General features: G+C 41.2%; 1 protein-coding gene and 1 long non-coding RNA gene across 3 annotated transcripts; one reads left to right on the forward strand and one right to left on the reverse strand.

The window, feature by feature from the left end:
* Window positions 1–38,269: 38,269 nt before the first annotated feature.
* PXYLP1 (2-phosphoxylose phosphatase 1) lies at window positions 38,270–97,130 on the reverse strand. Of its 2 annotated transcripts, XM_083613841.1 has the most exons (6): window positions 96,929–97,130; window positions 64,007–64,138; window positions 51,819–51,980; window positions 49,840–49,966; window positions 41,091–41,230; window positions 38,270–40,035 (listed from the first exon to the last, which is right to left on the reverse strand). In XM_083613841.1, exons 2-6 carry the CDS (start codon window positions 64,083–64,085, stop codon window positions 39,104–39,106), a joined length of 1,440 nt encoding a protein of 479 aa, XP_083469967.1. In that variant the 5' UTR covers window positions 64,086–64,138; window positions 96,929–97,130; the 3' UTR covers window positions 38,270–39,103. The 2 variants fall into 2 exon arrangements, with proteins under 2 accessions (XP_083469967.1, XP_083469966.1); XM_083613840.1 differs by lacking the exons at window positions 64,007–64,138; window positions 96,929–97,130 and adding an exon at window positions 52,759–53,020.
* LOC310763151 lies at window positions 87,816–89,043 on the forward strand. The gene is made up of 2 exons (XR_014548515.1): window positions 87,816–87,872; window positions 88,796–89,043. It is a non-coding gene; the product is annotated as an uncharacterized lncRNA (long non-coding RNA).
* Window positions 97,131–144,179: the final 47,049 nt, after the last annotated feature.

Genomic DNA, 144,179 nt, shown 5'->3' on the forward strand with positions numbered 1-144,179 from the left:
TAAACTTTAATGCAAATCTGAGAGTTCAATTTAATCATAAAGGGAGACTGCATAAATTCCATCTAGTGACTATATAAAAATTCCGCACAGTGAATAAGTGGCAACTTCTATACCACAGCAGCAGATGTCTTGATGAATCCATGATGGGGAGCAGGCTGCCCTGATCTTGTTCAGATCCCCCACTGTGCTAAATCTGCTGATACGGCTGTATACAGAAATGATTATGAGCTCCATCCAAGCCACTGATGTGAAAGTATTATGGGCTGGGTTTTTTTAATCAAACGATGAGCTGGAGTTTAAAGTTCATGTTTATCAAAATTATTCCACATGATGGTTCTTCACTATCGCTTTTCTCTCTCCATGTCCTTCATTTCACTGTGCTATGAAAGCTGTGGTGATTAGATTCTGGATTCTGCCCATGAGCCACTGCACTCTTACCCAAACTACGACCAACAGCAATATACCATATTTCTGAATAGGGAAACATGCAAGCTTTTTTTAAAAGAACAGTCAAGTTTATGAAGCCACCCCAAAGCCTTGCAGAACATTGGCTAGAAGGAACCAGAGATACCTTAAGACATGATGGCTAATAGTGTTAATGTAGTTAGGTGCTAAGAAGACCCAACAATGGTCATGAATCTCCTACATTTTAATGTGAACGTCTCGCTTACCTTCTTTCTGCCCCAAACTCATTGCTATCTGCACCATTTGGAAAACAAGCAGACTACAGTCCTAACCCCACTTACCTGGGAGTATGCTGCTGTGAATTCTGTAGAACTTAATTCTGAGTGTAGACTCCATTCTGACACCATGTAGGATTAACGGAGGGCCAGGAGGCCATCTTGGGAGAGGTAAAACGTAACAACTTTATTTTCCGACTTGCACTATTTAATCTCCTTGCCCCGCTCCACTTACTGGCCATTGTCCTTATAAAACTACGTAACATCACAGATATGAGGCATATCCACCACATATATTTGAATGCACCTGGATTCCCCCCAAGAATTCTAGAAACCATAGTTTGTTAAGGGTGCTGGCAAGCATAGTTTTGTGGTGGGGAAAGCTACAGTTCCAGAATTCCCTGGGGGAAGTCATGTGCTTTAAATATGCATCAAATGTTCTTTAATGGGGTGGATCTTTTTCCTTTGCACTGCAAGTAAAATTTGGAAACTTTTCCTATTTCATTTACTTGGTCAAGTATTTAGAAACCACACTTCCATAAGAAATATAGCAAGGTGGTATTCAGCATAAAAACATAATACAAAAAAACTAACACTGGTAAAAAAAAAATATCAGTAACATGTCAATACTTTTTATTTGGGAATATAATTTGGTTGGTAAAAACACCTTATTGAAGATGACACATGAGTAAATGTGGGAGACTGCTGGCCTTTCGTAATGCCTCGTCTTTCTAATTATCTTGCCCCCTCAACTCCCACTGAATTAATAAGGATAAGTATGACTCAGCACCTGGCAGAATGAGTTCAACAATCTGTACATGTGAGAGAAATATAATTATTAGCTTTGGGAGATGAATATTTCCCCCCCGAAGTAGTTTAGATTTGCCTAGACCTTATTCTTTTTCTTTTCTTTTCTCTTGTTGAATACATTTCCTTTCAGGTTCTCTGTACAGTGTCTAAGGCCTCAGTCTGGGATGAGTCCAAAAAAAATAATGACTGAATCACAGAAAAATAGCTATTTAAATGCAAATTTATGTTGCATCCTGCTTTTGCCCATGTAAATTGTGTAGCAATGTTAAGAGTATTAAGGGAAAAGAATACGAAGGAACATTATTCCGCAATTACAATATAAAAAGAGCTAATTTAGAAACTATTAATTTATTCCCCTTTGGTTTCTGTATTGTTCACTGACAAACTAATCAGTCCCAAACTACAAAACATGTCACTTTAATATTCAGAGGAGAGTGTAGTGGCTCGTGCCAAACCACCACATTGGAACACAGGAACCTGCCTTAAGCAGAGTCAGACCATTGGTTCATCCTGCTCAGTACTGTCTACATTGACTGGGAACGACTTTCCAGAATTACAGTCTGGGATCTCCCAGTCCCACTTGGAGGTGGCTGGAATTCAGCCTGGGAACATCTGGAAGCCAAGCTGTGCCACCGAGCTACAGCCTTTTACCCAATGATCAAGGATGAACTGATTTCCAAGCTTATGTAACTGCTATAATTATGGCACATGTATATTCATAGCTCAGTGTTTCATTTTATATTCAATTAAATGTGGGCTCAACTACACACCAGACAACACTTTCATAGGTTTGGGTATAATTTATCTTCCGGGGTATTGTTGACCCCTCCAATGACTTCTTTTCAAGTACAGGGTGAGTCCTTTAAAACAGAGTACACATGTTCCACGGGGCCTCTTTTAAAAGAATCACCCTGTATATTGTTTTACTGGGGAAAGGAGAGTTCTCATTAAAGTTGGGAGGTGTTTTTTTAATGAAAGTGGTGTCATGATTAATACCATTCCCCAAGTATTTTTTTTATGGCTTCTATTTGACCCCAGATTGATAAAAGGAGGGGTCCCCCCCCATTGACAGAGGTTTAGTTTTGGAATAAAATATGTCACAATAGAACCTCAAACTCTTTAATACTGAAGGAGCATCTCCACGCCCATCTTTCAGCCTGGACACTGGGGTCCACCTCTGAGGGCCTTCTGGTGGTTCCCTCATTGTGTGAAGTGAAGTTACAGGGAACCAGGCAGAGGGCATTCTTGGTATTGGTACCCTCCCTGTGGAATGCCCTCCTGTCAGATATCAGAGAGATAAACAACCTTCTGTAGATATCTTAAGGCAGCCTGTATCAGGAAGCGTATAATGTTTGATGTTCTGTTGTGTTCTTTTATCTTCTGTTGGAAGCCGTCTAGAGTGCCGGGGCAGCCCAGTGGGATGGGCAGGGTACTAAAAATAAATTAATATTATTATACTTTGTGAATTGGAGGGTGAACATTTAAGTAGTTCTAAGTCTGGAGTTTTTCCACTTCTGAATGCTTTGTCTTAGCTTTCCAGTCACTTACCATGTAACTGTAGTAACCCAACCACAAACTCCTGTCAACTCTCATTCCACCAAAGTACCTCCCGCTAGCCTATAACCTCCTGGCCCCTTATCCAGGGGTCCTATCCTGCAAACATCTGGCAATGACCAGCTGAAGCTCAAATATCAGCAGATGAAGAGGCAAAGGGAAGAGAAAAATTGGCTAACAAGCCAGACCATATCCTGAGTTCTGATATTCTGCCACAGAGATTTTTATAAAGTGAATCATACAGCTCTTCTGTTCCCCTTAAGTGAGCCTGAAGTGAACCTTTATAGTGAGGCTGTTTTGATATTTTCCCTCAGGGCAAATTGAACAGAAACCTTTTCTAAGAATACTGGGAGGGGGGCACTGTAGCCTATACCAAAATAAAGATGTCCTGCAGGAAACAATTCTGCAATGTTCCAGTGCCTGCAGATACATATCATATTCCCAGTGACCACTCCCCACATCAAATGGGGTCATGGTCATGCACAGCCTCCTGGATCCCAGTGTGACACCTGGTAGTTCAGGCTGGCTTCATCCTCCCCAGGCTGGATACCTGGAGGTCTCCGCCTACCTTAGCCAATCGCCCAATCCTGCCTGGGGAGGTGTTGCTAGGGGATTGGCCAGGTAAGAGGAGGGACTGTCCAGCCCACACAACAGAAGGTGAATCTTACCTGCAAAGCGGCAGTTTGCTCCAGAGCTTCTCCCACCCTCCCCTCCCTCAGTTAAGTCTTCTTTTGCAGGTTCCACGGGTATGCAGGTGCTGCTACGTCAGGGTTGCTGTTGAAGGGCCAGAAATGAATTTTCCTGCATTGGCAGGTTTTGCCTTTCCCATAGCAAAACATCACAACTTTGGCGGTTTCAGGCCTTGGGTGGAACCCTTTAGTCTATCTTCCTAAATGGGGGGAGGAGCGTGAAGCGGTGACCCATGCCCTGATACCAGGGTTCCCCATTAGAGGGGTCTTGAGGCATTGGCCATATGCCAAGAGGTTGTCATTGCTCTCCCCTCCAACGGCGGTGAAACGGGGGGCGAGCTCTCGGCTTGAACATAGGTTTCCAGAGCCAGCCCAATCCCCACATATTCTGGATAACCCTGAAGTCTCCAAGATCCCGGGCTGGGGACTGGGAAGGATAAACGCCCAATGCCTGAGCCATGGTCTCCCTACATTTAATCCCATAGCACGTTGTCTTGAGTCATTATTCCACTTGGGGGTTGCCTGGGGTAGGGGGGACTCCGCCTGTCCACACAATGAGGTAGATTCAGCAATGCTTCTTTGAATGAGCTGAGATATTGTAGTAATATCGGGGTTCTCTGCAGCCCCCCACCCCACCCTTTGTCTTGCCTTAATGCTACAAATGTATTGAATTATTAAAATTTCAGGGACCAAAAAGGGAAATGTTCTTTGGGAACTTTGTCAACAACCCAACAGAATGACAGGTTAGCTTGGGGGTGGGGAGATATGAGCTATCTGAGTTCTGTTCCAATAAAACACCCATTTTGCTTCATTCTAGTCTCTATAAATTGCTTTTTACTCTATCCCTATTGTTAATGATACGGTAGCTTCAGGCTCAAGATTTGTAAATGCATCTAAAAGCATTGGAAGGACTGGGGGGTTAGCAACACCTTGGCTTACAGGTTTTTCCCCTTCCACACTTTTTTTTCAAACTAATAAGGTTAATTCCAGAGAAGATTCAGAGGAGTGTGTGTTTTTAAGAGCTATTCCTTGTTCAGAGGATGATCTCATTCTGCCATCTACTGTTGTACAAAAGAACAACAAAATTATGTAAAGAGAAACCAATGATAAGGCAGGGCAAAGTACTTTTGCCAAGCTAGAGTTTCACTGAAATCAGTTACACTTCTGAATAAATATGCTTGGATCAGACAGTGTTTATTTCTTTTTAAAGATATATATAGTGCTTTTTTCTAGGGGTACACATATGCCTAAACATTTTGTGAATCTTTGTACTTTTGTCCATTTACTGTATTTATTTTTTCTGATTTGAACTATAAAATGGTGATTTTCTTGAGTCAAAATGAGAGTACCCCTAAACATTTTTTTAGAAAAAAAGCACTGGATATATACATACACATCAACTTTTTTATTAAGTCCACAAATAAATGTCCATGCTTAGTATGCTCTTTCGCCCCTATATACACATGTCATTGTAAATGTGTATTTCCTAGTCATATCAAATCATGCTCATCCAGCAAGGAAACAGACTTTCATCTTGCAATAGCAGGTGTTGATTCAATTGTTCTTTTGCAGAGGCAAGAAAAGAAAAGAAAAGAAAAGAAAAGAAAAGAAAAGAAAAGAAAAGAACACATGAGCCCAAGCCAAATTTGGAAAGAACGAAATCAGGCTAAGATCAGGTTCAAGGAAAGTCAGCATTCTTGGAACATTTAATGGTCATGACCATTCTGCACATGGTGCTGAGCTTTATCAACATGAAAGGGAAAAAACAAGTTCTCATAGTGGGGGGGGGCACAGAGGCAGTTGCCTAAGGCACAAAATAGGGGTGCAAAATTTCAGTACCCAGTGCTGCCTCAATACAGCTGCATGCTTCTGTCGCTGGGCTCTGTTGAAAATGTCTTCTCTGTGCAAACCAAGAAGTGACCTCTCCAGACAATGCAGCAACTCTTCTTGTCTCTGAGGCTGTGATCTCCTGGGTGACACAGATGCCATAATAATAATAATAATAATAATAATAATAATAATAATAATAATATTTTTTTATTTATACCCCGCCCTCCCCAGCCAAGGCTGGGCTCAGAGCAGCTTACAAGCAATAATAAAAACAAGATGAATGATTACAACTTAAAAACAAAAATAAAATACAACATTAAAATAATGGAACATTAAAATATTAAAATGTAGCCTCATCGCAGGAGGAGAAGCAAAAGAAAAAAGAAAGAGAGGGAGGGAGGGAATCAAATTGGCTCCAAGCCAAAGGCCAAGCGGAACAACTCTGTCTTACAGGCCCTGCGGAAAGAAATCAGATCCTGCAGGGCCCTGGTCTCATGAGGCAGAGCGTTCCACCAGGCCAGAGCCAGAGTTGAAAAGGTCCTGGCTCTGGTTGAAGCCAATCTAACTTCCTTAGGGCCTGGGGCCACTAGGGTGTTGCTATTTATGGACCTTGAGGCTCTCCGTGGGGCATACCGGGAGAGGCGGTCCTGTAGGTACGAGGGTCCTAGGCCATGAAGGGCTTTAAAGGTCAAAAGCAGCACCTTAAATCTGACCCTGTACTCCACCAGGAGCCAGTGCAGCTTGAAAAGCAGTGGGTGAATATGCTCCCATGGCAGAGACCCCGTGAGGAGCCTCGCTGCAGCATTCTGCACCCTCTGGAGTTTCTGGGTTAGCTTCAAGGGCAGCCCCGCATAGAGCGAATTACAGTAGTCAAGCCTGGAGATGACCGTCGCATGGATCACTGTGGCCAGGTCGGGGCGGGAAAGGTAAGGGACCAACTGCTTGATGCGGCGAAGGCAATTGAATGTTCATGCATACTCTGTCCATTTCCCTCCCTCCCTCCCCCCTTGGCATGGCCCTGGGTGCTCGCAAACCCATGCTATGCCACTGCTTGTGAGCAGACCCAGAGTCATGGCTGTCAATATTTCATCCCTATCATGTTTACCTTTTGCAGCTTGATGAAGTGATATCTCCTATCTAGTAGTTTTCTGTCGAAGGGCCTGGCCTCACTGTGGTCCTATCTCTGCTGAACACGACTCTACCACATCTGTTGCTAGCCCACAGTGCTAAGGGGTACACAACACTTCTCTGGAAACAAGATGTTCTTCAACAACTGTGACCTCAACAGTCAGTTCAGGCATTCTTGATTGTTCCTTAAGCAGCAGGGCTGGCTGATTAAATTCCATGCTGAATGCAAATACTGTTGCTTTAGGAAGTGTTTCATAACCCGAATTTAAGTAAGCCTGATAGAACCTAGTTACAGGGTAGCAAAACACCAGAGTACCGCTATAGGACCTAGTTATTCACCTTGGTTTTGGCTGCAAGAGTCCAACATAAAGGCAAAATCAAATTGTCCTTTTCAGTTCCCAATGAACTGAGCCAGCTGAAACCTTTTACCCATCAGAATGAATAGCTTGTTAATGAGGAAACCAAGAGAGAACTGAAACTATAGTTGGCAGTGAAGTTCAAAAATATATATTTTTGCTTGCTGTCTATTTTATAAATATTTTGTCAATTTCCCCCCCCCCCAGCCAGAAACTAGGGGATAGTTCCGCAAAGATTTATGGAAATGACACCAGCCCTGAGCTAACAAAGCCATATCTTTTAGCTGCTACAAAGCACATCTGGTTACGAAGTCCCAGGATGACGGTACATGTTTGGCCACACACTAAGGGGCATCCTGTTAAATTATGGATGGTTTTGATATGTGTGATGGGGAGCATGACCTGTTGCAGCTGGCAATGCCTCTCTACATCCATCCAGTTTAAACCTTCCATAGAGGAAAGCTCATGAATGAATATATGAATACTTGCTCAGCTTCAGCAGGAAGAATTTCCCTGCTTTCTCCTTTCCCAAGACACATGTCTATGCCAGACATTCCTGCTCATTAACCCATAATGTGGTTCCTGTTCAGGGTTAAGTTTCCAACCTATGTTTCTCTCTTCTTACAGGCAGTCTCCACAACTGTCTTCATTCTCCCGGTTTTATAGGCAAACCAGCACAAATGTAGCATTGGCTGTAATGTTGATTTGGGGCGGCTTCTTCAGGATATATCATTCTTCCTACTGATGATCCTATTTCTGCAGCTTGCAGTCTGCTGCGGTATAGGGCAAGACCCTCCAAGTCAAAACCCAGGACAAAGTTAGGCATATCAAACTCCCTGAAATCTATGGATTTTAGTGCCTCTAACTCTGCATTATATTGTGACTCACATGCAACCCCTGAGACCCCTTTAAGCCTCTTAATGACTCAAGCACCGTTTTCATAACAGAAAAAAATATATTGAGGAAAAAACACCTGAGAACTCAAGATCAGGGTGTTTTCTGAGGAAGCTGGCTGCTAAAGAGAAGGGAAGCCACATCTATATTAAACACACCGTTGAGACCATATTCATGGAAGACAATCTTACTTGGTTATGAGTGATCACCAAAGAGAAAGAAGAAAGAAGAAAGAAGAAGAATTTATTATTTAAACCATCCATTTATATGGTGCTTTACAGCCAACCCTCTGGGGCAGATTTAGGGGGGCACATGGGAAGAGAAAGCCACATTGCTCGACCAAAAGTCCTTGCACTATCATAACTGTTTATTTGAATACCACTGAGGTTACAGTGGTACCTCGGGTTACAAACACTTCAGGTTACAGACTCCGCTAACCCAGAAGTAGTACCTCACGTTAAGAACTTTACCTCATGGTGAGAACAGAAATTGGACGGCGGCGGCAGCATGACAGCAGCGGGAGGTCCCATTAGCTAAAGTGGTACCTCAGGTTAAGAACGGTTTCAGGTTAAGAACGGACCCCCAGAACTAATTAAGTTCGTAACCAGAGGTACCACTGTATTGTGGAGAGTCAATATTCTCATTAAAACTTGCAAGGAGGTTTAAGCTTTCCCTACATAACTATGATCTTGCAGAATTGCAAAACAAACAAACACAACAACAACCCCAAAACATCATGGCAATTAACACTGAGGGAAAAACCTCCCAGTAACATTAATGGTGCTACTCATATAAGTAGGTCCTTAAATTCAACACAGGACAAAGAACAGAGGAAGGAGGGGAAAGTGCAAGCAGACTTCTAACATAGGCACACCTTAAAACATGGCATTCTGCAAAGGATCTGTCAGCTTCTAGAGAGCTGCCAGTGAAATAAAATATCAAAACCACCACCACCACCACCACCCCAAGACACTGAAAACTGGAATCTGCAAAACAGAGGGAAAGTGGGTTGTGTCAAATTTGTTTCTGGAGACTGTTCTTTTTTTCCTCCCCTCTGCGTTTTACATAAACAAGGGTGCAGGCATACTAAACAGTATGATCTATGAATTGCCCACTGTAGTGTTTGGGGGTCAATGCACAAAGGGGAGTGATGCATCAACCCGCCATCCCAACTCCCTTGCCTATGTAGACAAGTATGAGTAATCCCCAAGAGGAAGTCAACTAATCAGAGACACAACTGACTAGTCATGTGTTGTCACAGTGCTTTGAAACTGTGGCTCGCATAACTACTGAGGCATCTGCACATTGTTTTCTTGGCTGGAGACAACTGAAGAGGCTGACTGAACTATTAGATGACAGAAGCGTGAACCGTTTAGTTACCGAAGGAGGATAAAGGAATAGGAGGAAAATTGTGTGTGTGTTTTCTGCTGTAGAATGGGCTAATATACTGTAACCTTTGGACCAGCATTTTGAGCTGGCTGAAATGTCCAAAAAGGTAGCATTGCAATTATCCAGCCTGGGAATAACTAAGGAATTGATAATGGAGGTTAGCTCCACTTTCTACGGAAAAAGCTGCAGTTGGTGAACTTACCAAAGCTTATAAAAGACACCCATACTGTTCCTGACATCTAGAAATTGTTGTCGGCCTTCTGAGAAAGTTTATTAAAAGGCGAAGTATACATCCTTTGTCACCCCACCATGCCAGGACTTCACAGCCCTGATGTTTGTGTGTGTGCCTGTGCATATCATTATGGATGTTGTTCAGACCCTAAAGTGTAAACACCTTTCACATGACTGAGGAACAGCAACAGTGGCAGGGGACAACATGTACAGGAGGCCATAGGCCACATCAACTGAGTCGGCCCAAATTAGTCTAATTTGAGAGAGATTCGTTCAGAATTGCATTAGCTAGTCCCATAAAAAAGTAAAGGTAAAGGGACCCCTGACAGTTAAGTCCAGTCGCAAACGACTCTGGGGTTGTGGTGCTCATCTCACTTTAAAGGTTGGGGGAGCCGGCGTTTGTCTGCTTCCACAGACAGTTTTTCCAGGTCATGTGGCCAGCATGACTAAGCCGCCTCTGGCAAAACCAGAGAAGTGCACGGAAACACCATTTACCTTCCTGCCAGAGCGGTACCTATTTATCTAATTACACTACGTGCTTTCGAACTGCTAGGTTGGCAGGAGCTGGGACCAAACAACGGGAGCTCACCCCGTCACAGGGATTCGAACCATTGATCAGCAAGTCCAAGCGGTGCAGTGGTTTAAACCACAGCGCCACCCACGTCCTGGCTAGTCACCTAAATCATAGTAATGGGCAGTGCTTTTTTTCTGGGGAGACACAGGGGTACGCATAACCCTAAACATTTTGTGAATCTATCTTTGGCCTCGTTGAGGGGCAGTATTTCAATATGAGTAGGAAAATGAGAGTAGCCCTAAACATTTATTAAGGGGGGGGGGAGCACTGGTAATGGGAACACCATACTAGCTAACTGCACAGTGCAGAATTTATCACTGAGTTGCTGCATGTTGCTACTTATTCACTCACGTTTGAGTTCTGCCTTGTCTTCTAAGCAAATGATATGAAAGCAAATACACATATATATGTTACAGGTTTCTCTCTCTCCTCCCTTCAGCCACCTAGCAAACTTGCTTTTAAAATCTATTATGGGAGAGGTTTGGAAAGCTTCTCCATATCCATTTGGGTGGCATATCCAGGAACGCAGATGGAATATTTTGATGTCTGCAGTGCTGACCTTTAAGCACTCACAAACTGCTATCTTCCAAACGACAAGAAAATGGAAACAGAAATGAAATGGCAGGATATAGACTTTGGCATATGCTGAAATTGACCAATGCAACGTGTAGGTTTCTCCAGAGAGGTGTAATCTATCAGGTGCCGACTGAGTTAGAGAGCAATCCGATGGATGATTTCCTGAAACTATGTTTGTATTTTAAATTGATTTTTTTATAAATATAAAAAACAACAACAAAAAACAAGTTGAACCTGAAACTACTAATTCAGGCAGTATGTCCCAAAGTGACATTCACAAGTATAAACCAGCTGAAGGAGCAATTCAGTCAGCAATTTCCCAAGGACTAAGATTCTATAAACATGGAGAGCCCTGCAGTGTAATTCCTTTTGATGGTGAAGAAACTGACAGGGTTTCACCCAGCTCGGTCAGCATATCAGATTGGCAATTTCTCCACTAAATGAAGAGGCTTCTGGAAAACAATGTGGCAGTAGTCACAGGGAAAGGGAAAGCAGATCGATGTTTCACCGACACGCCTAACCCTCCTGTTCATCGCATCATTTCTGGAGAAAGTTAAGTTCATTTCTGGGGTAGCCAATATGGTGCCCTTTTGTTGGTCAATAACTCCTGTTGTCCCTGACCATTGGCCATGATGGCTTGGGGCTGATGGGAGATGGATTGCAACAATATCTTGAGGATGCAACATTGGCTACCCCTCCTCACAGCAAGTTATCTCCATCTGTGCGCCCATCCCCTGGCACACAGGAAACAGGAAGCCAAGTTTTTTCACAATCTCACAGCAATTTCTAATGACAAGAAAGATGCAGGGATCTAAATTCCCTCAGTGTTCACATTTGGAACTTTAAAATAGAAAAAAAAAATAAAAGTACCATCTGATGAAAGAAAAACATATTTTAAGGAAATAGGACTCTAATACTGTAGGTACTTTTTCTTCCCCTGCACATGTTGAGTAATAAGGAAATCTCTTGGTGCTTCTAGTACTCAATTAATTTTACTTTCAGACTGGAGCCAAATTAATTATTTGCAGCAAATACAATGTGATTAATCCAATGGTGCAATTTGAATGCAAATGTTGCTTCAACTTGTCATCTGTGGATTAAAGCCTGTGAACATGTGAGATATAATTTGAAATTAGGTGTCTTCAAATTGTTTCACAGCAGGGAGGAGGGGAAAGGGTTATAACAGTATATCGGGTTGTAACATCAAGTCATGGAGACTTATATGGACCAAACTCTGCCCAATAGCACAATTTGGGTATCTACTTTACATGAAAATCAAAAGCACACCACACTATACCTCAGAGTACTGTTACATCATAACAGCAACTATTTCAGCAATTGCACTAAGAATGGTAATGAAAGCAAGTGCAGAATTGAAATGAAAGTAATGATGGTAATGAAAGTAAGTGCAGAATTTAAACAGGACTGATCCTATTCTTCTCTACTCAGAACAAAGTGGCATTGATTTATACCATGCGTACAGGATCGCTACCTAAAACAGGCAAAGACCTTTCATTTTCTTTTCCAGGGCCAAAGCAAAAAGAACATATGAAGCTGTCAGACTTTTTTTCTACTCTACTCTAACTGGCAGGGCTCTTCAGGATCAAGAAAAGAAAAGTAGGTTGCCTCACTTGTTGTATGTAGCCTTATTTAAGTGTTTGCTGTTTATTAGCCCAGAAAGGAGTATAGAAATGCCAGTATTAAAACATAAGTATTGTCCTATTCTCTCGAGCCAGTGCTTACTGAACATTCTTTCTTCTAATAGTGGCCGGAAAGATGCCTTAAGGATAGCCCTCAAACGGGACATGGTGATGGTAAAGTCCATCTACATCGGATGGCTGCTGTTACCTGGGAAGAGCATCTTCCATATGTGGAGGTTCAAAATAGGCACCCGTGGTTTATAGATCTTTTGACCTTGCTTCCCACGGTTCCAGTGATCTGGTAATAATTCACCCAAATTGATTTTAAATTGTTTTGAAAACACCCGCATAACTCAGTTTAATCCTTGGCATACTTACAGATGCTCAGGGAATATCGAGAGTCAGTAGAATCGTAGATGACCTTGATCTGCTTCCATTTTACTTAAGGAAAAAGCAGAACCTCGGAACTAAAGCACACTTTCAGCAGAAGGAGAAAGAGGAAGAGGAAGAAGACTACAAGGATGATGTAGTCCTCCAACTCTTTGCCAAGAATCACAAAATGTTTTACAAGCTGCAATCTCCTGTAAATTGCTTGTGTTTCTTCTGAGGAAAAAAATGCTGTGGAATAAAAATGAGATTTGCAATTTTTTTACTTCCTTTGCTGCATACTGCTGGAACAAATTTGGCGGGTTTGCCTTCTGTCTATTCTTGATGGTGTTCGTTCTTTTCTTTTTTTTTCCTTGCTGCTGTTTGCCATCATATTTCAATGAATGGTTGGAACGTGGGGATGCCATTTGATCTGTTCCATATTTAACACCGAAGAAGGTTCCATTGTGACATGGTCCACTGTTTCAGATTCATCTTATCAAGCATGGTAACTAGGCACTTGAAAATGGTGCCTCCAAGTTTTCTATCTGTTGCCATTTTTCAAAATGGCAGCACAAAATTAGGAGACAATCCTATGGCAAGATCTGCCTGGATGAACAAATTAGGATGCAGCGGATCCTAGTGAAAGATACACTAGCGTAACTTGCTTATCCCACCTCAAACGTGACTTAGCCTGCTGAACCAAGGTTTGAACCAAGTCCACCCAAAAGGATGTTCTAGGGGTGGGGTGAAAAGAAAGTGTTGATTGGCTCCTAAGGCCATTCAACTTGGTAATTTGACCTGGTACCCTGGCATACAATACTATTTTATAGGCTTGTTTTCCCTCTGCCAGGCTTTGGCAGAGTAGTAGCAACAGTAGCCCTGAACAGGATATGATCTGGTGCCTGAACAAAATATGATCTGGTGTAACTTGACACTGGCTTAACATGCACTGGTGTGCTTTACAACAGTTTCTTGTGTTCAGTAAGGCTCTTACCTGAGAGGAAACCCCATTGACTTATATCTAAATAGACATGCATAGGATTGTGCTGTAAATGAAATGAATGAAAAATAACTGGTTTCCCACAAGATGAAACTAACTGCTAGTTTATAAAAGGAATACTGAACGGAAATAGCCACATGTTCTTTGGAAAGTATGACATTCATTACTAACTTTGTATTAGACATGGGAAGGTTTTGGTTTAGTATGCATTCTAATATGAAATGACCTAATTTGCAGTTTCTGAAACAATATGCAAACTGAAGTTCAGCTATCTATCAACTTTCCCACTTGTCAGAATTTTGCTAAGGAGTTTCCAAACCAAGCAATGTGTATATTGGGAGAGGCATGTATAAAAATGCATATACTAATGAAAAAATCATACAAAAGTATTGATAAAATCACATGCAAAATGTACACATTAGAAAAATTGTGCACTGAAATACTTATTTGAGGATTCTCTTTTTTTAAAAAATAAACTGATACAGAAATACGGAGAACTAAACTTAAGGCTGGAAGAATAAGAAGCTGGGAGAAACCGAAATTGACAGATCTGCCCATCCCAACCCTCCGTAGTGCATTTTGGCTACGTTCAGCTTTGTGGCACATCAGAATTGTCTTCTTTTATCAGGCAGCATTTTGCTCAAGGATTTGAAGGGCTTCAGTACAGCTTTCATAAGGGATATGTCAAAATGCTCAAAATCCATTACTTCAAAAAATGAGTGAGTCAGAAAGGAAGAAGTGAATTGTTGCTTCAACTCTCCTCCATGCTTAGCACTGCTCAGTGCCTGTGTGTTGCACTTCTTTTGATCTGTTGCAGCAGTGAAGAACCTCTCACCTGTGGGTCTGCTTTGGCCCAGCAGGGCTCCTAATTTGGCCCAGGAGGCCATTTCCGTGAAGCCACATCCACCTGATTTCATATGACACCAGGCCACAGGGCAGGTAAACCTGCTGCAAAGAGCACTGAAATGAAGTCACGGCTGCCAAGGAACGTACCATAGGCACCAACTCCTAGGGGCCGAGCCTCTTTGCCCCCTCCACTGATTTTTTAGGGGCCCCTAATGTTCAAAGGGCATAGTAGGGTGAACGCAGAGCAGGGTGCAGTGCAGCTCAGTGGCCAGTGGCTCCTTCTCCTGCTGCTGCTGGGGGAGAGGGAGGACAGGGGCCACCAGCTGCTGGGGCCATGCCACCACCACATTCAGCTCCATCCCCAGGCTCCTCACAATGTCGCTTATGTGACATCAGGACATTGCATCAGGCCCCCTCAATCTTTTTCAGAAGCTGTTCCTTTGCTGGTGCAACTTGAGTCCGGGGGAGTTGAATTCAAGCTGCAGTGAGAATTTGGTGACATGAGGTCCATGTGCTCCCAGAGGGTTGGCCACTTTAGGATCCAGCCCTCTGGGAAAACTATGCTCCCGACTCCTGCTTTTATAGACCATTTTAGAATATGGCTATTCATACTATGTGTGTGGTAGGACACAGACATTATTTATAATGCTTATAACACTTTACACTGTTTGTTCTTAACAGGACAGAATTCCCATTGCATCATCCTCTACCTTCATATCCTATGGGATTTTAGCATATTTCCTAAACCGAGCCCAAAGGCCTTATCATTTTTATTTAATGCGTAATATTTAAAAAACAACCCCACCCCAAAGATACTTTTGTTTTCACATACTGTAGTTTGCTGTCTAGTTTAAAAGTTGAACCTGAGTGAAAAAGTTTGGTACAGTAACTTGGCACTCGTTGCTTTAACTAACGGAGTTGCTTTATTCAACTTTTTTTTACAAATGGCAAAGCATACTTGAATCATGTTGGATAGAGCAAGATGCAATAGATGATGCTTATTTTATGACAGGGAAGGATCTTCAAAAGTTAAGGAACAATATATTTTACGTGCTTTGGTGTGTTGTTTGTTTTTTTGGTTTTTTGAATGGTCTGCTGAGTTCATAGCCATCATTCGCTGGGGAAGATCAACAGAATTATTTAAAAGACTCATTTGCAATAACATCATTTTCATTTCCCCAACCAAAAATGTGAAAGCTCAGGCCAGTCCTATTTTCATGTCACCATGTAATGCTAATAGTAGTCCCAGCATCACATTCTTTCAGGACTGTTATCAATCTTCTTGAACATAACTTTTTTTTAAGTGAATGTGAGGTCACAAGGTGATCTATCCAGCATTGTTCTGTCAATTTATACACTGGATCCGAGCTCTGCAAAAATAAACCTAAGTGATGCTTCTTCCCCACCCCACACAAATTTCTTTAGTTATTATAAATTATGGCTTTATATCATTATCTGTGATAGCACAATCATGTATCTTTGAATGCCTGCAGTCCTTAAATCCACGCTTAACCAGATGTAGTCCAGATGCCTCCTAAAATGCACATGGCAGGAAATTCTTTGCAGTCTTTTCTGTTTCCCGTATATTATTGGTTTATAATTACTGCTATCCATCATAATTTTTTTAAGCTACTGACTGTTGCCCTTGAGTTTTTTTGAGCGCATGTGTTTTTTTTACCAAAGAGTTTTGCAGGTGTGTAGATAAAGACCAGGCCCAGCTTGCTGTGCAACTCAGTCATCAGCATGAGCTCCAGCTTGTCATTATATGTAAATCTAGCAGCCGCAAGAGAGTTTTGCTTCCCAAAGCAACACCAGCAAGGACTGAGAAACTTTAATATTTATTGTTATATTATTACAGATTAGGTATGCCAGCTTTCTGACAGTGCACTTTGTACTAGACTTCAGCTGAGATGCTGGTGGCATTTCCCAGCAGATTTTCCCTGTGTCTTGCAAGGATTCTATGTTTACTTCTTCCACTCGCTTCTTGACACATTCGGAGAAAGCATAGAAAAGGGTCTGTGCTTGCTGACACTCATCCCATACCAACATAGAAAGCTGTTCCATCCCAAGTCAGGCCATTGTTCCATCTAGTAGCTCAGCATTGTGTACAATGAGTGGCACTGACTCTCCTTTCGAGTCGCTTAAGACAGTGTTTGAGTGTGCCTGAAGCTACTAGAGTCAATGGCTTGGAGAGAGGGCCAACGCCAGGTTCGAATGGGCTCTGGCAAACTGGCAGTCTGCTGGTAGCAGTGGCAGGCAGTAGTACCAGCAGGGCTGTGATGACTGCTTCATGGCCTGGAGCAATTTCCCCAGTGACTTGGAGCACCTTTCCATCCATCGGGAGGTTAATTGGGAGACCTTTCATTGACCCTGTTATTCATTGTCATGCAGTATTTTGTATGTTGTTGTGAGCCTGTCTTAGTAATATACAGATTGCCACCCTCTACTCATGTGGGAAGATGGCTGGTGTAAGGCAAGCTGGTATAAGTTAACCTGGTGTCAAGTTACACCAGATCCAAACTCTGTTTGGCAGCAGGGCGAAAGCTGGCTTAGCCAGCCTAAGTCTGGCAGAGGAAAAGAAGCCTGTAAAATAGTGTTGGAGTTAGACACCCTTTTTGATGGCTTTAAACACCTCTCACGCCACCATTAAAAAAAGAAAAAATAAGTGAATGTTTTTGAGAGCCACACTGAGAGCCAGTGTGGTGTAGTGGTTAAGAGTGGTAGACTCGTAAACTGGTAAACCGGGTTCGCGTCTCCGCTCCTCCACATGCAGCTGCTGGGTGACCTTGGGCTAGTCACACTTCTTTGAAGTCTCTCAGCCCCACTCACCTCACAGCATGTTTGTTGTGGGGGAGGAAGGGAAAGGAAAATGTTAGCCGCTTCTTCAGGTAGTGATAAAGCGGGATATCAAATCCAAACTCACGAAGGAGGTTCTTGAGAAGATGCTCCATGACGTATTCTGGGCCTAGGCTGTTAAGTCCGTGATCAAGCTAGTCACTGAGCCAAATTTGCATTACACTGTTGTTCTCATGGTGACTATATGACAATAACAACACCACTATATTATTATTATTATTATTATTATTATTATTATTATTATTATTATTACAATGTACAATATGCAGATTGCTGTATAATATGCATTCAGTTGTGCAGTCCGTTAACTTTTCTTTTGAAGATATACCACACAGGGCCTAAAAAAAATTCTCAGCAAGACAGTGAACTTTGCATTTTGGGTCATTTTGATGTCTTTTTTTACCATTTCACACTCAAGTTGAACTCAAAAGTTGAGACAAACTTATACTTAAGGTGTGTGAGTCAGTCAACGTTTTGGATTAAAAAGTGAACTTGGGAACTGGGAGCCTTGCCAAATATATTAATGCCTTCATTTCCACTGGCCTCTCTTGTAATTATCAGCAACTTATAGATTTCTGCTTCTCTAAGGGAAGGCAGTTCACAGCTTGCTTCTTCATCCATTAGCAATAATGACTGATTGCTATTGATAGCCTTCTAACTGTTTTACAGACCTTTGCAAAAAAAAGATTTGCAATTTCTTTCAGATGAGAAGAATATCCCTTAGGGTAACAATAGAATGTCAGTTGGGGCTGACACTTTTTAGTTTCGGTGCAACTTAAAATATATTTATTTACCTAGGTATCTGGGGGTTAACTTAGTGTTCTGGGAAGAGTTCTCCTGCAGTTTTATGGTCTCTTTTTAATACTGTCTGTTAATTATAGTATTTTATCTGCTCTGGTTGTTTTGTGAATTGTATGTAATTATTATTACTGTATCAGCCAGTTGATTGTATGATACTGTACAATGCCCTGGAATCATTCACAATAAAGGTTAGGGTAGAAATATAATAAATATAATAAATGAATATATAAATTGCTGAAACCTAATGTCCTGTTCTCAGAAAGTGTGGTGTCACATGGTTACACTGGGGGAAAGGAACCAATGAACTTGTTTTTCCATAACAGATAGAAGTCTACATTTCTTTATCACAATGTTCATGGGAAGTACTGGATATGTTTTAAGATCTAGAGGGTAGCTAATTAAAAGCCTAAATGTTGGGAATAAAGAGATATTAGATGGGTATTGTCCTTCATATGCTCACTATCATTTGGCAGGAGAGGACTTCTGGCCTTTTAAAAACTTAGTGCAACACAATCATGCAACTTAAAGCGGATTGTTCCCTGCAGCAAAAGATACCCCTCCCACAACCCACCAGCTTCTTCTATGGATATTTGAGTAAGTTTTTTGAGTTTCTATTTGTCATTGCATCCCCTAAAAGATGGGTAATAGTCTCTTTCAGTTGTTTCTTTCAAAGCTCTGTATAATTAGAGCATGCAAGGAGTCTTCGTGTCCTTTCAGTGTGGAAAAAAGTGATGATTCCTTGCCATTTATTAACCCTTCCTCGTAACACACAGCATGAGGCTAGCAGCAGAGCACGTAATATTTCTTTCATAATGACTGTCTCTCAAGTCAACAGTTCCAGGATTTTCCTATAACTAGAAGGCAGTGGTGATAGCTGGGAAGAAATTTAGTGGCACCTTGACAGCCACCATTAAAGCAGTCATTACGGCTGCAGTACCAACTGGAGAGCTTCTTTAGTGAAAGTCTGTCACTTGCAGCATTATGAGTTATCACTCACAGGCTCCAGTGCCCTCATTTTTAATAATATTGATTGGTTATAGGCTTATAGCAAGCAAACAGGATGGCTTTGGGATTAGAAAATGATCATTTGCCCTGACAAAATGCATCACACATAAATTACGGAGCAAAATAAACGTACACTGATCATCAATCTTATTTTCCTGCAATTTATGATGTTGCTCATGCTGAGTTCACTTCATGATGAGTTATAATAGTGGGTCCTTTTGGCATGAATAATAAGGATGAGTAATAACTCATGCCTATCATTTAGCAAATGGCACAGAGGCTGGAAGAGCAGTCAATCACCAGCAGCTATCAATCCATCCTTCTATGGCCTTTGCCATGTTAAAAACGCTCTAAGTGTAAACGCATGCAACTTATTTTGAATGACAGAATTGTCTGTTCTCCTGGTTGTTGTGCAAATGGAGCACAGGATATACTCTGGGGACAGGCAGCTACATTTTCCCCGAGTGCTCCTATACTAGGCCAAAGACAGAGATTACCACCAACAACAAAAACATCAACAAAATAATTCAAGGGCTAAAGCCCTCAATATTTCTGGAGGGTAGGGATCAGAAAGACTTCAAAAGAAGCTGCATACCCAACTCCTGAAACTCAGCAAGGCTTCGGCCTAGTCATAGTGACATGAAGAAGGAATTGCTGCCATTGAGGAGCTAATCCTCTATCTCCTATTTGTTCACTGCTATCCTGCTGGAGAATCAGAATTGGATTTAGATGCCGTGGCAAAGGGATAAAGGCATAAGCCTATTTCTGCCTTCAAACCATGTTTGCTGAAAGCATGGAGGAAGGAACACCATCCCCACAGATGCATATGCTATAGAAGGTATGACCAGAGCTCTAGGTAAACACATGGGCTATGTCTGCAGAGTCAAGGAACATATGAAAGAGCCTGTGCGCATACACTGTTGTGGGTTTCAAGCGTCCTAGTCACATCATTTGCTGAATGCACAGACCTTGGGTGGGCCAGTGGGCAGAACAATGTGTTTTATAAGTGTGGTTTGGAGGTGCATGTAAGGTTGTGGAATACAATCCTAAGAACATCAGGAAGTCCTGATTGTTTTTGCAATGGAGCTTCCTTAGAAGTCCTTCTAAGGAAGCTCCACTGCAAAAAAATAAGAGGACTATTCTGTTCTTCTTCTGTTTACCCCACGTTAAAATGGGGCTTGTCAAAAATAACTTCCAGTTGCATTTAAGACACATGTTGGTAAAGAAGGAAGCCTCGTCTTTTGGATCTGTAGGAAGATACTAATTAACCCATTGACCAGTGTAACCATAATACTTGACCACACGTAAAGCATATGCAGAAGCAACACTGTCATTCTCTTCTTGGTGAGAGAGCATTGCCTCTGCATCCCCATTTTGGACGAAACCTGCAGCAAGTGTAACGATGCATGAAGGGGTCGAAATTACCATTTTTGTCAACTGAAGCAAGAAACACATTACAAAGACAGTCTGTGGGCAAATTGGCTTACAAAATGAGCTACATGTGGTGGTTTGCTTTCTCTAGCCTGCTTCAAAAGTTATCTAAGCACCCACATGCTCTTGATCCAATGTTTCATTTCCATTAGCTTGAGAGTATGTCTGATCATTAATTCCTTTCAGAGGCTACTTATTAGAAAGAAATAGGGGTACACAATTAAGCTAGGTGACCCTGTCATTAAGAGGGAAGGAAGTAGGAAGAGAGAGCTATTATGTGTTGACAGAGCAGTGCTTTCATTTGAACACATCACTGGCATAGCTCAAAATGTCTGCCACACATATCTTTTGTACTAGCCGGGTGACTGGGTGGGCTAGGGAGACATCTTTCTTTATCATGAGTATGATATAGGCCCTTTCAAATGAATTCATTGTACATCAAGTACATCAGAAAGGCAATTATTTATTGAAGTACAAGAATAACAGGAGTAGCTGATATGGGGAGGATATCAGGCCAATTAAGAGGGATCTAAATCAGGACTTTATAATATTTGGGACAATATAATAATCTCTTGCTGATTCAAACAAGTAAATCAAGTCATATGCAGCAGGAATGGTATGACAACTACTGGAATGTATTGGTCCACACCCAATCTTAACTGAGGAAAATTTAATACCAGTCACGTTTGTGTAGATTCGCCTATTACTGTGGAACATAGGCAATCCTTTTTTACAACAGTAGCCAGTCAGAGGCTTCTGGGAAGATCATAAGAAAGGCATTGAGGCCTGTCACCCTTGTTTGTCCCTAGCATATTGTGATGGCCTGGGACTCGGGCTTGGACTCGGAGCCAGAGGAGTCTCAGTCTGCACTGGTTCCTTTGCCTCAGGCATCATCTGAACCAAGTCTGGGGCCTGACCCTGAAGAGTTCCAGTCTGCACAGGTTCCCCTGCAACAAACACCAGCTGGGCTGAGTCAGGGGCCTGAGCTTGCCATGGCTCCAGATGTGGGGATTACCTCGTTGCCTTCAGTTGGGCCATCACTTACAGCTGCTCCACTACTGGTTTGGTCAGGGGAGGCTGAGGTGGCCCCTGGGTCTAGTAACCCACCGACGTCTCCCGAGCTGCAGAGACTAAGGTCTGAGAGAAGGAGAGACCTAAGTACTCGCAGGAGAGACATAAGTGCTCGCCTTTGGGCGAAACAGGGAGGGGAGTTGCTGGGGCATCAGGACCGGCCGTTACCCCGACAAAGATAAAAGGCTGACGGACCCCGCCCCAGGTTGCAGGAGCAACATTGCTGTATGCCAGATCCTGCCTGAGATCCTGTACCTGTCCTTGTCTGGTTTCCTGCCTCGTATCCTGCCTCGGCCCTGTCGGACTGACTCCTAGCGGAACCTCTGGATTCTGGACCAGTCCTGGACTGCGTTTCAAGGGTTATCCCTGGGCCCAGCACATATATGTTATGAAGCCACACTGAGTCCCATCAGGGAAAAAGCAGGGGTGGTGGTGATGATGATGATGATAGCACAAAGCAGGAATATGTCAGAGCCGCTGAGCAATAGCAGTGGGGAACCTGTGGCCCTGTAGATGGAGATGTACTCCAACTTGCATCCACTACACAGTTGGAAGACCAGAGTTCTAGTTCAGTAACATTGGTAGGGCCACAGGTTCTCCACCCCAGCTCTACATGATTCAAGCAAGCCTGCCAACCCTCCCATCCACACACTGGCTTAAAAAAAAACTTCACCAGGAGAGCAAGGGCTTGATACTTTGCATACATAGTCCAATGCCTGTCACAGCTGTCAGGCAAGGAATGTCCAGAGTGAGGAATTGACACTTCTTCTGTTTTTTTCAAAAGTACACTTACAAGTTAGGAAAATGCATGTCTGTCAGTCATATATCTCTCTGCCACTCCTAGGTGTGCAGCTGATGGGGCAGTTGCGGCACGGGAGAAGCCCCACCCCCAACTTCAGCTTATGTATCTTCCGCACCCGAGCTGCGCGCAAGCAGGTGAAGACTATATCTGCATGTAAGCCGCTTCTGCTCCTCCCTCTTCAATTCTTGCCTGGCCCTGGGAGACAGTAGAGCTCTGCACCAGCCTGCACCTGTTCCTCACTCTCCAATCCTGCAGCTTCACCTGCTTCTGACTATTGTCTCCTGGCTGTTCCAGGCTCTCCCAGATCACTGATTCCTCCAACCTCCCTTCTCCCGGTGCCCACTCATCCAGCCACCGCTCCTCAGTGTTCAGCCTGTTCCTGGCATTGCCTGTCAGAACTTATTGCTGAGTATCATTGGGTGTGAGATACCAGCCTGTAAGACACTACTCAGCTTTAGTCAGCTGTGAAAGCTACATAATGGAGGCTGGTCTATTAAGACAAATAAGGCCCTGCCCCACCAACCTCAGCCTGCCCTGAAACACCTTCCACCTGCTTTCTTTCTTTCTTTCTTTCTTATGACCAGTCTGGAAGGTAGCACTGCCTGTCTGCTTCCTTCTTCTAAGTGTCAGTGTTGCCCTTGTAGAATTCAGCGGAGAGCGGAAATTGGGATGAAACCAGAATTAGTTGGCTCTGGCTATCATTCGATCTGGTTCCCCATATTCCTGGTCTTCCTGCCTTCCAGCCTAACCAATAGGAATCCACCACCACTGGAACCATAATAGCACATCCATGAAGAAGGCAATGGGACAATCCTTGATCTTCTCTAGTATTTTCTTTGTAAACTGGGACACATGTGTGTTCCAAAGAAAACATCCTCAACAAAAGGCTATGAAAGGGAGATCACAAAACAAAGGAAGTGGGCATGTGAATGCCAGGAAGTCATCATACTTTGCATATGCAAGGAGGGTATGTGTGCCAGGTTACTTGTTTACAGTATCACAATTTTTATGGGTTCTCTGTATGCTATTTATTTTTCCAGAAATGTTTTATTTTTTCAAATTTGGGCGCAGTTCCATTGCCATTCCATGAGTTCAAGACACACCATCGTATTCATTTGGATCTGGAACCCCAGCTGAGCCTGTATATAAAGTAGCTCCAATAAATGTTTTATACAGAAAAGAAAAATACAAATAAGGATATTAAAACACACACACACACACACACACACACACACACACCTTTAAAATGAAAATAACAGCCACAACTACAAGACAAACTGTGGTGCAAGAAAGAGCAGCACAGATGATAGCAGCCCTCTCGCATGCTCGGTGGGGTATTAAATTTTATAGCTATACTGCTTTTATTTTTAGATATTGAAAACCTTCTTTGAATCCATGGGCTTATGGCTTTCTTAATTTCTTTTGTATGTAATGTGTTTTGAGAGTTCATAATGAGCTAAACAGCCTTATATTGTCCCAGGCACTGGAGGTCGTCAGAAAAATGTTGCCATTAAAAATCACCAGCATTCATAAATGCTTTTATTACCCTTTCAAGGTTGGTGGAACGGCTGGAAGCTTGCGCCTCTGACTTGGCACAGCCATCAGCATAATTTTGAAAGTCAGCGAGCCTCCCAACACCATCTTGTTTTCGACGTTTTAAACAAAGAGGGGAATCAAAGTACACCCTTCCCGTAGAGCAAGTGTTATTAGTGTCATAAAGTGTGTGTGAAAGAAAACAGCAAAGCAATCCTGGGGAAATTTTATATGGACGAATCACTATTGTTGAAGGTCAATTGATGCCTCTGACAGAAACATTACTATACACCTCCATATAATACAACAGCTGCTTCCAGGGACAGGAGACTGCACAGAGTGAGTGCTTACGCTTCTTCGGAAGAGACAGCATTACCGCTACCGTAATGAATTGACTGATGAATTTTCTTCTGACCTGCCAGCCACAGAAGCAAAAATTATTCCAAGTACCAGAGCTTGTGATCCGTATCCAAGGATTCAGTCAGGGGCAGCCAGAATAGGCAGGATTTTTTTTATTTATTTTTAAAGCACTAACGTTATAATTTATGGTCCTATTTTAACTGGGAATAAAGTTCTGAATCACTGTAATAGGCAAGATTTCATAGCCATGCAGGAAAAAAATCGGTGCTAAGCCCCATTACTGCAGCCCACTGAGATGAAGCCAGAAGTAGGTTTCCTTGATGTTAGATTTAGATGGGTTTAGAAAAGAGCTGAGGCTGGACAACAAACCGTCTCCTTAGCCAAACATCTTTTTATACTTTATGATCTAGGATCCTACCACAAACTTGTACCCAATTCTTATGCTCCGTTTATGGCACCCAAAGAGTCGATTTTCCTCAAACTACAGGAATATAGCCGTACCTTGGAAGCTGAATGGAATCCGTTCCGTAAGTCAGATCAACTTCCAAAACATTTGGAAACCAAAGTGCAGCTTCTGATTGGCTTCAGGAACCTCCTACAGCCAATTGGAAGCCGCGGAAGCCCCGTCGGACGTTCGGCTTCCAAAAATAGTTCGCAAACCGGAACAGTCCCTTCCGGGTTCGTGGCATTCAGGAGTCAAAACGTTTGACAACTAAGCTGTTCTAAAACCAAGGCACGACTGTATAGAAAGTTGCCTTATGCTGATTCAGACCTTTTGTCCATCTTGTCTATGCTGCTGGGCAGTAGTTCTTTAGGCATGCTTTCAAACTGCTAGGCTGGCAGGAGCTGGGACAGAGCAACGGGAGCTCACCCTGTTACGGGGATTCGAACCGCCAACTTTCCGATCAGCAAGCCCAAGAGGCTCAGTGGTTCAGACCACAGCGTCAACCATCCAAGGGTCCTTTAGCTTACCTTTCTTAGTTCTCTATGGTTCCTGGCAGGAGCCTCTCCAAGCCCTATTTGGAGATGCTGGGGATTGAACCTGGAAGCATCGGCATGCCAAGCAGATGCTTTAGTACTGAGCAATGGACCTTGCCCGAAGCATGGGACCATGCATGTGATCAGGAAACCTGAATGATCAGTTTTTGTGTAAGAGGTTTTACTGGCATGAAACTCCCAATTTATATCCATATCCAAATGACATCCAAATTTTTTTCAGCATAGGCATTAATTCACTACTCTTTCTAACAAAGTAAGAAGCGAGGGGAGACTTCTGCCCAAGAAATATTTCTCTACCTCAACCTAAGACTTCTTTAGTCCACCACGTAAATAAATATATTTAGGTTGTTGCACATAAACCAAATAGGCTACCGGGGCATTTAAGACAATACAAAAGCTATTAGCGCACATAAGACACTGCATTATAGGATGATCTATGATATAAATGATCAGATTAAGATCCTCCTTCTGCAGTGAATTTGCAATTCATGTTGAATGCAATTGCTGTCAACCTGTCATTTTAGATTAGAAGTGAATTTTCGTGCTATTGATTCTTCCTCTGCTCTTTTTGTTTTCCATTCCCCCCAGGAATTTTGAAAGAAGTACAAGAAACGTTAACAGAGAATCTGAATCATTGAATACATTACATTTGGCATGGGGTTCGTCCCAGTTGTTCTTTTTATGATGCAGTTCATCATGATTCCATGCAAATTTCTGGTAACACTGCAATGTATTTTGGAAGGTGGAGCTCTTCCTGGAAGAAAGGGAGGAGGATCTTTTTTCATCCCAAAGTGAATTGAAATGGAATTTAAGAAGATCAAGACAACAGAAGGGCATAAAATTAAAAAAAAATCCTATAGGTAGGAGAAGATGCTTAAGTATTAGCAATTTACAGGAAATAAATCTATAGAAAGTGATAAGGCATATGCTGAGATGTCACAATGCTCATAGTTGTCTTTGACTCCATCAAAGGGATGCTTGCTCCATCATTTGGAAATCAGCGGTCCACTTCAGCCAGAATGCTAAATAATAATAATATTTTTTATTTATACCCTGCACTCCCCAGCCAAAACTGGGCTCAGAGCAGCTAACATCAAATGTATAACACATTAACATAAAATCAGGCAATCAATTAAAATACATCCTAAAATCAGTATCAGAATAAAAACAAGAGTGCATGAATCTTATGTGCTTTCTCTTTCCAGTCCTCCTGTAGTGCGGCTATAACAGTGGCGTAGCGTGGGGGGTGCAGGGGGTGCGGGCCGCACCGGGCGCAACATCTGGGGTTAGGGCAAATCCATGGGTTAGGGGGCGCAAATCCACGGGTTAGGGGGCGCAAATCCACAGGTTAGGGGGCGCAAATTACTTGCCTTGCCCCGGGTGCTGACAACCCACGCTACGCCACTGGGCTATAAGAAGATCAGAAAGATCTGCTTCCGCTGTTAAACTAACGAGAGTTCCCTGATGAATCTGGGAAGTATGGTCAGTTTAAACTAGTCCTGGGCCAAAGTACCTTTTGAGAATGCTTTTGTTGATTTGAAAGGGGGGAGATAATTGTGCCATTCTTGTTGGCAGCTAACAAACAACTTATATTCCAGTGTGGGACCAGTGTGTTCTGAAATTCAGGACAGCAGAGGCATCTCCTCTCTGTTTTTCTTTCTTTTCCTTCCTTTCTTAACAACTTAAAAAAACTGCTACAGCAAGGAGCAGCATCTCTCCTGGCTGTGAGAACGGCATGCTGGACTGGCTGGGGCATTGGCTCAATCCCGCAGGCTCTTTTTATATCCTTAGGAAGTTCAGGGTCTTGCTCACCAGTTCCCCCCACCGACCCCAACCTAGCAAAGGGTGTGCCACCTGAAAAGGTTTATGTCTCCCTGCAGCTGGGGACTTGTCACAAGAGGGTTCCTGATTGTGGGAAACTTTGTGTGTTTATGCACATACTTACAAGACTACTTTGAACCTTGTGGCTAAACACAGTGAGAACAGGCGCAGAGTGCACAGCCCCAACCTTCTGCATGTTTTCAATTTAATAACATCTGAAGAAAGCTGCTATTGGTGCCAGTTTGGTAGAGAGATGTTGCCAGGACTGTAAACAATGACAGCTATGTTCATGTAAGACTTTCTGTTCCCGGTTTTCTTCCCCAGACTTTTCAGGAAATGAAGTCCTTGTTCTGTCTGTGTGTGTGTGTGTGTGTGTGTGTGCGCGCGCGTGTGTGCATGTGCGTGTGCATGTGCGTTTTTAAGGGCATCCTCCTGTGGCAATTTTTAATAATGAACTACATTTGGAATGTTGTGCCATCTGTGCAAATTCATCAAGCTGTAGCTGGGAGGGGGGAGGCAGTTTTAATGGATTGTAATGCCTGTATTTCTTCATATTTGCAAGAAAGCAGGGCTTTCACACAATTAAAGAAACAATAGTTGATGAACAGTATGAATTTTAATCAATTGAGAGACTGATTGCTTAAATTTCCATAAATCTGAGCATTAATAAAACAACACTTAGGAAGGGGAAAGTTTGTTTTAAGATGATGACCGCATGAGCACAAAGGTGGATGACCTCTTCTGAAATGGCTCCTTGTCCATTGTCTTACACATGGGAAGAGAGAGTTCTCCACACTGGGACTGGTAGGGCAGAAGACAAGGAAGCCAACAGTAGGGGGCGTCAGAGCCAATAACAGACAGAGTCCTCTTCCTCCTCCTTTCTGAATTTTACAAATACAAAACTGAGAGTGAGGAAGAGGAAGCTTATGTCAAGGACTGGAATGAAGAGGCAGAGGCATGGTGGGGATTTCCTCCCCCCCCCCCTTCTCCTATAGCTGACAGGGAAGAAAGAGACGGTACTGAATTGCAGCCAAGCTATGAGGGAGATAATGAGACAGAGACAGGCAAGCAGCCAAGCTATGCTGAGTTAGGAGAATTAAGGGAAGGGAGAGAGTAGCCAGCGAACACTTCAATAGACAGCATAGAGGATTCTCCATCCCCTAGGACACGACGGTCATTGAGGGTACAAGAGCAACTTACGCAGTGACATTTGGCAATGGGAGGCTTCCATAGAGGCCAATGCTGTTGGGGAAGGGGGAAGGAGGAGGAGCCAGAGTGAGCAAATCCATTATGGAGGAAAGACTGGAATTCTTTATCTCTTACCACAGTGACTGAATAAAGCCTAATTAAAAGCTTTATTGTTTCTTCCCAACTCCTTGAAAGCATTGGGAAGGGAGGGAGAGAATTCCTCAGGCCTGACAGCTTACAGCCAAGGCTATCCTCTGGGCTGGTTGTAAGAAGGCAGACAGGTGGGAGAGCTGGCTGAGGACACAAAGAGGTTGGTAGGTCATGGATAACATGTGGCTCCTCCAATGCTGTTGGAGTGCAACTCCCATTACCCCTAGCCATTGGCATGCTGGTCGCAGCTGATAGGACGTGGAGTCCATCAACACCTGGAGGATGTCAGGCTCCCAGTTCCCTGCTTTAGGAGAGGAGAGGAGAGTGCACTGTGCATTGTGTCTAGCCTAAACGGGATGTGATTGCATAGTAGATATGGAATGGCTAGATCAAAGGCTTGGTTTCTTTGAAGGATTAACCCTCCCCTCTTTAGTTGCCCTTGGAATTCCCTTCACATGCCAAGGTTTTGTTCTGTTTGTTTTTTTCAGAAGAAGACTTTTCAGTTGGGGACACCCACCCAGGCCTAACTGCCTTGTGAGGATGATGAGGGATAGCAGCAGGCGGAAAGGGAATGGGATGTAATATTGCGGGATAAATCTATGTGTGCTACACAGCCTGCCTGCCACCCTCAAATTCAGCTAGCTGCCCTTAAGTACGATGAAGGATCCTGATTGAAGATTTGGCTGCCAGTCTGTTCAGCTTCTGTACATGGAAGGGGAAGAGGCACCATTATGTTTTTTGCAAAATGCTTTGGACTGGCCCTGGGGTAGATAAGATAAGATAATCTACAGCTGACAACAAAATCCAAAGAATGACGCACTGTTGATTTTTGGCCCGAAACAACCCTGGCTGGGATCTTAATGAAATGCTACTACGAGAGAGAGAGAAATACCTGCTCATGGGTGTATATTTCATTTGATGCTGCTAATGAAATATATTTCAGAATGCCTGGCTTTTCTAACTGTGGCTTTCATGTCCTGTGAAATATAAACTATCAGACTTGTGGAGCTTCCCTCAGCATACAGCTTAATTTAGAAACTGCTGTGGAACAAGTATAGTGGTACCTCTACTTACGAACTTAATTCATTCCAGTGGGCCATTCTTAACCTGAAACTGTTCTTAACTAGAGGCATGCTTTCGCTAATGGGGCCTCTTGCTGCCGCTGTGCCGCCGGCACATGATTTCCGTTCTCATCCTGGGGCAGAGTTCTCAACTCGAGGTAACTCTTCCAGGTTAGCAGAGTTTGTAACCTGAGGCATTTGTAACCTGAGGCATTTGTAACTCGAGGTACCACTCTACTTAAACCTGCAAAGCACAGAGTGATGCTCCTTTTGGATCAAAAGCATCTTATTCCTTGCTGTTCGAGCAGCATTCACTGACGATTTTCCTCAGGCCACGGAAAGAAAAGGAGCAGGCCCAGCACGGCCAGTGCGGAGGAAGTCTGCCTGTTTGTGTTGCCAGAGGCAAGGCAAAAAAAAACCTCATTTGCTTCTTCCCCATCGCTCAGTCCCTGCATGGTTGCCTGGGGACCCTATCTGCTTACAACAAGCACAGCCTTATGCCTTACACAGTCCCTTTAACAGAGAGGAATTAATACTTGGGATTCAATGCTCATTGCCCAAGAATGCATGCAGAGATAGATCTGTTAGTATGCAAGTACAGCATGCATCAATCACCAAACTTGCAATGGGATTGCCATGGATTTTTTTCTTCTCTGCAGTGGGCAGAGATATTCTCAGTAGGGAACAGGTGTGAGGGCAAAGGATTAAAATGCACCTCTTCTCACTCTGTGCCCCCAATCCAAATCAAGAGGACACAAATGTTGCTGCTGCCAGTGCTTTTTTTCTGGGGGGGACGCAGGGGTACACATACCCCTAAACATTTTGTGAATCTAAGTTTGGCCTCATTGAGGGGCAGTATTTCAATATGAGTAGGAAAATAAGAGTACCCCTAAACATTTTTTAAGAAGTTTATCGCCCACCTTCTCCCCTCTATTCTCTCCCCCTACCTCTGGATACCATATTGCCTTACCCTGAATGTAACCAAGGCTTTATAATCTGAACAACCAAAAGAGAGATTGCACATTCTTTATTATTTCATTAAAATCTTTAATAAAAAATATTTATAAAAAAAAAGACAAGGGGTTCTCTAATCACAGAATCCCCACATCACATCTAGCTTGGCCCTGAAGTGGGTCAGTCAAAGCCTACTGGATAGTTGTTATCTACACAATCAGGGGTCCTTTCTCTGAGTCAGCCTAGAAAACAGAGGTCTGGTACTAGGGCCACATTTTCATTTCTCAGCTTATAATACAGTGGTACCTCGGGTTAAGAACTTAATTCGTTCTGGAGGTCTGTTCTTAACCTGAAACTGTTCTTAACCTGAAGCACCGCTTTAGCTAATGGGGCCTCCCGCTGCCGCTGCACCGCCGCTGCACGATTTCTGTTCTCATCCTGAAGCAAAGTTCTTAACCCGAGGTAATATTTCTGGGTTAGCGGAGTCTGTAACCTGAAGCGTCTGTAACCTGAAGCGTCTGTAACCTGAAGTGTATGTAACCCGAGGTACCACTGTATACTGTTCTCCCAATCAGCAAGGTGCATGCTTTTGACCTTAGACTTTTTCAATATTGTTAAGTCATAGCTCCTGAAATAGGACTGTGTCCAGGAAGTTCTCTCAGTGAAGTGGTAGCAATAACTGAATGAAGACTTCAGTTTAAGCTTGTTTCAGAATATGAATATGTGGCAAGTGTCAGTGGATGCATCTAACTGCAGCTTTGAAGCTGGGCTCAAAAATACAAATCCCCCTTTCCTTTCCTTTCCTTCGTTTTCTTTTCTTTGTTAACCCCCCCCCAACCCTTAAGCTTCTCGGTAGATCACTTCAAAAATACGTGGTTTCAATCATGCAAGAATGCATCAAGGACAACTAATTTCCATGTCTGAATGGCACTTCTAGCATAGCATTTTACTAACACACCGCAGCCTGTCACCAACTTAACAGGAAATCTCTCTCAACCTCTTTGGTTAAGAGAGAGGAAATAATGAAACATAGTAGGTTTCAGCCAGCCTCTATTCACCCCCAACGGAGATTTCTGGCAGGAGCCCATGGAAGAAATACAGACTCGCACCCTCCTGAGGATACTAGATCTGGAGAGAAACCTCAAGGCTGCCACATTCTGGGCCTTGGGTTTGACAGATGAAATATTCACATAGAGCTAGGCTCCATTTTGGAAAGGCTGAAGAGTTTACACCCTTGTGAAAAACAAACAAAGGCTGGTAGGCTGTCAAAGGCATCACAGCCATGTTTTAAGCAGCATTGTTTTATTTTTTACTGAACCAACAAAACATTAAGAAATCTTGTTGTTAGGATACTTACAACTTTTTCTGTTATCTCTCAGTGCTATTTAGAGCAACATACAATTAAAATAAACAGTTCAGCTTATAATTGAGCTCATTTGATATTGTATATTAATATATCAATCAAAGAAGTTTACAGGAAGATCTGTTGCAGCAAAAGGAAACTATAAAATATACATTTGCTAAAATAACTAACAATTATAGTTAATATGCCAAAGAGAGTTGTAGTGTTGCCATACCTCCAGAATTTCCTGGACATACCCGGAATACTGCAGTCAGAAGCAGTGTCCAGACGGAAATCGGGAAAATGTCTGGGAAAATACAGGTGTAGGCGAAGCCATGTTGGCAGTGTTGTTTTTGCCGATTTCCCCCGGCAAAAAAGAGCACAAAAGATGTTTTTGGGTTTTTTGTAGTTTTGGTTTTGTTTTTTTTTTTTGAGGCGGGGGAGCTCAACATCTTTTGTGCCCAGATTTTTACTTTTTGAAATATGGCAACCCTAGTCATCAAAACAACCAAAAGTGGCTTGCCCTTTTGGATGGAGCAGCAGTAGCACCACTGCCATATACTGGGATGGGTGGGCAGGCTGTAGGGATGTCAGCCCTGTGTGAACAAACACAGTTAGAAGCATAGGATTGGCTCCATTGGTACACCTGTACCTTATTCACCTCCCCACCACCTCCACCCTCCCTCCTTATAGGTGGGGGGAGGGGGAATTCTGCCAGGAAGCTAGCTCCTGAAGCCAACCACAGCCAAAGCAAAAGTCACCTCTGAAGTCAATCACAGCCAAAGCAAAACCAAGGCAATACATATGCAAAACTTTCTGGGATTTTAATGCTTGCTTCTGCTGTTGGTTGGTTGTATTTGGTTAAAGAATAAAAGGGGAATTCTCTGGGTGCCCAGATCCACTTTTGGAACAAGTACAGTGGTACCTCGGGTTACAGACGCTTCAGGTTACAGACTCCGCTAACCCAGAAATAGTACCTCAGGTTAAGAACTGTGCTTCAGGATGAGAACAGGAATTGCACGGCGGCAGCGGGAGGCCCCATTAGCTAAACTGCTGCCTCAGGTTAAGAACAGTTTCAGGTTGAGAACGGACCTCCAGAACGAATTAAGTTCTTAACCCGAGGTACCACTGTTCTCTTTGGTGAGAGAGCCCTAGCAGAGATTTAAAATCACAAAACATACAGCAATGTAAAGCATGGAAATATAGGCTTTCAGACCTTTAAAATATCCCCTTCTAAGTTGCTTCCAAAGTTATCCACTTCCTTTAGTATAGAAAGACCACACATTTGGTAAGTTAGAAATGGTTTGCTTACAAACTCTTCAAAGGTCAAATTCATGTGCTGTCCCATTCAGCAGCAAGAAAAGACAGGCAGTACAACTTAGTTTCAAAACTGATAAGCGTTTCTCAGTTATTTGTATGGAAACACAAAGATGGCTTGCTAAAGCCATACGGTCTGGGCTTGGAGCATCCAGCTTTGACATCCTCACTGGTCAGGTTCACATGGTGGAAAAAAGAGAGGACATGTAAATCATAACTGCTGGTGACAAAATATTTAACCTAGCCATTGAGAATCGTCTCCTGAAATGAGGAATATTTAATGTCGCTTAATACCTAGCAGGCCAACCACCACTGCCAGGTTGTAGATGAGGGCTAGAGAGCCTATGGCCCTCCTAATGTTGTTGGACTCCAACTGCCATTTGCTCCATCCAGCAGGCCAGTGTTCAGGGATCATGGGAACTGTAGTCCAACAGCAACTGGAGGGCCACTGGCTCCCCGCCCTGGTTGTAAACCAAGGTAGACTGGTGAGCAGCCCCCCCCCCCCATGTTTTAAAGTAACATGCTCTTCAGACAGGCATTTTGTAGGTTTCTTAAATATGTGCCTGTGCATTCTTTTTGGATCAAAGGATTTTTCTAACCCCTCCAAAAGTATTCCCTTTTCCTCACAATGCAGGCTTTTGGTAGGACCATTCGTACAAATAGTCCCGGTTTGTTATGTTTGATGCATCTTTGATATGATTTATCCAAAGAAACATGTGGAAATGTATTGGAATTGTCTTATGTTTTTCTCCTGTAGGGTTTATCATTGTGAAGAATTACTCTCATGTTTAGTGTGGACATGATCGTATAGACAGCATATTTCTCTTGAGGATACTCAAGACCATATTGATTTCAACAGAGGGGGTAGATTTCGTATAGAGCCACTGTGTACAAAGGGTTTGTTTCCCAAACGCCCTCCCATCAGATGTCAAAGAGATCAACAACTACCTGACATTCAGAAAACATCTGAAGGCTCAGGTTCAGGGAAGTTTTTAATGTGTGACATTTTAGTGTATTTTTGGTCTTTGTTGGAAGCCGCCCAGAGTAGCTGGGGAAACCCAGCCAGATGGGCAGGGTACAAATATATTATTATTATTATTATTATTATTATTATTATTATTATTATTATTATTATTATCAAGAAAGGTTTTTCATGTACACATTTGGATGTACACCTGGAAGCCTGTGCTGAGATAGTGAGTGGCCTTTTAGAACTGGCCTATTATTTTTTCCTATTTATGTTAGTCTTGTGGGTCTGTGATGGGTAGATTGCTTGTGTTTCTGTGTCTTAAACTAGTCTTCACAGAAAACAGCAAGGACACTTCAAGCCTTGTTTGCTTTACAGCTTCAATTATTATTATTTTTTTAAAAAACCCTGCACCACTGTTCCATGGAAAAACAAGTGATTAACACGTTTTTATGTCAAGGACAACTATTCAAGGCAGTCTGTTTATCAAATTAGTTTATCCGCTTTTCATGTTTGCAAATTATCCATAAGGAGACTTTGACTTTAATAGGTTTGTTTATTTGCAAATATTTAGTGTGACAGATGTTAGCCCAAGGCGCCAATGCACCCAGCGCATTGTTCTTCTTGCTTTGAGTTGACACCATTTCTAATTGCCACTTTTTGTCAACTAAATCATATGGCAGAGCTAGTTTTGCATGCCATGAGACTTGATCCCCAAGGAACCTTGTTGACAACCATGCGAACTGTCTTGGAAATCTGTTCTCCACATGTGGATACTGGGGGCTGTTAGGTTCTTCTTTTTGTGCTCATGCTGATTCCTGTTGTAGGAGCCAGGTTAAAAACTGAGATCGCCATCATGGGAACTAGGACACGGCCATATAGCTGCAAAGAGTGGCTTCACTTGAGCCAAGCCATTTGCCTGGTTGCCATTTACAGTGGTACCTCTAGATGCAAATGGGATCCGTTCCGGAGCCCCGTTCACATCTAGAAGCAAACATAACCCGTGCGCAGGTCACATTTTGGTGCTTCTGTGCATGCGTGTGACATCATTTTGAGCGTCTGCGCATGCGCAGGCGGTGAAACCCGGAAGTAACACGCTCCGTTACTTCCAGGCTGCCGTGACGTGCAACTCGAACGCATTCATCCCGAAGCACATTCAACCCGAGGTATGACTGTACTTGCACTTCTGTCAAGGCATAGTTCAGAACTAACTACTTGAACGCTTGTGCCGTTGCATGAATTGTGTGCAGACTGCTGTGATCTAAAGTGTTGCATTTCTCACTTGCACAACTATTGTGAAGGCAAGACGCTCCAAAATGTTTGGTGGACAGCTACTTTTGTCTCAGGTGAATTGGCTCTTAAGGAATTAGGGGGAAACATATCTCTCTATAATAAAAACATAAGAATGTCATGGTGCAGCCCTCATTGGAAGATGTGTAGTGCCTGGAAGTCAAGGTGGAATAGAGGAGAAAAAGTGAAGGCAGGTTGCACAATAGCAGCTATGGCATGAGAGTGAAAGGGAAGACTAGTGTTTTGAAACAACGGCAGAAGTTTAAGTGAAGCAGGGATGGAGGAAACTGAGAGGAAAGTAGCAGTTTTAAACAATAGCAGAGGTTTGAATAAATTACAACCCGCTATTTCAGGGTTTGTGTCCTTTATTTCTCTCACATGTGGCAGCTGAGGAGTGAATGGAAAACCTCTGCCATTATATACTGGGCCAGACTTTCAAAAATTGTTCTGACATCTCTTACATTTTGCTCACATAAATACGATGCAATATGTGTTTAATCATTCATAATAATTCTGTAAAGGTATAAGGTTTGGGGATGTACATATTGCCCTAAACTGATCTCTCTAATCAGAATGCTGACAATCCGCTTGTTTAGAAAAATCTGTAAAAAGAACTTTACTTGTTTTTCCTCTTAGGAGCATAGCTTTTAATTACAATTACTTTCCAAGGTACTATTACATTTGGCCACGAGAGGGAAGCCTAAGCCTTTCCTACACAGTTTCAAAAAACATGAAAAATAAAATCAACGTTGCCACAGGGTGGCGTTGAGGTTTAAAATCTTGCAGAGGATTGACACGTCTACAAAAAAAGTGGATCTAAGAATAAGAGCGTAGAAGAAATAACATCTTTATGCCAGCTTTTGTTGCAATCCCCAAAATGGAAATTCTGATAAGATAAAACATTAGGAAACACTCTCTGATGCCTTGAGGTGTTCAAATGTGTAACAGATAGTCTTGGAGGACTCTTTCATTGAAGCTTGTAAAAGGCAAGCGACCGGTTTACAGGGGTAAAGCAGTAAAGAATTTCCTGCAAAATGACAGCTAGTAGGACGAGATAATGCTTTAACTTTTTCCAGCTCTATGATTCTATGTCTGCAGATACATGGGAAGCAGTTTATACCAAGTCAGACCATTGGTGCATCAATTTTGTCAACCCTGACTGGCAGCACCACTCCAAGGTTTCCAATGTTTCCCATCGCTACCTCGAAAGACTAGATTTTACTTGGGACTTTTTACATGCAAAGCATGCAAGAACAAGGAAGGTATTCTATGTATAATTTAATCTCTTTCTGGATAGGATCTTTTTCTGCATACTGCTGTCTATAACAGCCAACAATATCTGCTTGAGTAGTGGTAATGTAGCATTGTACCTATGCAAAGCTCATTAAAAAAACCTTTCCTTCAGTCCTAACCATAAGGTTTTTAAGGCTGCATTGACTCTTGTTCATTATTGTGTTTAGAAGTTGCCACATTTTCTATATGAGGTTTCATCCCCATTTTTTTGCAGGTTTCATCCCCATTTTTTTATACTCTTTTTTGGGCTTGACTGGGAATAATTCCTCTTTGTTTGACTCAAGGTACAAAACTTAGAGGCAAGGCACAGAATTCTCCTTTCTGTGCCTGCTTTTCTCATTTGTCTATGACTGATTTTGCTCTTGAGGAATAGGTAGTCTGACAGGTTTATTCTGAGCAAAACCACCTGAACATGTACTGAATAGAATAAAATGGCAGGTTTTTCATAGGAACAACTATCACAAATACTGTGGTAACCTAGCTTCATATTTGAGCTTGAAGCTTTTCTGCAGTTACATACGGTACTTTCTTTGCAGTTACATATTTTCTATGAAGCTTTTAGTATCCTTGTGATGTATCAAGCACCACTAATTAAGAATCTATTAAATTTCAACAACCAATGTGGCAACAAACCTTTGACATAACCGATTAGGCAAAGATCAATTTTACAAACTCTGGTTTGAAAAGCACAAACAGAAATATTGGCTTTTAGGAACCACATCAAAGATTTTTTTCAAAACTTTATTTATAGAACATTCAAATGCATTGTTTTCAAAAGGGGACTGAAATGCCAATAACACAAATTACAGCTCCTTTTAATTGCTACCACCATTTCAATACAAATTACACTAAAGTCTGGTTTCAGGGTGTGTTAAAAACTCTTGACATTACAAAACTCAGCATTCCAATAGTAACAAAATGCTTTTCCAAGCTGTCTAAAAATCCGATGTAAGGAATCCAAAATTTGAGTTAATATGCATTATTAATTTATCCAGTAAAATTATTTATAATAGATTTCTGAATCTTTGTACTATGCCCAAAGTAAAGTGTTGAAAAACATCTTCTGGCATCCCTTTACAAAGAAGGTTAAAAAAAAAATCTAGTACACTATAGTACAATCACCAGACAGTAAAAAACAAGACTGAGCTTATAAAATGTCTTCCTAGTCTATAAAAGTACTAAATGGACTACAAAATTAAGCATTAAGTCAAGTTCTTGTTTGGCTACATGCAGCCATTACAACATACGGCTATAACACATTGCTTCTTATCACAGCACGAATGATCTGAACAACACAAGCAGTTCCTAAAGAATGTATCCGAAGCCCGATTTTAAGTTTTCACTTCTTGTGTATGAATCCTTTCTAGCATCTGACACAACTTGTACTTTGTGTTTGAAGTACACATAAAGTGCTAAAAGTGCAAAGAACGGAACTTTCCTTTTCATCTACCCCAGGGGCTGCTTTGTATATAATATGATAGCTCCTTACCTAAAGAAAACCCAAACACTTCTATATGCTGGGGGTTCCACAAGGACGCTGGTTTTATATATAAATGGCTTCCTGTGTGGATTGCCTGTACAGGTAATTTTGAAAAACGTATTTCTGACAATGCTAATGCCTCTGAGGAAGTCATCTATGCTGATGTAGATTCGCATGTGTTCTAACCAAACACAAGAAGAAGCCATGTCAAACATGGCAGCCTCTACCATGAAGTAACAATCTTTACAGCATCTACGTCATGTATGAAGTAGTCCCTGTATAGTAGCTAGAAGTGATGTGTTCAAGAAAACACACCAGAAGCATTTGAATCCATGCACCTTTAAAAAAAAAACACCCCAAAAAAACAAAAAACAAAGCCTGCCTATAATACACTTTTGCCCTAAGGAAAAAATGGTTCCTACTTTAGCTAGATCATATGAATGGATTTGTGGAATGAAGGATACTTTCAATTATGACAAGAATGGTTTGTGTTTACTGTGGCAACTTTTACAGTGGAACAACAAGGAACCAGAATGCACTCATTCAGTTCTTCAAGCAATATCCATTTTACAGCAGCTAAGAGACAAATCAAGTTGGAGCACAAAAGAACATAGGCCCTGTGCTGCTAAGGCTGACAAACATTATGAATTGATGACATTTTAAATCAATCTAGAATGCATTTTTGGGGGGGAAACGACAAAACCACTTCAAGCTATATTCATTTGCACTTAGGCACACTAGGATTTGACAGTGTCAAGCTGCCTTGGAGACAATATTTTTGACAATACAAAATGTAACATTTTACTCCTCCCTTGTTTAGAATGGCCTCCTGTGACATGCATCATAGTAATTGGTGCTATTAAAAGGTGAGAACATGTCTTGTTTAACAAAACGAACAAATTTCTCTAAGGGGCACATCAGTTTGGTGTAATGTTTGTTATAATCCCGGCAGAATGAAGTCTGGAATGTGACATCAACACCGTTATAAAGGATGCGGATAAAATGTTCTTTGTATTTCTTTCCATCTTTCCACAGCTCAAAGACTAGTCTGGCTGCAAATCTTGGGAACCTGGCCTCAGTGATGCCTAAGGCACTCAGAACAGGGGACAAGGTGACATCATGAGCGGAATAAAGGACAAATAGTTCTTCTCTCTTGCCTTCTGCAATGCGCTGCATACGGCTGGCTGTCTGGTTAAGGATAGGATGAGTGGCCAGTAGCGCATACAAATAGTAATATTTCTTCTCCTGCCTCTCTTTTTCATCTTCAAGTTGATGCGTCTTGATTGTTTTAAAGTGCTCAAGGTTAATGCAGCCATTCTTGGTACATGGGAAGCTGACATTATGGCAAAAATGACACAGCATAGAATCTACAGGGTTAGAAGCCCTTAACTGCCTTGTGGGTATGCCGACAATCTTTGCCATATCTGCATACGTTTTCTCCAAGTGTATGTTCTTCACCCGTAGGCTGTACTGGCGCCGTTGTTCCTCCTCTAGGTAATGGTTTCTTATCGGGCAATCACAGCTTCCAGAACAAAAAATTGTGCTCCACTGGTGCCTAAAGTTAATTTTCTTCCAATCAAATTCCGGCAAGAAGGAATACAGTAGTGCCAGCCCACTCTGTAGTGTTCGACTCTTTCCAGTTGTCTCCAAATACAAATGTTTACTTGTCCAGTCACTTGGTATCAAGTTATGCTTCTTTATATAAATATTCCGCAGTAGTTGTCCATTTCGCAAGTGCTGTACAATCCCTTCAAAAAAGAAAAAGAAGAAGGTAAGCATTCTTCTATGAAATAATTTGAGAGTCATCTTGGGAAGATTGTACAGTGGTACCTCGAATTACACACGCCTCAGATTACAAACTCGGCTAACCAGGAAGAGTTATCTCAAGTTGAGAACTTTATACCAGGATGAGAACGGAAATTGTGTGCCGGCAGCACAGCGGCAACAAGAGGACCCATTAGTGAAAGCATGCCTCTAGTTAAGAACAGCTTCAGGTTAAGAACGGACCTCCAGAACAAATTACCGTTAAGTTCGTAACTAGGGGTACCACTGTACTGTTAGAGAAATTGTGTTGTATCCAACGGTTGCCTGGGTATAAGGCATGCAACCTACCTTATTCTTTCTCTCCTTCCCCTCTGAAACACCCAGTCAAAAATCCTCTCAAGAGGTTCAAAGGTTGACCCTTTTGGGAGCTGTGTCACATGGGCTGTGATGTGAGGGGGAAATCATCTGAAATGGAGCAGAACGATCTTGCTCCAGTGCCAGCTACAATGGCACAAAATCTCTCAGTCCAATTTCAGAAGAATCTTCCCTTCCATGTGACATAGCTCCAAACGTTCACCAAACTTTGGCCGACCCCCCACCCCCGAGAAGGTTTTGGGGGTACATGTGGCTGCACAGGAAGGAGTATAAAAATACTGAGTGCCTGAGCTGCCTTCTGCTCATGCAGTCACTTCATACAATCCATGTGAAAGGGTAATGGCCGGGGTGGGCAGATCATGCTAAGAATATAAAAACATATTATTTTTTTCAAAAATGCTAGTTGCACAAGTCTTAAATGGTTGTACAGGCAAGAAGGAAATATGAGAATTTTCTCTCTCTTAAAAAAACAAACAAACCATAACCAATTGGGATATTGCTACTACAACCATGGCATCCTTTAGAAAGTACCAGCAATGTCCCCTGGAAAAATCATTTTTTGAACCTTTAACAAGCACCTAGGAAGTTCCAATTAAGAACCAAAGAGCCTCTTGACACGCTGGTTTCTTTTGGACATGGAAATAAAACAGCTGTAGAAAATCACCTGTCTGTGTAAGCTCTCCCATTTCACACAGTGAATGGCTGGGGTAACGAGGCATGCTGCTCAGAGGGCCATCCATTTGGGTTTCTGATCCTTTAGACATATGGCTAATAAAAGCTTCAAGCTGAGGATGGGAAGGTTTCCTAAAGGAGATAAACCAAACAAAAACTCTTAAACGCATGAAGAAGCTGTAAAGATTAAAGTGCTCTAATTATGTCAAGTCACACCATTTCATTAGGAAGGCATACCTGCTGCTTGGGGGGGGGGGCGACAAAACTCTGCTCTTAAAAGAAATGAAATATGCAGCCATGCAGATGGGTGTTAAGGCCTGAAAAAAACTAGCATGCGATGGGAGGAAGAGGGAAGAAACGCAACAGCTAAAAATACATAAGAAAACCTCCAAAGAAGTTGTGCTGTTGTAACCTAGGATGCACTATTTCAGAGCTACTATTTTGCTGTCAGGACAATGTTAGCTTTCTATATGATCTCCGTGAAATGACCTACTATCTTCATAAAAGAGAAAAACAATGTATCTGGTGTGTGGAGTGGTAGGCAATGGATGATTCAGTACCGATTTCTGGGGATTTATTTTGTTAAAAGAGAGGTGGAAAATTACTGTGATGAACACGTTTGTACAGTACATGGTTTCATCCCATGAAAATGCCAAATAAGAAATAGGAAGAAAAAGTCTAGCTTGGAACAAGAAGAGCAGGAGATCCATGCTTCCTCTAACTTACTATTAATATTGCTGCATGCAAGTTAGGCTGCATTTTCACCTTCTTATATCATATTTTTATTTATTTCGTTACAAATCACTTCTCATGAGCCATCCCAAAATGATATACAAAATGATAAAACCAAAAGCAAATATAAAGTTACATATCTGAATACAGTTAAAGCAACTGCATATATAAAAACCTGTAAGAACATTAAAAAAAACCCAATTACATATATATAGTTTAAAACAGCAGCAGCACATACATAAAATCAGTTCAAATACAATACAGGTACCCATAGGCTATTTGATGCTGTAAAGTCCTTTTGAAAGAGTGTTATATTTTACATGGTGCTTTGAGTCCCTAGATAGTTAAAAATAATATGCACAAATCTGGATGTACAGTGGACGCTCGGGTCACGAGTCGGTGCTTTTGTGCATGCGCAAAGCGCGATTTAACACTTCTGTGTATGCGCAAGCACCAGAACCCGGAAGTAACCAGCTCCAGTACTTCCGGGTTCGGCGTGGTGCGCAACCCAAAATCGTGCAACCCGAAGCGTCTATAACCCGAGGTATGACTGTATTTAAATCTAGTTAACTTAAATTCATAAGCCAATTTCCAAATATCAGTCCATGCCAATTTAAAAACCTAGCACAGGAAAACCATTTAAAGAAACTGGCTACCATTCAGAAAACTACACACACAAAAAAAAAATCAAATCAGAATGAAACACAGCTGGGTGCTTCTTTTCATTTTCACTTCAAGCCGCCACCCGCTAAACTGCCAAACTACATTTTAATCCAGGAGTGACATGGTAACAGTGTGCTTTTGCACAAACCAGAGGACAGCAACTCAGTGGAGTGAAAATTAGACCAAAGCCACCAAGCAGTTTTCACTTACAGATCTGCTCTTATATGCTTCTTTCCCATTACTGACAGACAGGTTTGCTCTTACCACTGCACAGCCTAGACACCTTGATTAATATCATAAATGCATGTGGCATTTTGCAAAGCTGAAGCAGCTAGCTACCCCTTGCTAAAAGGATCCCATGAAATCACAGTGCAAATCAGTTACTAGCATCAGGACTGGTCTCAACCTTTCCAACAAGGCTTTTGTATATAAGGGGGAAAGACGACAACAATTTCATTACATTACTTTGGAGGAGGGGGTGTTCTGGTGTGTGTTTTAAAGCAGCTACATTTGTTTGTTTGCATCCTAGGATCCCACTTCAAGAGTGAAAGGCTGTTCTGCTGATGTCCAAGATAGCCAGCTATGCCTACATCTGAAGTCTTGTCTCGGAGGCACAGGGAGTGCAGATGGAGGAGATGGCTTTCTCTGCCACTTCCTACCTGTGCAGGCAGAAGTGTGCTCTGCTCATGCAATGCGATCAAGCCACAGTTAAAAATCAGTGAAGAGTCTGAATTGCTTTTACTCTTTAACTGCTTACTTCTTTCAAAAGTATTTTCCGCTCCTCTTTTTCTGAAGTAACGACTAAGCCTTCACAACTTTCCAAACCCTGCCTGAGAGTTATACTGCCACCATAGGAATCTCTTACATCCAGACAACTCTGAAGAGCTCTTAAATTATGCAGTGGTGAGTTAAGGGTGCTCCAATACAATACGATACGATAATCTTTATTGTCATTGTCCCATACAGAACAATGAAATTGAAAGAATCTACATCAGACATTCAAAAACCAACAAGCCTGCTATCCCAGCCTGGTTAGCCCCCCAAAAACTCTGATACTCCATAATTAAATACAATATACTCCCATAGAGACTACCTTACACTGCGTTTAAAACCAAAATCACATTTGATTAGAAACTGTTTCTCAGGCAGCTAGTCCTAGTCTTTATAACCCTGTACCTTCTTCCAGAAGGCAGAAGCTGAAAGAGATCACTGTCCTGCATCTATTGGCATTTACTTTCTTGGTCAAAGCTGTGTTGCCTCTCCTGCTGCTCATTCCCAGCAAGAAACCTTTTCTTAGAGGAGGATACCAATTATAGAAAGAGTCAAGCTGAGAGATGTACAGCTTCTTGAACACAAAATAAAATAATCTCCCCTATAGTTTAGACATACCTTTCATCAGTCTTTCCTACTAATAATTTTTGGATTACAATAGCAACCTATTACTTTTGGTTAATGTCCTAACGTGAGACTATATAACACAAAGTTATATACATTGCATTGTCTACAAAGATTTTACTCCACTCACTGTATTGACATTTGTGCTATTGTAGGTTTCTTTAAAATAATATATATATATATGTGTGTGTGTGTGTGTGTGTGTGTGTGTGTATGTTAATATAAAATGTTGCGAGTTTTTAAATGTGCATTAGGCAATAGAGGTGGTTTTTAAAAAAGAAAAAGAATGTTAACGTAAGTTACATTCTGTGTCTGAACAAGTGCTCAAAAGAAATTGGTCAATTAAATGGCAACTCTTTGCTACTTTATATCAGACTTTTAAAACTAACTTAAACCACAAGGGGGTGCCATGCTATCACTTCAATATAAGCACACTGTATGACACCTTACCCTTACTTTTCACATAGTGAAAAGTACAGAATATACAAATGAGAAAACTTCTAGTTATGGTTGGATTTGTAGATATAATACTATTTCAGAAAGGGAAACGTGAAATAGAAGACATTGAGACCTTTTGTGTCTAAGAACCAATGTGACATGGGCAAATTCTACAAAGAGTTCACTCGCAGCCTTCATATGCAAAACCACATCAATACCTATTTGATATACCAGAAGTCTGAATGTGCATTTACAAAGCAAAACTATGCATGTTTACTTGGAAGTAAGTGCCACTATGTTAAATGGAGCATAAGACTTGTTTGCCCTAATGTGCATCAATTTACACTTTAATGGAAGTTGTATTTGCTAATTTACTGCCCATTCACTCAGTCTGTAGAGATTCTTCTGGAGCTCTTCATGGTCTCTTTTCATTTTAAGCATCTCACTGCGCACCCCGACACTAAATTGATTATGAACAACTTAAAAAGTACAGACTCCTTCACAGACTTTTTTACATCCTTCCACTGAAAGAACTGTCCAGTTTTTCCTGCTCTCTGCTTCTTAACCAATTACTGATCCACAAGCGGACTTCTCATTTTATTCCATTACTGCTAAGGTTACTCAGGAGTCTTTAGTGAGCTGCTTGGCACACAATAGATGCGCATATACTCACTTCACCACTTGTCTCAAATTGGGCTTCTGTATCTATATTTGTATGCCATGCCACAAATTAATTTAGCAGATACTCTGCAGATGGTGGCATTTACTAGAAACTGGGGGAATCTGTATTCTGAAATCTCAACGTTTTTAGCAATAGAAAACTTCCTTGTTGCATGCCAGTCTAATAGTGCACCATCAAACAATGCAAGCTAGTCTCTAGGAGTCATACAGGAAGCTTCCTACATAGAAGTCTCCCACTGTGATAATTCGCAAGAGAAGGGATGGAAAGAAGAGGTGGCAAAGAGATTTTGAAAAAGTATTTCAGATGCTGCTAGGCCAATTACCTTTCCCTATGCTTTTTTTTTTTTAAATCAGATTAGCAATCTTGCTGTTGAATTGGCCAATTTACAGATACTTCAGGAGATGGAGTATCCAGGCAACAATGTGAAGGTTGCTGGGGCTGAGCGGAACACAAATAAATTAGTCTGTGTAGTTTGAAAGCTTAAGCCTCCAGAGAGATTCTTAAAAATTAATTTCCATAAAAACATGGAAATAATAAAAATGCAAGAGATTAATTACACTACTTGGCCCTTTTTAACACCTTGGGGGTGTGTAACAATGCTTAACTTGATGCTTTCATATGTCCAAAAATAAAATTTAAAAATCTTATCAACAAATGTTTAGCATGTTGAAGTGAATTATCGAAAAGCCTGTAACTCTAACCGTGGCTAGAATCCAATTTATGCCTTTGTACACATGGAATAGCTTTTGATCCAGCACAAATGCCATAAAAATAAGAGAGAGGGAGGCAATTTTTGCTGATTCCCCTTCCGCTGACATCTTGCAGCCTGCTCTGAGGATCTCCTAAGTCTCTGGGGCTAATTTATCAGGGCTGTTAGGGCTACAGGGGGAAGACAGCCAAGAAAAATAGCATCTGCCCCCCCTTTTGTTTGCAGACCCCACCCATGGCTCAAAGATTATTCAATGAGTGCAAAGGCACAAGCTGAAATCCATCCCATATTTTTACTAGTTGAACTAATTTTCTTTTTCATTTACAGCACTTCCAAGGTATTGAAGAAAACCCTCCAACAGAATGTTCTGCCAATCAGAGGATATTCTGAAATGCATATTGAGTACAAAAGTTTGACATCAACAAGCAGACCTCCCATTTTAAGCTCCCCTTGACACAACAGCTGCTGATCAAGAGATTAAAGGGGAAAGAAACACATGGCGTTAGCTTTTGCCTGGTGGAACTCTAACTGCTCAAGAAGTTTGCTTACAGGAGTTGCTGGGAGGACATCAGACAAAAAAGACCCTGATGGAATAATTTGTACACTATATACATGAGCACCTCTGAATGACATCCACAGAATGAAAACTTACCTGACTAGGTTTCAAAAAAATGTTAGTTTTGCCATTGTTGTTGTTATAGCCATTGAAGTATCAGATAACAGAGCTTGTATTTGCCTCTTTTAACTGGTATATACATTTCTTTTCATTTTGCCATTTCATTACTATCAACTATAAAACTAGATATGGGACGCGGGTGGCGCTGTGGATAAAATCTCAGTGCCTAGGACTTGCCGATCGTATGGTCGGCGGTTCGAATCCCAGAGGCGGGGTGAGCTCCCGTCTTTCGGTCCCAGCTCCTGCCCACCTAGCAGTTCGAAAGCACATCAAAGTGCAATTAGATAAACAGGTACCGCTCTGGCAGGAAGGTAAACAGCATTTCCGTGCACTGCTCTGATTTCAGTGTTCCGTTGCGCCAGAAGCGGCTTAGTCATGCTGGCCACATGACCTGGAAAAACTGTCTGCGGACAAATGCCGGCTCCCTTGGCCTGTAAAGCAAGATGAGTGCTGCAACCCCAGAGTCGTCTGTGACTGGACTTAACTGTCAGAGGTCCTTTACCTTTTTTTATAAAACTAGATGGTGGCATTCTGAACAGATTTTAATCAAGCAGCGTATCTTTCACATCTGAAATTAATACAAAGCCGAAGTATGATGTATCTAAATCCTAACACACACACACACACACACACACACACACACAAATAGAAAGTTAATTATTCTGGTGAACAGCTACAAAAACAAGTTTTCTCTGTGGAAATCTACCTTGATTTGAAAATGTTAATTGAAATTTGACAGGAAAAATCCCCAGGGACTTGGTCTATTTTCTTACATTCATTCTTCACTATTTATATACCACACTTCTTAATTCACAAAGCCCAAGCAGGACCCCTTAAGCTATCCTGCATATCCATTAGAAGTCCATAGGGCTGCAGCATAATCTGCGTAATTAATGAACTCCATCTGTGGAATACTAAATGAAATGGAGAATGGGGTGGAATACAAATGGGATACTTAATGCATGACAAAGTCCAAAGAGCTTAAACAAATACAAATTATAATGAAAAAATAACTGATCTTAAACAGCTGTCAGTATGAATGTATGTGCGGCAGTTCTACCATTGTTTTAATTCTCACTACAAACAACTGTATTTTCACAGACGTCACTATGTCATTATTAAGAACTTTCTTTGCTACACTACAAGCCTAACTAGAAAGTTCCTAAAATAGTCCTGCAATTATTTAGGGATAGCTCTTGCTCAATTTGCCTCCACAGCTGCTGATCCCTTCATCTCCTCTCCGCAATGTCACACAATGAAGTTCATCTCCCTCTCTTCTAGCTTTAGATAAGCCCTTTAACAGGGATTTTTTTAGCTGTAACTCACCAGAACTGAGTTCCGCCACCTCTTTGGTGTGTTTTGGCAGCCTTTTGTAGCATACTGGCAGCTGTGTGCATGTGTCGGAGGTTGTGGGGCAGTGTGTTTCTCCCCCCCCCCCCCCAAAAAAAGGTTTTGCTCCCCCTGAAAAAAATCTCCTCAACTTAGGGTTGTCAGTCAAAGTACCTCTTTTTTCTAGAAAAAAAAGGAATGGAACCATGTGTGCAGCCAGCATGTAGGCACACTGTAGAAATTTGGAGCTAATATGAATGGCTCCCCAAGAAGCATGTTCTGTTCCTGGCAGGTGCAATCTGCAACCTGAATGCTTGCCCAGTAACAACTTCCATAGAAATAGTTGTGTTAAACTCTTGCAGCAAAAAACAGTAAAAACATTTGGTGCATCTTAAAGCCTAACCAATTTATTATTGGTTTGATGGACCAGAGTCCAATTCATCTGATGCATGTTATCCTAAGGTTGCTTGGTATATCACTGTTTTACACATTTATCGAAAATAAAAAGACAGTGGAAGTACAATTCAAAAGAAAGGATGTGTCTGGTTACCAGTCACCCTATTTCAGCGCGGGGGCAGGGTTCTATCCAATCATGTTTCAGAAGCCACATTAAACAATTATAAAAATTCCATATGGATGAGCATTTGAGAGTCCACCGAGTGGAAAGAAGTCAACACAGCGCCTTGCATCCATGTTCAAGGAATGCCAGGAAAGAATTAGTTTAACATATCAAAAGTCACACATATCACACTATTCTCTTCTCAGAAAATGTTATGGTTGTTCCCAAGTGATTGGTGAGAACAAGTAAATCAGGAGATCTGAATAAATTTTGATGAAGTAACTCACTGGATATAATAAAAAACTGACCTTCCAAATTCAATGTATGATGGGCCTCTCTACAGTGTGATCTGCTGATTTTAATTACAACTAAGTTTTATACAGCTCTTAGCGTTAAAAGAAGAAGATTTCTACCCCTGTCACATGCACTTGACAACTCTGCAAAATATTTTCTTTAATGCTATACAGCAAGACATTTTAGAGCCGAGACTGGTAAACCCTGTAGGCTTTCCAAATGGCTTTGAATTATCTCTCTTCAATTAATGTTTCATTCCCTAGAGTAAGTTCATTAAAAAATCCTATCACTGCAATTAGCACATTACTAACTGCTTATCCTATTATAGAATTTAATTGCTTACTGTGGCCAGTACACTTTGGTAACACCAAGTAGGTTCAACTCTAAAAACATTTAATATACATTCCCTGTTTCAGGATTGTACAGTTTTGTTTGTAAAAATGTGTTTACCGCAATACGCTGTTGGTTGTTTCTCTCCATCCTCCAAATTCAGTTATATGCAATTTTACAGATATTGAACACTTACATAAAAATATTGTGTTACATTCCTCACCTTTGCGTAATGGTATACATTTAACACAAACCAGGATTGGTCTTAACTATTCTCTTTATAATTATTATGTCCTCCTTTAGCAATTCTAGTTAATCTTTAAGCATGTGTTCTGACCCTTTCCCATAGCATCAAAAATGAACTTTTGTTTTCTAGCTGGCTATCCTGACAAAACCATCAGATAAGTAAACCAGACGCCATCTGTGACGCCAATAAGCAATTTATAACATGAACGTGTCATTTATTTTAACACCTCTGAATGCAGTTTATTTACACTGAATCCATAGTCAACATACTTGTATTTCAGAAGGATCTCACTATTGTTGAAAGAGCACACAAAGTGTTCAAAAATGGGGGAAAACACCACTATTCTCAAACGAAGCTGACACTACAGCTAACGCTACAGAAAGATAACTGATTATTCAATGAGCGCAAAGGCACAAGCTGAAATCCATCCCTTGAACCTTTAGAAATCTTGAACCTTTAGAAATCTTTATGCAAGAGATGGAAACAGAGGAGAGCAGAAAATAACTGGTATTTTGTGTGAACATATAGACTAGGCATTATGGGTGGAAAGGACTCTTTTAAAGTACGTGCGTCTCTACTTGAGCATGTGGAAATGCAATACAGAATGCCCATGGACTATTTATGGGTACTTGCATTCTACTGAACAAATAAAGCCTAGAGAGAAATGGTAAAATCCAAAACTTTTACCTGTTGGGCACTAATGTACAATCAATGTCTGGCCTTTTCGTTTTGGGAATGGCATAAAGAGGATATCGGTCCCCATGGCGAATCAGCACATGAACAGAATTCAGTTTAAAATAGTGGGGTGCATGACCTATAAAAGAAACATTAAAAGTGATTTAAAACAACAACAATTAGTTTTAGAATTCACCAAGTTCATATATTCAGCTACATACAATATAGGCAATAAAGGAAAAAACACATAAGCTGATCTTTACAAGTCAAAAAATAAACAGAACATAAACACACACAAAAGCATACATCCAACAGCAACAAAGATGCATTATTCTAATATGCTACAAACTGTTAAAAGAAGACAAGAACAGGGAGGGGTAATACTAAAATGGGAAAACGATTATCAGATATACCGTATATACTCAAGTACAAGCTGACTTTTTCAGCACATTTTTAATGCTGGAAAAAAAAAACCCTCGGCTTATACTCGAGTGAGGGTCCCTGTTAGCAGCGGAGGAACGAGCAGCCCAAAAGCAGCCCATTTGGGCTGCCTGTTCTTCCTCCGCTGCTGCCGCCACCAGCCTCTGCCTCTCAGCAGCACCCTAGGTAGGCAGGGGGACAGGAGGGGCTGGGGGGGAGAAAAGCCCCCTCTGCTGTGTGCGCATGCGTGCGCGCGCACACACACACACATGCTCTGGCCCACCAGGTGGTTTGTGGTGTGGTGAACCGGCTTATACTCAAGTCAGTAAGTTTTCCCAGTTTTTTGTGGTAAAATTAGGTGCCTCGGCTTATATTCGGGTCGGCTTCTACTTGAGTATATACGGTAATTGTCTATTTGGAATTCCAAAAGATTATTTCAACATTCCAAAAGATTATTTAAATGTTCCAGTTCTTCAAATTCATTTATCAATCCATCCTCTTTTGTCTCTCACAAACGTAATTTTGTTCAGTTTTGTAAGATGCCAGCATTTAATGTGTAATTTACATAAATGAGGAGTTTCTTCTCTTCCTCAACATTTTGTGCAAGTTACAGTGCAATCCTAAACATGCATACTCAGAAGTAAATGCCATGGAATTTAATGGTGCTTCCTATCTGACTCAGCACAACTAAGAGGGCCTCCTCAGATTATTGATTGCTCTAGAGCCTATCTTAAAAGGTGGTATATATTTCAATGTCTGTTTGCAAGGGAGCGTGTTGCATTCATGTTTCCAAGACCATCCAATCAGCCAAGAGTTAGAAACAAACTGGTGTATAACCTTTGTTAAAAAACCAGAAGCTTTCTTATTAGGTATTTTAGGAGTGGACCTACCAAAGTTACAAAAGAATTTCTTATGTATGCAACAATGTCCGCACGGACTTTAGTAGCAAAATATTGGAAAGAAGGTGGTGTCCCATCCAAAGAAGATTGGCAAGTTAAACTAATGGAATACGCTGAAGTGGCAAAATGGACGATAAAATTAAGAGGAAGTGATGATAATGAATTTAAGGAAGAATGAAAGATGTTTATTGCATATATACAGAAGCAATGTACACAGGTTAATACATTAGCAGGGTTTTAAGATAACTTGTAATTTTATTATGAATGGATAATACGTGATTTAAATATGTTACAAATTTAACAATGGACATGCAGTATCTTTATAAATAATAGAACCAAGGGAAGTCAATTTGTTTTGTTTTTGCATTGTTTTTGCATTGTTTTTGTTATTTTTGGGAAATCAATAAAATGTTGTTTTTTAAAAAAGGAAACACATTGGCGTATTAGAAGAACCCTTGGTCTGATCCAGTAGAACTGACTGCAACTGAGCCAAGCATAAGTAGGTGGTGAGGTTGTCAAAGCTTTGTCTTTTACTTTATTTACTATAGCAGCTTGCTTCTACCTGGAAATTTTTTAAGAGCACTCTGTATCAAGAAAGCGTGCATTTGAAATTAAAACACCAGCAATTACACAGAAATAAAGCAGAAGACACCAATGCTGTAACAGGTTTACCTTCCATACTGCGTTCAGGTATGTTGGGAATGTTACAATAAAACTGGGCTTCGAAAATTGGATCTACAGCAGGTGTCTCCGTCAAAGGATCAGGCATTATTCTCTTTCGATTCTTGGAGCCAAGATCATCTTCTTTAACAGGGTTAACAGGGATCAAGTGTACTAAAAATACAAATAAGCAACATTCACATCATTTTGCTATTGTTGCATTATGGTAAAGCAACATTCGCATCATTTTGCTATTGTTGCAATATGTTAAAGCTCTATTGTTGCATTATGTTAAAACTCTATCACTTGACTCAAAATATAAATACAAATGTTTTCCAGGATATCCCTATTACATTAGGCATACCGTAAGTGTGACACACAACAAGGGGTGGGGGATTGGAAACAGGAAAGAAAAGAAAAGAAATGTGGAATCATCACTACTGATGCCCGGCCACTGAAATATTTTCCACACCGCTAGATTAACCTAGCTGATTTCTGTGGTGCAAGTGCAATTTACCATGTATTTGAAAATATACCTGGAATCTCTGCCCATCTGCTATCCTCCCCAACCCTACTCCACAGTCCGACAATAGCAACTTTAAAAGGGGCTACAAATTCATAATATGTTCTACAGTTACACAAAAATACAAATACTTGTAATAATAAATGTTCCTATTTTAATAGGAAGAATATACGCATTACAGTGGCCATGATAAAAGCTACTTCTGAAGAAAGAAAGACCCGTGCAATAAGCCAAATCAATATTACAAACTTGCATTTCAGTATCACTGACTATGTCTTATATATATTTTCAGTGGACTGCAAAACATTAAGATATATTTACTTTTTGTCTGAAGCATAGTAATCAGAATAGGAAGCAATGTAAGCATTACAAAAAGGCATAGAAGGAAGAAAGCAGCTGCAGCAAAATCATCAATTTTAAACCATTTACCTAAAATTAGAATAAAAGAAAGGAAATCTGTTTCCCATTTTCTTTTTCCTTTGCAACCACAAACGGTCCAAAAAGAGTATGCAGAGAAAGTAGCCATTTCAGTCTGGAATTTTTTTCTTAGTGGTAGCCTTAAATACAGACTGTTCTTTCAGTTCCATGCAACCAAACTGTTTAAAACTTTTTCACTGACGTAGGAAGTAGGTCACACAGCAAATACTTTTTCAAGTTACGTGGCAATTTTTCACCAGCATGGAAGAGAAAATATGCATAATAAGAACTATTCAAAGTTCATTATCCCTCTCCCCTAAAGAAGGGGCTTGTGGTTTCCAAATCTTGCAAAGTAGTTTTCACTAAAATATACCAATACAGAAAAAAGTAAAACACAAGTAAGAGACTAATTAGCACAGAAGCACATTAAAGGGTGGCTATATGCTACGTAAAGAGAGGGGATGGTTAATTAAGAAAACCCAGTGGCAGATATTATGCCCCCTTCCCCAAAAAACCCAGCCTGGAGGAGACAGATAAGGTGCATATGGATTAGACAGCTGAATGGGTAAATGCCAATTCAGACACAAAGCAAACCTGAGAATGCACTGCAGAAAATCTTACCATCTGCTATGCCAGTTTAAGGACTGCTATCATGCCAGACTCAATTATAAAGTTGTATATTTGGGACTACTTAACATCTTTTATGTCGATTGCTTGAGAAAAATGAAGGAATAGTAGAACTTCAAGTCTACTGCACTCCACCTACTTAATGGGGAGTAAGCCCCACTTAATGCAACAGGACTTACTTCTGAGTAGCATAATTAGGATTGTAGCATAATTCTAGTCATGGGTTGTGGTGAGCTCTGAAGGAGTATGAGCTTTCTTACACCACAATTCCATCTATTTGTCTACTTGGAAGCAAATTCATTGGGGCTTACTTCTAGGTAAGTGGGGCCAGGATTACAGCCTGTTAGCATACCAGTGCATACAGACCATTGGTGGATGTTTCCTAGTTGCTAACTTTTTGAAATAATTCAGTCTTCATATTGCCAAACAAACAAGTTGGCCACTGGATACACTCCAGATTGGGGCCACAGTGGAGGGCAAAGGATTAATGCCATAGTACCACAGAGCCTAGGACTTGCTGATCAGAAGGTCGGTGGTTCGAATCCCGTTGCTCGGTCCCTGCTCCTGCCCACCTAGCAGTTCGAAAGCACGTCAAAGTGCAAGTAGATAAATAGGTACCACTCTGGCGGGAAGGTAAACAGCATTTCCATGCGCTGCTCTGGTTCGCCAGAAGTGGCTTAGTCATGCTGGCCACATGACCCGGAAGCTGTACGCCGGCTCCCTCGGCCAATAAAGCAAGATGAGCGCCGCAACCCCAGAGTTGTCCGTGACTGGACCTAATGGTCAGGGGTCCCTTTACCTTCACTACTCCATTACAATAGAGATCCAAGGCTTATTGCCAGTATTGTCAAAAGAAGAACCTATTCAGTTTAATGAATCCTTTGGCAATACAAATTGAACATGCAGGAGCCTCGGTCCAGATCAGAACCATAGCAGGGAGCAAAGAGTTAAACCCCCTCTAGCCCCCACCCTAAACTAGGGCCCTGATAAGGCCCCAGTGTGATCAGGGGCTGAGGCCATTCCCACTTTGAATGCAACTCTCCAGGGGGGAAGTTTTTTCACCACTACGCTATATGAAGAAAGGATGTGAATGTTAACAGACATGTAAGAACTCATGAGCTATCCTCCTCCTAACCCCTAACATGTCTTTCCCATCTCCACTTCCCCAATTCCATTCAATCCTTCATTCCTAGAGTGGCCCTGTTTTTATTGTGCTGCATTGTCCAGCAGGTCCATTTCCTATCAAAGTAAAACAGGAAGAAATCACAAACAAAACTTCTTTGAAAGTATGTTAGACCTTCAATTCAAAATGTGTCGTATGTTCAAAATGAATGGTCTTTAGTATATATTTTGTGCTTAATATAGCCTTGCATAATTCACACAAATAGAAGACACCCTCCAAACAGAAAAAGGAAATAAAAGATTACTAGATAGATCTTTCAACTCTCCTTGCGGAACAGGGAGATAAAAGGATTTACAGAAGCAGATGAAACCAGAAATAAAGTAACATTGTTCAAGTACACACTTTATTTAAACAGAAAGGCAAACAGAGAATGAAACTGTTTACTGTGTTTACATTTTGAAATACAGGGGGCTTCAAAGTAAACAAATTGCTAAAGAAATACCTTGCACACTTGACAGCAGACTGAGCAAAGTCTTTTTTTGCCAAGTCAATCAGGCAACAAATGTGTTCCAGCAGCTTTAGAGGCCTCTCAGTTTACAGTAAGACAGTTACAAATATCACAATATTGTGACACTATAACAAGAGACTTTTGTGTAGTAGCTAAATCAACAAATTCCATTACCTTTGACAAGCATGGAAATAAAATTATATTAAAAAGGAAACCATCAACAGCTTCCTAAGTTTGAGAGCAAACTTGCAAACCAGGCATTAAGTGACACATACTTATGTTGCTGACAAACTAATATTAACACAGTGCTAATACTAAAGTACAGTGGTACCTTGGTTCCCAAATGGCTTTGTTGTTGAACAAATTGGCTCCCGGACGCCACAAAACTAGAAGTGAGTGTTTCAGTTTTTGAACATTTTTTGGAAGCCGAACGTCCGACACAGCTTCTGCTTGAGTGCAGGAAGCTCCTGCAGCCAATTGGAAGCCGCGCCTTGGTTTTCAAACGGTTTTGGGAGTCGAACAGACTCCCGGAACGGATTAAGTTCGAGAACCAAGGTACGACTGTATCCTCAGTAAAGGGCAATTTTCGAAAAAGTTGTGTGTGTTTTAGTTGAAATCATTCAAATTCTGCATGATTTATTTTGGCTGGCAGAAGCTCTCCAAGACCTCAGGCAAGGCCTGAGCATTGCTTGCAGAGATCCCTTTAAAACATGGGGGTGTTATCTCTTGTCTGTGAGCTGAATTAGTCCTGACACAGGTCCCAATTGGCACTGTGAGGCAGTTCGTCCAAAACCACACCCACCTGACCCACACCTGGTGTCATATATGACGCCAGGTGTGGGTCAGGCAACTGGAGTAGGCGAGGAAGACAAAAGGGGAAGAAAAAGCTTTGAGTTGATGAGGGCTCCTCTTCCCATCCTTTGAACTCCCTGGAAAACTCAGGAAACTTGCTGCACCTGAAACCAAGTGTAAAAAGTGCAGCTGAATGGGACACAGCTTTGGGCAGCCTGAGGAAGTACCATTCACCTTGGGCCTGCCCATAAAAAGCAAGCGTAGAGTGAGAAACCAGGGAGATGCCTGCTGTTTCTAGGAACTCTTCCCACTGTTTTTGCTGGATTCTGAGAGAGAACCCGGAGGCTGAGAAGGAGCGTGTGTCAGAAGGAAAATGAGCCTATATTGATTTATATATATTTGTAACTTTGTCTTAGTGTAACATCTTTATATGTAACTGTGTATTTGTGTAATGCTTTAAGTTGTTTGTTGCTTCTTCAGTTCTCTGTACACCACTTAGAGATATTTTGAATATATTAAGCAGTATAAAAAAGGAGGAACTATTAAAATGTTCTCCCTATTGTTCCCTGGCAACAGAGGCTTGCAGTCACTACCTGAGGCACTGACTTCAAGCCTGATGGACTTGGCTGCACTACAGAGTTCCTTGTGGAATAGCCAGCCTCATAGAAACAGCTCCTGCACCACAATTCATTGGTGTCAACGGGAGTCTCCACCCCCTCTAAGGTGCACAGCAGGAAAATGCTCCTGATTTTCATTTCAATCATAGATTGGAATGAACCTTCCTTGCGTACTGTGGTCCCAATAAAAACTACCTCACACACCTAATATTTTTGGTTTTTTAAAAAACATGATAACTGTTACTTACATCTTAACATACCCTATGCATTTTCACATGCCTCCTACAGGTTAAGAAAAGAGAGACCAGACAATATTGATGATTTTTAGCCAGTTATAACTGAACATACATCAGCATTTTACAATGCATCTCACCCGCCCTGAAACTGAAATAGAAATCATATTCTTATCTCACATGCTAATATGTGTTCATGGATATAAACAGCAATCTTCATCCCGCAAACATGTCTTATGCTCAAGGCACAACACAGGAAGTACTGAGCCACTTTCCAACCATTTTCTTTTAATTACCTCTATAAACATTTGCCCAGGGGTCTAAAGATAAAATTTATCACCAGCCATAGCAAGATTCCATCATTTTAATCCTCCTTCTGAAAGACATTAGCAATATCCACATGTACCAACGAGGCAGATTACACAGTGATAAGACAGAACAGTATGATTGCTTTTCAACGTGCAATACTTTGCTAAGAAACTCATTACACATTTGGAGAACACAAGACAGACAAACACACCGCAGTAAACATCCATAAATTATGACTTCTGAAATTATTTCCTGTGTATCTAAAATACAGTAACAGAAAACAGATTTTTAGTTACATTTTTAGAAAGAAAAGAAAATGCAGAAAAATTATCCTTAGGGGTGAATGGTCGTACTGCCATGCCATACAACTCCAAACAAGATCAATTTACTGGGAACTGGGGTGCCTGGAAAGCTCCAACACAAATGGCAGTAATGCAAAACAATTCAACAGCCTCACTTGTTGGTTATCCCCAGTATTAGTCCAGCTAAGGCGAATTTCAAAGTATGGTTACACTGAAATTGCAGCAGATCACTTTTGCTTACCCAGCAATGGAAATTCAAACACAAGTACAGAAGAAAATGCATTGGTTAAATAACAAACTCTTCCCATGAGTTATTTAAAATCTCAGAAAGACCAGACATATGTCATATCTTTGCCAATCTTTCCCAACATTTCCCATTGCTTTCTTTTCCACACATACCAGCTGAGACCCCATCTTTAAATTTCCACTGTTCCCAATGGAGGCTTCCAACTATGTTTGGGAACCTACAATGCCACCTGGAATGCAAGGATGCACGGATTTTACAACTTCCTGAACAGATTTACCTTTTAGTTGTGTGGTCTTTTATCACACATTGAATTCAAGGTAATGAGACAATACAAATGGACACTGTGATGAAGTGAATTTATCAACTTGGAAGACTGGTCATAGGAGCTGCCTAGTCTGTCTAAGAGCGAAGCTCCTTCCTTCTTAACAGATTCCAGGAGTGGAAGGCAAACATAGCACAACCATCACTGGCCATTAATTCCTTGGTGGCTGGCTCTCAGGCCATTAGATCTCAAGAGAAGAAGCATTCAGTAATGAGACAACTGATCTGGTATAAGTTCTGTACTCTACGGCTGTTTTGCTCTTTCAACAGCCATTAGGGAAGTAGAAATATTTAAGTAACAGCATATTTAAAGTTTAGGAAGTAGATTTGCTTTTTTGTGAAACTGCTCCATAAGATTACCTTCTGTTTTTCTACTGTAAGTCATTCTCTTTGAGTCTATAAAGAAAACCCATTGAGTGTTTAGATAACCCATTTTGTGCTGTCTTCAACAGAGTTGCTGTTCAGTGGGATTGCTCCCTGAAACAGCTCTCCTTCCCTTTCAAGCCTGCTTACCAAGTAAGAATTCTCAAGAATTTAAAATGTGCCGCTGATTCTGACAAGGAAATGTGGTGATACCCAGGCTAAAACTAGCCATATTCCCATTTCCCATATTCCCATTCACTCAATCATTGGGGAGGCCCCTATATACTTGAGGATGGTACCCATCAGAGAGACGCACATCTGTGCAGACTGTATGTACAGTAGACATCCAGACTGCTGTGCAAGCATCACTAAACTAGCATTAAGTTTAAAAGCATGCTCTCATTAGTTTCTGCAGAGATTATTCCACATGACAGGAGGAAAATTAAATATGTGAAAAGTTCATCCAGATTTTTTTCTTTGCATTCTCTTACAGAAAGTAATTCAGACAGTAGTCATACACCTACTCACTTCTCCTCCTTGAAATTAATGCAAAGTATCGACAATCTCACCTAATTATCATGCATAAAATATAACTGTAGCTCAATAATTATAACACCTTGGTAGAAGTCTGAAAAGCAACTGACATGTGAAGCCAATAGATAAAGTAAAACAATGTAACTTAAAAGTAATTCTGCTTTTTTATTTTTACATTTTTGCAGAATTTACAGTCTTGCTAGGAACATGCCCTGCATTTGCTAAAAGTGCAGCAGAAACAAATGTGAAGATTATCACTAAACTAGCAAAACCTGAATTCCAAATTAGACTTAAGGAGGCTCATCCATGCATTAAATGCTACCTGTGGGAATGTGAATTATTGACAAACTTTGGACAGCCCAAGTCTAACAAATACAGTAATAGCAACCAATCAGTGAACTTTATATGATAGTTCTATTTATTGGGATTTCACCACCCAGCAACAGTTAGCTAGGCTGGCACAGTATTAACGTAAGTTATGAAAGGAAATTGACTTTGCTTTAAGCAAGCCTATTTCAAACAGCATATAATCACGCAATGCACTTAAGAGTAGTTACTGCAAAGGAATTACCAGTTACCACCTCATATCAGTCTTGAATGGGACCCCATTATATTCTTCAAAACCACATCTCTTTTCCACCTAACCTCCCCATTGCCTATATAGCGAATGCTTACATACTTAATACGTACTACACAAATATATCATCACCCACTCCCACCAAGACTCAAATGTGTAGAGATTTGTAGTGTTCATGCAAAATAGGTCAGTGCACACATTATCCACTTAGTAGGATGTTCTGTTCACTACTACATCTTTCTTTGGTCTAGGATCTAATGCACATGAGCTCCACATCACACTGTGGCAGAACTTATTGGGTTGACTTGTTTTCTCTAGGAGACAGCAACTAAGTGACATAATGAGGTGTTACAGCTTTCCTATTCTCAAACCAGGTGAAATACAGTCAATTAAAAACTGCTGCCAAATTAAAAAATATATACTTGCAGCGATTTAGACTACCAAAATCCTTGTCTTGCTACTATTTCAACACGATAATGGATCTGTCCTGGGAGCTCAGAGTCTTCAAAGGAATATATTGTAAACTAAGGAAGATTCCATTGGCTTGTTAGCTACTTTCCACATTATTAGCCTGAAGCCATTTAACTAAACAATAATTCAACTGCTGTTTGCATCTCCCACATACATACAGTAAATCAACTATTCATTCTAGCTAATGAAAGCTTTTAAATACACCCACTTTCTATGTTTCTATATTTTTAATGTACACATGTCACCATTTACAACTGAAACGGCTTTATAAGATGACATCTTGCTAATTCTGGTCTGCAGCAAAACATTTGCTAACGCAGACCAGAATGTTTTACTATGTTTTTATATACCGTATTGGCCTGACTATAAGCCACATTTTTTTTCCAAATTCCGATTGTGAAAAGTTAAAGTTTGGCATATATTTATGACCTTACGCTGCTGGCAAAGCGGTGCGGCTCCCACTCCCCGCACAGAGCAGCCCAGGAGCATGGGGCAACGGCGCCTGTCCTGTCCGCGGCTCCCAAGCTGCTGAATTTTAAAGGTGAGGCTTATTTGTGGGTGCGGCTTATATCTGGGCCAATACGGTATGCTGGAAGCTGCCCACAGCGGCTGGGGCAACCCAGTCAGGTGGGCTGGGTACAAATAATGAATTATTATTATATTATAATGGAAGGAGGACAGAAACTGAGAAAAAGACAAGCAAAAGGAAGACAGAAAGTAGGAAGCATGAGATATTTGTGCAGAAATAGAGGAGTGGGTAAAGTTTATAAACATTAATAAAGAAAAACTGTATATGTAACCCTGCGACAAAGGTTTTCCTCCTTCGCATCAAGCAGATTAGCAAAGGAGCCAAATGAATAAATAAAAGCAGCTATACTAATATAGGTTCACTGCTTTACCAAAGGGCTGGAGGGAAAGCATGGAATAATTTGATAAAGGTTTATGAAAGAACAAAATAACCTCAGGGTAGAATGATAGCCAACATGCTGTGGCGTCCACGAAGAACAAAAACAAACAATGCCACTGTGCCACTATGACCATGAACAATGCTTAACTGATGCCTGTTTTTAACTTTGTTTTATTTCTGCAAGCTGTTGTGGCATATTTTTATGACATAGCAACATGATAAATATTTTCATGCATAAATAATAGCTGAGGCATGGAGTACCCATCCTAATATTAATGAAGGTCAAACCATGGCAGGAGAACGTTAGAAGGCACAAGTGTAGTGCTTAACATGGCCTTCACCTACTTCCAACCTGGTCCAGATGTTTTGAACTACAACCCCCATGAGTCCTAGGCAGCAGATCTGGTTCGGACATATGGAGTTGTAGTCCATAACATCTGGAGGTTGGCAAATACCAGCCTAACCTATAGGAAGTATTTGCTGAGGAAATGTGTATTTCTGTACACACAGAAATAATACAGCAACAGGATCTTCAGCCATCAACAAAACCCTTATCTATTGTCTGTTGATACATACTGCCAAAAAGAAATGTGTTTTAAATAAATAAATCCCATCCCCCCCCACAGTCCCTTACAGCAGTTCTGACATAATATGTGCATCGTAAGTATGACTCCTAAGCACATACGTTTCAATTATAAATGGTCAACCAAGATGCATTCAGCTGAAAATATTGAGCTAAAATGTTAATCAATACAATTTGCTTGCAGACTATCTCATAAGCTGAATTCATAGACAGCTGCAGCTCAGAGGTCATCTTTGAGTACGGTCTGTGAATGATTCATTTTGAATTGCTTCCCCATGTCTACTTACTGGAAATCTTTGCAAGAACCCAAACATGGTCACAAATTGTTAGGGTGGAATAGTAATTTGTAGCACTTGCTAAGAAGCAAGAAAACAACACATCATTTGAGTTACCTGTGTCAAGTCCCCTGAACCTCATCCTAATAATCTGCTACAGACTCCTTGCTTTCCCATACTATGGAACTTGTATAGGAGAAAACAAACACAAGCTTATCATACCAATAATGTACACTGAGCCACCGAACAGTTCTGCCAAGAGATCCCAAAAATGGAGTTTAAAGGAAGGAAGATCTTCAGCAACTCTACTCCCAAGAAAAATATGGAATATGAATACAAATAGAGAAGAGAATAATTAATTCAGAACAAGCCATCAGCAGAGATGTGATGCTGAAGGCACTCAACATGCAGTATCAAGGCACATGCTAAACATAAAGAAACAGACATTCTGCCAATGCAAACGTCGAATCAGTCAAAAAGCCTAGGGAGTAGGGGGAGGGTTAAGGTGATCTTGTAGGCAAACTGGTCCCAAGTTGTTACGGGCTTTACAGTGGTATCTTGGTTCCCGGATGCCGCAAACCCGGAAGTAAGTGTTTTTCGGAAGCCAAACATCTGGCGTGGCTTCTGCTTGAGTGCAGGAAGCTCCTGCAGCCAATCGGAAGCCGTGTCTTGGTTTTCGGACGGTTTCGGGAGTTGAACGGACTCCCGGAACGGATTAAGTTCAAGAACCAAGGAACCACTGTAAATAATAGTAATAATAAGAATTCTTTGAATTTAGCTTGGTAGTAAATCAGCAACCAGTGCAGATCTCCGCTATACAGTGGTACCTCGGGTTACATACACTTCAGGTTACAGTACTTAATTCGTTCCGGAGGTCCGTTCTTAACCTGAAACTGTTCTTAAACTGAAGCACCACTTTAGCTAATGGGGCCTCCTGCTGCCACCGCGCCGCCAGAGCCCGATTTCTGTTCTCATCCTGAAGCAAAGTTCTTAACCTAAAGCACTATTTCTGGGTTAGCGGAGTGTGTAACCTGACGTGTATGTAACCTGAAGCGTATGTAACCCGAGGTACCACTGTATATAAATGTATCACAGCCAATCAATAGGAACATCTATTTGTTTAGCAAAACATGCCAAATTAGAATCAGTAAGAGTCCATCACAAAAAGGCACACTGTCTCAATACATGAGGGCTGGTCCACATATTACAAAGAAGAGAGGTTATAATCCTTTCCTTCTACGGTTATTTAAAGAAGTCTAAAAAAGCAGAGACCTCAAAAACTAGCAACAGTCGCCACAGTTTGAATTAATCAATGGAAAATCATCTTGAGATAAGTTTTTCCTCAATCACATAAGCAGGTATCTAGTCAGCCAAGACCAGCACAGAAGCAACTAACTGTTTGAAAGTATATAAGTATTTACAGCACGACAACCCTGGAAAGAGAGTTTGCGTTGATCATATTACTGCAGATTCCACATCTAGCTTCCAATATAAATAAGTATATATATATTCTCTTTTTTCCCCAGTCTGTAACCAAGCTTTTGTGCTTGAGAATCACCCTGACATTTTATGCTTTACTTAATTACTCAAATTGTAGAAAGAGTCGCAATTAATGCATTTCTATTTAAAGAAAACATAGTTCTTAATATTTTTTAAATCATCAAGCAATTATCTGAAAGCACATAGACAGGGTGGTGGGGAGGGCTTTTCCTTCAATCAGTCCAATTCACATGTAGCATTAAAATGCATTGAAAAACTAATTGTGGCTTAACACAAATGTGTAGCATACTGGTGCATGCATCTCAAAAGTTCCTGATGAGCCCTTTCCGTGCCCCTGCCATGCCAGAAAGAATAACAGAATAATAGAGTTGGAAGGGACCCCCAGGATCATCTTGCAATGCAGGAATATGCAGGAATATGCAGCTGTCCCATACAGGGATTGAACCTGCAACCTTCACGTTATCAGCACCATGCTCTAAGCAACTGAGCAACTTTGTGTTCTGTGAAAATAAGTGTTTGTGGTTTGTTTCTCCAAGAAACCATGGCAATCGCTTATGGTTTGTTGGAGATAAACAATCCACAAGCACAGGTTTGCATAATACATAAAGACAGCCACCGACTTATTTCTTCTCTGGTATACAAGAGCAGGGAAGGATCACATCAGGGACTTTATAGAAGTATGCACCACTGTGTGCAAATGAAGTTAAAATGATTTGATGTTACATGCAAACCAGGAAATCATCACAATCCGCATGACTTTGGTTAGAATCTGTGTAGAACTAGAATTGAAAAAGTGGTGGCATTCATTTCCCATTCACATATACAGCTTGGCATCAACTTCCTTTGAGCTACATTCAAATACGTGGTTTACAAAGAAAGGTTGGGGGCAAACAGAAAGTATTTAATAGACGCCATGGTGAACGCTGTGAGGCTTTACACTTCTCACATAATGTGAGCCAAGGTATACTTACAGAATTGTAGGCTAAGGCTCAGAAAGGCTAACAAGGCTGCCAAGGCCAACAAGAGCAAAAAACGATTTCGGAAAAGCATTATTATTCTTTCTGCTACTTCTTCATGATTTCACCTCCATAGTCAGAAACTTCCTGTCAACACAAATACAAAAAAAAAATGCATTAGAGATAACCCTCACCCTTTTGAGAAACTCTGAAGCTCCAGGATTAAGAAAAAAAGGACATGATTTCTTTCTTTTTTAAAATTCTTTTTAGTAAGTACTAGTGAAATAACTATTTCCACAAAACAAAAATATACACATTTATTATATGGAAAAATCAAAACAATATTCACCAGAGCCTACCTTGCTATCCTTTACTACCTAATACTTTTATTAATCACTTCATTACTATCACTTTATTACTGATTACTGAATTAAACTAATAAATTGCAATTGTATCTTTACAAATTCAATTTTAAATTGATACTTTAGAACAGAGGTAGCCAATAATGTGCTGCCCCCTCCAGTTGTTGTTGGGCTCCATCTCCCATTGGCCTCAGCCGGCATGGCCTATGAGAGATGCCGTCCAGGAACAGCTGGAGCAGGGGTAGTCAACCTAAGGCCCGTGGGCCGGATGTGGCCCAATCACCTTCTCAATTTGGCCCGCGGATGGTCTGGGAATCAGTGTGTTTTTACATTACAGAATGTGTCCTTTTATTTAAAATGTCTCTCTGTGTTATTTGTGGGGCAAGGGAATTCGTTCTTTTTCCTCCTCCAAAATATAGTCTGAAGGCAGGTGGACTGGCCCATGGCTGAAAAAGGTTGCTGACCCCTGAGCTGGAGAGTATCACCTTTGTCATCCCTACCTTCAAATAATAAAGTGGCTTTGCTTTGCTTGAGGAAGCAATGAGTTCCCTTTGCAATATTCAATAAATGGTTTCCAGCATACAAAAAAAAGTCATCCTGTTGCCTCCTCCTTTAAGCCTTTTTTTCATTCTAAGTTTATTTTCCCCTGAAAGCAAATTCCAAACTTGTGCTCCACCTGTTGTAAAGTGCCAGGGGCCCTTTACTGGGAAATAAAGGTTTTAATACATAACTATTCCTGCGATTGAGGACTGATATTCTGAGCATTTCAAAAGTCATACAAATAATTCCAAATCTTGCTTTGTACAAAGCAGTTAGTATAACAGTATCCAACTATTCAGAGTCATTATACTCAGAATAGACCCATTGAAGTAAGTGGGTTTAAGTAGCGTAAGTAACTGTTTAAAGGCTAAATCCTATGATCCCTGTGAGGGGATCATAGGAAATGTTTTGGATCTCCCTGTCTGCAGGCAGAGAAGGTGGTCCACCTTGAGAACTTCCATCCCAGCCATCACAGAAAATGTAAGGACAGTGACTGATACTCCCTCACCACTGCTGAGGGCAAAAAGGAGATGTTCTGAGGACATGTAATGTGTGGCTCTGGATCCAGTAGATTCAAAACCCTTCAATTTCTCGGACACAGCCCTGGAATGGGGGGTGGGGGTGGAACTAGCTCCTGAGGTGGCAATCCTATTTTCTTTCCCTTCCCTTGAAGAAGGAAAACTCTTCAAGAAAAAACGATCGACGAAAGGAGGAAAAAGAGAATGACGACAGCCCAGCATCTGTCCAGTTGGGTATTAGCCCAAGAGTGTTTTGGTTTTGGCAGGTCACCTCGTCAATTTCTCTCTCTCTTGTCAATGTAGGCCTGGACTGCCAATGGCTTTCAAATACCAGAGCAAGGCAAAAATGGTGTTTTAAAAGAAAATCGTGACATCTAATAAATAAAAGTAATTATGCCATCCATGATTGATTTGGGATCATTCCCAATGAACAACTGTGCCCAACAGAAGCTGCCAATGCAATTTGTTTTCAGGTGCTACTTGATATTGGCTTTCCTTGGGATCAGGTACAAGTACTACAATAATACGATATAACTCATGAATAATACTGCAATAAAAACTATTTACATTGCCAAACAAAATGACACACAGCCAGGATATTAAAACTGTCACTTTCAAGTCTATCATAATGTATTACGGGGAGGGGGGGGACCTCATACAAGAATACAGGAAAACAAATAAACCTAATGCAATCAAGTTAAAGGACCACCATAGATGCAGCAATACATTCACAAATAAAATAAATAATAATACTCATCTCTTAATCTGCGGGTTACCATCTGATTGGATTTTTTTTCTGATTCTGATTTTTCTGATCTGATTTTAGGATGTATTGATTGCCTGATTTTATGTTAATGTGTTATACATTTAATGTTAGCTGCTCTGAGCCCGGTTTTGGCCGGGGAGGGCAGGATATAAATTATTATTATTATTATTAATCATATTTGAAGGCCACCAGAAGTGGCGCTGTGGGTTAAGCCACAGAGCCTAAGACTTGCTGATCAGAAGGTTGGCAGTTCGAATCCCCGCAACGGGGTGAGCTCCCGTTGCTTGGTCCCTGCTCCTGCCAACCTAGCAGTTCGAAAGCATGTCAAAGTGCAAGTAGATAAATAGGGAAGGTAAACGGCATTTCAGTGCGCTGCTCTGGTTCGCCAGAAGCAGCTTAGTCATTCTGGCCACATGACCCGGAAGCTGCACGCCGGCTCCCTCGGCCAATAAAGCGAGATGAGCGTGCAACCCCAGAGTCGGTCACGACTGGACCTAATGGTCAGGGGTCCCTTTACCTTTACCTTATAGAAGTATCTAACTGCTAGAAAGGAAATACAGCTAAAATATTAAGATGCATGGCATGAGGCTATATCAACAAAGCTGAAATTACAGATAAACATTTAGACAACAAGGGAAGAGTGGGGAGCTAGGCTGTAGCTAGGCTCCCCACTTATGCAATGCTCTCCCCGGGGAGGTTTGCCTAGCATCTCTGTTACATATTTTTAGGTGCCAGACACACAAAAAATTCCTTCTCCCAGGCCTTGGCTAATGAAACAATCTATGGCCTTTTAAACTGGGGTGTACTGTTTTGTTTGTTACTATGTTACATATTTTGGTGTTTTTATACTGTACACCACCCTGTGATCTTCGGATGAAAGGCGGTATAGAAATTTAAGAAACAATAATAATAACTGGGCCACACTCTCTCTTTTCCTATTTCTTTTTTTTAAAATAAAAGCAACCCATTGCCTCAGAACTATGCATGGGCTGCATTTTTCCATCAATAAACCTGAGGAGACTTATCTACCCAACCTGAGCTGTTCTACAAAGTGACAGCATCACACAGGGCTCTTTAAGAAGTACACTAGATGCTTCAGGTTCCCTTTATGGAGCAGGAGGAGAAATGTTGCATGTGAAGCCCCTGAGAGACAATGAACACTACCGCTATGAGTTCTAATCTTTCTGGCACTCCCTTTTCTTTCTATGAATACTGTTGTCAGCCAGAAACCGCCTAGCAAAAGAAACCACATCACCATCACTTGTGAGTCATTGGTATCTCACTGCAGTGTTCTTTCTACAGTAAGCTACCAGATTGTTTAAATTAATGGACACATATAATAAAAACATGAAGCAGTCTTGAGTTTACAACCTGGATCTCATATAATAGACCACTGTATATAGAGGTTACCAAAAAAATTATTCTCAGCAATGCAGTATGACCATGTGATTTGACTTAATCGCATCAAGGGACTCCATAATGGTGCCCTTCTAGATTGTGCAGCGTAAACATGTGTAGAGAATTTGGTCAAGCTGCAGGTTTAGCAGTTTTTGCTTCAGCCACCATACAAAAGCGTATTTGGTCACTTCCATGGGGGAGTCAGAAGCAGCCCATCGTTCTGCTACTTTAGAGCAGCAGCCTCCTGTCTCGCCCAGAGTAAACACATTATTACACTGAATCACTGTGACAGCTTAAATGAATTGATTAAAATGGCTTGTCTCCATAATAATCAATAGCACTCTTCAAAGTCTGCCTCCATGAAATTACTGTACTTATCTGGTGTGAGAGATCAAAACGATGCAAACTGACACAATATGAGAAAGCGAGAGAGAGAGAAACAGTAAATGAAAAAACTCACCACTGTAAGGAAGAAAGTAAATGATACAAACATTGAACAAGATATACAATATACCATATTTTTTCGTGTATAAGACTAGGTCCCCCCCCCCTTAAAAATAATGTCAAAAATGAGGGGGCGTCTTATACACGGGCCAACTCCCCCCGTTTTCTTAAATCTGAGTCCCCAAAAATAGGGGGCATCTTATACATGGAAAAATACGGTAACTCAATGTAGTAAAGTTACAGGAAAGGCAAAAGAACAGCTTTCCTCCAGCTTTCCAACAGACCAATCTACTGAGACAGCAGTTGTTCCTTCTCACATAGATATGCCCCCAAGAAGGTTACAGCAGCATTGGGGGAAAAAGTCTCCTTTGCCAACCAAACCTCAGGGGTGTGAGGAACCTCAAGAAGTATCCCATCAGAGGCTCTCAGTGATTTAGTTAGAGCATTATTTGACAGAGTGAGTTCTTCAAAAGTTATTGGGCCTTACAAACTATCAGCAACTCCAGAAGTTAAATTTAAAATATAGCTTTTTGGGGGGGGGGGGCCCTAGGATCTTATTCTCCACTTTTTTAAGTTTCACATAAAAATCAGGAAAGACATGCACTATATCTTTGGGGGAATGTTATCACACTTCTTTTACCGAGTTACCTTTTTCCACTGGTGTAAATAGCAGTAAGTTCCTGTACATAGCACGCAAATTTTTGACTGAAGCACAATTTGACTGTTTCTTAATGGCCTCTAGGCTTCTGTTCACCTATTATGAACAGCTATGAAAAATAAACATAGAGTGACTGACCCTTAACTCCTTGCTTAGACATAAAACAGAACAATACAAGTGAAAGTATGAGTATGCGCCATGAACCCAGCTCAATTCTGCTTGGCAGTTTGCCTTTCCCATTTTGCCTGAAAGTTCTGTCTGTCCTGTAGCTCTAGCAGGAGCAGATAGGGGGAAAGAAGAGTCCCTTGGGTGGCTGAACAAAAGGAGGAATTTCCAAATCCTTCCTGCAAAGATCTGTTCGCTGCTGTGGTGAACACTTCTGTGTCTGCCTCAGCAATGGAAAGAGAGTGACACTGAGCAGACACTGCGCTTGACACCCACAAGAAAACATTGTTCCTATTCTTTGTACTCAAAATGAATAATATTGTTAGTCTTTCCAAGTTCTACTGGGTGGCTAATCTGCATTATCTTCACTCTACCTTTGACTATTCTCATGTCTTCTGCTTATCTGCTGATCCCTTTCCTGAATGCTGCTAACCCAGAACTTTAACCTTTAACAAAGTTACCACCTACCACTGATTTTCCTTCCTATTCAATCTGCAAAGTGAATTCATGCACTCTGAAATTTTTGATTAACTAATTAAGTGATTTAGCAGATCTTTTTCTAAATCAATATTCCTGATTAAGAAACTAATATCCTATCGAGACTTTGATTCACTTTGCATCTTTGAACTAGTCACTGAAGAGTGTTGATTAATGAACTCAAGAAAAATCAACCGACTGCACATCTTTAATGTTTCGACTAATCTTCCAATAATCTTATGTCTTTAGTTATTGATTATTTTTTTTAAAAAAAAAGTCCATTGCATCCAATGCTTCATGAACAGAGCTCCACTTGTGCAATGGGACTTCCCCTTCCTCTGCTGTCATAGCCCCAAATCTGTTATGAAGGCTCCCCCAAGCCTCAGTATCAATTTTTGAGGGGTGCAAGTAACATTCTGATGTGCAACCCAGAAAGTCTAGGTTTCTCTGTGACACAAAGCTGGAGTTAACAAGCACACAGAGTATTAGGATCAAGTTTTCTTATGATTTTCCCTAATTACTGTAGAAAATATTTCTAACACCTGAAGAAAAATTCTAGCGCAAAATATTAAGATATTGTTCAGAAGAGCCAAGTGTTTGCATTCCAAATGCATCAAGGGGTGCAATCTGTAGCCTTATTCAGACATTTGTGTGTATAACATTGTATGGAAAGATAGCAGGAAGGACCGCATACCCTAGGCTCACCACTAAGTTCTGTTGTGTTATTCTGAGAGCATACTCCCCCACACACACACCCCTGTGTGCTCTGCCCACAATACATTGATGCCCACCAGGTCTTCTTGCTCTATTTACGGTTTTGTTTTGTAAGTTACAACAAGATATCACTAGCCCAGTCATGGACTTCTGTAAATGAAATCTCTGACAATCGCAGGACTGTACTTCATAGTCTGTCATGGCAACTAAAAGTAGCCCTCGTCTCCCTATATAAATGATCCAGAACGTTTTGCACAAATGAGTTGCTTCCCACCCTGAGTAAATCTCATTATTAGACTGTGCAGTAAATTTCTACTGCTTCCAAAGGCTTCTGCTCAGTTACAAGAACCAAGCTGTAGTAAGTCCTTTGAATTCAACACCTTGTCAGTGTGACAGACAGCTAATTTGAGCTTGGGCAAAACATTTTAAGGACTGCTCCAGCACAGAACTAAGAGAAGGGGCCAAGGAGGGGGAAATTAAATTTGGAAAGATTAAACCAGAGTGGCTAACCCCGTATCACTGCAGCCATTCAACAGTTAGTAGCCTGGATCCCAAAATACTCTTCACATTTATGCACCAGCAAGATGCAAAATTTAACTATGGATTTTATTTCTCTTACATCTTGAAAACTTTCTTATGATCCTCATGACTGAAACTATGGGCAATTTTTTAACTGCTTTGATTCAACTTTGCTAGCATTGCCAGGGACTGACAAATTGCCACAGGAGCCAGATGTAGACTGTGGGCTGCCAGTTGGCTGCCCCTGCTTTAGACAACTGGAATTTTTTATTAAGAATCAACCCCTTCCAGCCTTACATACGTCTAAGCAAAGTGTTTCAAGTAATGGATTACAAGAATAAATTCGAAACCCCATCTCCACACATTGAACTTCACCTGATTAAGGACTACAATTCTCACTGCTACACACCTACACCAAGTTTTATTAAGGTTCAGCATTTGCTAAACCAGTCTCAATGCTTTTCTTCCCCAAACAAATTGCATGCAGTAAACAAACATCAAACTTTGGTTACAGCTTGTGGCTTGTTAGGAGCAAGACAAACACAAACCCAGGTATACACCTAACACTAAACCAAACCATGCCATTAGTTCTAGGTAGCATGGCAGCACCAGGAGCAGCAAAAAGAACAAAGCAGCCAAGATTTTCCATCTGAGTGGCTGTATGCATACTCATTCTTGCTAAGAAATAATCTGGTTTAGCATTATGTGCGAAACAGCTATTATATTCTTCAAGAGAATAGTCTTAATCAGTAATCACATCTGAATATTTTACCTTCAACATTAAAAAAGCAAATCTATAGATCACTACTGAAGTTTACATAAAATAACTTCACAGATTATTGGAATACGACATAATTGTAGCTATTTAGTTGGGGAAATAATTCTCATAAATGCCATCAGTTATGCGCCTCTCACTATTACACAATATTTTACACTAAGAGGGGGGGGGGATTCGTAATTATTCAAACCAAAACAAATCCATAGAGAGAGAGAGAGGTAGAAGAACATAAAGATTGCAATTTTTCTTTAGCAGCCATTTTTTAAATGAAGGCAGTGAGGATTATGTAATAGCTTGAAAGGATTATTTAGTAATTGGATTCTTGCAAATACAGAGCTTCTAATCTTCCCCTCTCCAAGCCCTCCCTATTTCCTTTGTCAGCCACCGAATATACTTGTTAGTCATGCCTATGATCATGGAATTATGCTCAACATGGCCTTTTACCCTACATCCCCACATCTGATATTCTGATTCTTCAATGTTCTTGCACACCAGCTCCAAGACCAGCATTCCCTCTACATCAGTATAATTATCACTGACCCTTCCTGAGGCAGCCTCTCATATTGCCTGAAAAGCTGTTTCTGAACTCCGGGGGGGGGGGGGGAATCACTGTGCATACATGACAGAGGAGGAAGAATGGAATGGGTAGAAACTGATGACATACATGCTGTGCAAATGCAAAAGGTGGGTGGTTTGAATCCAAGGCCCCAAGTTTCATTGTTTATTATTCTAAAAAGCCTTCAATTCTCCTGCTACCCCCCCTTCAACTTCACTAGATAAGTCACTTGGCCATTATACTATTGTTTCATTGTACATCTAAGAATTATCCTGCCCCTATGAAAAAAAGGAGAGAGCCAAGAGTAGCACTGCTCTTTGACTGCAATGCTCCCAGCTTGAGTCTAGGTTGCATTTAAACACAGGTTTAGCTGTTTTAGACACTCCTAGTTTCCAGCTGTAACTTTCAGGCTACTTGTATGATTTAATGGCAAGACAAATTTACTAAAAGAAAAAAGGTAGGACAGTAGTGTAAACTTGTGAGATGGCCACACTCACCACAGGTATGTGGTCCCAGAAAGTTGGCCAAGGGTGAATTTGACTCTCAGGCGAAAAAATGTTAACCACTCTTGTCATACAGAGTTAGTGCAAAGACTTTTATTTATTTATTAAGATTTCACTTATGGCAAAATCATAGAGTCCCAAGTATTGGGAAAAGATAGAATGCAAACATAAGAAAGAAAAAGACAATTGATTTGTTTGTATTAACTCTTTAATCATGTGTTTCACTTGTTTTTCAGTTACAAATTGCAGTGCTGGAAGTGAGCAGCAAAGTGTTCAGGGGAAGTGTTGGAGAGATTTGGAACAGAGATTATGCCTTGCTTTCCTCTGTTTAAAAGCAAAGTGCTGAGCTTCTTTGAATAACAACTAGTTCTTGACCTGCACAAGGCCCAAAGATAAGAATAACAGCTGCGTCATTAAAAAAACATTTATTTTAAGGAACTGTATTTTAAGGAACTGTATTTTAAGGAAAATATCCTGTCTCTGCACTCTTTGTAAAAGACCACTTTTTAAAAATTCCCACTATCTCCTGTTATGGGGAAAACGTTTTTATTAAATAAAAAATATTTCACAAACTTCTAAGTACCACCTTAAAGCTCTTGGTGAAAATATTCTAATGGCTTAGGACATAGTGTTTGTTATGATTCTGATGCAAAGTACTTGGGGACAGTTTTGCCCTGAAAATCACACACTAAAGTCACTGTGTATATGTTTAACTTGTGAGAATCTTATAGGCATATAGTCAGCCACTATGGGGAAAAGGACGGTGGACTAGCCAGACCTTTGGACTGACCCATCAGGACAGTTGTTACGTAATCATGTTCTTATGAACTAAGAAGGATTATATGCTGCGTTCAATATGGATTTGGATTTGATATCCCGCTTTATCACTACCCAAAGGAGTCTCAAAGCGGCTAACAATCTCCTTTCCCTTCCTCCCCCACAACAAACACTCTGTGAGGTGAGTGAGGCTAAGAGACTTCAAAGAAGTGTGACTAGCCCAAGGTCACCCAGCAGCTGCATGTGGAGGAGCAGAGACGCGAACCCGGTTCCCCAGATTACGAGTCTATCGCTCTTAACCACTACACCACACTGGCTCTCTACTGGAGTTAAATTTTACTGGAGTTAAAATTTTACTGGAGTTAAATTTTACTGGAGTTAAAATTTTAACTCTCTACTGGAGTTAAATTCCTTGCACGTTCTCAGGCAAAGAGACTGAGATCCTTTATTTCATAGTGTTAACATGCTTTGGCTTCCCTGCAGTTCCACTCCAGGGTAGCTCAAAGAATATTACGAACTTGTAGTGTCATGTTATTCTTAATCTCTTGCTTTTTCTGTCTTATCACACACATTTTAAAAGCACAACCTAGACAGAATTTTACACACACACACACACACACACACACACAACATGTTGAGCACTGTTTTGAACAGGCATGCCATTAAAGGGGACCAAATGCAAGTTGTTTACATAAAATATTGTAAAATGTTTATGGGGAAGTACCAATTAAAAACAAAATTTTAAAAACAATGTATACCTAATAAAACCCTATGTCTGGGTAGTTTTAGCAGACATTAAACAAGTATAGTGAGGATGCCAGCCTGATTGTAATAGGCAGGGTGTTCCAGAGAATATGTCTTGCCGGACTAAAATATTAATTACTGGCAGATGTGGAATGAACACTATTTGGCACTTGCAGAAGTGTAAGTTCTGCAGATCAAATTGGTTAAATGGACATGAATATGGAAAGGTAAACTGGCCTGGAGCTGCTGAGGGCTTTATATACTAACAGGAACACCTTATTATTTGTAGTATTTGTATGCCTCTTTTCAAACCAGGCATCTCAAAACAATTTAAATGATTTTTTAAAAAACAAAAACAGAAACCCCTAGCAATCTATAACGAGTGTGATACAATAAACACAGGATAGCAGAACAGAAAGGAAACGACAAGTCAGATTCGTAATACAGAATAATAACTACAATAAAGGAATAGAATAGTGGGAATTCTCTCATCCCTGGTTATGTCACAAGAGGTGAGTGTTAATAGTAGTTCTCTGGTGATCACTCATAGCTGAGTAAGATTGTCTTCCATGAACACGGTCTTAACAGTGAGTCCGTAAGTGACTGTGGAGGCCAATTCTGGATCCGCAAGTCCTTCCTTCCACAGTGGGGACATAGGTTTCCGGGCAGGAGTTGACCACGATAAGGGTTTGCCAAATGTGCCTTCCTCTTAGCACGTTTCTCCCTTTCATCCTGAGTTCAAGCATTAAAAAGTAGAACAAAGCAAAAAGAACCATTTTTCTCCAAACTGGCATGCGACTGAAGACCTCCCTTAGATATTTGCTCTCAGTTGCCTGCATTCAGGTCTCTGTGTTCACTGCATTATGACTGCTCTTCAGTCAAGTTCTCCAAGTATTGTTTCTCCTTTCCTCAAGGCAAGATTGTTCTTCAGTATCCCTGTGGTGACAAGATGTGCAAAGGTTGGACCACCTAATGTGGAACTAGTACAAGCTGAATGTTCAGCAACTTAATGCAACTAGTACAAGCTGAATGTTTGGCAACTATCTTCTCTCTCCTCCACTCAGGGCAAGTTAGTTCCACAGAGATACACTGACGGCCAGGAGATATGACAGAGATACTCTCCAAGTTCTGTGCAGAACAGCAATAGCCATAATATCGCCTTAAGCTAACAAGAGGTGCTGCTAGCCACCAAGGCCATATGAGCCTCCGGTGGCAAAGCTAGATCCAGAAGCATCTCCAGACTGCAGGTAATTAGCCAATTTCTCATCCACAGCACCTCTGTCTTGTCAAGATTCAAGGTCAGTTTATTTTTCCTCAGCCAGCACACCACTGCTTTCAGGAACCAATCTAGGATCCACACAATCTCTGCTATTTTACATGTTCCAGAGAAATATTGTTGAGTGTTGTCAGCATATGTATGGCACCGTACTCCACACTCCCAACAGTTTCATGCAGATATTCAACTGCACTGAGGATTAAATAGTGTCATGTGGCACTTCACAGCATAAATGCCAAGGGGCCAAAAGGCACTCTCCAACGTAGGCCATCAGCTAATTAATGGCCTTTGGGAATAACTTAACATATGCAATTAGATAGCAAGGTACTATTTATGAGCACAGGAAATTATAGAGGCAGAGAAAATGACGAGGTAAAGGAGTTTATTCAGGCTTTAAAAACAAAAACAAACCACACACACACACACTTTAAAATACATGTTCCATGCACAATGAAGAAGGGATGTGTGGCAAGCCTAGATGACTTGATCACATAATCTGCATTTCTGGGAAATCTGTCCTGTCATTACATTATTTCCTCCTGCTACCAGTTTCAGTCTTTGCTTTCTACTGTGCTATTCTTTGGACACTGTACCAGCAACTACAAAAAAAGGCATGCACAGGTTGATAAAAGCTACAGCTTTTATTCAAGGTAATAATACAAAATTGTTCTTGCACTAGAAATCAGTTGTCAAGGAAACTCCTGAAAGCATTTCCTAGACCAATCTGTATAGCAAGGGATGACATTCCCATTATATCCATTCCTCCAGCTACCGCATGAGATATTTTGCTACCAATCAATTGCTTTGCCACAGTTTAATGGGAATAGTAAAATACTGAATAATTGGAAGGGAAATATCAGTCAAACAGCTATCAGCGTTTCTGAGTTTGGTCTTAATGTGTGAGAAAGTGTGTATACTTTTTATGCTAGTACAGTGGTACCTCAGATTAAGTACTTAATTCGTTCCAGAGGTCCGTACTTAACCTGAAACTGTTCTTAACCTGAAGCACCACTTTAGCTAATGGGGCCTCCTGCTGCCGCCGCACCGCCGGAGCACGATTTCTGTTCTCATCCTGAAGCAAAGTTCTTAACCTGAAGCACTATTTCTGGGTTAGCGGAGTATGTAACCTGAAGCGTATGTAACCCAAGGTACCACTGTATAAGTATAAACTAAGTTAGCTATGCTGGTCCATAAGAAAAAACTCCAAAAGTCCACAGTCAAGCAGTATCTTTATTAGGATCAACCAAAAAGACACAAAAACGTGGTAAGCTTTTATGTTCTCCAGAATTCTTCAGCAGGCAAAATATAAACAAAGCAGGGAATACTGGGATGAGGGGAAACAAAGAAAAAAGTAGGGTATTGTATCCATGAGGTCAGCTTGTACACTCGCTTCCAAAATGGAAGGTGAAAGGAGGGACTTCAATATTTGGCTGTACACCTAGGAATCTGAGATAAAGCAGCAATTACTACTTAACTGGTTTAACTCCTGGCTTTGCTGTGATAACAGAATACCCCATTTCTGTTTACTTCTGCTCTCTGCCTGTGTGTTTTGTTTAAGGTATTGGTCACACCTGGATTACAAACAGACTTCATTTTCTTTTTAAAAAAATGGAGAAAGAAACCATTGTTTCTTTATCCCAAGATTCTAAATACAGTGGTGCCTTGCAAGACGAAATTAATTCGTTCCGTGAGTCTTTTCGTCTTGCAATGTTTTTCGTCTTGCGAAGCACGGTCAGTCGCAACTGCACCTCTTCAAGCGGTTTTAAGAAAAAGGAAACAAACTCGCAAGACGTTTTCGTCTTGTGATGCAAGCCCATAGGGAAAATCGTCTTGCAAAGCAACTCAAAAAACGAAAAACTCTTTCGTCTTGCGAGTTTTTCATCTTCTGAGGCATTCGTCTTGCGAGGTACCACTGTATTGCGTAACTCAATATCTGTAGCACCTCAGAGGAGCATCTTCATCTTGCAATCTCATTCTTGGGGCTGAGCCTACAAGTTGTCGTGGCCACAACATCTAACCCAATTTTTCTACTGTCAATGGAGAAATCCGAGGGCTCCCTTGGACCAAAAGTAAAGACACCAACCAGGATAACTGGAGCAAAACAGCAGCCAGTAGGCTTGGTCTTTATTGAAGACTGTCGCGACAGGATTCCCACTTCAAGATGAAACAAGATGGAAGCCCTGAACAAAAGGAGACCCCAACTTTTATTAGCTACTAATCCCTCATGCTACACCCCTAAGACTATATCACAACTACATCATGACTACATCATTGATACATCACAAAAAGGAGGGGCTGAGGGAGGAGTTGTGGTGGTAACCTGAGTGTCTTGTCACCTGGCTGGTTCCTCCTTTCCCCCTCCCCATGAGTACTTTCCAAAGGAAAAAGGGGAGTTCGCAGATTCTTGCCCCCAGAGGGAAGGGTTGATCACTGTCCTTTGTTTCAGTTCGTACTGATTCTACTTCCATATGCAGATCTTTTGTGAGTGTAATGATCTTCTGTCTAGGACCATCAAGGTTGTCATGCCAACTGGGTAGAGCTCGCTGAGGACGTGTTGGCTGCCTTGTGTTGAGTCAACCCCCCCCCCCTTTGATAGTCCTTCCTTCATGGTGTAAAATAAAAGTGGAATGGTACAGATCCGATGTATGGGTGATTTTCTATGAATTTATAACAGAAGCATCGCGTATGTCGTGTGTGAGTGTCATGTTTGTACAAACTGAATGATTTTTTTTGGGGGGGGGGTTCCTGCAACACTACTTATTTTGTTTTTCCTTCCAACCTTTCAGCTTCAATCAGACCTTACTGCTTGCGCATACATCATTCCATGAAAGAAAACAGGGGATATCCAAAGACCAAAATATGATCCATCAAACTGAAAAGAATGCTGCTAATAACTAACCTTGTACTGGAATCAGCAACAAACCCCCCACCCTGTAAATTTGATTTAAAACAGTAGACAGCCAGTAGACTTACAAGATTTCCCCCCGACTCCAAAAGATCTAGAACAGAAAAAGGACCAACAAAATAAAGAGGCTGCAGATAGTGTGGAAACTACAGGACTTAGGGAAGTCCCCCACTGACAGACACAAACTTTGACACTGAATATTTGATGGATAGATACCCAAACACCTCATTAATAATAGTGGGTGGTTTTCATGCTAGGGTGGGCATTGGCAACAAACAATTAAGTAGCATTTTAGATTGGAATACCACCAATGATACTGCACATTCAATGAAAATAGGAAGACTCTCTAGAGACAAGGTTATAAATAGGGAATGCATATGCTTGCTCGAGCTGTGTAATAAGTTTAGCTTACAAATTGTGAATGGTTCAATAGATGGGGATAGAAATGGGGAATTTACATATTCCCCCTCCCCTGAGGATGTAATGTCATCGACTATATGCTGGTCCCTTGCGACACTGTAAATCTTATAGTGGAGTTTAGAGTTGGGGCATGTACCGAAAGCGATCACCAACCATTGTTGATGTCTAGAAATTTAAACTTTGATTTAGAAATAAATCAAATTTGCCCAGTCAGTCTGACATCAATACCAGGGAAGATTCTGGAGCAGATCATTAAGCAAACAGTCTGTGAGCACCTAGAAAGGAATGCTGTGATCACCAATAGTCAGCATGGATTTCTGAAAAATAAGTCATGTCAGACGAACCTGATCTCGTTTTTTGACAGAATTACAAGCCTGGTAGATGAAGGGAACGCAGTGGATGTAGCCTACCTTGATTTCAGCAAGGCATTTGACAAGGTGCCCCATGATTTTCTTGTAAAGAAGCTGGTAAAATGCGGTCTTGACTATGCTACCACTCAGTGGATTTGTAACTGGCTGACTGACCGAACCCAAAGGGTGCTCATCAATGGTTCCTCTTCATCCTGGAGAAGAGTGACTAGTGGGGTGCCACAGGGTTCTGTCTTGGGCCCGGTCTTATTCAACATCTTTATCAACGACTTGGATGATGGACTCAAGGGCATCCTGATCAAATTTGCAGATGACACCAAACTGGGAGGGGTGGCTAACACCCCAGAGGACAGGATCACACTTCAAAACGACCTTGACAGATTAGAGAACTGGGCCAAAACAAACAAGATGAATTTTAACAGGGAGAAATGTAAAGTATTGCACTTGGGCAAAAAAAAATGAGAGGCACAAATACAAGATGGGTGACACCTGGCTTGAGAGCAGTACATGTGAAAAGGATCTAGGAGTCTTGGTTGACCACAAACTTGACAGGAGCCAACAGTGTGACGCGGCAGCTAAAAAAGCCAATGCAATTCTGGGCTGCATCAATAGGAGTATAGCATCTAGATCAAGGGAAGTAATAGTGCCACTGTATTCTGCTCTGGTCAGACCTCACCTGGAGTACTGTGTCCAGTTCTGGGCACCACAGTTCAAGAAGGACACTGACAAACTGGAACGTGTCCAGAGGAGGGCAACCAAAATGGTCAAAGGCCTGGAAACGATGCCTTATGAGGAACGGCTGAGGGAGCTGGGCATGTTTAGCCTGGAGAGGAGGGGGTTAAGGGGTGATATGATAGCCATGTTCAAATATATAAAAGGATGTCACATGGAGGAGGGAGAAAGGTTGTTTTCTGCTGCTCCAGAGAAGCGGACACGGAACATTGGATCCAAACTACAAGAAAGAAGATTCCACCTAAACATTAGGAAGAACTTCCTGACAGTAAGAGCTGTTCGACAGTGGAATTTGCTGCCAAGGAGTGTGGTGGAGTCTCCTTCTTTGGAGGTCTTTAAGCAGAGGCTTGACAGCCATATGTCAGGAGTGCTCTGATGGTGTTTCCTGCTTGGCAGGGGGTTGGACTTGATGGCCCTTGTGGTCTCTTCCAACTCTATGATTCTATGATTCTATGATTCTATGATTCTATGATTCTAACTAATCATAATAATACATTTTTTTGTCAACATGAGCATATGACCCAACTAAAATGGTCCCAGGAAATGAGTGTAGCAGTGGGGCAAAAACTTAGTTGATTTTAGAAACCAGGTACTCTTTAATCTGAAGAACATCAATTCTCATAGTGACATTCTAGAAGTAATATAGTGAAATCTTCAAAATGTTTGAAGAGCTTAATACTCCACAAAAAGTCAGGACACTTAAAAACTAGTCCCTGGTTCGACAATGAATGTCTTCAACTTAAAAGAAAATTGCACCAAATTTTCAAAGATAACCATACCAAACTAGAACCTTCCTACTTTGATGAAAAAAGAAAATATCACCTTGTTCTGGCCAAAAAGAAAAATATGCCACCCAAAAATGGTCCCAATTACTTGACTCCATCCAAAACAAAAATAACAAAGCAGTTTGGTCGATAGTACAGTGGTACCTTGGTTCTCGAACAGAATCAGTTCTGCAAACCTGTTCGGCTTCCAAAACGTTCAGAAACTGAGATGCAGCTTCCCATTGGTTGCAATAGCTTCTTGCACTCAGCAGGAGTCACGTCGTATGTTCAGGTTCCAAAAAATGTTCGAAAACGGAAGCATTTACTTCTGGGTTTTTGGCGTTCAAGAAACGAAACGTACAACAACAGGGGTGTTCGAGAACCGAGGTATCCCTGTATTTGGAGGTCTGAAAGCTGGCAACCAATCAGCTGCCCCATCAATTGCAGAATCTAAATGGTCTCAGTATTTCATTTCCATATTTAACAATCTACATAGTAAATTGAATGGAAAGGAGGCCAACGATAACAAACTAGATAAACTAAAGGAGTGGCCAAGGGTGAAAGAGGAGGACATTGGACAGATAATTAATAGTTTCAAACTGGGCAAGACGCCAGGGCCAGGTGGTCTACCAACAGAATTATTTAAGACATTCACAGATTGGTGGGCAGAACCCCTAGCTCAGCTATTTACTCTTATCAATAAATATGAAATCATTCCTAAAATATTGCTTAGATCAATAATTATTCCAATCTTCCAAAAACGTGATCCGGATGAACCAAAGAACTACAGACCGATAAGTCTAGTGTCAGTGAGAGGGAAAATCTATGCTAAGCACCTTTTGCTTAAACTACTTACTTGAGTGAAAAATCTAAACTTACCAGGGAAAAAACAAATAGGTTTTTCCAAAAGCTGCTCTAGCTTAGACCATTGTCTCATACTTACAAATTTGGTTGAAAAATATAGACTTAAAAACCAATCCAAGATTTATATGCAGCTTTCGTACATTTTCATGGTGCCTTTGATTCAGTTGACTGTGTGATATTGTGGAAGAAGCCTGTAGAGTTAGGAATCGATCAACACTTGCTGATCTTAATACAGAATTTATATTCCTTTAACATCTGCCAAAGCAAACTCAATGCCAAAGTAACTGCAAGGGTGGCTGAGCTTTTATCAACTGAGTCTCTCAGAGTGGTGAATGGCACTATTTAGCGGGAAGAAACTCCAATGAAAATCCTCGTTCTTACATGGCTGTTTATTTGTACATATTTTAAAATTTTATATATTGATGTTTTATGATGGCCTATATTTGCAATGCCTAATAAAGGTTTGGCGAAGTAAGTGGTTCAAATCAAAGCGTTGCTGTTTATTTGTTCTGATTTATTACTACATAAATTTTAAATGCATTTACTTATTGTAGTCCTACTGGAAGACTACAATAATTGTCTTCCAGTCCTACTGGAAGACTACAAGGACCCAAATAATTACCGCCCAGTCAGTCTGACATCAATACCAGGGAAGATTCTGGAGCAGATCATTAAGCAAACAGTCTGTGAGCACCTAGAAAGGAATGCTGTGATCACCAATAGTCAGCATGGATTTCTGAAAAATAAGTCATGTCAGACTAACCTGATCTCGTTTTTTGACAGAATTACAACCCTGGTAGATGAAGGGAACGCAGTGGATGTGGCCTACCTTGATTTCAGCAAGGCATTTGACAAGGTGCCCCATGATATTCTTGTAAAGAAGCTGATAAAATGCGGTCTTGACTATGCTACCACTCAGTGGATTTGTAACTGGCTGACTGACCGAACACAAAGGGTGCTCATCAACGGTTCCTCTTCATCCTGGAGAAGAGTGACTAGTGGGGTGCCACAGGGTTCTGTCTTGGGCCCGGTCTTATTCAACATCTTTATCAACGACTTGGATGATGGACTCAAGGGCATCCTGATCAAATTTGCAGATGACACCAAACTGGGAGGGGTGGCTAACACCCCAGAGGACAGGATCACACTTCAAAACGACCTTGACAGATTAGACAACTGGGCCAAAACAAACAAGATGAATTTTAACAGGGAGAAATGTAAAGTATTGCACTTGGGCAAAAAAAATGAGAGGCACAAATACAAGATGGGTGACACCTGGCTTGAGAGCAGTACATGTGAAAAGGATCTAGGAGTCTTGGTTGACCACAAACTTGACATGAGCCAACAGTGTGACGCGGCAGCTAAAAAAGCCAATGCAATTCTGGGCTGCATCAATAGGAGTATAGCATCTAGATCAAGGGAAGTAATAGTGCCACTGTATTCTGCTCTGGTCAGACCTCACCTGGAGTACTGTGTCCAGTTCTGGGCACCACTGTTCAATAAGGACACTGACAAACTGGAACGTGTCCAGAGGAGGGCAACCAAAATGGTCAAAGGCCTGGAAACAATGCCTTATGAGGAACGGCTAAGGGAGCTGGGCATGTTTAGCCTGGAGAAGAGGAGGTTAAGGGGTGATATGATAGCCATGTTCAAATATATAAAAGGATGTCACATAGAGGAGGGAGAAAGGTTGTTTTCTGCTGCTCCAGAGAAGCGGACACGGAGCAATGGATCCAAACTACAAGAAAGAAGATTCCACCTAAACATTAGGAAGAACTTCCTGACAGTAAGAGCTGTTCGACAGTGGAATTTGCTGCCAAGGAGTGTGGTGGAGTCTCCTTCTTTGGAGGTCTTTAAGCAGAGGCTTGACAACCATATGTCAGGAGTGCTCTGATGGTGTTTCCTGCTTGGCAGGGGGTTGGACTCGATGGCCCTTGTGGTCTCTTCCAACTCTATGATTCTATGATTCTATGACTACACATGAACAAAAATTATTCATGTTTACTTCTATGATAGTTATGTAGTCAATGAAAAGTGCTGGTGCAAGTCAATGCTGAAATACTGCAAATAATTATTAGAATGTACTAAAGTATGTCCCACTTATCATCTCTTATTAGAATTCATAGTATCATAGAGTTGGAAGGGACCAAGACGATCATCTTGTCCAACTCCCTGCAATGCAGGAATCTTTCACCCAACTTGGGGCTTGGAAAGCATTGAACAAAAAACAGAACCAAAACCAAACCACAGTCCTCAACTGTAACTCCAGACTTTTAAACTGGATAATGAAACAAGTAATAATAATAGACTGGCTATCAGTCTTATCCCCCAGGAAAGTTGTGACACAGAACTAGAAACAAAGAAGGGTGGTTGTTTTGTTCCTTGGTCTCTTTGCCCACATCATGGAAAATTCAGAGTCTCTTGAAAGGGAGACACCCCTGGTGATTTACAATATCACTATAACAAACTGTCATTTACAAATTCACAGTTTCAACATGCATTGCAATAGGAAGAATAGAAACCCTTTAACGTGTTTCTCTTCGCATGTCTCTGACACTGTTCAAAAAACTCAAAACTGCTTCTTTTCAGCGGGCTCTCTCTCTCTCTCACACACACACACACACACACACACAAATGAACTTTTTCTCAAAATAGATAACTTACGGTATTTGTTTAGAATGTTTATATGACCCATATAATGTTTATATGTGGGCTAGAATTCGAATTAAAAGCAATGGAATGTAAAAAAGTAAGAGTGTGTTTGTGTTTGTGTGTGTGCACATGTGCGCATGTGTGTGTGTGTGTGTGTGTGTGTGTGTGTGTTATCATCACACACAAACAAAGGAATTACCATGGAAAGCTGGTCATCTTTTCAACATTGATTCATGTAGTCTGACAAATTGCAGAAAGTGCAAAACATGGCCAGACCCTACCAAGAAGTAGATGCAGCAACCCTGTGGTGAACCTATTCACTCACTACATACAGGTATCGTACATGGCTAGTAAGTTTGGGGTGTTAATTTGTAAGTCTTGTAAAATTAGAGATAGTACGAACTGCATCACCCATGCAGTATTGTACTTGCTGCTACATCAAGAACCCTTTACTTTAAAATTCCTTTTATAAGCAACTTCATGTCCCAGTGAGAGCACATAATGTGTTTTTTATCTTCTGAACCTTCCATATCTTGCCCAAGGGTGGCGAATATTCTGTCACTAAATTGGACAGGTGCAATTTCCTGCTTCAAATGATACCCATAAGCCTGAACAGAAGCAGCTTAAGTCGCTACTGCTTACACTCTTCTATGGTTCTTGAGAAGGTCCAAGGCAAAATCCATACAAGACAAACAGAAATATTGTAAAACGAAACAGTACAAGTTATTCTCAGAGATTATGCTTGCTGATATGAAATTCCTCATTCCACAGAAATAGCAGTGAACTAAGGGCTAACACTTTAGTCAGTCAAAGTGAGTCCACACCATGTGTCCGGTTAAAATGTCCTTTTTTATGTTCATCATACTCATGTTAAGATTAAGCTGCATATTTCTTAGGAAATTTGCATGTAGAAGACATGATTTTTATAAAAAAAATCTAGCTTGCCAATTCTCCATTGCATTTGAAAAAAATAAACCTTCTCTTTTACTTTTATCTGTGAGGGGGAAAGAATTAAGTATCACTGAGGATACAGAATAATATCTGACAGTGTCTGTTCACTGGCACAACTTAACAACTGCACTGGGAGTGCTACTTTTATGCAAAGCCCATTAATAACCTGTCCAAACAAGTATCCTTTTAAAAGCTTCAAATGATTCTGTACATTTTTAGGTTATAGCAACAAAGAAGAAATGCACTTGTACAGCTATTGCAGGAGGCCTCTTCAATTAAATCAGCAAGTCAGACTTTCCATGCTTTGAGATTTAAGTCAGGATGACAATCTTAGGACCTATGTATGGAGAAGATACCACTGCATGGACATATTTCCATATTACAATTTCATATACCGTATTGGCCCAAATATAAGCCGCACCCGAATATAAGCTGCACCTTTAAAATTGGAGGGCGGGGAGAAAAAATAATTGAATATAAGCCACTCCATTCCTTGCTGCTCCTAGCTGCATACTGGGGAGGGGAGAGCCGCACAGCACTGCCAGCGGGCTTTCCCCTTCCTCACTCTCTCCCTTCCCAGCCTTGGGGTAAAGGACGGAGGACTACACACAAGGCAGGCGCTGCTTCACCGCACTCCTGGTGCTGTTTGCCCCACGTTCCTGGCTGCATACCGTAAGGTCGCGAATATAAGCTGCACTTTAATTTTTCACAGTCAGAATTTGGGGGGAAAGTGAGGCTTATATTCAGGCCAATACGAGTTGGTGGTCAACAAAAGAGGTTTACAGAAACATTGCAAAATTAAGGAATGTTAGAAGGATGCTGGAATGAAGTTATGTGGTTTTAGCAGTAATGTTACAGAGGAGTATGTAAAAATGGATTGTTAACAGGTGAGAATGTAAAGTTACAATATACTAAGATAAATTATTAAGATAAAAACAAAGATGGAAAGGATTTGCTGAATTAACTAACTGAACTAGAACACAAAAAAGCGAGGAGGTCAAGGAAACAAGCAAATGAAAGATAAGATGTGGAAAAATTGGCTTGTTTTTAATTGTTTTATTTTTCTGTATTTTTCTGTATTTTGCATTTTTGTTTTATTTTCTTTTCCTTTTGTAATTCTTTGAAATTTTAATAAATATCATTAAAAAACAAAAAAACAAAGAGGTTTAAAGGCAAATTTTTAAAAATGTAGTATGAATACCAACAAGTGGGAAACACTTGCCTGCGAGCGCTCCAATTGGAGAACAGCCTTTACCAACGGTGTCATGGGCTTTGAAGACACTCGAACTCACAACACAAGGGAGAAACGTGCTAGGAGGAAGGCACGCTTGGCAAATCCACACCGTGATCAACTCCCACCCAGAAAATTGGCCTCCACAGTCACTTAAAGACTCATTGTTAAAACCGTGTTTATGGAAGACAATCTTACTCAGCTACGAGTGATCACCAAAGAAGAAGAAGAAGAAAAACCAAGTAAATCATTATAATCAAGTTACAAGGCTTTCAGTAATCTTTGGAAATCTTTTTATGGAAAAAGTTACTTAGTGCAAACTATAGTTCTTGGTCATGCTAAATAAATGGCTAGAAGAGATTCTATAAATACTTACAAGACACTGTAATATGCCATGCGTATTACATGGCGATAACTTGCTGTAATAATCAGAGGACTTTCCACCCATAACCCCACTTCAGTATATAGTCGTAACTTGGTTTTCGAACAGCTTAGTTCTCGAACGTTTTGGCTCCCAAATGTAGCAAAACCGGAAGTGACTGTTCCGGTTTGCGAACTATTTTTGGAAGCTGAACGTCCGACGGGGCTTCCGCAGCTTTCAATTCCTGCAGCCAATCAGAAGCCATGCTTTGGTTTTCAAACATTTTGGAAGTTGAATGGACATCTGGAACAGATTCAGTTCAACTTCCAAGGTATGACTGTACTGCACTTGGGCCCTTTCATGTTTAAAAATATTAGCTATAAATATAAAAGTTAATGCTTACATTAGGTGTTTTAAAAACAAAAGCATGCTTAGAGCACATACATGTCACCAAAAAATTGACTTTTGTGGACTAACTCCTTATTCAGAAGAACTGTTGTCTCCGTGTGATAAATTTGCCAGTGGTCAATTGTTGTCCTGTGGAGATTTCTTTAGCCACTGATATACAGTATTCAAATAGTAACTTTTCTTGATACTTCTAAATGAAGTTTCCTTGGGAAGCAACTGTTTATTTATAGCATTTATACGATGCCCTTCAGCCAAAACCCCTTCCAGAGCAGCTTAAATACAATCAATTAAAGTAAGACAGTCTCTACCCACAGGACTATGATCTAAGAGACAGTTCAAGAAGAGAAAAGAGACAGGGAGTCAATAGAGAAAAAGCAAACTCAGGCACCAATTCTTCAAGTTCAAATGGCAGTTGGAGTGGAAGAAGTTCAGGGGCAAGATATACCGCATGCTCAACGAGCCCCACTCCTCCTATCCCCCACTGAGGCAGTCTAAAGTAAACAATTAACTATGCCTAAATTTAAAACCTTTTTGATCTGCTCCTCTAAGATGCAAGGATAAGACTGTGACAGTACAGAAAGCAGCATTTGGAAAATGGACTGAAGCTACTCCCTATGTAGCAAATCCCTTGGGAATAATCACTGTAGCTAAACATTTCTACACACAAAGACCCTTTAAACTCTTCCACTTGAAACATAAATGTTCTGTTTACATTTTCCTTTGTAAAACGTTATCCTAAACCTGAAAGCTGCATGGAAACTATCTGAATGACTAAACAGAAATTCAAGTTGAGGCAAGCATTTTACGAAGACAAAAAACATAACTCAACTACAAAAATAGCAGTTGATGATGTGGCCGGGGTGGGGAGAGGAAGAAGCAAGTCAATGACGGCCCTAAAAACTTGAAAGTGATGCTGTATTTGACTAGTTTGTCATTATTATACAATCATTAACAGAGACCAAAGGTCAACAGTCTCCACAGGTGGCAGATGAAAATGTCAACCAGAAAGACACAAAGCACAGCACTATGGGTGAGTGATCTAAGTTATCGAAAGATTATAACAAAATCCTGCATTGTTTAATTTTCTAGACAAGCATAAATTAACAAGACCAATATCTACTATTCATTTACATCTGCCTTCATATCAACTGATCAGACTTTTCCTCTCTCAACTGCATCAAATACAAATTCACTGGATTATTAACAGTGTGGGTTGATTTGAATTATCAATTTGTTTTCCACTTCAAAATTCATATACCGTATTTTTTCATGTATAACACGCCCCCATATATAACATGCCCCATTTTGGGGGGGGACTCCAAATTAAGAAAATGGGGGGATACACTTTCTGTGTATAAAATGACCCCCAATTTTTAGCATTTGTTGTTGTTTAGTCGTGTCCGACTCTTCACGACCCCATGGACCAGAGCATGCCAGGCACTCCTATCTTTTTAACATAACTTTTAAAGAAAAAATCCTAGTCTTATATATGGAAAAGTACGGCATTTCCCAAATAAAGCAGGTTTACTAGCTCAACAGCAACAGTTTTACAACTGAACCTCATGCTGCATACCATGCAACTCTATAGTGAATCAAAGCCTTCTTAATGGGTGGATATCCTCCTGCAATGACTTCTAAGTACTTCATTGGGGATGATTATTTATTTACTGGCAGGTGGAGGGAGGGCAGCTCACTGCTGGGTCGCTGCCCAAAAGATAATGTCAAAAGATGCTGTTTTATTGCGTCAACCTATGAGAGGAAACTATTACTGATCTACTATTCCTTGTTACGTTCCCTACAATGGGCTAAGATGGTTTTGAACCTTTGTTATAGTAATGAGTTTGGCCAGTAAATATAGACATTTTTCTATGTTTTTAGTGCAATAAAGAGGTGGTTATTGAAATTGAGCATATGACTCCTTTCCTTTTTATCTCTTCCATTTTTATCTTTCAGTTTGACTGAAAATTGCCTGTATCTTCAAGACGCTGATACTACAAATCCCTAAATTCCCTGGAACCCAAGTGCTTGAAGACATGGCTTCTCCATATGTCCACCAACAAAAGCAAAGGCCCTTCTTAAATTAATACCATGGATGTCTAGGAGGATGTGAACACAAAGGCTTTCTCTGGTGTCTCTGGAATTCCCAGGAGAGGCCAGACAATTCTCTACCCTAGCTCTGTTTAAATAAAAAAAAGAATACATTTTTATTTGTAAAGGAACTTGGAAAGGGGCAGGTAAAGTTAGCCACTGTATTTTTGTAACTGTCATATTAATTATTGCATATGGGATATTGTTTCATTTCATCTTATGTTGTCAGTCACACTGGGCACTTTTGGAATGAGAAAGGGCAGAGTATAAATGTTACATATAAATGTCTCATAACGGGATGGAGAGGCCCATGAAAACTAAGTTCTCAACAATAAGGGCATGTGACATTGAAAAATGAGGGCTGTCATCTGGGAGAAAGAGGGAATAGAACATTGAAACCTATCAGTTCTTCCTGAATCCCGCACACAGAGTACTTTATAAAGCCAACTCAGTAGATACAGTTTGGTCATCTAGGACTTGTTCCCAGATGAAAATGCTGAGCCAGCCAAAAGGTCTGAGAATGTGCTGGGTTCACTGTTCAGCATCAGGCTGGGATCAGTGGCAGTAGCATTTTGGTGACGAACAAGAATTCAGTGTTCATCATCAAGTATGCCATGAAACAGATGGCCTGGCTTTACACTCAATACCAGAATGAGGTTCTGCTAAGATATCAACCAATCAACTCATAACTAGATTTGGTACAGTATTTTGAACTGAACGAGTGGGTGATGCTCTGTGGGTGAGGGAAAGTACTAACTACTGTTATGTACTGGACATTAACGGGTGACTGCTGATACTGTCACAGTTTGTTCCAGTGTAGATGTGGTGGGTCTATTAAGACTGTCCCAAAGCCTAATGAGTTTCAAGAAGTAACTTGAATAGGGACTATAAATATACTGCATCTCCTATCCTACTGCAACTCTAGTACTATCTGAAGTAAAGATCTCATTTAGGCAACCAATATAATCCTCTGGCATGCATTCCTCAACGGATCAGTGTACATTAAACTCTTTAGTACTTGAGGACTATGTTCCAAGAACTGGGTCGGCAATTGAATAGTAAGGCTGACTACCTGAATAACAGTAACAGGTAACTTGGAATAAATTCAACTGAACCTACTCTATGGTGGAATAAACCATAATGCGATCACCAACCCATACATGTAGTACAGTCAACTGACGCTTTCCCATATGGATTAAATGGCCTTTAACATACTGGACAGAACCATGAAAAAAAAACTTATGACTTATTTATTTCATATATATCTGCATCTCTGTATGTGTCTGTACAGTGGTACCTCGGGTTAAGTACTTAATTCGTTCCGGAGGTCCGTTCTTAACCTGAAACTGTTCTTAACTTGAAGCACCACTTTAGCTAATGGGGCCTCCAGCTGCCGCCATGCCACTGGAGCACGATTTCTATTCTCATCCTGAGGCAAAGTTCTTAACCCAAGGTACTATTTCTGGGTTAGCAGAGTCTGTAACCTGAAGCATATGTAACCCGATGTACCACTGTACACACACAGAGAGAGTAAAAACAACAACCTTGAAGTGGTTAATGATGACCCACTGGAAAAATTCAAGGTCAGAACTTCAAATAAATTTCTCACGGTAACCTTACTCTGACTAACTCTGACTACAGATTCTACGTCAGAGATTCCAGGACCTTCCTGATTTTAACTATATAAGCTGAAACCTTTTTCTTACCATGTACAGTCAACGACATCTGTGTTTGGCTCTTGCTTTTTCTAGATGATGTCACTATGGTAAGGAAGTTGATTTAGTCAATGCCTCCATTTAAGAATTGGCAATTTCTGCCTTCCTAAAGGAGCATATTATGAAACCCCTGCTTTGTTTAGCCTGCTAGACTCATATACTTGCCACCATCTAGTTTACCTTTCTAGTCAAGGTGATGAATGGAGTAATGGTGGCAGTTACATTGCTCCCTTCCCTTCCTGATGAAACAGACTACACTACACATTTCAGTAATATTTAGGCTGGAAGCTGTCCCTCCTAAAGTGATCACTATTTACCCCCCCCCCCAAAGGTCACTGAGACTGTGCAGGGAGCAAAAAGGGGTCAGAAACAGCCCAAGGGAAAAAGAAGTTCACGAGCTACAACGCAAAAAACAAAACAAAAACCTATGATCTCAAATATAAAAGGCATGAGCATGTACTGAGTGCACCTCACAAACCTGCAGCCCAATACTCATAGGTTGTTAAAGCCCATTATTAATATCCGTCCTCTTTTTTGCTTCCTTTTTCCCATCAATTCAGATTAATAAATGTTGGTTATGCATCGCTATTTCTTTACTTTATTTCATTTACATTCCTAAGAAGTGGAGTTGGAGCCAACAGCGACTTTATAAGCTCATCAGGGACTCAATGTCTCAGAAATCTGGGAAACCCTGGGCTAAACTCTAACTTTAAGATGATTAAAGCACACAGTGCCTTTTAGCTGAAACTTGTTCCAGCAACTATGACTACTGCAGATCCTGCTAGACAACTGTAACACACGGATATGTTTGAAAGCTGTCCAGAAGCTGAAATTATTGCCTAGTCCTCATTTGCTGGTGCTTTGGCACTCATCCATGTAAACTTAAGTGTAGAACCCAGCACCATACAAAACTATCATAAAAAATAAACACTGATTTTTTCCCCGTTTTCAGCCACTGCACACTAAAAAAATTACAACAGACAATGTAGGTTTGCATAAAATTTGCCAAATAAATAGTATAGTGAGGTCACTTGCTATTGACAAGAAATGAAATCTTCCTACCCTCAGGATTGCAGAGCTAGACTCTTCATACATGCTTGCCTTACTTACTAGCTTCCCCCAACTTCTGCTACAAGTAATTAGATTTGGAGGATCTCATCTGAAATAAGAGTATGAGAAATCAGCTACAAGAGTGCATCCAACTACAATGAGCGGAGATCTAAAGGGATACATAGATCTATCAAATCTCATGGGAATGGCATTTTTTCTTAGCTGAGTTGTAATTAATGAATATAGGCAGTTTGAACCACTCTGGGTACTGGAAGGATCTGATACAGTATACGTTTAGATATAAGAGATGTTTCTGTTTGGCTCTATATGCCACATGCAAGGATAGTAAGAGAGGCAGCTTTTTCAGTGGTGGCCCCCAACTTACGGAATGCTTCCCCAAAGTTAGTCCCCACATTGTGGTACCACATTTACACTTAAGTGTATTAAACAACTTTAAACTAAATCATTTTTTAAAAGAATTTTAATCACACAGAGAATGGATATAAAATCTGTAAAAAATAATATGTTTTAGAACAAAATGATTTTATGGTGCAACAGTTGACACTAACACACACTTAGATTTAGAACATATAATGAGAGGCAAAAAATATCTTAGATAATTTTTTTCAAACTGTGCAGAATAGAAAAACACTAAAGTTAAACAGCTATTCTAACAAGCACCCTGCAATCCCACCCTATGTTTACACAGAGGTACAAACATGGAGTTCAAGGGGACACCCTATTAACTATGCTTATGACTGCAGTTGAATTATTTTACTTGCTCTTGCTCCAGTGCAATTATTTTTTTCAGCATAGCAGAAAAAAACCCACTTAGACAACCCAGTTAGCCTAGTAATTCTCAAAGAATCATCCCAGTATAATGATCTGCATTAAACAATCAAAATTAGTATCACAATATACCCAATATAATTAAAAGACCACGTTTAACCATTTAGATAAAAGATACGCATGTGATCTGATGCTCTGTGCTAGTAGTTTCAGCCACCTGCTTGAAAGATTAAATTTAACAAGATTTTACTTGACATCCTACTCGCATCCTCCTACTACAAATTCTGTCTGCTCTAATCCTCCTTTCATAAATGTCAAAACAGGACATCAGTGTTACAGCTGCTTTTGAGTCTGTGTCAACACATGCAGCAGAATTATGGGAAATTAGGTGATACTATTTTTAGTAGTAGTAGTATTAATTGCAATTGTTCATCACCTACTACATAAAATATGTCAAGGTGCCTCACATTAGAGGATACATAAAACATTTAGTATACATCAAAAAGAAAGATCAGAGAGGGAAGAAATGCCATGGTGCAGCTGTAGCAGCAAAACTGGACACCTTCATCTGCCTCACCTGAAATAAAACATGTCTCTCCCATATTGGTCTCTACAGCCACGACAGGCACTATAATGCTCCAATAATTTGACTTTACTCCTCAAGGTACACTCCTCCACTGTCTCCCAAGACAGACAGACATCAAAAAGATATAAAGGCACTGACTAAAGATGTTTGACCTGCAATAACCTAAGGAGGACAAATACTACCCCACCCTGCTAAAGGATAACCATCAGAACATGCTAGGGTATCATCATAACGTACGGCATCAATTTACAGCCAAATGCCTAAGTGAACAAGAGCATAAAAAGCTGATCAAGATGGTTAATGCACTCCCACATAAAAAATCCAAGTTCCACACAAACAAAATTAGCACATCAGGCAGAAAATTCAAACCTAGACCGTTTCCTACCCTCTTAGATTTGTATCTACAGTCATACCTTATTTTGTGACCAGGATCCGTTCTGGAGCCCTGGCCGCTAGCCGAAAAGGATGCAGGGCAAAGCACCGCGTCTGCGGTGCGGTTTGCGCTTCTGCACATGCGCGAGTGGCAAACACGGAAGTAACCCTTTCTGATACCTCCGGGTTTGCCGTGGACGTTTGCCAGAATGGACGCTAGACGAGGTGGACGTTTGCAGAGGTATTACTGTAAAGTGAACTTTCAAGCAGGACAGTCCATTCTAGTACTTCATTCTGCTGTACTGTTGAATGCAACCCAAATTAAGAACTCTTTGAACATAGAAATCCAACATACAATGGGAAAAGTTTATCCCTCTCCCCGATGTAATAGTTAATAATAATAATAATAATTTTTTATTTATATCCCGCCCTCCCCAGCCAAAGCCAGGCTCAGGGCGGCTAACAACAATAAAACAGTACAAAAGTACAACACAAACAACACTCTAAAATCATTCATTATAAAATTAATTAAAATCAAGCCACTGGCAACCATTGGGCCAGAGCTCCACGAAGATTGCCGAGGGAGGGAGTCAGGCTGTGCCCTGGCCAAAGGCCTGGTGGAACAGCTCTGTCTTGCAGGCCCTGCGGAAAGATGTCAAGTCCCGCAGGGCTCTAGTCTCTTGTGACAGAGTGTTCCACCAGGTCGGAGCCACAGCAGAAAAATCCCTGGCTCTAGTTGAGGCCAGCCTAACTTCTCTGTGGCCTGGGACCTTCAAGATGTTTTTATTTGAAGACCGTAAGTTTCTCTGTGGGGCATACCAGGAGAGGCGGTCCCGTAGGTACGAGGGTCCTAGCTAAAGATAGATCTCCCAATTTCAGCTTTCTCGGTTATTTCATTTTTCCAATCTTAAATTCAGTTCTACACATTTCTGCAGCAATTTGCAGATTTAAAAAAATCCTCATGAAAATTTATCAGCATTTTAGTGTAACATTCTCCTAAACACATTGTCATGAAGTGTACAGATTTTGGCAAAACAAAAAAAAATTTTTTCCTTCCAGTAGCACCTTAAAGACCAACTAAGTTAGTTCTTGGTATGAGCTTTCGTGTGCATGCACACTTCTTCAGATACACTGCTTTCGTGTGCATGCACACGAAAGCTCATACCAAGAACTAACTTAGTTGGTCTTTAAGGTGCTACTGGAAGGGAAAAAATTTTTTTTGTTTTGACTATGGCAGACCAACACGGCTACCTATCTGTAACTGAGATTTTGGCAAAGCATTCCACCTCCCAATATAATGCCACTTTGTATGTTATTTTCACAATTATATGGCTTTTTATACACACTTTATCCAAATAGGTGCACTTTTGTACAACTGCTTAGCTGGAGAATTAACAGCATTGCAAAATTTGGAGAAGTATGCATTTCAAAGGATTACCTGTGTTTTGGTTCATATACTGTTTCGGAAAGAGCAATTTGGTAGTTCCACTTTTAAATGCAAACTGAATCTAATTTCTCCTTAATCCTTGGTTGTAAGCATTCTATATTCAAGGACCTTGTTATATGGCGCATACTCAAAATAGCATGCGCACACACACCCCTGTAGTCTGAAGTGGTACATTCTAGAATTCTACCTTCATAGTCTGTGTCTATGTGTAGAATGGCTCTCAGAAGCACCACTTGGCACAGTTTAAATACTGTACTCTACTCATACTATCAACACAATATTCTTTATAAATATCTAATTCATTTTTTAAAAGTCCTTCATTACTGCATCCACTTAGCCCATCGATTTCTTCAACAGAAGACAAATATATATTTTCAAAGGTGAAGCAAAGTTTTAAACTAAAGTAGGTGTCTGGCTAGATAAAAGCACATGCAGTCTCTGTATAGGTTTTTCCTAAAAGAGATCAAGACAGCTGTACTGCACAACTTCATTTCAAATGAACTATGGAAGAACTTAAATTAACACTTGCAGAAGCTTTTGCAGGTCAACCTGATGCACTCAAAGAATTAAAGAATTGTAGAGTTGGGACCCTGAGGGTCATCTAGTCCAACCCCCCCCATCCAATTTGAAACCATACCAGACTGTGCTTAGCTTTGCAGATGTGCTAGCAGTTTTACTGCTGTGCCATGGCATAAGTGACTCTTGGGACAATTAAAATATGAAATAGTGGAAGCTTTAATTGATGGGTACAGCACCCTCGGCAAAGGAAAATTATGTTAGGCTCAGATGTATTTGTTGTTTATAAAGGAAGAGGGAAAACTGAGTTCTGTATTTGCTGTTTCCCCGGGGGGAGGGAAAGAGACATTAAATTACAAAGTTACCACAATAGACTTGCTTGAATTATCGTATTATATATCAAACTGGCAAAAGGGTATGGGCAATAGCAACCCTCACCCAGCTCTCTACATGAAGTTGCTTCCTTCTTTTTATGCACAGCAAAAGATGTGCAGCAGATGGTCCTAAGAACTGCTCACTAACTACACTGCTGGCTCAGAACAGGGAGCAAAACCCAGGTGTAGGAAGAAAATCGTCCGGGATGGTTTTTAAAAAGGGGACAAAAGCGCAGCAGAGCTCAGCTGAGCTACGGAAGGTGTGTGTGAGAAAGATAAAAAGGATGCGAAGGAGGCTTGCCAAATACTAGTCCCCCGGGTTTGAAGTCCACCTTCTGCAAACTGATGCCGTGCCAAGAAACCAAACACAATCGCCCCACTAGTGGAAAGCGAACAATGAACTGAAAACGAAAGCACCCTCCAAGCCAATTCATAGCGAGCATCTTTAAAGGACACGTTGGAGAAAAAGAGGACCTAAAGTATCAACGGGGAGGCTGCGGGAGAGTTTAAAACTGGAGAGGAGGGGGGGCAGAGACTTTGGACAGGCGTGGGAATCTCGCCACGCAGCGTTAAGGAAAGGTTAGGGCAGAATGGGGCAGGCAAAGGGCTTCAACTGGTGGGGCTAGGCGACAGAGAAACGCCGCCGTAGCCACCCCCCTCTCGCCCCGCCCCACAACCTGTAGGAAAGGCTCCTAAAGGGGAACGGAGGGGGAGAGATCCTGAGAAGTGGCAAGGGGGGTGGGACGGGAGTCCCTGCCTAGAAAGCGATGGGGAGATTTTTTTTGGGGGGGTTGTAAATCAGTTTGGAAGCAGCAGCCTGAGCAGCCAGCGAGAACTCAGAGCGAGAGGAGGAGAGGAGGCGCAGCCGCCACACGGGAGCCGGAGCGACGACGGTGCGCGTGGACGCGTGTGGGGTGGGCGAGGGGGGGCGCTGGGAGAAGCGCTGTCCCGCCTGCGGGCTGCCGTGGGGAGGGCGCAGAAGGGGAAGGCCGGCGCAGAAGGGACCCTCGGGAAGAGAAATTGGGAGGGGGGTGACTGACTGACTGACAGATAAGCCCCCCCCCCTTCTTTCTCTGCAAGGAGCGAAAAGGGCTCCAACGGGTGGGAATGGAGAGAACATGCAGCAACAGCAGCGGCTCCAGCTCCTACCTGCCCAGCCAGCGCAACCGCCGCTCTCTCTCTCTCTCTCAGCCCAGCCGCTCCTTCGCCCCTTCCTCGCTCTCTGCTGCTGCTGCCGCCGTCGCGGCGCGCGAACCAACTTGAGCCGACCGTGGCTCCGGCTCACTGGCTCGCTTTCTCTCTCGCTCGCTCTCCCTCCGCGCCGGAGCTCCGCCTCCCTCCTTTCATCCATTGGCCGCCCGGGAAGGCTTCCCCGGCAGCGCCACCTGCCGCCCGCGCGGCGCAACGGCGAGGACGGCGCGCGCCTGCGCTGTGAGAACGCTCCCTCGCTGCTCTCCCGTCCGGCTCTCTCTTTCTCCCTCCTTTTCATCCTGGGAGCGAGAGAATCCTCAGGCTGGCGGGAAGGCGGGAGTGGGAGGGTGTTGCGCGGTGACTACTCCGCTCGGGCACACAGGTCCCTAAGTGAAGGTTCCTGGAGTAAGAGCGCCTCGTCGCCCTAAGAGATGGGGTTTTCTTCCCCAAGACGTACTTGTCTGCCCCGCAGCCTTTTTGCCGACGAAGCAGAGCCGTGGTAGAATCGTAGAGGCGGAAGGGACCTCGTGGGTCATCTAGTCCAACCCCTTGCAATGCAGGAATATCAAGTACCACCCTGACTAGCGGCTAGCCAACCTCCGCTTAAAAAGCCTCCAGTGAAGAAGAGGTGAATAACAAATTGGTTGGTTGGTTGATTGGCTTGCTTGCTTGCACACCCCACCATCTGCCCTGACAGGGACTCAAGTTTTGATTACATATAAAATAATAACAGCTAAAAGAAGCAATAGCCCACCTATGAGAAGCACACAAACCAGAACCTGAGCAGCAGCTCTCTCCCCTCGTGTAGAATTCCAACATTGGAGGTAAAATACAGTGGTACCTCGGGTTTCATACGCTTCAGGTTACAGACTCCGCTAACCCAGAAATAGTACCTCAGATTAAGAGCTTTGCTTCAGGATGAGAACAGAAATCGTGCTCCGGCGGTGCGGCGGCAGCAGCAGGAGGCCCCATTAGCTAAAGTGGTGCTTCAGGTTAAGAACAAGTTTCAGGTTAAGAACGGACCTCCGGAACGAATTAAGTTCTTAACCCGAGGTACCACTGTATAGCCACCATGGCTAGTAGCCACTGATATCCTCATCCCCCATGAGTATGTCTAAACTGAAACCCTTTCAACGCCATCCAAGCTGGCGAATATCGCTACATCTTAGGGGATCACTATATCTTAAGGGAGCAAATTATCTCAGTGGGAGCAAGGTAGGGATGCATGGATGCGTTGGTAGCCTCAGATTCGCCAGTAAGTCTCAGTAAGTGGCAGCACTGCTGAGGTCTGGAGGCCATTGTTTGTTGCAGGTCCTTCCACCCCAGTGAACAAGGTGCTCCCGGAATTCCAGGTTAACTGCATTGTATGAAGTTTTTGTCTTTCCTGAATCGTCAGTATTCAGTTTCATTGGTTGCTGCCCAGTCACCTGTCAAGAAGTGGTTAAGGGCTCATGCATACTTCCTCTTGACCCACCGCTTTTCCCTGGGGAAAACTACTATTTAGCACTCCATCAGAGCAAACAGCAATTTTGTTTCCCCCCCAAATTTTCATTTGTTCTGATCTCTTGCTAAGGAGCAGTTTTTCCCTTGCAAAGGAGCTGGTCAAGGGGGGAATCGTTCACCCCCATGCTTTCTAGGCACAGCACAAATGAAAGTGTGGGTGGGCTATAGGCTCACGGTCAATGTATCAGTGGCTGTGTCTGAAACATTTTTACTAGAATACTACTTGAAGTTGCATTCCATACAGGATGACATCTGTTTTCATCTCTTGGGTTAAGGCTTGTGTCATCATTAAAAATAAAAATAAAAATTATAGACTATGTTTATGGAACTGACACTGCGAAATTCCCAATCTGTTCCGTCCTAATTAAGTCAGTTCAATTTCATTAACAGAATTCCTTTGTTCTGATGAAAATACTAGTGCATGTGTAGCATGCATGGGCTTATCCAAGCCACATTAATTTTCTTGGTTAATTAGAGCTCACTGTGGATCTCCATTTGCAGCATAAGAAGTGTATGAAAAGATTTCCCCCTGTGCAATCTATCATCTGTGAAGCACCCAGGACATTTGGGTGACCTAGGAGAAACAGAAGTGCTGCCTATATGGCCCTCTTTGTGACATACAGCATACATTCAAGCCATTAACTGAACCATCCTATATACCAGGGTGACAAACATTTTTTTCAGGGAGCCACATTCTCTTCTGAGCAACCTTCCCAGTAGGTAGTTTCACAGCCCACAGCACAGAGACTTGGGAGGGGGGTCTGGGCCAGGATGAAGGAACCTGAGTTCACCATGACCTAGCTCCAATGCCGGTGGAAGCATGAAAAAGTGGACTTCTGCCAAGACTGTAGTGCTAATCTGTCCGCCTGATTTTCTAACTGTGGCTCACCTGTGTTCAGACCCCAGCAGCATACAGACAAGGGCCAGGTGACAGAGAGGCATGGCATGGCAGATGTGGACCAATTGGAATTGAGCCTGTAATTTCATCATGGCTGAGCACTTACTAGGGGACTTTGCTCCTTTCTTTCTACAATCCCTGAAGCAGGGCAGTTCCACTGGCATATTTTATGTACTGGCAGCATATCTCAAGTTATCTGGACTTTTACCAAATACTCTGCCCCTTTCAGCCAGCAGTACTGGGTTGCTCTGTAAAACTTGATAACCAGTGGTCATGTAATGAGAGCTGTAAGATCAATTTCATATAAAAATGTAAAATATAAGAGTCTGAATCCATACTTTCAGTACATTTCATATAACTTACATAACAATTGAACAATCTAATTTTTGAAGGTAATAATGCAAAGCAAACCCCATGCATTTGGAACACCCTTTTTGTATCAGGAAAGGTAAAAAAGGGGGAAACAGACTATGGCATTATTACAGACAGTAGCAGATCTTGTTTTTTGCAAATTTGCCAAATGATTTGATGGACAGCAAACATCAATCAATTTTTAAAATTGGCAAATGTACTAGTGCAATGATAGTTGTTTGGAGTCCTGCTAAAATCTGTATAAATACTAAATTTGCCCATGTGTTCCTGACAGTCGTCTCAATCCAATAACAGAGAAAATCTGTGTCAAGACATGGACTGGGTCAGGACATGTCAATTCAACAATACACCAGCTTCTTCTGGTTGGATGCCTTCATCCTATAATCAAAGATCCTTATGTAACTCATGGCCCTAGATCAGGCATTATCAGCTTTTAGCGGGTCTCTGGACATAATTCCAACCAGAGAAACTGTGAGCATCCTGCACACACTACAACTTACACATGCATCACAGTGCCATGTGTATGCACACTCACTCTCCCCACCTTGCAAATCACCCGCAAGACCATGATCTTTCCGGAGAGTTAAATTTCCCTTCCTGGCTGTAAACTTCAGGAAAATCAGAAACATACATGCCACCACCACAGCAACAATTAGTCTTTATATATGTATATGTATATGTATATGTATATGTATATGTGTGTGTGTGTGTGTGTGTGTACTATAGATAGATGATAAATAGATGACAGATAGATAGATAGATAGATAGATGATAGATAGATAGATAGATATAGATATAGATGATATAGATATAGATATAGATATAGATATAGATATAGATATAGATATAGATATATAGATATATTTCAGGCCTAAAAGCAGCAAGGACCAAGAACTAGATCCTTGTGGGAGCCTTTTTAGTGACCCATGGCCTGCATGAAAAACTAAGTGAACATCAGAGGATTTAGATGTGCTTTTCAGATGTAATCTATTAAATTTAATTTCCATAAGAATTGAAAGTGTGGATGGGAATGTACCTTCATATCCACTTACAACTATACATGCCCATCTGTTATGTAGGGTCACTACATTTCTAATAGTATGCCTTAGTGCTGTGATGGGGAACCCGGGTCCCTCCAGATGTTGTTGGACTCTTAACTTCCTTTTGCCTCAGCCAGCAAATCCAGTGTTCAGGGATGTTGAGAGTTTTAGCCCAACAATACTTGGAGGGCTACAGGTTCCCCAACCCTGCCTTAGTATATGTGACTATCACTTGGTCTGAACGACTGTGTGCTGAACCAAAAAACCATAAAAATGTCAGCAGCAATATCGGCTGCCTTCTAAAAGTAGTATTCTATAACTGCCTGATGCCTGTGGAAAAAATATATGCACCCATGCAAAAATATTTAATAGTTCACGTTTCTGTGATACCATCCTATGTGCTCCCAACCCCAAAATATATTTATTCTCTATGCTCTCCAAAGACTCCTAAATCTGTTTTTGCCTCTTGTGCTCCCAGACTGTCACATAGTGAAACTGCTGTTTAACCTCTCTTGCACTGCCTTACATCCCTGTTTGCTCCCTGCCTCATTGCTGTCTTCAGATCTATTATCTCATATCAGTGCTGACACTTGAATCTCCCAGTGTGCCATCAACTGTAACCTCTTCGGGTGTGATTTTACAACCTGTACTGAACTTTGCAAGATTAGGGTCAAATACTGGAATATTGCTAGAATGCCGAGACACAAAGGCCGAGGAGGTCCCCAATATCTCTAATGGTTGTGCCGAATAGGTCATTTTGACAGAATTTTGTAATCCTGGATTGCGAGCTGCTGAAATTCCCTTCTCCATAACATAGGAATTCTGTTATTCGTTTGGCGTGGCTTTTCAGAGCCTGGTGATGCAGTGATGCAGGCTGGGGTCTGCTTGTCCTGCTGACTCAAGTTGCCAATGTAGTAACTGGACTGTTCTTTTGCTAAATCTGAAATGGGTGTAGAATGAATGATAGGTTATGGCTATGTGCAATATTAAGAGGAGAAATTTAGCATGCCATTTAGAAAACTCTCTGAAATCTGAGGAAGAGCCTGTGGTTCTTGCTTTTCTTCTTCTTTTGCATCATAATTTTAAGGTTTGAATTCTTCCTTTCAGCCATAGCATTTGGTTGTGCTCAAATGCTTTGAACAGCTTCCCCAAATGCTTTGTAAAACCCTCAGTCCTCCTCTAGCAAGAGGTCACTAACCATTTCTGATAGTATCTCATTTCTAGCAAACGCTGCTTTAAGTTTGCTAATTACAGACTTGAATGCCTTGTCATTTTCTCTCTCTTTCAACACATCCGAGTACTTAAAGAACCAATCTACAATCTGAAAAGAATAATGTCCCTTCATAATCAGAACAGACTGCGTCATTTTACACCAATGTGCATGGAATGTAATATAGGCATGGAACATTCCGCCTTGCTTCCTTTGTTTGCAGATACAAAAGTTCTGCATGTTATTACAGAATACCCAGTGCCATGAAAGACATCTGGTCAAAGCTTTACTTGAATTAGTTCTGTCTGCCTTTGGTTTAATTAATCTGTATCATAGCCTTCTTTCTAGTAGCTCAGAGTGTCGTTTTACAGTGGAATTATGGAAGCACTGCCATTGCCCAGGAAGTATAGCCATCTCCCAGAATCTTCACTGACTGAGCATTAGAGAGAACAGGAAGTAATGTTAATTGAGCCTATCTTGCAGTTGCAAAAATGATGCCCATTCATAGTTCTGGGCAATGAAGTGCTATTTTTCTAGGAAAAGATGTGCTGTAACCCACCATTAATACCTCCCTCATTCTCTTAGAATGGCAATGGCGCCCACCTGAAAGGTGCCGGAACTGAGTTCTGATGAATTCTGGCTGGGGGAAAAAGCCCTGAGGCCAGGTATGCAAAAAGTGTGTATGCGTATCATTAAAAAACTGCATCCCTCAGATATCAAATAGGTTGTTGTGGGAGGCATGGAAATACCCCACAATAGGCAGCTTGACAGGTTAATGGGTTCAAGTCGTTAAAGGTTTTGTGTATCTGAAAACCCTTCACAAATGGAAACATACATTTTCATTTTCCCCCTGCATCCTCCTAGGATACATATTTCCTTCCATGTCTGGTCCTCCGGTTCTCTTTTTGCATAAGACAGTCACTTATGCTTCATTTCAGTTTTATTAGGCTTTTTTCTTTTTACTTAAATAGATTCATGCCCTCTCACAGTGAGTCCATAGCTGAGGTGTCAGATGCTGAAAACCCACTCAAATGCTCACATTCTAGCCGCTAGACTGAACCTACCTGTACTTGCCTATATTTCCATACAGTACTTTTTCTTGCACATCATACAAGTAGGGACATGTAGCTGATGTTAACTATCCATTATAATCGGAAGGAAATGTGATGCATCTGTTGTGTACACCATATGGTGTGGGAAGAAGGAAAACCATCTGCTTACAAAATAATACTCAAACCTTTTTACTTAAGTCCTGATAAAGACTATCCACCTCCGCTTTGATGTTGTGCTTGAACACTGTATCCATGAAGGGGACCTTTCATTTGAAACGGGCCGGGGATTCACTGCACATTCTCCCCAAACCTAAGATGCTCTTAAGTCCCTACAGAGCATAAAACAATGTTTAATTTAGTTGTGGAATGATGGATAGCATATCTGGCTGCTGCTCTCCATCACATCTTTATCTCCATCCAACCTTGGCCACACATCAACATCATTGCAACAAGGGAACACCTGTACTGAAAGTTCACATCATGTTTGTGGACTGTTTGCTATTCCACTGCAAATTTGGGTGGCAAAAGGGGACTCAGCAGTTATCCTGACTCACCCAAGCAACTCATCACACCATTAAGAGGAAGCTCTGTTTCTCTTATACACACACACACGCACACACACGCACACACACACACACACACACACAGAGAGAGAGAGAGAGATTTTGCAGGAGCCCTGCTCAAGCCTATTGGTAGGTATTAAAGCTGGATTCCATGCCAGTTTATCTGTTGTTACAGTCCAGTAAGTACATAGCCAAAAAAGTCTGCATATCTCCCAAATGCTGCATTGTCTTTCCTTGTTCATCAGCATTAACTTTCTCAAAATGCTCTTATAAGATTAGCCTCATCAAGCTCAGCAATAATCAAGGAACCAGATTTACTGTAATATACTCTCATAATATAATCATGTGTTCCATTACTTGTTTCACAAGCTATTTTAGAGGTTGCTTTATTTTAATCCTGACAGTGTCATTTCTCATTAAGCATCTAATTTCTTCAGGTGCACAATAAGGCTGTTGGGAAATGGTTTCATGTGCCTGTTCTTTGTGGTGTAGGGCCTTAAGGCATGGGAGACTCTTCATTTCAGGGTCATGGGTTCGAACCCCACGTTGGGCAAAAATAATTCTGCATTGCAAGGGTTGGACTAGATGACCCTTGTGGTTCTTTCCAACTCAGATGCTGTGATTCTATGGATTACAAGGGCCCAGAAGGGGTGTATTCCATTTTGAGTCGACCTACCTAAACAACTTTTCTGAGAAGGCTGCAGAAGAGCACAATTTTGCTAAAATTGAGAGGAGAGGAGCCAGTGGGATGAGGAACATAGATAACTGCCTTATACTGAGTCAGACTATTGGTCTATCTAGCTCAGCATTGTTGGCACTGACTGGCAGCAGCGTTACTGCATCACAGGCAGGAGTCCTCCCAGCCCTACTTGGAGATGCTGGGGACTGAACCAGTGTACAAAGGATGGGAGCTGCCTCCAAGCTATGGCCTGTGGAGTTCAATAATTCAAACACCAACAGACATGCAATTGTATTGTGAGAGCACTCCTGATCCATGTATTAAAACCTATACCACAAACCAACAGCTCTGACAGGTAAGTGGATCAAGAGAACAAGAAAGCAAAGTAGGGATTGCTCCATGTTAGGGATCAGCAAATCTGTCCATTTCATTTTCTCTCCATTTCGATTTTTTCCAATCTTAAGTTTAATTCCCCACATGAGACACTGATTTATTTATTTTTATCCTCTTGGAGATTCATCAGCATTTTAGTGCAAATGCACATGTTTGCACACTGTTTTGCTCAACATACACAATTTTGCAAAGCAATTTCCCCTAAAATAATGCCTTTCTAATGTTACATGCATTTCTGTACTCGTTACTTGGTTGGAAAACTGTGTTTCAAAAGTCAGAGTAATACAGATTTCCAAGGGTGACTTGTGTTTTGCTACTCCTATTATTTTGGAAAGTGTGAGTTATGTATGTTCGCTTTTAATGTGACCTGAATCAGATTTCTTCTCCATTCATACTCCCTGTATGCAAATAGAGCACACAGTGTTTCTGACATGTAGAAGAAAGGAGCCCTGGCCCTCCCAGGTATCCATGTGCTTACTGGAGCTTTAAATAATGCCTATAACTCATTCCACTAACCTATGGCATTTGAATACCTGCTTTTAATCCCTGACATCTTGCAGCCAATAACACATTTAACTTTCCCAGCAAGCCTTTATAAGAACACAAAAGAGCCTTATAAAAAGTGTAGGAATACAAATAGGCTGCTTTGTAGGAAATGGTCCCATTTATTAAATACATCTTATAGCAAAGGATATTTCAGCTGCTGAGCTGAGCCCTCTCTTTTTACGTGGATTCATCCTTAGCTTACATTCACCTGTTGTCTCTTATCTGTTGCTTACCTTGCAAGCTCTTTGTGCCCAGGGCTTTTCAAAACGTGCTTACGTACTGCCTAGCTACAAAAGGTGTTTTCGTATGCTGCCACAAAATTATAATTAATGGCCTGCAGTGCTTCAAATGACAGTGGGAGTACCTTAAATATGCTTTTTACTATGCAAAATGAGCATCTTGCACACCTGCTTGCTGAGGGAAATGCCAGCTATGGAACAGGGAAATAAAAAAACAACCTTCCAATTTGGCTGTCTCTAAACCACATCCACACATAATACTATTGCCTGACCTCACAGAGAGGAGAATTTGTTTCTTGATTGAATTTCCCATCGTCCTTTGTACTTGCTCACCATTCACTGGGAGGTAGTGAAACGTTATTCCTTGTGTTTCCTGTGGCTTGAGTGGGGGTTCTTAATAAAGCACTGCTATTCGCAGCTTAATATTGAAGGATTAATGTGGCTATGCTGACCGCGTCCCATTTAATAAAGCATAAAGAAATGATCGTAGCTGCCTTTATCTTGTTTTGAAAGCTGGTGATGAGTCAAGAGACTAATAATTACACATGGCTGATTCAAATGCAGGTGCCTTAATATTGAAGCACGAGTCAGACCATTGCATTCCATTGTAAGTTTTGTTGCTATTGCTTCCCTGTCACTCAAGAAAGTCTGTAGCCAAGTAAATTATCTTTATCCGGCCTGACAGTCCCCTGTGCCCATTTCGCTTCAAGGGATTTGCAGCAAAAGCGACGCTACAGTTCTCCCTTCTGTTCACGACTAAATAAATAAGGTAGAGAAAGAGAGGGTGAATGTCTTAATTTGGTAACATTTTGCCAACATGCTTCTCGCCAACCCAACCACTCTCCACATATTATTATTCAGATTTTTCCAAGGTTTTATAACCTGGAATAAGCAGCAGAGAAAGTGACATATGGAGTATATTTATGGGAATTACATCAACTCGCCTGCCTAGCCCAGGCTGAAACCAGAAATACTTAAAAGAAGAAAATGCATTTTCCTTGAAAGACTCAGATGACAAATACTCCGTCCAGACAAAATTAAACAGTCTTCTTTGCAGGTGATGGAATTTGCTTTGGAGCAGGGAGCAGAGGGAAATCTCCTGTTGGCACAAGTGGAAGATTTTCTTCCAAAGCAAAGAGTACCTTTAAAAGCTGGGGTTTGCCTCAGGACCACGACAAGGAAGGAAAGGGTTAAATATCCCTCCATGCTGGCTTTGATTCTAGTTGTGGTCCTCACCCCACCACACCAGCTGATGCAATTTGCGTTTTTAAAAAATTGCCATTATAAGAAAAGGTACATTTAACAGCCTTGTCATTTAATCACCTTCTGTGGTGGCTTAGTGAGTAGAGCACAAGACTCTTAATCACAGAGTCATGGGTTCCAGCCCACATTGGGCAAAGGATTCCTGCAGTCTTAGATGATTCTCATGGTCCCTTCCAACTCTGCAATTCTATGATTCTAAGTTTGGTACTTATTCTGTATGCACATCGTCTGTATCCCCGTGACAAGAACCATTCTGGCAGTACCTTTGTAACAGTGCTTAATTGTAAGTAGGATTTACTGCTTAATTGTAAGCAGTTAAGTGCTTAAGGAGAAACACAGGATCTCCTGGAGTCTAAGCAAAAGTGAGAAGGACAGCACTGCCCCACCTTCTGGCATTTATCAAGAGACCAGGTGTCCAGGATTTCATGATTCCTAACACGTGTGAGCTGGGATTTATTATGCAATAGTACTGTGCATGTTGTACATCCTTGCAAACACTGAGCAGGAAGGTCAGATGTCAACACTGCTGCCACCACAAGATTTACTAACCAATACAACACTAGGAAATATACACAACCGTTAACTAGGTTATTTGGGCTGTTCACACACATCATATTTTATAGAACATAGATGTATGCCTAACATAAGATATTAAGAAGAATCCTACCGGTTCAAGCCAAAGGCTTATCTAGTATTCTGTTCTTGCAGTGGCCAACCAGATAATTATGCAAAGCCCATAAGCAGCACCTTAAGTGTACACCTAACATCTTAAATGTAAAAGCAACAGATATGTTTGCAATTAAATGAAATGGTGATTAGTTATGGGTCCCTGTGGAGTTTGCACTTGGTTGGGTCTGAAGCTATGAGATCTAAATATACTATTCTGGTTCCGGTCACAGACATCTTTCACCTGGCTAGACTTATCACACACATCATCATTATCCACCATCATTTATTTATACCCCACCCATCTGGCTGGGTTTCCCCAGACACTCTGGGTGGCTCCCAATAGAATATTAAAAACACAATAAAACTTCAAACATTAAAAACTTCCCTAAACAGGGCTGCCTTCAGATGTCTTCTAAAAGTCAGATAGTTGTTTATTTCCTTGACATCTGACGGGAGGGCATTCCACAGGGTGGGCACCACCACCGAGAAGGCCCTCTGCCTGGTTCTCTGTAACCTCTCTTCTCGCAGTGAAGGAACCCCCAGAATGCCCTCGGAGCTGGACCTCAGTGTCCAGGCTGAACAATGGGGGTGGAGACACTCCTCCAGGTATACTGGGCCAAGGCCATTTAGGGCTTTAAAGGTCAGCACCAACACTTTGAATTGTGCTCAGAAACATACTGAGAGCTAATGTAAGTCTTTCAGGACCGGTGTTATATGGTCTCGGCAGCCACTCCCAGTCACCAGTCTGGCTGCCCCATTCTGAATGTGTGTGATAAGTTCAGACATAAGTTATGGTTCAAACAACCTGAGCTTCACACAAACTATGGTTGGTTGAGTCTGAAAAACCAGGATCTAGAACTACAGCTTGTGCCATTGCTCAGCCTCAAAAGACTACTGCACCATGGAAGCAGGAGTACATTTATGAGCTTACGAGGCCAAATACTATGAGTAGATGGGAAACAAAAAGTAGACACCATGGGTTGTCTGTTATATGCCTGAAAGCCCAAACAATGGTGTTGGTTCTGTTAGCACAAAGCATAGTTTCATGTCAGCATTGGAACCTAGCAATGGATTAGTGCATTCGCCATGGTGGAATGTTGCCTTGTTCGAAGTCATTGATGCAATAAGGCACAAAGAATCATTAACCCAATTCTGTACACCAGTCAATAAGATATTTATCCAGGCCGAGATTTGAAAATTATATGAGCAAATGAAAGACAAACTAGCTGGCACTACAGAGGGCTTCTGGGTACTCTGGAAGGATTTCATTGCATGGAGATGAAATGCTGTCACCTCATGGCTTTTACTCACTCTCCCAACCAGCCACGGCAGCATTGATGTTTCTGTGTTTTCCCATTTTTAACAAGATAATATTTCTATTTTTAGCACAGTTGGGACCCAGAAATGGCAGTTTCATTCTTTGATCTATGAAGTGCCTAAGAAGTGCTTGTTCTCCAAAAATATGCATGAGCTGTGGCTTTGCTTGGAGACAAGTCAGAATGCCCTGGGGCAGGGGAGCCACTCATACCTGTTGCACGCCTATTAATTGCCTATCTGGAATTCATCTGCACCCCTACCAGCCACGGGCTCTCATTTGCATCAATGACAGTCAGGTACAGAGAAAAGTTCATTCTTCAACTTTTCCCAGCAGTATATTATTTCTGGCTGATACCTTTTATTATTCTGTTTGTTTATTTAGACCACTCCTATACCACTTAATATATGGAATGCATCAAAAAAAAGTATGAGAAAACTAAAAAACAACAAATGTTATTAAAAATATGTATGTGAGGCTGTGAAGAAGGAGGGGAACTAAGGGAAAAAACATTTCCCCCTCCCGCAAGGCATTCTCTTGAGTTGAGGAGCAAAGGTGACATTCAAACCCAGGGCTTCACATGCTGAGTCCCTACATTGCACCAGGGCTCGCTCTTTTTGTAAATCAGGTTCTCCTCAGAGATCACATGTTGCGGTGAGATCACCCCAACCACTTGCTGATTGGTGGGGTGGGTATGTTTGGATAGCCACCCAATTGGTCCCTCAGAGGCATGGGACTGCTTCTGACCAATGGGTGCTTAAATTTGCATCTGAGGGATTTTTATATACTGCTGCGTGATCGCGTTGAGCTTCCTCTTTTTCGCTTCATGCACCGGATCACCCTCCCACCCTTCCCTATATTTAGGGTTTGATTGACCTTGCTATACCATCAGGGGTCGTCTCCTCTTGGGGCAGGGGCCTGGCAGGAATTTTTCCCACTTGGCCGATTGGCTAGTGCCATTTGGGTTTTGCCTACCGTGTAGCAAATTGTCACAACTTTGTAAGGTTTGCAGTTAGGCATTGGTTAATGTGTGGTGGAGAGGACTAGGTGTTGCTGTGGCCTTGCTGTCCCTCCAATGGTTGCTGTGTGGGTATTCTGTTAAAGGAATCCAGGGGCTCGCCATGCTTTTGTCCGACCCCTGAAAGGGGGATAGGGCCACGCAAGAGCCCCTGGGAGCATTCTGGGCGTGATCTTGTGATCTGCTCCCATCCCAATCGATCTCCTAGGGTGCTTACCTTCACTGACCTCTGCACTGGCAGTTGTCAGTTCTGGACAGTCCTGGACAGGTTCAGATAGTCTGAACCAATGCCTAAGCAAACCAATCACAGCCTGTAATCAATAAAGTTGTGGCCAAAAGTTATGCCAAAACCTCAAACTAAAATTTTAGTCCTGTGTGAATTTATTTCTAGGTGGTTTGGTTACACACAAATACATTTTTTCTCCTTCTTGGCCCAGACTTTCCCTCATCCATACATTTTTCTTTATTTGAATTTTGAAATCCTGTTTTGTTTTGTTTTGAAACTTGCTTTTCTACTAATCTTTTACTAGTTTTGGGTCACATTTCTGCCTTAATGATACAATTTATTGCTTTTACATTGTACACTGTGCAGAGATTTTTCTAAATTATTTTATACGAAACACATGAAAAAAAGTTGACACTGATAGTAGGGAGGGGCATGCCATAAAACTGTTGTAGGGGACCTTTTACAGCACAGGAAATGCATGCCAGTAGTGGGTGTGGGGTCAGAGGTGGAGAGGAAAAGAGACGAGACGAGAAGTCAACATGACTCTTATCTTTGTACAGTGGGCTCCATTCCAGCTCTGCAAAGGCCAGAGATTTCTACACCCCACCCATATTTCAATCCACTTAAGCAAGAAGCATTGTCCAAGTTCATCCAACCAGGCAAAAGCACTTGAGGGTGTGGAGTACAGCTGATTAGGGCTGCACTTGTCATAAACCCCAACAATTATCTCCATGATTAGTTGTGCTCAGAGCAGACCTACTGAATCAATAGACGTAGTAACTGCAATCCATAGATTTAGATGGGTCTGCTCTGAGTATGCAGTATTTGGCTATCACTCCAATTATCAAAAAAACACCAGGACACAGAAGCACTAAACAAGCTAAACAGATAAATCTAAGATACTAGGTTTTTTAAAAAACACACACAAAAAAACTGGTTAATAAAACTAGGTACTGGATACTAGTTAAAAAAAACTAAAAAGGCTGAAGGAACTTCCTGTTAGAGTTGTTGTGAAGGTAAAATGAGGAGTTGAAGAACTATGCATGCAACCTTGAGGCTGCTTAACAATTTAAGAAATAAATGCATTATATCCACTGCTTGGCACTGCGTTTTCTAGCCATGACTACCTTGTAATTTGCTTCTGGTGAAGGTTGCTCAGGAACCTGCTCTTTTAATCCCAAATAGTGTGTATGAATGCATGTGTTTTAACTCAAAACTGAAAAGAAAAATAAATATGGCTTATTTACTTGGAGAAGCTGACACCAAGATTGTTTTTGCCTGAACCTTGGTAGGCTGACTTCACTTGACCTAGATATGTGAATTGATTTGAGTGTGTGTATTTGCTTGTGTGTGTGTGTGTATCCCCTGGCTGTCTCTTACCTGAATAATGAAGGTATATGTATCCCTGTGACTCACTTTTGCTGCTTCCCATGACAGCTTCGAATTACCTTGTCACTTTGCTCTTCAGCTTTAACAGCTACACATGTTGAAGGCAGCGGGAAAAGCGATGATTTCCAAAATCCCACATTCCCTAACCCTTTTTACACTCATCTAACAGTACAGAGCAGTCACTTCACAGCTTTTTACTAGGCTTCCTTCAGCACAACATCAATCTGAAACAAAAAACTTTGAACATTTTCCCGCCATGCTTTGGGTGCCAAAGCATCCCAATTGCATTAATAGAATCATAGAGCTGAAAGGGACTGCAAGGGTCATCTAGTCCAACCCCTTCCAATGCAGGAATCTCAGCTAATGCATCCATGGCAGATGGCTATTCAACCTCTGTTTATAAACCTCCAAGGAAGGTGAGTCCACAACCTCCCGAGAGAGACTGTTCCAATATTGAACAGCTCTTGTGGTCAAAAGTTCTTCCTGATGTTTAGTCAGAATCCCCTTTCTTATTCCCTCTTCCTGAGTCAGCTCTTGAGATATTTGAAAATGTCCAGATTTGAGAATGAAATGTGTTGGGCCTTAGCTAGAAATTGGGGGGTGGGGATTCAAGTGGTTGGGGCAACACAGTCAGATGGGCAGGGTTGTTGTTGTTTAGTCGTTTATTCGTGTCCGACTCTAAGTGACCCTATGGACCAGAGCGCGCCAGGCACTCCTGTCTTCCACTGCCTCCTGCAGTTTGGTCAAACTCATGCTGGTAGCTTTGAGAACACTGTCCAACCATCTCGTCCTCTGTCGTCCCCTTCTCCTTGTGCCCTCCATCTTTCCCAACATCAGGGTCTTTTCCAGGGAGTCTTCTCTTCTCATGAGGTGGCCAAAGTATTGGAGCCTCAGCTTCACGATCTGTCCTTCCAGTGAGCACTCAGGGCTGATTTCCTTAAGAATGGATACGTTTGATCTTCTTGCAGTCCATGGGACTCTCAAGAGTCTCCTCCAGCACCATAATTCAAAAGCATCAATTCTTTGGCGATCAGCCTTCTTTATGGTCCAGCTCTCACTTCCATACATCACTACTGGGAAAACCATAGCTTGCAGGGTACAAATAAATTATTATTATTATTAGTTGGTTTGCATTTAAAGATGAAACTACAATATGAGAATTGAAATACATCCTTTCAAGTTTGCAATGCAGTTCTCCAGCCCAGTAACGTGTAGAAAAAATGCAGATAACAGGATATGAGGACTTATGCCATGAGGACTTAAAAATAATAATAATCACCAACTCATGTAGAAATGTGGAGAACCATGCTTAAGATTGGAAAAATGTGAAACTGAAACAGATTTGCTCATCCCTAGCATGATGTCTGGTACCTTGCATGACTCAGTTTGTCACATGCAGAGCACCAGGTGATCATTTAATAAATGGTGCGGAGACAGTGGGGATTCAGTTTCCACTTCCCCTCCTTTAACAGGCTCCCACAATATGACCAAGAAGGGCAGATACCATTTGAAATGTTTGTGAAACACACCTCTCCATAAGCTCAGCCCTAGTTCCTAGTTGCGTAGAAGCACCCAGCTCCAAAACGAATGCTGCGGCTTCATCTAACGCAATGATTAAATGAGGAATTATCTCTCTGCGTTAAATGGGATGCTGCAGAGTTCCCCTTAATTGGTGTGGGATTTGGGTGCACATTAGCCTGGAGAGAAACTCGCCTCTTTGCAGGGATCCGCAGAAGGGTCTCTTTCTTCCTTCTGCACACATGGGAACCATCCAGAATGCACAGAGCCCACGGCCCCTGGCATAACAAACGGGTGGAAGAGTCAAGAGATGTTTACCCACCATCCCACATGTGTTATTCACGAGTTCACAGGGCTGTCAAACACATTCAAGTTAATTTGCAATCTCCCCCTGCGCTTCTGTCCCAAGGAAAGATTAAATTTAGATCTGTATCCTAGCACCAAACATTACTACATGTTGAGAGCAGCTGCCCCGGCGTGAGGAAAATGGAGCTATTTGCCTCTGCTTCATTGACATTCATTAAAGGGAGAAGACACAGCTCCAGGAAAGAAGCCAGCTATTTTTGTCAATCTTAAAGAGAACTTTTAAAAAAAATGAGAAAAAAAGATCAAGCCTTTTATTCAGCTGCTCTCACTCTGCCATCACAATTCCACTCCTCCCCCCAATGTTATCACCCAAAACTTGAAAGCATACAGCAGGGTGACCGCCTTGATTGTTTTTGTCATGCATTAACTTTCCACTTTTTACAAATCAGCATTTTTTTTTGTAAACTTGTTTCTCAGTCTTCATATCCTCTTATTTGTTTGAAAGATCAATAGTCCAGTCTTCTGCAGAGCTCCCAGGGCAGTTTACAAAAGCAAGATAAAATGCACAAATAAAATATAACAATAGGATTTTGAAAGGGGGGAAGGAGTATTAACAACACATCATGGAACCCAGAGCTTCAGCAATGAATCAAATGATAATAAGGTTACAATTCCAAAGAAAGGCCAAGGAATAAGGCATTTTTATAAAGACAGAGGATGTTTTTATATTGTTACATCCTACCCCAATATCTGAGAGCTTACCCAGGGTTCGTTTTCCTCGGAATAAAGGTCAACAGAGACTGCTGTGTCTTTAGGATATATGGATTTATTTACACACAAAAAAAAACTGAGCATAGGATAGAGGGCTCACAGCGTTATCAGCCCCAAAAGATATTGCTTTTCTGTTAGTCACAGTACAGAGCAAGGTGTGTCACTGGAAAACCCAATTGCCATTTCCTCTGATTCAGAGCTAAAACACAGACGTTCCCTGGGGAAATCACTGGGACAAAAAACCCCAATCTGCTCATACATGGACCTGCAAATCTCGGACCTGTGCCTAAGAACATGGCATAAAAGAAAGTGTGGATGAGCCCAACGTCTCTCCAGCTCTCATTCTTTCAGATGCTTATCGGCACAGTTAATATTGCAGGTGTTAATATTGGGCAGTTTGAAGTGACTGGATGCATAAAAACTGACTCCTTTCAGAATAAAGCATTGGCCAGACCCATTAGACTTCCGGAGGCGGCGCGACCGGTAATGGCTGCCTTCTCCGAGTAAGGAGAAGGGAGCTCCGCTGTAAACGGGTCGTCCGCTACGGCGAAGCGGAGACCCATCCAGGAAAACCACAGGTGGCAGAAGCCTGTGGTCTCGGGACCCGGCGGGCGCCAGAAGCAGCCCCCAAAACGTTGAAGGGACCCCGTAAGGGGCTCCGGATCGCGGAGGGGGTAGCGGCGCTGTGGGTCGTTGCGCAAACAGCGAAGTGAAGCCGCATTGCTGTTGCCGGTCAGCGCTGTCCTTTCTTCCTGCAACTTTTCTGAACTTTGGAAACTACAACCCGTGAGTAAATTTGGACATTGAAAACTTTCTGAAACTTTCGTCAACTTTCTGAAACTTTTTGAGAACTTTATGGAACTTTTAAAACTTTTTAAAAAAAAAGTTGAAATTTGGCTGAAAACGGAGTGAGAATAAGCAGGAAGCCCATCTCCCGCGATACTGAACTTTAAGCAAAGAGCAGGAGGAGTGGAGACAAAAAGTTATGCTTTAACTAAATGCTGGCACCCTGTTAAAGCAGTTTTCTGAGAGAAAGATTTTGAGCTATTGACTTTTGCTGGTCATATGTGGGATGCACTGATATTCTTCTTCTGTGGTACCAGTAGATTATAAAATAAATAAGAATCTCTGGTGCTGGAGCTGCCTGAATGAGCACCAGTTTGCAACTTTGGATATATTGAATTCAGGTTTTGAAACATTCTGAGCTGGAACTGGATACTTTGAAACTGTTGCAGTCAAGGCACTGTAAGAAACACTGTTTTGCTTTAAGTTTTACTCTGCTAAAAATAACACACTGTGGAGGCGATAGACATGGATTTAAATTTATAAGTTTAACTTGGATTTGATCTTTTCCCTGAAGACGTATTAAGCTCCCTCTAGAGGATTTTGGGCTTACAGCAGTGACTTTGTTTTACTTTCCCTTTCCCGGCCTCTGTTTGACTATTGCATCTGGGACTCTGCTTTCTCATGGGAACAACTTGGATTGACCTTGGATTACAGATAACTTTGGAATGAGTGGCGCAAGGAGAAGAGGAAGGACTAAACAAACAACTTTAACTTTATCTGCAGCCTCACAGCGTAGATCTTCTGTGCCGGCCTTGCCTTCCACTTTGCCTCCAGACATAGAGGCGGCCTCCCTAATACAGGCAGGGGAGGGTGAGACAGAGGAGCTGCACCTGGGAGATATGGCTTCAGGGACAAGTAGCTCTGTCTTGGAGAAAATTTTGGAGAAACTGGAGGCTCTGGACAAGAAGGCTGATTTGCATACAGCTAAAATTGAACAGAACACAGAAAGTTTGAATAAGCTGACTGGACAAGTTGCACAGAATGCCCAATCCATTGGAGAATTAAAGGAGGCTGTAGGTGAAAATCGTAAACTGGCTGAAGATACTAGTCAAAGATTGGAAGAACTTGAGAAAGAAGTAAGACCACTCAGCAAACAAGTTGGAGAACATCAGATTTACTTTTTGATGACAGAACTGCGAAACAGGGAGACCAACTTGAGGATACGGTCAATACCAGAGGTGGAAGAAGATAATCTTATTGAATTTCTAACTAAGGAATTTGCCAAGTTTTGGGAGTTAGAGGAAAAAGACTTTAAAATTGCATCTGCTTTCAGGCTTGGCAGAGTCAGAAGGACAGAGAAGCCCAGAGATTGTTTGATAACATTGAGATCAAAGGAGGAAAGGGACAAGATTTTGGGCCTGCACTACGAAAAGTCACTAGACATCTTGGGCAAGAGAATTGAAATCTACAAGGACATTCCTAAGCAGTTGCTGGACCTTAGATCTAATTACACGGAATTGGCAAGACTGTTGAGAAGCAACGCAATTATCTTCAGGTGGGAGTTTCCACAAGGATTATCCTTTACCTACAGAGGGAGAAAGATCAAAATCAAAACAGTGGAAGATAGAGACAAGTTTTTGGGAGCACACGGAGAAGACCTCCACAAAGGACTTGGATTGCCAGCGCCAGAACCTCCAGGGGAGCCCGCCCCCTCGGATCCTCAAGGACCGGAGAACAAGGTACCACCCCAGAAAGAATAACCAGATCTATCCAGGATGTCTCTGCAGCTTTTGAGTTGGAACATAAATGGCTGTAACAGTCCCGAAAAAAGGTCTAAAATTTTTCATATTTTAAAAAAGGAACAATTGGACATTATATGCTTACAAGAAACGCATGTGATTAGGCTCCATAGAAAGGTGTTAATAAATAAAAGGCTTGGTCAAGAATTTATATCATCGGATACAGTTAAAAAGAGAGGTGTAGTGATCTATGCAAAAGAGAGCCTTTCACCAAAATTTCTCTTTAAAGACGAAAGTGGAAGAATCCTCGCAATAGAAATACAGTATCAAGGAGAAAAAATTTTGATATTAGGAATTTATGCTCCAAATGAAGGAAAATCGGATTTTTATAAGAAGTTGCACGAGATCATGCTGGACTATCTGGATTACAACAACGTCATCATGATGGGGGACATGAATGGGGTCGTATCAACAAATATGGATAAGTCACAGAACCAGAACATTACTAAAGAGGGAAGACTACCTAAGACCTTTTTTGAAATGACTGACAATATGGACTGGGTTGACATCTGGAGAGTTAGAAACCCCTTGGGAAGAGAAGGAACATTCTTTTCTGAAGCTCAACTGACTTGGACACGAATCGACCAAATATGGATAACTAGAAGTCTGGCACCTAAGGTGAGGAAGGTGGAAATCTGCCCCAAAACATGCTCCGACCATAACGCCTTGAGAATGGATATGACATTGATCCCAATCGGCTCCTTTAGATGGAAGATGAATGATGGCCTGTTTAGAGATCAAAGAATTGTAAAGAAGGCCCAAAAAACCTTAAAGGACTATTTTGAGATTAATTTGAACACTACGGTGGAAAAAAGAACTATCTGGGATGCAAGTAAAGCTGTGATGAGAGGGTTCTTGATCCAACAGAATTCCTTAAAGAAAAGACTGCAAAATGAAAAGAAAGATAAAATTCTGGAAAGTATCAAAGAGTTGGAGAAGAAGTTAAGATCTAACCCGAAGTCCCAACCGATTCTGAGAGAAATTAAACTTTATCAGGCGCAATATTCCAAGCTGATAAATCAGGAAATAGAATGGAAGATTAAAACAATGAAACAAAAAACTTTTGAATCGGCAAATAAATGTGGGAAACTGCTAGCTTGGCAGTTGAAAAGGAGACAAAGATTAAATACAGTAACAAACTTAGAGGTTGAAGGAAGGAACATTCAGAACCCGGGAGAGATTAGAAAGTGCTTCCAGAGGTATTTTAAAAAGTTATATACTCAAGGGCCACAAGATGAAATAGAGATTACACAATTTTTGGAGAGAAATGGATTAGCAAAGCTGTCAGAAGAAAACAGAACAATTTTAAATGGCAAAATAACACAACAAGAGATTGAACAGGCCATCCTGAGTCTGAAACAGGGCAAATCACCAGGGCCAGATGGACTGACCTCTAACTACTATAAGACATTGAAGGATTATTTGATACAACCTTTGTTGGAGGTCAGTAATGAAATAATGGAGGGGAAGAAGGCGCCTGAATCGTGGAAAGAAGCATTTATCACATTGATTCCAAAGTCAGAAACTGAAAAGACACAACTTAAGAATTACCGTCCCATCTCCCTTTTAAATGTGGATTACAAAATATTTGCAGATGTTTTGGCACGAAGATTTAAGAAAGTTTTAAGTGAGATAATCCATAAAGACCAGGCAGGCTTTCTCCCGGGCAGACATATGTTTACTAACACAAGGAACATTATAGACATATTGGAACTTTTACAAACAAACATAAACACCAAAGCAGCTTTAATTTTTATAGACGCGGAGAAAGCCTTTGACAACATTTCTTGGAAATTTATGAAGGGGAACTTAAAAGAAATGGGAGTGGGACGGGGGTTTGAGAACGGGATTGAGGCAATATATTCAGAACAAAAGGCTAAACTGATAGTTAACAATGTGGTTACAGAAGAGTTTAAAATTGAAAAAGGTACACGACAAGGCTGCCCGATTTCCCCATTACTGTTTATTTCGGTTCTGGAAGTGCTCCTGAATATGATTAGGGGGGACCGGTTGGTGGAAGGGATTCAGGTCGGAGCGAAACAATATAAACTTAAAGCTTTTGCAGATGACCTAGTTCTGACATTACAGGAGCCGGAGTCTAGTTTGAAAAGAGTACTACAACTGATTCAAAACTTTGGTCGAGTGGCAGGATTTAAGTTAAATAAGCAAAAAACTAAAGTTCTGGGGAAAAACATGACAGATATTGAGTTGGAACAGCTTCAGAAAGAGACAGAACTAAATGTGGTTAAAAAAGTTAAATACCTAGGGGTAAACATAACAGCAAAAAATCTGAGTTTATTTAAAGATAATTATGAAAAATGTTGGTCAGAGATTAAGAGAGACTTGGATAGTTGGTCAAGATTAAAACTTTCATTGCTAGGCCGAATAGCTGCCATCAAGATGAATGTATTGCCAAAAATGTTATTTTTGTTTCAGACACTGCAGATTGTAGACAAGACAGAGTGCTTCCGGAAGTGGCAGAAAGATATCTCTAAATTTGTCTGGCAGGGCAAAAAGCCCAGAATCAAATTTAAAATATTAACAGATGCGAAAGAAAGAGGGGGCTTTGCCCTGCCAGACTTAAAGTTGTATTATGAAGCTGCAGCTTTCTGCTGGTTAAAAGATTGGTTACTTCTTGAAGATACGGATGTCTTGGATTTGGAAGGTTTTAATAATGCGTTTGGATGGCATGCATATTTATGGTATGATAAAGCTAAGATAAATAAGGCCTTCAAGAACCATATTGTCAGAAAATCAGTTTTTAATGTCTGGACAAAATATAAAGACTTACTGGAGAATAAAACTCCGAGGTGGCTGTCACCCCTGGAGGCTAAGGCTCGGAAAAGAGCCAATATGGAGGCCAATTGGCCAAAATATTGGGAGATAATAGAAAAGGATGGTGACAACTGGAAATTGCAGAGTTTAGAAAAGATGAGAGACAAAGTGCGAGACTGGTTACACTATGCTCAGATTAAAGAAGTGTTTAAAAACGACAAAAAGTTAGGATTCCAAGTGGAAAAGTCAAAGTTAGAAACTGAACTGTTAGAACCTAAGACTAAGGTACTTTCAAGAATGTATAACTTGCTGCTGAAATGGAACACACATGACGAAATGGTAAAATCAACAATGATAAAATGGGCGCAGGATATTGGGTATAATATTATGTTTGAAGATTGGGAAAGGTTGTGGACCTCTGGGCTGAACTTCACTGCATGTAATGCGTTGAAGGAAAATGTGATGAAAATGATGTATAGATGGTACATGACCCCTGTCAAACTGGCTAAAATATACCATTCGTCTGATAGCAAATGTTGGAAGTGTAAGGAAAATGAAGGAACATTTTTTCACCTCTGGTGGACCTGCCCTAGAGTGAAGGCCTTTTGGGAGAAAATATATAATGAATTAAAAAAGGTGTTTAAATACACCTTTACTAAGAAAGCAGAGGCCTTTCTCCTGGGTATTGTCGGCCAGAGTGTGTTAAAAGAGGACAGAACATTCTTTTTGTACGCAACAACAGCAGCAAGAATATTAATTGCCAAGAATTGGAAAACTCAGGAGCTACCCACTGTGGAAGAATGGCAGATGCAACTGATGGACTATATGCAACTAGCCGAGATGACCGGCAGAATTCGAGACCAGGGAGAAGAAAGGATGGAAGAAGACTGGAGGAAATTTAAGACTTATTTACAAAAATATTGTAATCTGGCTGAGTGCTGAATAGGATGCCAGTGCAGACAATTGTCTACCATTAAAATAGATTTAAAGTCGAATTATATGTCAAACCAAATTAAGATTATTAATTAAGATGAGTTAAATGATAATTTGCTTGAAAATAATTTAATAATGATGTAAGTGTATGCGGGAGGTGTGGGGGAGTCCCATGTAACAATTGAAAGATGTTAAATGGACAACGATAAGTGCTTATTTGATATATGTTTTATTTGAAAACTTTAATAAATATATTATAAAAAAAAAAAATAGATTGTTCAAAACTTTACTTGCAGAGTAAAACAGAATAAAACATCAACTATACATCCAAATAATTCCATACAATATCTTGTGCAAGTCCAGCACAGGTTCATCTTCTTAAAAATAAACGTGCTTATAATCAGAGTTGACAAAGATGGCTCTCTCACACACGGGCTCCATTAGCCTGCTGAGTCCCTGAAGAGCCTGGGAATAAAGACTTCAGGCAACTCCTTTCAAAATGGAGATTTGTAACCAAATGCCTTTGTCACCTGATCTAAGGTTAAACATTCATGTGTTAGCTAGCAGAAAACAACAATAGTTAATTATCAGCCTAACAAGGAGCTCAGAGACCAGTTAGTATACTTCAGTGGAATTTCCCCATGTTATGAAATGCATATAGATAGTTCAAACATAAGATGGAACTGTAAGCTATCAGATCAAAGTGTGATTTTGTTCTTTACAGAAATTTATGCCTGAGTATCTTTTATTCCCTTTATTTTTCATTCTCTATTAGCTCTTGTTCCCTCTTTTTGCAGTATTTTCATTGATTCTTAAGACTGGATCAAAGCTTTTTTTATATATTTCTATCAGATTCTGTAGAGTTTGAATCAGTTCCACATCCTGTCGACTCATTCTCTTTGTGAATTTTGCCTTAGGATACACTACTGGCAAACGTATAGAACATAAATTGCATTTAAAGTGTTATGATCAAACAGAACATCAGCAAAATTGAAAAATGAAGAGACATCTTTCCCAGTACGTAGTGACATAATTGACAGTGCTATTACTTAGAAGTAAGTCTCACTGAGTTCAACTGGGCTTACTCGCAGGTTGCTAGGTATAGTTTGGCAGTCTGAAGTATTTTTTTAAAGTGATATTGATCTGTTTTCACACAAATGTTACTCAATTCTACAACAAGTTTGTCCAACTGGGAAGGAAATGATGCAATTTAAAAAAATAAAAAAAAACTATTATTTAAGCCTTACTTTCTTAACAGATATAAACAATCTCAAGAACAGAAAGAATAGATGTTTTTGATTGAAAGCAAAAAAGCATGGCAAGTAGATAAAATAAACACACCAGTAACTGAACATTGCACAGACATTTTATTGTACATACATAAATGAGGAATGTTTCTTTCTAATACCAATAAGAAAAAGAAACTAAGATCAAATGGTACAGAACCACTTCATAACAAGAATCTCCACAGAATTTCCAGAGAGTTTTTATTAAGAGTGAAGTGGAGCCTCACAGCACTGTCTGTTTAATCTTGTCGCTCACAAGATTTGTTCAGCTGCTAGCAGTGCATAACTATTAGGATAAGGGTCACAGGAAGATTTGCATTACGCACTTGGAACCATTCTGCAAAACCTATCCTACAGAAAATCACAATTAAGTTTCTTCACCTGATTGCAAAAGAGCCAAACTGTTCAGACTGGGCACACAACGCAGCTCTTGTTATTCTAGCAGTCCATATGGCATGCCAGCTTAAACGCTGTGATCAGACCCCCTAGTCAATACCATGCAGACACAAAAGGCATTCATTACTTAACATCATAATGAGGTGGAAGTGATTTAGTCAAGCAGATTGGTCTGTATGTCCAGATTTTCTCATGTGTGTGTATGGGTTGGGGGGGGGGAATCTGTTTTGATTTGAAGAAAAGAAAAGAAAAGAAAAGAAAAGAAAAGAAAAGAAATCAAAGTGCTCAGACCACAGAGGTGTGTTTGCATATGAGGTCTAGCTCTTTTATAGTTTTCCAGATAGTTCAGAAGTATTCACGAGCTTTTGACAGGGTGCCACTCAGTAAGCTGCATAACAGTCTGCCTACCCTCAAAACAAAATTTTTTTTTTCCTTCCAGTAGCATCTTAAAGACCAACTAAGTTAGTTCTTGGTATGAGCTTTCGTGTGCATGCACACTTCTTCAGATAACAAGAAGGTATCTGAAGAAGTGTGCATGCACACGAAAGCTCATACCAAGAACTAACTTAGTTGGTCTTTAAGGTGCTACTGGAAGGAAAAAATTTTTTTTGTTTTGACTATGGCAGACCAACACGGCTACCTATCTGTAACTGCCTGCCCTCAAAGTCTCTTTTTCCTTGATATTTTTCATCACCTCTTTTTAAAATAATAATAATAATAATAATAATAATAATAATAATAATAATTTTGCATCAATCAGTGTTTATATTGCAGATATTGATATTCTGCTGCTTGAAGTGACTGGATGCACAAAAACTGACTTCTTTTGAAATGAAGCATTGTCCAGACCAATTAGATATTATTCAAAACTTTACTTGCATAATTTTCTTTAAAGCAGGACAAAAACATCAAAGATACATCCAAATAATTCCATACAATATATTGTACAAGTCCAGCACCAGTTCATATTCTTAAAAAGAAAAGAAAATTATAATCAGAGCTAACCAACATAGCTCTATCTCCCTTAGGCTCCACTTGTTTGCATTCTAGCCCCTATGGTTCTGCAGCTCCTGGAAAGACACTTTACTCCCACAGGGCCTGGGAACAAAGACTCAGCCACCACCTTTCCAAGATAGAGAATTTGCAACCAAATGCCTTTGTCACCTGATCTAAGGTTAAACACTCACATGTTAGCTAGCAGAAAACAACAATACTTAATTATCAATCCATCTTGGAGCTCAGAGACCACTTAGTATACTCCAGTGAAAATCCCCCATGTTAAAGCCTTCAGTAGTACACATTCAGGCATTCCCCATTTCAGTGTCAATTAAGTAATTATACTTTACAGTTTGTCTAAAAATAATGTTTGTGTGTCTGCAGAACCTTGGAACAATTGTTTCTTTCGGACTTCTTGAGGTAGGATATTTACAAGTAGATGGAGGATGGGAATATCAGGGAGATGTTTTTTAATTTCAGGTTTGGTTGCAAACAGAAGAAAAAATAAACACAAAGAAGCTTCAAATATGCCAAGTGAATCTCAAAATCCCTCTTGATACTTCAAAGGGGGAATCAAAGGGACACGTTCAATGTCTTTTGTCTTCCTTTCAAAATAACGAGCTCTTTAATGATGCTATGTAAAATAACTGGGTCTTAAATGCTTCCTTTTTGCTGCAGGCCCCTAAAATCATCCTTCATTTAAAAAAAAAATTGGCACAATAAAAAACCTTTTGTAGATTAAGACTATTGTACTCATGAAGTCCCCAAACTCTGGTAAAAAGTAAATATTTAGATGCTGTCAAAAGCTCTTCCTTGGGGGCATAAATCTCTCTAAGGCGATGTTTTTGCATAATGATTTTTCTGTTATCTTGTTTTTTCCATAAGGCAACATTTCTGAAGTCTACAGAGGCTTTCACAACTTTCAATAAAAGCTAGTGTTTCCTCTTCCTCCCCCGGTTCCTATGTTCTTGTTGTATCTGACACTCCAGCAAACTGGCTGCCTCTTACCATTTTTTATGCAGTGTTATAATGCTACTCTGTTTTTACTTTAAGATGTTTAGATTTTTAAGAATTTAGCGTTTTCCAACTTTCTAGATAATGTGTGATTTTTAGTTATCAGCTTAAATAATAATAATCCAAGTCTTTGTTAGGAAGTTAAAATTACAACCCAGTAGGGAATAGAAAAAGAAAAAGAAGAGACATTAAATCAGATGTGCAACAAAAATTGACATGATACAGAAAGACTACAAAACAAATGTTATGCATACCAAATAAAGTCATATTTCATCAGGATTTGCCATCCCTGTGATTGTCCTATCATATATGTAACATATGGCCAACAAATGGAGGCAAAATGCTCTTTAAAATGCTTAAACGAGCAGCTACTGTAAGTAATTGGCTTTTGATAATGTTGTGTTATTGTAACTTTTGTTTAGAACCCTCTGATTGTGAGCTGCTTTGGGAGGAGAATAGTTACAATGTATGGGGCATTTTTTAGTTTAGAGAAAAGATGAGGTGTATACAAGAGAGATGCATTAAAACGATACATGGTATGGAAATAGTGACTAGCAAGACTTCCCCGCCCCCCCTACCAGGATGGTGTAGTGGTTAGAGTGTCAGACTTGGTCCTGCAAGACCAGGATTCAAATCCCCACTTAGTCATGAAGATCCCTGGATGGCCTTGGGCCAGTCACTGTCTCTCTCAGTGATAAATAAAGATCTCTTGTGAGGATAAAACAGGGAGGAAGAGAATGATGTATATCACATTGGCCTCCTTGGATGGATGTGGTACACATAAGTAAATGTGGAACATATGGCCATCCAATGTAGTTGACTATTGGAAGATGCAAGACAGACAAAAGGAAGCACTTCTTTGCTGTTAAACAATGGAATTTGCTACCTCAGGATGTAGTGATGTCCACCAACCTAAGTGATTTTAAAGGGAGATTAGACAAAATCATGGATTCTTCTTCTTTGGAGATCACTCGTAGCCAAGTAATATTGTCTTCCATGAACACAGTCTTAACTGTGACCGTGTAAGTAAGTGTAAGTAAGTGACTGTGGAGGCTACTTCTGGATCCACATGTCCTTCCACAGTGGGGACATAGGTTTCTGGGTGGAAGTTGATCATGGTGAGGTGAGGGTTTGCCAAACGTTCCTTCCTCTTAGCACATTTCATCCTGAGTTTGAGCGTCTTCAAAGCCCATGACACCTTTGGTAAAGGCTGTTCTCCAACTGGAGTACTCACAGGCCAGTGTTTCCCAGTTGGTGCTTATGCTGCAATTTTTTTTATTTGCCTTGAGAGAGTCTTTAAACCTCTTTTGTAGACCTCCAGCATTATGCTTTCCATTTTAAAGTTCAGAATAGAGTAGAGTGCTTTGGAAGACAATAATCAGGCATTTGAATAACATGACCAGTCCAACAAAGTTGATGTTGAAGAATCATTGCTTCAACACTGGTGATTTTTGCTTCTTCCAGTACACTGGAATTAGCTTGCCTGTCTTCCCAAGTGATGTATACAAATTTTCAGAGACACCGTTGATGGAATCTTTCAAGGAGTTGAAGATGGCGTTTATAAGTGGTCCATGTTTCACAAGCATACAGCAAAGTTGGTAGTACAATACCTTTGTGAACAAGCATTTTGAATTCCCTGTGAACGTCCCAGTCCTCAAACACTCTGCACTTCAATTAGGAGTAAGCCTGTGGGTTACAGGCTTCCGAAAGGCAACTCATTAGTCACTATTAGAACAGGATGCTAGACTGTGAGCCTTTAAGCCTTATTCTGTGGGACTAATCTTCTGTGCTGCCAGACTTAATTTGGGAGAAACAGCATCTCAGATCTACCAACTTAGCAGTTCAAAATCCAGCAATCACCCAATCACAGCTCTAAAGCAGAATTAGGGAAATTTGGGCTTCAAGGTGTAGTTGGACTACAACTCCTGTCATCCCTGACCATTGGCTATGCTGACGGGCTGGTGAGACCTGATGGTCAACAACATCTGGAGGGCCACAGGCTCGCCCTCACTGACCTAAAGGCTTTGCAACTGGAGGAGGCAAAAGACATAATCTGAGTGTATGGCTCCCATCCAGTTGCTGTTCCTTTACTTTCCTTAAAGCTTCTCTTCACCATTTTGGATGTAGCTGTGAAATCACTAGATGGCTATTGGTTTTCTGGCCTCCAGGTGTTTAAAATACAGCAGGATCTAGGTAGGAACTCAGATCCTGGGCTCTACTGGTTGTCAGGGACAACCATGGATGTGTGTTTGAATGATGGGGAACTTATTGGACCAGACTGCAACAGAAGACTCTGAAAGAAGAAATTAACTATATATTGTGAAAGGTCTCAGTGGGAGCCTAGCAATCACTGGTGATTGAAAATTGTTGGAAAGAGGGCTATGGAGGTACAAAGCCAGGCAGGTGATAATCAGCTTCTGGAGAAAAATGGAGAATTATTGCAATAGCATATCTAGGCACATTTGTGAAAAAGCATAATGTGCAGGTTTATGTTTATTTCCAAGTAAATTTTTATTGTTTTCCTTACATATTCTTTTCCAACAAATTGTAATAGCACCATACATTCCCTTTGACTCTGCCGAGTCGTGACCCCCCTCCCTCCCCACAACTGGTATATTTATCCTCTTTCCATCACGCACATCATTCTCATATTAGTACTATTATACATTGGAGATATTATGTCAATCCTGCTAGTGTCTTGACCTCTTTACAATTCTTCTTTAAATATTCAATAAATTTACTCCAGTTATTTTGGTATCTTTGATCTCCCTGGTCCCGGATCCTCCCTGACAGTTTGGCAAGTTCGGCATATTCTGTCAACTTCGCCTGCCACTCCTGAATAGTTGATATATCTTGTACTTTCCATCTTTGGGCCAGAAGGGTCCTCGCGGCAGCTGTAGCATACATGAACAAATTTTGATCTTCTATTTTAATTTCTGTTCCTATTAAGCCTAATAGACACACTTCCGGTCTTTTGGGGAAAGTATATCTAAATATTTTTTTTGAGTTCATTATAAATTGATTCCCAATTTTTTTTTACCTTATCGCAGGTCCACCACGTATGGAAATAGTCCCCATCTGCCTTTTTACATTTCCAACATTTTCTTTCTTTTTTCCTATATATTTTAGCTAATTTTACTGGCGTCAAATGCCATCTATACATCATTTTTAGCAAGTTTTCCTTTAAAGCCATGCATCCTGTAAATCTCAAATCCTCCTTCCATAATCTTTTCCATGCATCCAATTCAATGTTATGCCCAATATCAATTGCCCATTTTATCATTGATTCCTTTACTTCTTCGTCTTTTGTATACCATTCTAGCAATAAACTATACATTCTTGATAAAATTTTATCTTTACAGCCTATTAACTCGATTTGGAATTTCGATTTTTTATCTTCGAACCCATTTCTCTTTTTATCCTCCTTTAATAAGTCACTGATCTGGTGGTATTGCAGCCACCCTGTTAACATCTTTTCAATTTGGTCATATGGTTTGAGCTTTATCCCTTGGTCTGTTTTCCTAGTAATATCCTCATATGTTACTCTTTCCCCTTCCATGTTTACTTTTTTTGTTGTCAACACCTCAATTGGTGATATCCACCATGGTGTCTTTCTTTCCAGGAGGTTTTTATTCCGATCCCATACTTCATATAAAGATTTCCTAATCACATGGTTTAGAAGACCTTTATGTACCTTTACTTTGTTGTACCATAGGTACGAATGCCAACCGTATCTATTGTCGTGGCCCTTTAGATCTAATAGGTCAGTGTTTTCTAAAGTCAGCCAATCTTTTAACCATACCAAGCACGAAGCTTCATAATATAAAGTCAGGTCTGGTAAATCAAAACCTCCTCTCTCTTTCTTATCTACTAGTATCTTCATTTTTATCCTTGGCCTTTTCCCCTGCCAGACAAATTTCGCTAATTTTTTTTGCCAATCCTTAAATTGTCTTATCCCTTTTACCACTGGTATTGCTTGAAATAAAAATAACAGTCTAGGTAGTATATTCATTTTTATCACAGAGATTCTGCCTAATAATGACAATTTTAGTCTGTTCCATATATCCATATCTTTCTTAATTTCTTTCCATACCACCTCATAGTTGTCCTTGTACAGGTTTATATTTTTGTTGTCATCCAAATTCCTAAATATTTTATTTTTTTAACTATCGCGATTCCTGAGTCTACTTGTAATTCTTCCATCTCTTCTTTCTTCAGATTTTTTGCTAGCATTTTCGTCTTGTTTTTCTTGAGTTTAAACCCTGATACCTTCCCAAACTCTTCCATTCTTTTTATTGCCTCTTTCACACTTTGTCTTGGTTCTTCCAACGTTAAGACTAGATCATCTGCGAAGGCTCTTAACTTAAATTCTTTTCGTCCCACCTTAATGGCTCTGACTTCTGATGATTCTCTTAGCTTCTTGTTCAAGACCTCTAGGACTGTAATAAATAGCAAGGGAGACAAAGGACATCCCTGCCTAGTACCTTTAGTTATCTCAAAGTTATCTGATATGTTGTTATTAATTATTAACTTTGCTTTTTGGTTTTAATCTTACTTATTGGAAACAAATTTTGGTTGCTTGAGGAATGTTCCTGCTCTATTCTATCATAGTGAAAAGTTCCTGCTTGCTTCATTCATTCTGTTTAACAGGGTGGGTTGATTTGGGTGGGCAGCAATTTAAATCAGCTCGAGCCAGACACCAGCCAGTACTGGCAGTGAGAATGGCTCAGAATCCAGCAGATCTGGGCTAGCTCATCCCCACCCCATCCCACTCTTGGAATACCCCATTTGGGAGCTTGCTGCTAGCAGGCCTTCCACCTACCTGCATGTTCAGCAGCCAGCAGAAGTGAGCAAAAGGATTCCCCTGCTCAGTCCAAACCCCTCACAGCCCAGCACAAGGGGGTTGAGGTTGGACTGCAGCTTCAAACTCAGCATGATCTGGTGGTCAGTGATGTTTGGAGCTAGAATTCAACAGCATCTTGAAGACCGCAAGTTCCCTATGTCTGCAGCATAAGGTATTTTGTATGACCAGGACCCATAAACAATTATGAGGTTTACACAAGCCTCAGATGAACCTCAAAGCTGCCTATGACCCACAGTCCTCCCCATCTGATTCACAGGCCTTACTGAAGAGTTTGGATTTGATATCCTGCTTTATCACTACCCGAAGGAGTCTCAAGTGGCTAACATTCTCCATTCCCTTCCTCCCCCACAACAAACACTCTGTGAGGTGAGTGGGGCTGAGAGACTTCAAAGAAATGTGACTAGCCCAAGGTCACCCAGCAGCTGCATGTGGAGGAGCGGAGACACGAACCCGGTTCCCCAGATTACGAGTCTATCGCTCTTAACCACTACACCACACTGGCTCTCTACTGGAGTTAAATTTTACTGGAGTTAAAATTTTAACTCTCTACTGGAGTTAAATTCCTTGCATGTTCTCAGGCAAAGAGACTGAGATCCTTTATTTCATAGTGTTAACATGCTTTGGCTTTTGCTCATCTGGAATGCATTCTTTGATGGTGTCTCTGGCTTGCCTGGATGCAGACAGAGGGCTGTGTGTACTATGGATACCTTTGACTTGTGCGTGAGTGGCTACTAGCTCATCCACTGCTCTGCTGCTCACTTTTGCATGTGTTCCCCATGAGATTGGGGAAAAAAACCAACAAATACCCCAACTATATCTCATATCCCTTCAGCTGCAGAGGCTTTGTGCATTCAACAACTTGAATGATAGGCAAAAATTCAACTCTTGCCAGCATGGAAATGCAGTAGTGAGGAAAGCTTTGCCCATTAAATTTCTGCCCATAAGGGGGGTGGGGAAGTGGCAAGCTTTTTCCCCAGGATAGAATCATTGGGGTGGCACTGGAATTCTTGAACTACTATGCCAAGATGAAGGCACTCGCAGCACAGTGTGCAGTGATTTTCTTTCTAAATAAACAGGAAATGTTGGCATTTCAGCTCTAAAGTTCCATATAACGATTAGCCACCTGAATTATTCAGAGACGGCTGCTCATGGCTCCTGAAAGACAGAAGTAACAATTTCCTAAATTGAATCATGTTAATAAGTTCTATTATTTCTGCAATAATAGTTTCTGATTTTTATTACATGCATTATTAACTATGCTAGCAGCAGGACATAGTGAAATGCAAAACACTTGTTCATGAACACCACTGTTTTCAGCAGGGAATAATTAAGCATATATTTCAATAACATTTAGCATCCTAATGAATAAAAGATAACTCATGCTAGCCATTCACAGCCCAGCACAGTTTTCTCTAAGGGGGTCAGAAAAGTACAGGAGAAGAGTCTAATTCAAAAGGAACTGCTATTCAGTAATATAGTTCAATGGCAGCAGGCAAGCAAAGTCTGGGTAATGTATAATCAAGGAACTCTCTTGTAGGAAAGGAGAGCTTCTAAAGTATATAGGAGAGGATTATTCAAGGACATTCCAATGCAGAAAATCACCTGTCTACTAAGCTTTATACTGTAATGGCACAAGAACAAATATAGGTCTTAAGGGAAAATATCTTATTCATGGACATGCACAATTCTGAAAAATTATACACTTACAATTCTGAAGGACTCTGTACAGCAATATAGCAGAATGGCTACTGAATAAAAGTCAGTCTCTGGTTTCTTTTCTTCTTCTTTTTGCTCTGTTCTTCACTTCTTATCCACTATAATGCACACAATCTGAATATATTCTAGGCACAATAATGATTTTTAATGGGAGAAAACCTTTAGGGGAGAAGGAATCTAAAGGTCAAAGGCACATTTTCACAGCAATGTAGTTCAGCTCATAATAATCCAGATACAGTGATTGTCACATGTACTGTGGCTTCCTAGAGACATCTAGTTGGTCTGATGTAGCTGGGCTATCCTTATTAGGAAGTACTTTTGGTGAACATCCATACCATGACTTACACAAGCAACTGATTATTGGTACCTCACTGTTTCTCCTTTATTTTGTGGCAAGGCACATTACAGAATAGGGTTTTACAGTAAAGCAAAAGAGTATTTTCTTTTGTCCTTCCTGAGCAACTGACCACAATGCTATGAACACCTGCTGTGTGATAACTCAATATAAACATTACTAACAGAGGGGCAACATTGCAAGGGATCTTACAGAACATTTTTTGGATTGTACATTCATAGCCCTAAAAATATTGCCAGCCACTCAGAATTGCCAGCCACTTAGCTTGCTTATGGAGTTAGGCCAGTGTGAAGTTTGAGAGTATGTTGGCTATCTTCAAGCATTTAGGAAAGAAAGACGGGGCATTGCTCACATGAAGTGAGCAGATCTTCATTTATTATTATGAAGGGGCACCTTGAATCTCCTGGTTCCATATGTATAGTTTTCCAGCATTCTGGAAGAAATTAGCCATCTGATAGCCATCTGAAGAACTGAGGCTGCTAAGCGACTACTGACAAACAGTGGCTCCATTTGTTCCAAAGCTATGCCTCTGCAAAGGTCTATTATTATTATTATTATTATTATTATTATTATTATTATTAGGCTCCCAACAGAATATTAATAATAATAATGAAATGATAAAACATCAAACATTAAAAACTTCCCTAAACAGGGCTTTCTTCTAAAAGTCAGATAGTTGTTTATTTCCTTGACATCTGATGGGAGGGCATTTCACAGGGCAGGTGCCACTACCAAGAAGGTCCTCTGCCTGGTTCCCTGTAGCTTCATTTCTCACAGGGAGGGAAGGCCCTTGGAGCTGGACCACAGTGTCTGGATCGTGGAGATGCTCCTTCAGGTATATTGGGCCAAGCACACCCACTCAGCATGTCATATCGTCACCCTACATTGCTATAGGCTCCTTTGTACCGGCACAGTACCTTTGGCCTGAATCCTGGTCCCCACCATTGCCCAGTGTGTGGTGACTGAGAAGCAACTTTCTCTCCATCACTACCATCACTTGCCAATGGTGGCTGGGAAGTGCACTGCAGATTCCCATGCTTGCAGCAAATGGCAAAACCCGAAACAATTGCAATGTATTTAACTAGGACATCATGAGAGCAAATTCTCCTGAGCCTGAGTCTATAGATGGGGACTAATGCAGCAATCTGCAAACCCTTTCCTTCAAAGGGTTTTTCATAGGTGCTCTGATTAATTATTTCAGAAAAATTGCTAACCTGCTTCAGTGCAAATAATTCTTGAGGATGGCTAGCTACTTCTCACAGAATCCACACCAGAAAATGGCTCCTAATTTGCTCCCACATTTTGCCAGTTAATGGACGTGCATTGAAGCCTAAATGGTCTCCAGGTCTTCAAGGGGAATACAAGAGCAAGGCTGTTTTTAAAAAAGCATATTTCTCAAAACACAATACAATACTTCGCTGGAATACTGCCCTATTTACTGTATGTCATGGGCACAGTAAGTGAGATTTACTAAAAGGAAGAAGAAAAAGATCTGCTTGAGAGGCAAATGTAGGGTGGCAGGGAGTAGATCAATGAAGAAGGTGGTAGGAGAGACTCTCTGCTAACTGGAATTCATTTCACAAGCAAAACAATGCAAAACCATGCTCATTTTCCAAGAGCATTATTCAACAGTTTTACAGTAAGAGTTCTGGGCAAAGTTTAATGATCCCTTCAGGCTAGCAGGTCAAGATACACTTGGGAAAGTGAGAAACATAAGCAGCAATTACAAGGAAGAGCTGACGGTTTTCTTGGCCAACAGGTCTTGCAAGAAAAAGGCAGTGAGAAATCAGACTGGATGATGTAGAGAAGCTGGTTGGTGGAACAGCTAGGCTACACAGCTCCCTTGAAGGGTGTTAAGTAAAACCAAATAGGCAGGAAGGATCCAGAGAGAGCAGCCTCTGCTTGCATATGGCCAGTTCCAAGCACTGTGGGAACAATTAAAAGTACAGCCTTGCAAAGCCATAAAACACAGAAAAGAGGTGCAGATAAAAGCTGAGAGGTATAGTAAAGGATGGATGAATCTGGCAATTTGGGTTTCTCTCCATTTCTCATTTTCTCCAATCATAATAGAAGCAGCAATTTGCAATTAAGGGGGGGGGACCTCATAAAAATTCATCAGAATTATTAGGCAAATTTCTCCTAAGGTACACATATTTATGCACAGGTTTTGACTACCTTTCACATTTTTGCAAGCATTTTCCCCTAAAACAGTATGTGCTATTTTCATGAGAGCATGCATTTTTATGTATCCTTTCCCCTACTATATGCTTGTGAAACATGGACCGCTTATAAACACCATCTCCAACTCCTCGAAAGATTCCATCAACTGTGTCTTGGAAAAATTTTACACATCACTTGGGAAGACAGGCAAACTAATACCAGTGGACTGGAAGAAGCAAAGATCACCAGCCATAATTCTTCAACATCAACTTCGTTGGACTGGTCATGTTGTGTGGATGCCTGATTATCATCTTCCAAAGCAACTACCCTTTTCCGAACTTAAAAATGGAAAGCATAATGCTGGTGGTCAACAAAAGAGGTTTAAAGATTGTCTCAAGGCAAATTTTTAAAAATATAATATAAACACCAACGACTGGGAAACACTTGCCTGTGAGCGCTCCAATTGGAGAACAGCCTTTACCTAAGATGTCATGGGCTTTGAAGACACTCAAACTCAGGACAAAAGGAAGAAACGTGCTAAGAGGAAGGCACGCTTGGCAAATCCACACCGTGATCAACCCCTGCCCGGAAACCAGTGTCCCCACTGTGGAAGGACATATGGATCCAGAATTGGCCTCCACAGACTTACGGACTCATTGTTAAAGCCATGTTTATGGAAGACAATCTTACTTGGCTACGAGTGATTGCCAAAGAAGAAGAAGAAAACATTTGAATATGCAGTACACTAGTTGGTTGGAGAAGTGCACTGTGAAATCTGGAGATACATGGATTTCAAAGAATAGCTGTGTTTCAGTTCACATATTGGCTTGGAATGTGTGAAGTAGGTAGTTCCTCATTAAAATGCAATGAAATCAAGTTTCTCCCCCAAATTTCTCAGCAGCTTTTTGTTCCTGTGGACTTCCCTTTACTTTCTCCCATGCTAGTGCATAGCCGCTATTGACTCCTAAAGAGGCAAAATAAACGGGTGCATTTAGGAACACTCTTGGCAGCTGGAAGGGCAGAGGTAAAGGTAAAGGGACCCCTGACCATTAGGTCCAGTCATGACCGACTCTGGGGTTGCGGCGCTCATCTCGCTTTATTGGCCGAGGGAGCCGGCGTACAGCTTCCAGGTCATGTGACCAGCATGACTAACCTGCTTCTGGTGAACCAGAGCAGCGCACGGAAATGCCGTTTACCTTCCTGCCAGAGCAGTACCTATTGATCTACTTGCACTTTGACGTGCTTTCAAACTGCTAGGTTGGCAGGAGCAGGGACCGAGCAACGGGAGCTCACCTTGTCACGGGGATTCGAACCGCCGACCTTCTGATCGGCAGCAGAACCTACTCATAATATTGTGTGTCACAGGCCCATTTAAGAAGAATCCTATGGAAAGCTTAATCTCCAGTGGGGAACCTCAGAGTAGAAAAATGGCACCCCTACCACACACTTCAGCCTCAATGACAGTGACCCCTTAACAATTTGTTTCAATTTTTTAAAGAAGAAAAAATTATATATCACTTAATCACTGAGCTCTCCAAGCAGTAAATAAACAACAGCACAAATAAAATCCACAAACAAATCAAAAACATGAAACAATTATCATTAAAATGCAAATAAAATCAGCAAAACATTTCAAGCAAATACAGCTGATGAAATTCTATATCTGGATAGGCTTGGTGAGATTAAGCAAAATAAATCCGGCAGGCATCTAAAACAATGCAAACACCTGTCTGATGTGAATAGGATAGGAGTTCCCAAACAAAGTTGCTGTCACACTAATAATCAGCTCCTCGGAGGTGCAGAACAAGCATGATATAAAACTTCAAGTTCCACAGATCAAAGTGGTTGAATAGGCCTGTTTGAGGCAAGGTGATCCTTAAGTAAATTGGTCCCAAACTATTAAAATGCTTTATTTATATACAAAGAGTAAAACCTTGAAGCTGGCCTGCTAACTAACTGGCATTCTCTATTGGTGAGACAGCATCCATTGCTGAAATTCTATTCTCTGCTTGGCTCCCAGCCTCATTCCCCTTGCCCCGCCAGCAGCTCAAAGAATGACAAGGGAATGGCACAAATTTATTCAGCACCTACCTTCTTCCCCTTCTGGTGTAAAATGTATGTGCACCCCTATAATCCCTTTTGTAGGTTTGGGTGGGGGTGAGCAAGGAGGAACAGTGAAAAGAAAAGTCACTATATAGCTCACACCTCACCATTTTTACCTGAACGAGATCTAAAAGAAAGGGATTTAAACAAGTTCCAGATTTAATTCAACTGGAGAATGAAATCAATTTCTGAAGAGGAAACTGTTACAGGAAATTCTTGGCTCTAACATTCATGCCTGCCTGTGAGAAACATTCTTCTTATACTGTATATATCAGAGAAAATATGCAGAAACCTATGATTTGCATAGCCTGTTCCTTTAGGGAGAATTGCCATCTGGCAACCAGTAGCAGGATGAAGCAAGTTCTATTGCATCTTCTGCAGAGATCAGAAAACAAGGTTATCCTCTTCTGACAAACAGTTGCAAAACATGTTCTGTTCCACTGTGCTCATTACACTGATTGATCTTGCTCATGCTTACATTCAAAGGATCAGAGTAGAACTGGAGACATCTGATGCTAATTCTTTCTGAAAGTAATAAAAGATCCACCTAGTCTGTTCACTGTCACCCATTTGCTAAGATGCACTGCTTGATCCTATGCAGCTTTACTCCAAAGTAAATCCCAAAGGAACTTACTCCCAAACAAGTGTACATAAGATTGCAGTATTCAAGGGATCCAGAAAGGTTGTGGTGCTGCTTTAAATGGGAAAATAAGAATGCTTCTGCTACAGTAGTATCAAATCAAATCTGCTAGCCAGATATTAGTCAAAGAAGGTAATTCAGAGAACAGTCATAGCTCAGTACATGCAGAAAGCTGCTAGTTCAGTGTCTGGCATTCTAGTTAAAGGATCTCAGAGTGCATGATTGGGGGGGGCAGGGGAACCTGCCTGAGATTCTACAGAGCCACTGCCCTTTATTAACTGTATACGGTGTTGGGATACTGCCAGGGAGATAAAGCCCATCATGGCCCCCACGTCGTCTCCGGACGTCCATCGATCTCCCGTAGACACGCAGTATCAGCAATTAGTGACACGAGCTCCAGAAAATAGCTTGCCACATTCCTGAGCTGATGCACGCTCTATCAGCAGAATTCACACAGCGAAAGATGCACAGCAGGAGAGCATTATTTATAAGTTTATTCGGCGTTAGTCAGAACAAAGAAAAAACATGACTGCCTGCTTCAGTCTGCTCAGGCAACAGAGAGCGAAAGGAAAACAAAGACACAACAGAAACATCCTGTGAACAGGAAATACGCAGACTCTGTGACTCACAAAGCCTGCTCCCTTTTAAGGTGGAACGGAAAAATCCTAACATACGGTGGTACCTCAGGTTACAGATGCTTCAGGTTACAGACTCCACTAACCCAGAAATAGTACCTCGGGTAAAGAACTTTGCTTCAGGGTGAGAACAGAAATCGTGCGGTGGCGGCAGCGGGAAGCCCCATTAGCTAAAGTGGTACCTCAGGTTAAGAACGGACCTCCAGAACGAATTAAGTTCTTAACCCAAGGTACCACTGTACTACATAATACTAAGCTAGATGTCACAGCGGTCTGATTTAGTGTACGTTAACCTCACATTCCTGCCACTGTGTATAAAGAACCACAGTGACCTGATGATCAACATTCCAAATGTCCAGAGATGGACAATCTAGGTTCAAAGTCTGATGTGATAAAGCACTTTCAGTACATCTACTGGGCTAAAAAAAATCTTGATCATTGAAAGCAGAAAATGAGCAGGAATAGCCTATTTAATCAAGGGAGGAACTAAACAATACAAAGTTGCAAGAGCTTTTCTAGCAGTAAGCAGTCCCTTGTTTTTGAACTTGCCACCTGTGCAGATCTTGACTATCCTCCACTCTGCTAGGAAGATTGGTGGTAATCAGCCCAGTGTTCACCTCGGGGCTGGATGTGCTGAATCAGTGCACTCAGAGGTCAAACATCTTTCCATCCTGAGCTCACTTTAGGTTCTTGAATATGGTCCATAATGCAGCACATCCTAAGACCTTCTTTATTTACATTTTTAAATAATAATAATAATAAAGAGTATTTTGTCGCATATATCTTTTGTTTGCGTGTGAATGTGGTCTCTTCTGATGGAAATAGGAACTGCTAAATGTCAGGCAGGTATCTTGGACACCTGAGCAGGCTGGGTCAGAACCAGCTGAGGGCTAACTAGGTGCACTGACAAGTCAAGAATTCTGAGGAAACTCACTTTTTGGATCCTGTCTAGTTGCTTTACCCTCCCATAACACCATAAGCCTTCTTGCCCTGGCTCCTCCAGCCTTACAGAGTCTGCTAAGAGTGTCCTGCATTGTGGAGTGATGTAGGAGTCACATTGCTGCAGCAGTTCCCACACCATTGTGGTCATCTGAATTAGACCTAGGCTGTCAGCATTCTGAATCCCACCTGCCTATGACCAGCTAACTAATTTTTATTTGCTGCTGTTATTCACCTAGGAGTGCTCTGGTTTGCAGCTATCTTAGCCTTGATTCTTGCCTGTGGGCCTGTTCCAACATGGCAGCCTTAGTTTAGCATGTCTTAAGATTTCTGCAGCCCTGTGGATGTAGCATAGATAGAACATGTTATTATGCCATATTAAAATATTAGACTTCTTTCCCTGGCAACACTCAAATGCTTTTAACATCTGCAGAGCTGAAGAAAATTCACTCAGTGATAATAATTTCCTGCTTATTCCATCAACTTTACCTGCTTATTTGTTCCTTCACATGCAGCTGTTAAAAGGCACAGGAGAACTACTAGAAAAAAATCTGGATATTCTAAAATGTAATGAGCATCCACGTTGTTGATAAACCATGATTTCCATCTGAAGATAGCTGTTAGTATACTAAATGGTCTGCAGCTGGCTGATTTATCCTTTTTATAGTTTCCTGGAAGAGAATATTTGTTTTACAAGGCTTCCTGAGCAGAGCAGAGCATTTAAATACTTCTAATGCTATCTGTGTTTCTGAAAATTGCAACAGCATCTCTTAAAAGTGTGGGGGGGGGTTCTTTTAAAGAAACTTCTTACTATTCAGGGATGTGGGAGGAAGCATAACAATGTATTTAGATTATTATGTCTCCCTTAGGTGGGTTTTGGCTTTTTTGCATGAAACGGATTGGCAAGAAAGTTCAGGAAATACTTTTATTTTATTTATTTCATAAAATTTCTATATCGCTTGACTGTAAAAAAAACAACAACCTTCAAAGTGGCTTGCAGAAAGATAAAACAATAAAATCAGGGGAAAATTGCAGCCATACTTTCAGCGGGAAACATAGAACATTGGGGGGCAGTGTCTCCCCACTGCCCTACATAGATGTCTCCTATGGTTCTGATGCCACCTTCAGTTTTAGCAACTAGACAGAAATGCTGTATATTGTCTCTTCAGTTACAATTTGATCCATATGCTCATGCTGAATTAGCTTTATGGGGTAATCCAGATTTGAAGATAAGCAAGACAGCTTTATTCATGGAAGAAACGTGATGTACGTGGGGTTTATACATTAGATCGGCTGAGAGGCTCAGATGGATATTTTTTGCCATTTCTTACTGCTCACATAACCCAACTGGGGCTCAGTTGCTGCATATTGGTTCAGAGCTGGGTAGCCATGGTATGCAGTGGGAATGCCTCTTGCTAGCCTTGTTTGACCAGGTGCGCCTTCTCACATCCTAGTCATTTGGGTGGCAGCGACGCAGGTGGCGCTGTAGTCTAAACCGCTGATCAGAAGGTTGGTGGTTTGACTCCCCATGATAGGGTGAGCTCCCATTGTTCTGTCCCAGCTTCTGCCAACCTAGCAGTTCGAAAGCACACCAATGCGAGTAGATAAATAGGTACCACTGTGGCAGGAAAGTAAATGGCATTTCTGTGCACTCTGGTTTCCGTCATGGTGTTCTGTTGCGCCAGAAGCGGCTTAGTCATGCTGGCCATATGACTCGGACAGCTGTCTGTGGACAAACACCAGCTCCCTTGGCCTGAAAGTGAGATGAGTGCCACAACCCCATAGTCGCCTTTGACTGGCCTTAACTGCCCAAGGGTCCTTTACCATTTACCATTTTACCATTTGGGTGGCAATGATTTGGGGTGGCTAAAAGGCAAATCCCTTGTCATTCAGCCCTGCAAATGCAAATTAGGTAGGTTTACATTAAAATGCAAATGGAAGCAAATTTATCCATCTCTGCTCTCAAACCGTATGTTCAATATTCTCTCCTCCCTCCCTCCCTCCCTCCCTCCATCCCTCTGGCAATGCCTCCCCTCCTGCCCATTTCTCCTGACTTCTTTTTTCTCTCTCTCCTTTTAAAAAAAACCAAAACAAGCCCAAAAGGACTGATCCACTTTGGGGCAGGAATAACCAAGACCTAGAAGCTGAAGATCAGTTTCAGGCAATCCTAGGGAAACTAGTTTCATTAACTGATGTAGATGCTAATGGAAAGGACCGCTGTTGTTTTTGACGGATCCACAAGCAGCACTTTTCATTCATTCGGAAAGGAGCAGATATGAATGTGTGTTCGTTAAGTCACACATTTACTGAAGGAACACAGGCTCCCTCTGGCAGCAAAGAAGTGTACTGACCGAGGCCCCTTTCCTACCTTGAAATCTCAAGAGGCTGTTCAGGATGCTGCAAAGTTGTCTTTGGGTGGAGACAACTAAGGCTACATGCAATATCTGGGTGCCTCCAGGCTGTCACTATTTCGGGGGAGGAATTCAAGTGTATGCCAGAAATTTAGGCTAACACAATTCAATAGGATTAAAGTGCTCTGTAGCCATAGCATAACAAATCCACTTTTTAAAAAGCAAAAGACTTTTTGCAATTAGGAGAGCAACAGAGAAATGCACTGAAAAGCATGGGAGGGACAAATGATGAATAAAAAGATGTATAAATACCCTGAAAGCAAACCAGGCTTTGCATACATAGGGTACCTGGTTTTATACCTGGAATCTCCAAGTAGGAGGGAAGATGTTCCTTGCTGAAAACCCAGGAGACATGCCACCAGTATAGACAATACTGAGTTGGATGGGCCAATGGTCAGCTTCCTGAGTTACTGGGGCAAGGGACAGGTGTCCATCACTTGACATCATTATGACACCAGGGGTGGGTGAGACAACACACCTGTCAGTCAAAGTTGGTCTGCGAAAGTGATAAGAATCTGGCCCATCGGGTCAAAAAGGTTCCCCACCCCTGCTCTAATAGCAACCATTCCTGAGCTGTTATCTGAAATATATTACTTTGGTGTTATGGCGTGCAGTGAATATGCTTTTTTTGTATGCACAGTGCTCCATATTACAGTGGTAACACATATGAGCCCCAAACGTATAGCCTGGCCCAATCACATGTTTACTTCTTATGCTTTAGGATTAGCCCTGATGCTGTGGATGCTTGCACATGTTTGCACTTCTGGGATATGTTAGCATATGAACTTCAACCAAGAAGAATCCCCCCCCCCCGGTAATTGTTACATTGCCAAGGCAACATATGAAACATGCCTGGACTACAGCTGTAACAGTGGTCCCCTTGCACTCTGTCTGGTAAGGGGTGATCTAGTGGCACTAAGTTTATCTACAAATGGGATATTTATCCCTCTTTTGCCTTTCATTTGTATCTAAGGAGCAAAAGCATAAGAAAGGCAGTGGGGGGGGGACTGGGGGGGTGCCATTTCACTACAGTATGAAATTTCTTATAATAAGCAAATTTGCTACAATTAGCAATATGATCAGTTTAAAATTCTGAAACTTTGAACACAGAGTATGACTTTTATAAAGAGAAGAAAAGCCCTGTTGGATCAAACCAAAAACCACCCAGTCCAGAATAGTGTTCTGTCAGAGACCACAAGCAGAATCTGAGTCACTTGTGATTCCCAGCAATGGACATTCACAATGGACAGTCTACCTCTGATAGCAGAGGTAGAACTTAGCTTGATGCTCCATGAATATGTCAAACCTGCTTTGATAGCCATCTAAGTTGGTGGCTGTTAGTGCCCCTTGTGGGAGCAAATTCCATAGATTAACAAGGTGATGTATAAATAAAGACCTCCTTTTATCTGTTCTGAATCTCACAACATTCAGCTTTATTGCATGACTCCAGTTTCTAGTGGAGAGAGTCCTCTCTGTGAGGTACGAACTAATAAAAAGTTGATTTATTGCAAGCCGTATGTACCTCTGATTCAAGGATCTCAATTTCAGATATGAAAACTTTGCTGAATTGTGCAAGATCAATAAATAAACTTCCCGTTAAAAATGGTCAAGGAAATCAAGTTCCCAAAATGCCAGATCAAACTACTTGCACCTAATGAGTAAGTCAACTGCAGAGAAGTGCAGTCAAATCTAAGTCTTGTTTAACTGATAAATATAAACTCAGGTATATGAGTGGCACACTAAGAGAGGTCTATTTTGCCTTAAAACTGAAACACTTTTCTGTGTGGCTTCTGTGCATCACTCGGATCCAGTCTAGACTTGAAATAGCTATGTAAGACCAAGACTGCAAATAACTATGACTCAATACCATTACTATTTCAGCAGTTAAATCAAATTAAAAATAGCAGTGAATCCATCAGAAATATCTCACCCAAAATAACAACCCAGTGACTGTATCAGTATTCTAGAAGAAACTATTAATTCTCATAACGTGCTTCCACAACCACATAGGAACGTATTGTGGACAAGCAATCCTAATAAAAATGTGGCTACTGGCATTGGCATATTTGCTATCAGCTGGTGCCTGGGTCCATCAGTGGTGCCATTAGGGTAAGATTTTGGGAGCAGAAATTCAGGGCTTGGCTCAGAATGAGCAGGCAAGTCCCCAGATTCAACAGGGTGGGATCAACACATTTGGAAATAAGTCAATAATATCTAAATAAATGATTGCAGTCTATTCTTCCCCACCCAGCCCCAATCAGACCAATAAGTCCAGAGTCTACCATTATCCATCAGAGCCACTGGAGTCCCATCTAAAGCTGCTGGAGAAGGGCAAATGTGCCCCAAATTGGGCCTGGATCTGAAGATAAGTTAACTTACAGAATGAAAGTTCCACATTCATTGCCTCCTCACCCCCCCAGCTCAGAAGGACCCCCTTTTAAGAGGCCTTCAGGTGCCCATATGGATGCTGAATATGCATGCTGAATGGCACCCACAACCCCAGGCACCCACGGTCGCAGGGCCAAGCTGGCACTCCTGATGGAGAGAAAGCAGATGGGAACTTAGAGAAGTTACCTTATCTTGGGATTCAGGCTAATAACTTAGCTTGGGATCTCCCAGTGATACTTTACGCAAATATAGTTCACATAAATATACTTTAAAAAAAAAAAAATAAGTGATGGAACAAAGATGAACATAGGATATTTAACAAAATGTTTCTAGCCTCTGCCTTTCTCAATAACTCTTGGTATTTCAAATGACTGTGGGAGCTGCAAGAAGATGTTCACTGTATCCTCCCTTCTGATAGGCTTGTTCCTGTTCAGGGCTCCAGCCAATCATTTCCTCAAAACAGCCCATTCCATTCCCCACCACCGCCCATTTTCCCTTTCACTACTGACACCTCAAAGTCATCATTAGACAGCTTTTTTGAGCCTTCCCCTTCAAGGTTTTTGTTTATCATTTTTTGTACTTCTGCAAACTCAAGATCCTCTGGGATAAGAGAGTTTGGATTCAGACTTTTTGAAGTTTGGAAAGTGACAGGAAAGTGTGGAATTATTGAATGATCAACAGGAAGACACATAGATACATTGCAAGCAAATCAGGGTGGATGCTCATTGCCAGATAACCTCCCTACAAACCACTCAGACTGCATGCTCATTAAAGATCAGATATCATCACACCTCTGTGTAAGCTTTGTGCAAGTAAATGAGGATGAATATTCAATAAATAAACCGGCTGGAGGAGCCCTCAAGTGCACAGGAACCACAGAGAACATCCATCTGGCAGCAATGAGTAGATGTGAGGGAAGGAAAAATATAATCATGGAACTATAGAGTTGGAAGCGATCATGAGAATCATCCAGTCTGATCCCTTGCAATTCAGGAATCTCAATTTAAGAATGTCCTGTTGCGCTAGCAGGATTTGTTGCAGTGGCTCCCACTAGCACAAATATTTAGTTGAATCTAGCCCCAAATGTATTATCTACCTTTCGGCAGCAGGACCCAGGACAGCTACAACAATCTGAAATTAAGCATAAAAACAGTTTAAACCAATCACAGTCACAGGAATAGGGTGGGTCCTGAAAACACTTATGTCCAGTGTCAAAGGCCAGGACAAAGAGGTGCATCTTCAGCATACCATGAACACTGCACAATGAAGGTGACAGGCACATGAGGGTTGACAGCCACAACCTAGGAGCTGCCACAGAGAATGCCTTCTCTTGAGCAACCACCCCAAACTTATGAGGTTGGCAGAACTACCAAGAGGGCCCCGTGTGCTTAACACTTGAGAGGGTCTGTAGGGAAGGAAGCGATCATTCAGATATTTGGGGCCTGTGTTATTTAGGGCTTTAAACACTAATGTCAGTGCATAGGGAAGGGTAATAGCTCAGCAATAGACTATCTGCTTTGTGTGCAGAAGGTTGTAGGTTCAATCCTGGCATCCTCGGGTTGGGCTGTTTGAAACCACAGACCTCCCAAATGAAGCTTGCAATCCACAGTATGGGAAGTCCTGTTTTAAAGAATATTTTTTGCAGAGTGATGGTGTTTCTTAACCACCAGAGGGCAGACATCTAGCAGACAGTATTTGAAACAAAAATAGTTGTGCAATTCTTGTTGAAGTTCCAGTTCTTACAGACAACTTTGTGTCCATGAAAACCCAAACACCACTGCTTTATTGTTACCTCTGGATAAAGGTTAGAAAGTCAACAAAACACTGAAATGAAGCTCAGAGTTGGGTGGTTGGTTTTCTCATTGAGCTTTCAAGTAAATGAATCTTCTTTCCAATAACATTCTTTCCCACAGACTCCCATTTCAATGCTGTTGTGAAAGCAGAATAAGTTGCCTGAACTATTATCATCATCATCATCATCATCATTATTATACATATGCATGTGTACCACTAAATGCCAAAGCAGGTTTCTAAGCAGTTTGC

The sequence above is a fragment of the Podarcis filfolensis genome (genome assembly GCF_964270895.1).
Source record: "Podarcis filfolensis genome assembly, chromosome: 5".
Classification (NCBI taxonomy): Eukaryota; Metazoa; Chordata; class Lepidosauria; order Squamata; family Lacertidae; genus Podarcis; species Podarcis filfolensis.

Excerpts from the sequence above, each read along its gene's own strand:
- PXYLP1 (XM_083613840.1), bottom strand. The coding sequence starts at position 52,855 with ATGGCTACTTTCTCTGCATACTCTTTTTGGACCGTTTGTGGTTGCAAA. Across the intron at positions 49,967-51,818 it reads ACCTGAACGCAGTATGGAAG|GTCATGCACCCCACTATTTT; the intron begins GTAAACCTGTTA and ends TTTCTTTTATAG. Across the intron at positions 40,036-41,090 it reads GGGAGAGCTTACACAGACAG|GGATTGTACAGCACTTGCGA; the intron begins GTGATTTTCTAC and ends TCTTTTTTGAAG.